Here is a 144,179-nt window from a genome sequence, read left to right as displayed (position 1 = left end):
TATACTAGATGTATATAACACAAAAAGGATTCAAAACATACTATTATATAAAACCTTCAAACCACAAGGGAGGACAGCAACAGGGAAAGAAAGTATATACAAACAATAAGCAAACAACTTATAAAATGATAGTAGTAAGTTCTTACCTATCAATAATTACCTTGAGTGTAAATGAATTAAATTATTCAATAAAAAGACATGAAATGATGGAATGTATGTTTTAAGACCCAAATAAATGCTGTCTGTAAGAGACTCAGCTCACCTTTAAGGATGCACACAGACTGAAAGTAATGGAATAGAAAAAGATATTCCATGTAAATGAAAACCAAAAGATAGAAGGCATAACTGTACTCATATCAGACAAAATAGTATTTAAGTTAAAAACTGTAAAAAGAGATAATGGTCATTATATAATGATTAAAAGGTCAATTAATCAAGAGGATATAATAATTGTGCACACAGACACATACACACACATACACACATATACACCAAATATTAGAGCATATAAATATATAAAGGAAATACTAAAGGATCTGAAGGGAGAGAGCAATAGTAGGGAGATTTCAATAACTCATTTTCAACAATAGACAAACTATTCACACAGAAAATTAATAAACATTCATTGGATTTGAACTACACTTTAGACCAAATAGTACTAAAAGATATATAAAGAACATTTCATGCAAAAGCACATTGTTTTCAAGCACTCCTGGAATATTCTCCAGGATACATCATATGTTAGGCCATGAAACAAGTCTATATAAATTTAAGAGAATTAAGATCATATCAGTGCTCTTTTCTAACCTCAATGTTATGAAACTAGTAAACAGTAACAAGAAAATCTTGGAAAATACACAAACACATGGAAATTAAACAACATGCTCCCGAGCATCCAATGGGTTAAATAAAAGAAATCAAAAAGAAAATAAGAAAAATCTGAAGTCAAATGGTAATGAAAATACAACATACAAAACTTATTGGGTGTAGCAAAAGCAGTTCTGAGAGGAAAATTTATAGCCAAAAAGTGCCTATTTAAAAAAAAAAGATTTCAAATAAACAAACCAGTGATACATCTCAAGGAACTAAAAAGAAGAGCAAACTAAACTCAAAGTTAGCAAAAGAAAGAAAATAGCAAAGATTAGAGCAGAAATAAATAAAACAGAGACTTAAAAAACAACAGAAAAATAATCAATGAAACCAAGAGTTGTTTTTCTGAAAAGTTAAACAAAATCAACAAACTGTTAGCTAGACTAAGAAAAAAGAGAGAAGACTCAAAGGGAATCAGAAATGAAAGAGGAGAAATTACATTTGCTACTACAGAAATACAAAGGATCATAACTTATTACTGTGAACAATTACACAAGACAAAATTTGATAATCTAGAAAAGTATAAATTCCTAGACACATAAAACCCACCAAGACACAATAATGAAGCATAGAATATGCTAACAGATAAATAATGAATAAAGAGATTGAATCAATAATAAAGTATCCATCAAAAAATTCCAAAACTTGATGACTTTCCTGCTAAATTCTACCAAATATTTAAAGAACAAATACCACTTCTCAAACTTTTCCAAAGTCAAAGAGGAAAAATTACTTTTGAACTCTTTTTATAAAGCTAACATCACCCTGATACCAAAACCAGACAAGAACATTACAGAAAAAAAATACATATCAGTATCCTTGTTGAATATAGATGCAGAAATCCTCAACAAAATACTAGCAAATTAAATTCAATGTTACATTAAAAGTATTATTTACATGATCAAGTGGGATTTATCCCAGGGATAAAAGAATGGTTCAACATATGAAAATCTATAAATGTGATACACCACTCCAGAATAAAGGACAAAAACCATGTGATCATCCTATTAGATGGAGAAAATAGCATTTGACAAATCTGAACATTCTTTTATGATAAAAACTCTCAACAGATTAGCATAAAAAGGATGCTCCTCAACACAAGAAAAGCTGTATATAACAAGAGAACAGTTAACATTGTACTCAACAATGAAAGTTAAAAGCTTTTTCTCTAAGACCAGAAATAAAACAAGGATGCCCACTTCTATTCATTATAGTATTGTTAGTCCTTGCCAGAGCAATTAGGCAAAAGAAAGACATAAAAGGCATCCAAATTGAAAAGGAAGAAGGGAAATTGTTGCTGTTTATTGATGATATAATTTGATATAGAGAAACCCTAAAGACTCCATCAAAAAAAAAAAAATCAGAGCTACACTTTGGGAGGCAGAGGTGATCATGAGGTCAGGAGTTTGAGACCAGCCTGACCAACATGATGAAACCTCATCTCTGCTAAGAATACAAAGACTAGCCAGGTGTGGTGGCATGCACTTGTAATCCCAGCTACTCAGGAGGTTGAGGCAAGAGAATCACTTGAACCCAGGAGGCAGAGGTTATAGGGAGCCAAGATTGTGCCACTGCACTCCAGCCTGGGTGACAGTGTGAGACTCTGTCTCAAAAAAAAAAAGTCAAAAGTAATAAACAAATACAGTACGGTTTTGGGATACAAAATCAATAGACAAAAACAGTAGTGCTTCTATAATACTATCAACAGACTATCTGAAGAACAGACTTTTTAAATCTCATTTATAATAGCTAGAAAATTAAAATACTTAGAAATACATTTAATTAAAGAGATGAAAAATCTATACACTAAAATTTACAAAACTTTGGTGAAAGAAATTGAAGAAACAAATGGAAAGATATGTCATGTTTATGGTTTGAAATAATATTGTTAAAATGTTTATACTACACAGAGTGATCTATAGATTTAATGGAATCCCTATCAAAACTCCAGTGTGATTTTTCACAGAAATAGAAAAAATTCTAAAATTACTTGAACCAAAGAAAACCCTAAATAGCCAAACCAATTCTGCATAAAAAGGACAAAGCTGGAGGCATTATACTACCAGATTTTAAACTACATCATAAACTATAGTAATTAAAATAGCATGGTATCATCATAAAAATAGACACATAAAAAAGAACAGAATAGATAGCCCAAAAAATGAACTCAAGCAATTACAGTCAATTAATTTTCACAAAGGGTCCCAGAATATGCAATGGGAAAAGGACAGTCTCTTCAATGAAGGATGTTGGGAAAACTGGATATCCACATGTGGAAGAATAAAATTGGACCTTTATCTCACATCATGTACAAAAATTAAGTCAAAATGAATTAAAAACTTTAAGACCTGAAACTGTAAATCTACTACCTGAAAACATAGGTTAAAAACTATGTGATAAGTGACTAGGCAATGATTATGACCCCAAAAGCTCCGGCAACAAACCCAAAAATAGACAAAGTGAACTACATCAAGCTAAAAATTTCTGCACAGCAAAGAAAGCAATTAACAAAGTGAAGAAGCAACCTATGGAAAGAAAGAAAATGTTTGCACACTATATGGGGTTAAAATTCGAAATTTATAAGGAACTTAACTCAGTAGAAAACAAATAACCATATTAAAAATGGGCACTGAACCTGAAATATTTTCCAAAGAAATCATAGATACCTGAAGAAATCCTCAATATCACTGATCATTAGGGAAGTTCATATTAAAACCACAATAAGATATTACCTCAAACTTCTCAGAATGGCTATTTTTAAAATGACAAAGGATGATAAATGTTGATGTGGATGTGAAGAAAACGGAACCCTAGCACACTGTTGGTGTGAAATTAAACTAATACAGCCATTGTGGAAAACAGTATGGAAGTTCCTCAAAAAAACTAGAAGTAGAGTTACTCTATGGTCCAAGAATCCCACTTCCGGTTATATATTTAAAGGATTTGAAATCAGTATATTGTAGAAACATCTGCAATCCAATGTTTATTGCAGGACTATTTACAATAGCCAAGTTATGGCTATTGTGTCAGTTAAGTGCCCATTAACTGATTAATGGGTTAAAAATACACACATACACACACACACACATATATACACACACACACACACATATATATATATACACACACACACACATATATATACACACACACACATATATATACACACACACACACATATATATATACACACACACACACACACACACACACAGTGCAATATTATTTTGCCTTTACAAAGAGGGAAATTATCATTCACGACAACATGAATGAACCTGAAGGACATTATGCCAAGTGAAATAAGCCAGGCACAGATAGACAAATACTACATGTTCTGCTTACATGTGAAAACTGAGAAACCAAACACATAGCAGCAGAAAGCACAATGGTGGTCACCAGAGTCTGGGAAATGAGGGAAAAGGGGAGACACGGGTTAAAGGGGACAATGTTGCATTACAAAGCAGGAATAAATACATATTTGAGGTGATGAATATGTTAATCAGCTTGAGTCAATCATTACGCGTTATATACATATAGCATCACTTAGTACCCCATAAATATATACAAGTGCAATTTATCGATATCCAATATAAATCAATTTTTTTATTATACTTTAAGTTCTGGGGTACATGTACAGATCGTGCAGGATTGTTACATAGGTATATACATGCCATGGTGGTTTGCTGCCTCCATCCCCCCATCACCTACATTAGGAATTTCTCCTAATGTTATCCCTCTCCAATCTCTCCACCCCCTACTCTCCCTCCCTATTCCCCAACAAATCCCAGTGTGTGATGTCACCTCCCTGTGTCCATTGTGTTCTCATTGTTCAACTCCCACTTATGAGTAAGAACATGCTGTGTTTAGTTTTCTGTTGTTGTGTCAGTTTGCTGAGAATGGTGGTTTCCAGCCTCATCCATGTTCTTGCAAAGAACATGAACTCATCTTTTTTATGGCTGCATAGTATTCCATGGTGTATATGTGCCACATTTTCTTTATCTAGTCTATCACTGATGGGCATTTGGTTTGGATCCAAGTCTTTGCTATTGTTAACAGTGCCGCAATGAACATATGTGTGTATGTGTCTTTATAATAGAATTATTTATAATCCTCTGGGTATACATCCAGTAATGGGATTGCTGGATCAAATGGAATTTCTATTTCTAGATCCTTGAGGAATAGCCATACTGTCTTCCACAATGGTTGAACTAATCTACACTCCAATGTAAAAGTGTTCCTATTTCTACATATCCTCTCCAGCATCTGTTGTCTCCAGATTTTTTCATGATCGCTATTCTAACTGGTGTGAGGTGGTATTTCATTGTGGTTTTGATTTGCATTTCTCTAATGACCAGTGATGATGAGCACTTTTTCATATGTTTGTTGGCTGCATAAATGTCTTGTTTTGAAAAGTGTCTGTTCATATGCTTCACCCACTTTTTGATGGGGTTGTTTGTTTTTTTCTTGTAAATTTGTTTTAGTTCTTTGTTGATTCTGGTTATTAGCTGTTTGTCAGATGTGTAGATTGCAAAAATTTTCTCCCATTCTGTTGGTTGCCGGTTCACTCTAATGATTGTTTCTTTTGCTGTGCAGAAGCTCTTAAGTTTAATTAGATTCCATTTGTCTATTTTGGCTTTTGTTGCCATTGCTTTTGGTGTTTTCGTCGTGAAGTTCTTGCCTATGCCTATGTCCTGGACGATAATGCCTATGTTTTCTTCTAGGGTTTTTATGGTGTTAGGTCTTATGTTTAAATCTTTAATCCATCTGGAGTTAATTTTTGTATAAGGTGTAAGGAAGGGATCCAGTTGCAACTTTTTGCACATGGCTAGCCAGTTTTCCCAACACCATTTATTAAACAGGGAATCTTTCCCCATTTCTTGTTTTGGTCTGGTTTGTCAAAGATCAAATGGTTGCAGATGTGTGGCGTTACTCCTGAGGCCTTTGTTCTGTTCCATTTTTTAAAAAGTTGTAACAAGTACTCTCTGTATGCTCGGCCTTCAGCAAGGCCTTGGGAATAAGGAAGAAAAATAAATATTTCCTGCACAGAGAATTTACAGCCAAGAGAGACAAGTTTAGAAGTAGTTATGAGAACACATAGAAGAAGCATTTAATCAAGTCTAGGGGGTCAAGAAAAACTTCCTGTAGGAAGTAACATCCAAAATGAGAAGTAAACAAAAAGGATGACTTCAGCAGCAGGGTGATTGTGGAGAGTGTTCATTACAAGCAAAAGGAATAATATGCACAAGGTCCTAGAGGAATACCACAGTGTTAGGAAAACCAAAAGTAGTTCTGTATAACTAGAGTGTAGAATACAGGACGATGGGCAGCAGGAAGAAGCTGGTGGAAACATAGAAAGATAATGCCTTGAAGATATGCAGGGTCCAGCTTATAAAAACAATTTAATTATGGCAATAAGTGTGAACTTTACCCTAAGTGCTTCTGGAGGGAAGACACTGGGGGCTTTCAGCTATAGAAAAGATGTGATCCGATTGGTACTTTAGAAATATCACTCTGTAAACAGTTGGAAGAAGGGGAATAACCCTTGATCCAAATTGACTGCTTATTGAGCTAGTCCACCAATCCAAGTAAGAGCTATAAAAGAAGAGACAGGAACAGAAAAGAGGGAGAAATACTTAGGAAGTAGGATTGCTCAGGCTTAGGACTGACTGTATTAAACTGGTGCAAAAGTACTTGCAGTAATTGAAAAGCAATTGCTTTTGCACCAAGCTAATACCTGAGGGAGAGAGGTGATTGGCCAGCCTTTTGATGCTGCATTTGCATCAGCACCTTGCTTACCTGGGCCAATCGTTGTACTCAGGGTGAGTGTCATGGGTTGAAAACACAGCAGCAGTGTTCCTCAGTAGGACACATTGGCTATGCCAATTTGAATAGCCCCTGACTCTGGCTCTGGAGGGTGAGCACGAAGCAGAAGACTACAGGAATAAATGTCTACAGACACTTCTCTGCATCAAGAACAAGGGAGGGCTTTCATATGAGAGCCAATAGGAGTCTTCTTGAGGATGGAAGGGGTAACAGGATAGATGCATGGTCCCCAGCAGACTCTTGCTTTTCATAGAGATGGTGTGGATAAGTGGGAAAGATCCACTGTTCCCCAAGATGATCTTGTCTTCGCTAAGTGTTTCTTTATGGAGAGCCACTTCGTAAGCCGAGGCAATCAGCTTCCCCTTCACACAAGTCTTAATCTCTAGCAGCTCCCCGGGAGGAAATGAAAGTCGCACTGCAACCCCTCCTCCTGGTGGTTATTTCCCGTGGACTAGCCCATGAAAGCTGTTTTTCAGATCTATAAGAGTGCCTCTTTTTTACTTTTATTCATTCTTCTGTGCATGGAGGTTTCACTCTAAATAAAGCTATGCTATCCATCTAATTATTGTGTGATTTTGAATGAGTACAACACCCACTAGCAGCAGCCATGCTGTTATGCTTAGGTCCTGATGGGTCACAAGCCTATATTCTTGTGATTATAAAACTATTTCTGGTGAAACTGAGAAAAAAATGTGAATACTGCTATTTAAAACAGCAGCTGCCTTCTAAAGCGGACTTGCGGGGTGGATCTTGTTAAAAACAGTCTCGGGGACTCTGCTGGTCTTTTCTGCTGCTAATGTTGACTGCACCTTAATGCATTTTGATGCAACCACTGTGGGCCTGGAACTGAGTTTTTGAGTAGGGACTAGAGAGAGCTCTGTTCTGTATTACAGTATGGAACAAATTCAGAGCCCATAGGAGTGAGGGCAGATATGGGAAAGAAATGAGTGAGAACGAGATGGGAAGAAAGATGGGAGGGAAGGGGAGCCTGAAACAGGGAAAAACCTTTACAGTCCATTAGGTGCCACAAACGAACTACTTTTCATGGCAGTGTGGCTACAATAAACTAGGGCAGGGACGACTGACATAAACATCTTTTCAAACTTCTAGTAAAGTCTGATAGATACCTCCACACCAAGGTGAACACATGAATGGGGAGGATGTTTTGGACATGAAGCAATCTAGAAACTGAACTAATACAGCAGGAGTAAGAGGTAAGTATGAGAATATAAACCTCTGAGAATTCAAAGAAATTGTGGACAGGCATTGACCTTCCCGTAAGTTGTGAAATGGCAGTTGAGAACCATTCTTTTGTAAAGAATGTTTACTCCAGCTAAACACTGAGATATACTAGCAATAACTGTTCCTAACATGTGTGAGTTACGGGGAAGTACAAACGGAGTATTTTATATCAATATATAAAAATTGTATACAAGTGAAAAAATTGGTAAATAAAATATGTTCTAAAATCTTACTTAGGCAAATATATCTTCATAATATCAAAACTTTAAAAGTCTGTATGAAGTTATGATTTTGATATGACTGAAAGTTGTCAAAACCTCAGAGATGTCTGAAATTATCTATTGTTGCATATGTCCGGATGTTCTGTTTAAACTGGCTACATTTGGTTAAGAAATAAAATAGGGCCGGGTGAGGTGGCTCATGCCTATAATCCTAGCACTTTGGGAAGCCAAGGTGGGTGGATCACTTGAGGTCAGGAGTTCGAGATCAGCCTGGCCAACATGGTGAAACCTCTACTAAAAATACAAAACATTAGCCAGGCGTGGTGGCATGCGCCTGTACTCCCAGCTACTCGGGAGGCTGAGGCAGGAGAATCACTTCAACCCAGGAGGTGGACGTTGCAGTGAGCTGAGATCGCTCCGCTGCACTCCAGCCTGGACTACAGAGCAATACTCTACCTCAAATAAATGAATAAATAAATAAGTAAAAGAAATAAAATGGGCACATGATTTGTAAGATATTTATTTATTCCAAGACATTTATTTTCCTCACCTTCATTTCAGAAAAAAATCTCTATTTATATTCCTTTAATCAATATTTTCACATAATTGCCTCATTAAAAGCAATGCTCAATTAGAATTAGATCATTTTCCTTGAATTATTATGGTTCCTGGATACTTTTTGCTATTTTCATTTCTTTTGTTCCTTTGTTTCCTTTTTTTTTTTTTGAGACAGAGTCTCACTATGTAGATCAGACTGGAGTGGAGTGGAGTGGAGTGGTGAGATCTTGGCTCACTGCAGCCCTGACTTCCTTGCTCAGGTGATTCCCCTAACTCAGCCCCCCAGGTAGCTGGGATCATAGGTGTGCAACACCATACATGGCTAATATTTTGTATTTTTATTAATAGTAGAAATGGGGTTTCACCACATTGTCTAGGCTGGTCTCCAACTCCGGAGCTCAAGCAATCCACCCGCTTACACCTTCCAAAGGGCTGAGATTACAGTCCTGAGCCACTGTGCCTGGCCATTTTTGTTATTTTTGATTTGTAGAAAATTGCTTTCTGAGGCAATAACAATAGGAGCTGACAAGAAAATAATATTTAGAGCAATGTTTAACGTTGTAAATGAGCCATAAATCTTGAATAGTATGTTCAAACATTGTAATAAGGTCAAATGTAAGAAATTACCTGTAACAGAATATGTTACAAAATATTTAAAGTTCATCATATAAATTACTACCACTTATATTTGAATTTTTTTTACCATTTCTAGAAGCAATATATAGATACATACAGTATTACTGAAGTTCTTCTTTCAAAATTTTAATGCTGGAATATTATAAAGAGAACAAAAAATGGCCAGATATAGTTATAGTCTTTAAAATAGCCTATATAGAAATCAGTACCAGAATGTCTATGTATGAATCCCTTTCTTTCTGAGTTATAAAAATTATTCTCTTGGCCGGGCACGGTGGCTCACACCTGTAATCCCAGCACTTTGGGAGGGCGAGGCGGGTGGATCATGAGGTCAAGAGATCGAGACCATCCCGGTCAACATGGTGAAACCCCATCTCTACTAAAAATACAAAAAATTAGCTGGGCATGGTGGCACGTGCCCGTAATCCCAGCTACTCAGGAGGCTGAGGCAGGAGAATTGCCTGAACCCAGGAGGCGGAGGTTGCGGTGAGCCGAGATCACGCCATTGCACTCCAGTCTGGGTAACAAGAGTGAAACTCCTCAAAAAAAAAATTGTTCTCTTGATTTCTTTCTCAAGTTTATGTTATTGTAATATCACTTTTGTTTCATTTTCACATGTAGCTTCTTTTAGCTTAGAATCATTTTCTCTGAGCTTCAAGTCAGTGATGAGTTTTTTATATATACTTATATATACACACATATGTTTATAAATATATATGGAAAAACATGTTCTCCAAAAGCTTGAGCAATATCCCTTTACCCTTTTAAAAAATATTCATTCGATATCGGTAGTGGTGTTCATTATTAATAGTAAGCAACTTTTCTTTTTTTCTTTTGAGACGGAGTTTTGCTCTTCTTAACAAATGTTTTTGTTAAGAATGTCACATCTATTGGCATAGTTGGGTCTATGTCCTCTAGAGACGAATTTAAACTACGCAATGTATATGGCACCAAAAATCTGCTGAAGTGTTGGCTAAAATTCTGGCACAGATATATTAATTTGAATTGAAATGTTTTGCTCAAACTGTTAATACAATGTCAAAAGGATGTCATGGCCATTTTCTAATATCTTCATCTAATAAAGCTCAAGATAGTAAAGCTTAGTTCTTCTTCCTTAGTCATAGGATTTGCTCATTTCATAAATGTAACTTTCTTTATATTTCAATGAGCAGGTCAAAGTTGTGTTTGACCTTTCCAAATTGCAAATTTGCTTTCAATAATTCTCTTTTTCTTTCTCATTTTTTATTAGTAATTAAATTTTTATTTAGTAAAGGGTTGAAGTTACAGGCATTTCCTTTCACCTGTTCAAGTTGAAGATTTGGTAGGAATAATTTTCTTGCCAGTGTGCATTGTTTTTATAAATAATTCTTTATGTAATAAAACATTTGTAATGTAATAATCACACATTTTATATGAGTCTTGCATGTCAGAAGTGTGGCTACTTTCATTGTTTATAATTTTAAATTGTCCATCCTTTTTTTTCTTTTCTTTTTTCTTTATAACTTTTTTCTTTTCTGAACTCTAATTTCTTAATGTTTCTATCACAGTCTTGTACTCATTCTTATTTAAGGGATTTTAAAAATAGCCATTAAAGTGTGTGAAATTTGAGTGTATTATTAAAATTTAAATTAAAATAAATATAAAAGATTTTATAAACAAAATAATTGTTATGTTTTTAAGAAAGTTTTCTTTAAAGTACTTAAATATGTTGAAATAAAAGGGCATATATGAATTTGATTTAATAAATATCAAAAATTGAATTCGAGATTATTTTAAGCTAAACTTTTATTTATATTTTTAAACTTAAATCAACTCAAATATTTTTACAAAAATAATTTATTCAGTTTTAGAGTTCATTGTCCATGTACTTGCCAATGTTAAGAATCAGTGCCATACCATTTTAATATTATGCATATTACATTGGCCACAAATAGCTAAAGTTAAGAGTTATATAAATTATTTAACATTGCAAAACATTTCTCATCTGCCATGTGCTACTTGTGCTAGTTGATGAGTCTCTGTGAAGCCACAAATTGGAGTGCAAAGAGAAGCAAGAAAATGGACAACTGGCACTATGGGGGAATGATAATCTTTTATACAAGAATGTGCTGTATTCATGTTATCCTAGAGGACAAATTTGACAAGTTAATTAATTTGTTTTTTTCTGTCCTAATAGCTTCTGCCATTCAAACCTCTCCTAGTGCCAGGGAGTATCCATCTCCTAGTGCCACAACACACCAACTTAATGGTATTTGGATACAATTCCTTCTTAAATTAATTTTATTATTAATTGGTACATAATAAATATGCATATTTATGGGGTACAGAATGATACTTTGATACATGTATACCATGTGTAATGATCAAATCATGGTAATTAGCGTATCCATCACCTCAAAACATTTATCTTTTTTTGTGTTGGGAACATTTAATATCCTCTGTTCTCATAATTGCCTTTTATATTGAGGACAAAGGACAAGAGATGTGGAGAAGCATTTCTCTGGGGAATGAAAGTTGTTAGAACTATAGGTGTGAGCCACTGTGCCCGGCCCTGCTTTGGGGTTTTAAATAAATTTAGTTTGGGCTGTGTTTATGATACAGTGGTCCCTCCCTCTCCAATGTGAGGCCTAAGGCAGGATTTCCTTGCCCAAATCGAAGAGTGTTACTGATACTAGCAATTGTTTTAAATATTTTCATGGTAATAAAACGCTGTAAGTTTAGCTTGCTAGCATGTGTATTGGTGATGAGAAGCCTTATTCCCTCTTTGCCTGTGTCTTAAATGGTACCAATAACATTTATCAGTAGTCTAATTATATATCTTGAATTTCAATCTCCCAGTTGTGGACATCGATGCCTTTTTTTTTTCCTTCATCCTTTTCTCCTTCTCTAGTAAAACAAACAAATAAAAAAAAAAAAAACAAAAAAATTGCTATTCTAGTAACTGTACTTCTCTAGCTCTGGTCTGTGTGCCAGGGGTTCAAATTTTCTGATCGGTCAACCTGAATCATCTGCTCATGACAGTCTTGGAAAAGATGAGGCCCCACCCACCGTATGGGGCATGTTGTACATGACAGTTCATAAAAGTTGCTTTCCCCACCCTAGACACAATGATTAGGTCAGAGGTGGGCATGTGGCCCCAGCAAGGATGGGGTTTTGGGAGATGGATATCTCTGAGACTTTTCTACTTCAAAATTGTAAACACTAAAGACCATGTAGGTCTAGAGATGCCACAGGCTATTTTTGCTACAAACTAGAGAAATAAACCAACACAGAGAAGAGCAAGAGCCGGGAGACTGAGAGACAGGCATCTCATGCTTTCACTTGAGCCCCTGGATCTAATCTCACTTATTGTGGGTTTTTGAGTTATATGAACAATCACATCCTTTTATTCTTGTCTTTTCTTTTTTATCCACTTCATGTTAAATTTTGTCATTCATAACCAACATCTTCCAAATAATATACAACCTTCCTCCTACCTGCCTTCTGGTATTGTTCTTTTCTGTACCTCAACTCCAGCATTTGACGTGGCTTTCCCATTCAAGCTTCTGTGACGTTGAATGAAAGGTGAATGAAGCTAACAATGACTTACTGTGTTTTCCCACATTCAGCGGTATTGATCACATCTGTCACCTACTTCTTTGATATGTGTATTATTATCTTCATGGTTACCAGTGAGGAAATATCTGCTCATAAAGTTTATGGTTTTTGCCCAAAATCAATAGCTAGCAAGCAACTGGGGCAGACTTCAAAGCCCAGACTGACTGACTTAAAAACCTAAACTTTTTCTCCCCGCTCAAGGAATCACCAGTAACAAAAATAGTGTTGTTTGATTATTTATTTGCTTAAAATACTCTAAATCAAGTTATCTATCAGTTGCCTGTCTCTTGGTGGTTCTGTGATTCCCTGCTTAGCATATCTCTTCACATACTTCTCTCAAAGAGATCATTGATCTCTCCCTACTGTCTGCAAATCAATTAGTTTAGTAAGTAGTGATTCTCATAGTTCACTTTCAAACTTCTTCTTAGTATTTTTAGAATTCTTCTTAGTATCTTCAGCACCAAGCATACACCCTGGCCCATGGTAGGTGCTGTGGGCTACAGAAGAATTCTTTGAACCATTGATTACTTGCTTCATGACTATATAATAACTACTGTGTTCCTGAGTCTTCTCTTTTCTAGAAGAGACTTTTTCAGTCCTTTCAATTCTTCCTTATAAACATGTTTCAGTTGAGGAGGGTTTAGGCTGTTGCAGCCTTATAAATATGAAGATCCATTTTCTTAGGAAGATTAATTTTATATTTATGTACAGGGCGGTAAGAGGAAAGAGAGAAAGCAAGATGACCAGTGACGTTCTATCCTAGGAACAAGCCATGAGCTTTTCATGGCCCTTACCATAACATGACAATCATTTATTCATCACTGCCATTAGACTGTAAATTCGATAAGAGCAGACATATGATTTGTCTTGTTTCTTAACTTTTTTGAATGTCAAGAATAAAATGCATGATCTTGCACCTGGTGTTAAGCCTGTAGGTTTAAAGTGAGACTACTTGAGTTCGAATCCTGGATCAACCACATACAGGCTCTATGATATGCAAACTACCATAGAACAAGCCACATAATTTCCATAGCCTTGATAGCCTTGTCTTTGATTGGATGACAGTCATTTCTATCTCAAGTATTCATTGTGAAAATTAAATTAGGTGGTTCATAGGAAGTGTTTGCATCATGACTGGTACATATTAAGCACTCGAAAATGCCTGTTGCTGTTATTATAAGATCCTCAATAAATATTTTTAAGGGAACCAGTTACTGTTTCCTGACCTTCGCTATTCTTGTTCCTAACCTCTCCATACATGCTGGTTTCATAATGTTTTTTGCATTCAAGCAACATTTCAGGTGGGATGTGATATCACAAAGACTGGCCACCATCCTTTGGCACGGTTAGCTTTCTCATCTCATCAAGAGTTTACTCCTTTGTGCTTGCCAGACCCCTAAAGCTTTCTCAAACCTGTGCCATTTATCGGCTTGTTCATGGAAATCTTGTGGCAGTAACTAAGCACTCATCACATTGGAATCCAGTAGTCAGGGTGATGACAGCTTTGGCTTTAAAATGAGGTGTGGACCTGAGGGCAAATACAAAGGACGTTGTCTCCTCAGCCACCCAAGAAAGCAAAGGAAGTAACTCTAGAATTGGAGTCGGATGGGAGGAGAACAAAATTAACACTGGGAAGCAGAATGGGATGACAACAAAGACTTGCTTTATGTGTCAGCAAATGCCAAGCTGAAGTAATAAAACTGTACTTACAGTTGTTAATCCATATATAGTTTGCATCCTGAAAGCCCTGCACACTGCAGTAAAGTCTCGTTGTCCTCTGAAACAGCTGTGGGAGAGGGGTGGAGCTGAGAAGTGAAGGGGAGAGCAAGGGGTCTTGGGGCATGGCCTTCAGAGGGGCAACTGCTCTCACCTTATGTGGTGCCGTGGAAATGTAATCAGCAGTGAAGGCGGCCACAGAGCCTGCTGTTTGGGAGCTTCCCTGGGTGCCTGCTCCATCCCATGTTCAGAGAATAGCATGTGCTTTCAGCAGCCCAGATGGACACCACCTGTTTCTGTGCCAACATCCTGAACTTGTGGGCACTGAGTGGCAGCCAAAAGGCTATGTCCTAACTAAATCGTAGCTGTGGGCCTTAGCCTTGTCACTGAACTAAACACATTTCTCTATGCCTTTGATTATCTCTGTGTGTGGAGATGGGCTCACAGCCCAGGTACTCGTGGGCAAAAACCAATATCTCCCTGCTTTCAGGCATATCCAGGACTGAGCCAGGACAGCCTCTCATCCAGAGAAGGGATTAGTCTTCTTTTGAACATGTCCTTCTCGGTGACTGGCATCTTGAAAATGTATAATGAAGGTTTGGTTACAGAGTCGCCTCATTGACTAGCTAATGAATTAAAAGTTTGCTTCTAAAGTTAGCATTTGGCTCCTGTATGAAAGATTTAGGCCTATGTTTAGCCTAGCTCACCTAAAAATAAGGTTTCCTTTTCTCCCAAACTCAAAACGCCTTGAGGAAATATAATACCATGTATACATCCTGAAGTCCTATGTGACCCAGTCCTGTCTCCAGCTTACATTTATAGGCACTCTGAAAACAGAACATAATTAAAATAAGTCTGATCTTTGATGCCCTCAAAGAACACTTAAGAGAATCCTATTCAGAAAGCACAACATTCCTGACACAAAGCAAACATTTCGTGGATAGCAGTTTTGCTTGTGATATTATTATTATTTTCAATTTATTATTGTTTTATTTTACAAGCCCCCTTCTCTACAGGGGCCCTGTCCCAAAACCCTAAAATCTTTTTATGAAAGCTCCGGTCAAAGCACACACCTCATCTGAATCACACAGAAGCCATAACAGCTAGGAACACAGCTTAACTTAGCTTATCAGCTTGGCTTCACTCATTAAACAGAGACCAAAGTAACAGAACCTTGGAGCCCAATAAATAAATAGAGGTTTCCTGGCCTCCAAAATGCAGAGCATTCAAAAGAGTGCTTGTTAAAGGCCCAAATTTCCTGGTTAAAAAAGATAGATACTTCGAGTAACTGTAACAGATAGAGGATCAATTCCTTTCTTATACTTTTGAAGGAAGTAGCTACCTTTAAATTGAATGCAACAACAAAAAAAAAGACACATCCTTAGACTTTGTATGGCATAATGCAAGTGATAGAATACACATAGAGCACTAAGGTTCTACTTTATGATGTCTTCTACAAGGAGCATTACAAAACAAACGTGTATGTCTCTAGCATTAACTTAGGGAAGCAATTCAATTATGGAGAAATATACCTTGATAGGATAAGGTCCACTCATCAATCAACAAAAACTTTATAGCATAACTTTTTTTCCCAATTATTGGTATATGTTGAGCATTTACAGTGTCCTAGGCACAATAGAACATATGGAAAACACTGTCCCTGCTCTTGAGGCGCTTACATTCTAAAAGAAAAAATACACCTCTTTTAAAATGGAATCTTTGTTTGGTGTTTTCTGCAGAGTACTGAGGAAATATTTTGTAAAGTGAGTTTGGGGTACCACTTAGCCCCATCATTATTTGGAGAATAGAGGAAGAGAAAGAGCAAGGATTTTAAAGGCAGACCGTGACAGACCATTCGGGAGAGGTAGGGTTTTAAAGGGAGATAATCAGAATCTCGTCAACTGAGGAGAGATTTGCTCAGCAAACAGGATGAGGAAAATAGTTTTTGGGATGCAAGCAAAGGAAGCAGGGTATCTTAGATACTGAGTGGAGCCAGAAAGATCATGTGGCCTTTTTCCAAGTACATGGCCACCAAGCAGGAATGGTTGGTGGCAAGACAGAGGGCTAAAAAAGAAGGTAATCTTGTGCATCAGACTAACATCCCACTCTTTTCATTCTATATTCTACAATTACTAAATAGTTTTTGGTTCTCCACTTTGCCAAATGCGTGACCTTAGTCAAGTCACCTAAACTTCTGGGGCATATCTCTAATTGCACAAGGACAGGCCAGGCTAGATAATCACTATGTTTCTTCCAAGCGCTAAAAGTTTCTGTAAATTATATCATTTGTAATTTAATATCCTGGGCAGACAACATATCCAGAAGCTAAGAGAACTGGTTTCCATTTTTAAGCTTAATATTATGTGCATGTTTTCCTATTAAACTATGCTGTTTCCTTTATTTACCTTTAGTCTGGACCGACGGGTGTACTTCATTGGAGCAGCATTATTGCTCCCATTAGATATCATATTATGGTTTACAAAGTGCTGTCATGCTAGAAGAGAAGCAATAGGGCACCATGATGAGAGAGTGTGGGCTCAAGAGCCTGACTGACTGGGTTTGATACCTTCTTCACTGCTTCCTACCTGCATGGCCTTGGGATAGTTACTGGTGCTCCAGTGCTACCTACTGTAAAAAGGAATGCAAGAGTAACTGCTTACTAGGATTATTGAAAGGATTAAATATATTAATACATTAAAGTGTTTCAAACAGTTGCACACCCACAGCAGGCACTCAGTGACCATTAGCTACAATGTTAATTACTGCTATTGTGTCCACTGATTGTCACAAAGCTAAGCAGGCGTTTCCAGTGACCCTTCAGATGAAGCATCTGGGGAATAAGACAAGTTGCACTGATGATCAAAGGTCACACAATTCAGAAAGTCGGGTCATGAGAATGGACCCTAGGCATTCTAGCTTCCACATACCGTGCTTTCCCTGTGAAGCCAGAGGCCAGAATTTCACCATTGACTGGTCTGATGAGCTCTATTCCACCCGAACTCTGCTCCCCAGTGAGCGTACATCCCAGCACCCAGTCTTAATGACCAACAAACAGTGCTAATAGCTACATAATTTTCAGTGTGGGGGCCAAGCCATTATAATATCTCCCAGAGACATCTGCCTTCACTCTCTTTTCACTAGAAGTAATTACTGTCTGCTTTTAATAGCCACATCACTTTACAGTGTCCATAAGTGTCCATAGACGAGACCACGCCATCATTCACTTCCCAGAACACATTATGGCTTCCTACATAAAGATCTTATTTACTCTGCTACACTCTTCACTCCTTCAGTGAATTGTTGATGTCTTATTCAGTTTGCACCTGGTTATGCACTCTATAAGCATCTGCTGATTGAATAGAAGAATGAGTGTATACTTGAAGTATTTGGGATCAAGCTCCTGCAGAGAGACATAATTGAATTCAACTCAAGTAAATTTTGAATGATGAAATGTACCTGGCTCTATACCATGTTATAGGAGTTCCAAAACATATGTCATAGTCTCTTAAACTTTTTTTGGACAGGCAAGACTTATATTCATGAAGAAATTATACCTGCAGGGGGAAAATGGAAATGAGGTAAGAGAGTACTGGCAGTTTTCAAATTAGAATGTTCTTCCAAGAATTTATTTTAAGTTAGTTATTTGAAGTTTGGAGTACATCTACCTACGAAAACATTGTAATGAGCTTTATAATATGTTTCCAATATTGGTCCACAATATTTTGCCAGAAAAGTTAAAGCTGGGAAGGACTTTAGAATTTATCTAGTCAAACCCTCTCATTTTATAGAAGAGACAATCTGATGTTCCTAGGATCACATAGTGAGTAAGCTGAAACTAGAATTCTCATTTTAGTAACACTCAGTAGTAATAGAAAAGCAATCATCATGACAGGGAACTGTACTTGTATAAATATTTATCAAATGCCCGTTATGCGGCAGACCGTGCAAATGCCTTTTTACCCAAAGCACCATCCTTGACGATCCTCTCCTTCCTCGGCCCTCTTTGATTTACGTTCTGCTGATTTTACTACTTTTATATTCCTCTTATCCATCCTCTTCGCCCCATCTCTACCACCACTTTCCTAGTTCAGGCCACTTCATCTCTTATCTGGCCAATGACAGCAGCTTCCCAGTTTGCTCTCGCAAACCCTTTGTCTCTAGAATCTTCAAAGTGATCTATCTATGATATTTAAGAAACAAACTATATCATTGCATTTCTCTGCTTGAAACTTTCCTGAGCCCACTTTGCCTACCAGATGAAATGCATGCTCCCTAGCTTGTTCTACAAAGTTCTCCATTGCCTACCGCCTCTGAGCCTCCCCTGTCACTCCCGGCCTCCCACTTCAAGCTATGACAATCCAGACCTGCTTGCCATTCTCTGCTCAGACTCAGAGTTCTCCTCCCTCTGCTGGCTCACGTTCTCACCTCTCTCTGTAGTCTCCACCTCCCTTCTCAGCTCACCTGCCTAGGTCCTATTTGTCCTTTGGAAATAGAGGTATCCACTTCCCTCTGTCCCTATGTTGCTTCAGCCTGGCTCCTAAAGAGAGGTTTTTTTAGCTCTTTATTCATTGGATGGTGATAGGAAATAATTTAAAACAATTTTCCCATTACCCTATTAGGTGACCAGGGGTTTTCTAAAGTCTCAATATGTCTAGGAGCATTACTTGAGTGAATAATGCTCACTCAAATCAGGGGATCCTTGATATAACTGGACCCATTGCTTTGACTGAAGAATTGATACATATCTGAGGCAGAGATCAGACCACATGCAATAACTGTGTCCCTAGAGAGCAGGAATTGTCAGAGCTTGAGAAACTGACTGGCCAGCTGCCCTTCTGGGAAGATTGTCCCTACAAGCCGCTGCTGGGATAATCCTCTAGTGTAGGCACTGCTTCTAAGCAGATTGCTCTCTTGTCTGCTAGCCTGTACCTTTTCTGGCCCAGTGTCCTGCCTGGTTCTGTAAATGGTTTCTCCAGGGACTTATGATCCTGACAGGTTTTTTTTCCTCCTGTGTTTCCCTGAGATCCTCTCACCTCTTCTCCAAGACTTCTCTCAACAAGGGCTGATTCCAGCTTCCTTACATAAAAAGCGTGTTGGTCTACTGGGAACCAGATATTTGCCCCAAAGCCTATTTACATGTGATGGCATAGGCCAACCGCAGCGACCTAGCAATTGCGCCTGCCCAGCCTCTAAACCCAAAGGCTGATCATTTTCCCAATGAGCAGAAATAAGGATTCATTTTTCACCAAACAAAATAAAACTGGATGGCATTCATTTACAACAGGATGTCCCTGTTAAGCTTGAAGGCTTAGTTCAGCATCACGGCTGACATGCAGCCACCCTGACAAGCAGGCCTTTTCCCACTCCTCTCTGGCTGGGCTGAGTGCCTCCTCTCTGTGCCTTGGAATAAGCAGACCAATATCGCCATCACTGTACTCACCACACTGTTGCAATGATCTATTTATATGCCTGTTTCCACCATATCTGTGAGTTTTCTGAGAGCAGGGGAGATCTTATTCATCTTTATATTTTTTCAGCCTAACAACAGTGTCTGACAGATAGTAGATGCTCAGTAAGTAATGGCTTTACTGTATTTCACTGTCTTCCGTTGATAGCTAGAGTAAATCAGAGAGCTGACCTCTTCCCTCAGGAAAGTTATATCCAATTTAAACTTGATTATTAGTATGGCAAAGAGCCATCCTTTTCTGATGCCTCCTAGGAGGGTGCTTCTTAGATGAGTCACCAATAATTACTATGCAGATGAAAGATACATGAAAATATGTCTAGCAGGCCGGGCACAGTGGCTAATGCCTGTACTCCCAGCACTTTGGGAGGCTGAAGTGGGCAGATCACCAGAGGTCAAGAGTTTGAGACCAGCCTGGCCAACATGGTGAAACCATGCCTCTACTAAAATAAAAAAAAATGAGCTGGGCCTGCTGGTACATGCTTGTAGTCCTAGCTACTCAGGAGGCTGAGGGAGGAGAATTTCTTGAACATGGGAGTTTGAGTTTGCAGTGAGCCAAGATCATGCCATTGCACTCTACCCTGGGTGACAGAGCAAGACTCCATCTCAAGAAAAAAATAAAAAATAAATATGTCTAGCCAACCAACAACCAACAGTTCAGATTGACTGAATGGCCAGCCAGAGGTGTGATGGTTTAAGTCAGTTAGATGTCTCTGATAAGAAGTCTACCAGGAGTAAGTGTGTTTGCGGAAGGGTGACAAGTACTCTGATCACTAGCACACAGAATCAGATCCCAAAAGGACTTTAACAGTTATTTCTTTCAAGAGCATTTCATGTTAAGCAATAATCCTACAGTCTAGGTAACAATTTATTTTAAAAAAAATAATAATATAACAGAGTTCTAGGCATGTATGAAAGGCACTTACAATAGGGCGTCATCCAGGAAGTTTTGTTCTTACAGAGGAGATAAGGCACATTTACAACTGGTGCACAGATATCTTTCTGGTTGCTTTTCTCCGAATTGCAAAAATTGGCAGAGAGGCAAGATCGAGTGGTGATGAGGGACTTCATCTAGCAGGACATCTGCTGGAAGTCTCATGCAGAACATCTGATGAATATTTGCCCGGCCTCACTGACAACTTCATCTCTCAGTAACCAAAAAAAGGAATGACAGGAAACTGCTAGTCAAGACTTAATTATGACCAGTTAGGAAGGCCTGGATAATGATGTGTGTGTGATAAGAAACGGGGAGGAAAGTGACTGTGACATTTCCGAAAACTGATAATAAATGATAGGGTGGCCCCTATTATAATAAAATATGGCAACCATCTCAATTCCTTTTGGGAAACAAGCGATGCATGAATAAATTAACTAAAGTATTCAGATCAGCACATCCCAGACACCAGAAGAGCAAATGTCTAATAGTTCAGGGCAAAGGATTATGATCTTGTGACCCATGATGCAAAATTAATAATGGGACTCCACCCTCTAACAGGATGGGCCCTTCTAAGAAATGAAATTCAAATAAAATAATCATGAGTCCTCCTGATAAAAAAGGAGAAGGCAGCTAACAAAACCCATGGGGTTTCATAAAGAGTTCTTTGATGAGCTCAGATTGAATAAAGGCTTGCACAAAAGATATAAGGAGGAGAACATAGCAGAACAAATCCAAAACTTCACATGGTCCTGTAATAAGGTTAATGCTCACGATACACTGAGGATTCAGTATGTGCCAGGAAGTGTGCCCAGAACTTTGGCGTATATTAACACACTGATTCCTCAGAAGAGCATGACAAAATAGATGTCATGTTCGTGACTCTGTTACAGACAAAAGGTCTAAGAAGCAAAGTGGTTAGGTTACTGACTCAAGGTCAAAAACCCAGGAAGTAACAGAGTTGGGATTTGAATGCAAATAAGCTACTCCAAGAGCTGACACTCTTACTCTCTATGCTCTCCTTCTAGCTATTTTTTTTCTTTCTTTTATTTTTTATTGCATTTTAGGTTTTGGGGTACATGTGAAGAACATGCAAGATAGTTGCATAGGTACACGCCTGGCAGTGTGAGTTGCTGCCTTCCTCCCCTTCGCCTATATCTGGCATTTCTCCCCATGCTATCTCTCCCCAACTCCCTCTCCCTGCTGTTCCTCCCCTATTCCCCCAATAGACCCCGGTGTGTAGTGCTCCCCTCCCTGTGTCCATGTGTTCTCATTGTTCATCACCCACCTATGAGTGAGAACATGCGGTATTTCATTTTCTGTTCTTGTGTCAGTTTGCTGAGAATGATGGTTTCCAAGTTCATCCATGTCCCTACAAAGGACACAAACACATCGTTTTTGATGGCCGCATAATATTCCATGGTGTATATGTGCCACATTTTCCCAGTCCAGTCTATCATTGATGAGCATTTGGGTTGGTTCCAGGTCTTTGCTATTGTAAACAGTGCTGCAATGAACATTCGTGTGCATGTGTCCTTATAGTAGAATGATTTATAGTCCTTTGGATATATACCCAGTAACCTAAATACCTTCTATCTATTTTATGATACTTCTCAGGACATTGTTTGGCAAGTCAGAGCAGAATGCATAGGCCTTTGGCAGAATTGTAGTTTCAAATAGCTTTCAAAGGGGACATTCCACGTAAAAGGAAGAAGAAATGATAGAATAAAACGGAGGTGGTGAAATCGAAACATGGCAAAGAAAAGGCAGCCCTAATAAACTCTCAGATTGTTGCCATGTTCTCCAGAGAGGTTTTTAAGTTGGAAAAGGTGGATTAAGTATTGTAGTCTCTAAGCCAACTTAAGAAGGCAAAGCTTCCAGTTGCTCTAAAATATTAACTCGCCAAAAGATAAACAAGACACATTTGTGCTGTGATTGTAGCATAAAAGTAAAGTGCTCAGGTCGGAAGGTATAAAGGGGAAATATCATGGAAGCCAAGATCCTAACGACCATGGAGGTCAGCGCTTTGTCCCATTTTACTCCATGTTACCAACTAGATCTGAAGTTTATGCTCAGTTCTGGGTATCACGTTTTATGAAGAGTATTGACTAATCCTTACTCTACCCATGTCCAGAGGAGTAAAAACCGATAGTTAAAAAAAAAAAAAAAGAAAAAAATAGGTACTGTGCTGTGTGGAGATCTCTTAGTGGAAATGGGGCTGTCTTATCACTATAGGTGTAGGCTGGGTGCGGTGGCTCACGCCTGTAATCCCACCACTTTGGGAGGCCAAGGCAGGTGGATCATCTGAGGTCAGGAGTTTGCAACTGTCCTGGCTAAACATGGTGAAACCCCGACTCTACTAAAAATACAAAAAAAAAAAAAAAAAAGCCAGCTGTGGAAGCAGCTGCCTATAATTCCAGCTACTCTGGAGGCTGAGAAAAGAGAATCGCTCCAACCCAGGAGGCAGAGGCTGCAGTGAGACGAGGTCACGCCATTGCACTCTAGCCTGGGCAACAAGAGTGAAACTCCATCTCAAACAACTACAAAACTGTAGGTATAACATTTGCATGGTAACGCACTATGTACAAAGTGCTTTCCCATGCGCTATTTTCCTTGATCCCAACAGCATTCTTCACCAGCAGCTCCTCCTACCCCATTTAACAAAAGTTTAAAGGCGGAAATAAACTTGAGAGCAGAATTAGAACTAAGTTTAAGCCAAAGGCTCTGCTCACTATACCAAGCTCCCTCATGGTTGGTGTCTTCAAAGATCTGAAGGACAGTCATGTAGAAGAGGAGTTAGACTTGTCCTCTTAGCTCTATCTGAGCTCTAGAGTATAAATAATGTTTCAGCACCCTGACCCTGTTCAAATGGAGCCAAGAGGATGACCTATAAGGTGAGTCCACTGATGGGAAGTTTCATCTATTATAGCAGTGGTTCTCAGACTTCCACATTCCATGAACAAAACAACAACTAATAAATGGAAAACTCACATGGGATTAACAATTTTACCACCTGCCTTTTGTCAGCTCACTGAAAGAAAGGAAACTGAACACCAAGGAAAGAATAGTTTACCACTATGTTGCCTTTCTGTATTCCATTTTGCTACAGACTGGTTTGAAAAAAAGTCACAAATTGGCAACAATCCACAGACCATTATTTGGGAAACATTGGATTAGAGAGTTTTTAAGGTTCTTTCTAATTTTAAAAATCATACAACTTTAAAACATGTATTTTGGTACTTAATTATGCCTTTCTTAAATTTTAGCTAACATCTTGAAAGCTTACTCAGTGCCAAGCAATGTGTTAAGTTCTGTACATGTCAGTCAGTTTAATGCTCCAAATAACCCAGTGTAAAAGATGCTGCTGGTCTACTTTCAGTGGAAACTAAGACTCAGAGAAGTTGTGTGACTTGTCTCAGGTTACACAGCTGAATTCAACGTTAGTGTCTCACTTCAGTGCCTTTGCTTTTAAATCCTGCTGTAAGAGTGAATGTTTGTGTCCCGTCCAAATTCATGTGTTGAAATCCTAGCTCCCCAATATAATGGTTAGGAGGTGGGGCCGTGCGAGGGTGATTAGGTCATGAAGGCTTAAGTGCCCTTATAAAAGAGACCCCTGAAACTCCCCTTGTCCCTTCTTCCATGTGAGAAAATGTGAGAAGACAACTGTCTAAGAACCGGGAAACTGACCCTCGCCGATGCCAGATCTGCCAACATTTTAATCTAGGACTTTCCAGCATGAAGAGCTGTGAGAAATGAACGTCTGTTGTTCACAAGCCACCCAGTCTATGGTATTTCGTTATAGCAATCTGAACAGACTAAGACAACTATGTTATATGCCTTCCATTATATTATTAATACCATAAACTATTTCAAGTATTAATATCTTTATAGACTCTGAGTTCCTAGAAGGCAAGGTCACTATGATTTTAATTTATGATTTCCACAATATCTACACTACATTGAATTAAATGAACACATGTTTACTGAATGCCTACTAGAGTGCAGCTGCTCAGCTGGCCTTCACTCAGGCACACAGAAAGTATTTGTTGATTAGTCGATCTGCAAACTCATATAGGAGAAGTTTTAATCTATGATTGCTAAAACAGTTCTCTCATTTAACTCATATGCTAGCTGAGTATTCAAACTCACAGGAATAATCAGCCAGGGGAGACTTCTCTCTGACTTAATAACTCAAAGAAGGAACACCCTGGTGTCCCGTTGCCTCTGAGACTCTCCTCCCAGTGCCACGCAGAACAGCAACCATCAGGCTTGTTCTTTATTTCCTTGTTCTCCATGCACGTAGCTGTGCCTGCCCACTGTCTGTCAGCTTGCAAGAACAAACAGGCTCCCCTCTGGGCCTTTTGAGCCCCTGGACCATTAAAAAGCCTCTTGGGAAAAACCTACTGTGAGCCAAATAGGAGGGAAAGTGGGTTCTATGAGAAAAGGTGGATTGGGGGTAAAACAGTCATGAGGAAAAGATTCTCAAGGGACTGGAAGCTTGATGTTTGACTTCACAGCTTATATTCATATAATGCTCATCATCTGCCCACTGTCCTGTGTGCCAAAGAGATTGTTGTATTGCTCTGCCACCTCACCAGTGAAGAAGCGTGTAACTTGCTGAGAATGTCCATTCCAATCAGCTAGTTAGTATCTTGGCAGAAACACAGCAGATGTCACCTAGCAGCCAGAATGGCGTGTTTTGAGGATTCAGGGTAAGGCGGAGGCTGCTGTGCTGCCCTTGTGCCTGGCCCCGGGGCCACCTCTCCCTGGTGCTGGAGCTCCTGCGCCTTCACGTATCCTCTTCTCCGACACGCATACCCTGACTCGTCCTGTATCAAGGCCCAGGGACCGTGGGTGGGTGAGAACGAAAGTGAGAAGAGCAAAATTTATCCATGACAACCTGAAGGTGGCAATAATCACATTTACTTGAAAATTGCCTGAGAATGAGCTGCATGTTCTGTGTGAATATGCAAACACATGCAAATATATGCAAATGTGCGACCCTCCTAACTATTTTCTCCATCTGGATGTGGCCCCTTGTGGCGAGGCTAGAAGGAAGTGGGCTCCAAGTGATGGATTCCATCCAGTTCTCTCTCTGACCCGAGACGGTAGCTGAAGAAACAGCCTTTGTTCTCCTGGTCATGTTTTTCCTATTGCTGGGGTTTGGGAGGGGGCTTGGGCACCCAGATAATCTGACATGTATATAATGTTAATAAATATACATTGCTTTGATGCATTCTGAGCTGATGTGGGAAAAGTAGCCCGTCTCATCCTTGTGCCCTGTCTCATGTCCAGTCCCTGCCATCTCAGGCTCCATCTTTGGCCCCACAACGATGTAACAACATGATAACATTACCATATTGCTGTGAGTATTACAGTAATGTGGGAGCATTCCACATCTCTGAGCCTCAGCCACCATCTGTAAAACAAGGCAGGCCGAGAGCCGTGGCTCACGCCTGTAATCCCAGCACTTTGGGAAGCTGAGGCGGACAGATCACCTGAGGTCAGGAGTTTGAGACCAGCCTGGCTAACACAGTGAAACCCCATCTCTACTAAAAACACAAAAATTAGCCGGGCATACTGCTGCATGCCTGTAGTCCCAGCTACTCGGGAGACTGAGGGAGAGAATTGCTTGAGCCCGGGAGGCAGAGGTTGCGGTGAGCCGAGGTCGCACCACTGCACTCCAGCCTGGGCCACAAAAGTGAGACTCCATCTCAGAAAAAAATAAATAAATACAATAAAATAAATTCTAAATAAATAAATAATAAAATAGAAACAAGAAAGCAAAACCTGATTGGCTTTAAGGTCCCTCCTGGAAGGCCACATGTGAATGTCTTGAATGTATGAGGGGAAATGTAGCAATGGGGCAGTGCTGTTATGCCTTATCACCAGCTGGCCACACGAGCGAGTGTGGAACAGGGACCTTCAACTCATCTGGAACACAGACCTGGGTTCAGATCTTAGAATGTTCTGGTTTCTAAAAGTTGATTCTTGGACGAGCTGCATAACTTTTGATTGGAGAGCCCCATTTTTCTCTTTAGTGAAAAGAGTCCCTTGGCTCACACAGGGTTTTATACTTAGTCTGTCCTCAATGCATGCATTAATATACACACCAGACATTTAGAATGCGTACTGTCATTCCAGCGCTGGACTAAGATCTAAAAGTCAAAGATGAGAAAGCCGCAGCCTTTGTCCTTAAGAAACCCGGTTGGTGGGACCAGCACATAATGACAGAAGTTAAATAATGCGTGGTAGTAATTTTTATTTTTTTATTTTTTTTGAGACAGCATTTCTCTCTTGTTGCCCAGGCTGGAGTGCAATGATGTGATCTCAGCTCATGGCAACCTCTAGCTCCCAGGTTAAAGTGATTCTCCTATCTCAGTCTCCTGAGTAGCTGGGACTATAGGCCCCTGCCACCATGCCTGGCTAATTTTTGTTTATTTTTTATTTTTAGCAGAGACGGGGTTTCACTGTGTTAGCCTAGATGGTCTCAATCTCCTGACCTCGTGATCCGCCCACCTCAGCCTTTCAAAGTGCTGGGATTACAGGCGTGAGCCACTGCATCCGGCCCATGATAGTAATTATTATGCCCAGTGTGCTTCAGGAGCACAGAGCAGGCACACCTAACTCACCAACACTGCTTGCAGGGACAGAGAGGACGGACACAGGTCAGGGAACACCAGAGCTAAGTCTCGAACAGGTAGGCATTAGCTAGATGAAGGGGAGGTGTTGAGAGCTTTCCAGGCTGATGGAGCGGCCCCACACTAAGGCACAGAGGACTGAGGGAAGGTGGCTTGCTTTGGGGGAACTACTGGTCATTCATCATGTCTAAAAGTTAGCATGACTGCTGGTGCTGGAGAGATAGGTTTGGGCAAGGTTCGAGAGGACCTCGGGAGCTATGGTAAGCTTGTCTTTACACTCTGATGATGGGGAAGCCACGGATACTTGCAGGAGTGATAGCGATACATTGGCATGTTTTAAGAATCACTTTGACTGCAGATGGAATTGTTTTGAGGCAAGTCTGGCTGAAACCCAGGAGGTCCATCCAAACCCTGGAAATGCTAGTTCCCCCATTTGTCCCTGAGAAGTCAGATCTGTGTAATCCAGGGCCCCCATCCTGCACTATGGACCAGCACTGCTCTTCCATGTAATTGTGGAGCAGGTAAAGTCTGTCTCCCGGCTGCCCCACCCCTGCCCCTTCTTTCATTCAGCTCCTTGGCACTCCTCAGCTGCCTGTTTTTCTCCTGCTACCTTCGACCCTCCTTGTGGCAAAATTTCTGATTCATTAACTTACAAGTAGTGTCTGTTATTTAATCCATTGCCCCTCTTGGAAAAATGTCTGTGTTGAAAGAGGAACCCAGAGAGGGGACAGTGTTTGCCAAGGAGAAAGACCTCTCGTCACAGTCATTTCAAGGATCAGCAGAGTGTATGCAGCGTGTGGGGACTGGGCTATGACATGTCTGTGCCACCAGGTACGGAAAAGGTCTGGCCACTAGGGATGGTGTGGCATGGGCTCTGCCTGCCTTCTGGGATGTGTACCTGGACACAGAGCCTGGAAGCAGTAGACCGTGTGTGGCTGTGTACACTTGTGCATGTGAGTGTGCCCACTTACCCTGGTCTCTGGGGGTGCACAGCCTGAGACCCCACATGCCTTGTGACTCTGTGTAGTCTCTCTGCTACCTCCAGGGGGCACATTCTTCCATCCTGTGCCCAGCTCCTTGGTACCCCTCGGCACTCACTTCTGATCTTGCTTTTGCGTCACACCTGACGCAGTGATGGTAGTGACAGTTCCCCACAGTCACCTTTCTTTCCAGAGGCCCCTCCCACCCAGAGCAGGAGAAAGAAGGCAGGTAGAAAAGTTGTGTTCCCCATTGCCACACAGCCCTCCGACTTGGGCCATCTGGGGGAAGATTTGAGGAAGGTCTGTTTTTCTGGGGCAGAGTTGAGCCTGGGAAAGAAAGGGTGTGGCTTTTTTGTCACTTTTTCTAAAGCATGGGAACTAGATGTTTGTGCAGGGCCCGTCCCCAGTACATGGTGATTCCTGAATTTTAAGGTGGAATCCGGAATATAAGGAGGCTGCTGGAAGTAACAGTGGGGTGGGAGAGAGGACACCCTAGATAAAGACAGGTTCTCATTTTGTTGAAGGTCCAGCAAAACGTGGGGTGCTTTTTAAACTTCATTCTTGTGCAAACGCATCACTTAGGATCTTGTTAAAGTGTGGCTTCTGATTCAGTGGCCAGGTCTGGGGTGGAACCTAAAAGTCCACCTTTCCTACAAGCTCCCCTGTGATGCTGATATTGATCCATAGCCCACAACTTGAGTGGCATTAGCAGATGATGAGAGTGCCATTAATGTGTTTCCAATGAGTCGGGGGAGCTCTGTGACTGATAAGCAGGTGAGTTCTCTCAGCCACTCCACCCTCCCACAACAAAGAGCTTCCAAAGGACACCGTATTCCAAGGAACGGAAACCACAGGATAGGGTTGTGAGAAGTTGCAATGTGGTCATGAGGGTTCCTATTGTAAAGTTACATATGATAAAAGATTTAGAGCATTTTATGCCCTTCTCTACACAATACTATAATGCAGCAAAAGCCAGCCCAGATGCCATTAAAATGCACACCAACAGCTCCCATGACCATCATTCCTGCTACTCTTCTCTGTGGACTTCTGTTGTAAAGGAATTCTTCCTTAGAGCTCCCTATTAAACACTGTTTTGGGCAGATTCTGTGAGTCCTTTGGTCACAGGGCTGAGTACCAACTCAAAGACAGAGCCGGAAGGGTTAACTCTCAGCAGTCCAGCTCCCACGTGCTGCTGCCTTTGTAAGAACTTGTGTTTGGGTAAAATGGCCCCAAAAGGCAATGGACATTTCTCGAATTGCCTGCAGGGCAAACTCTTCTTTAATACTAATTGCAGTGTATTTCCTCCCAGCTGTAACTGATTTTAGAGCTTCCACATCTGTCGGCCCATTTAATCTTTACATCAGACCTGTGAGCCAGGCAAGGAAGGTGTCATTACCTGCTTTTGCTCTTAGAAACTTAGAAAGCTGCGAAGTGCTATAGCTCAGAATGCACGACTCCTGGTCTCCCAACTCAATCCAGTGCTCTCTCTGACCACCCCAACTCTGATACGTTTTCCATTTTGCCAGGGAGTGAAAATGAAACTTGGAATCCCTAACTGATGGCCTGGTATCCTGGGGAGCTGTCCACTCTGGTTTGTAAAAAAATCCCTCAACTCCCTTCTTTCTCTGAATTTAAATTAGCCAAGACAAGGTAAAAAGGGTCAGGAAGAATTTGGAAAGAAATTCCTGAGCTACGTCACTTCGACTTTTAGTGTTAATTCTAGAGAAGAGCCTTCTGAAATATATATATGTATTTAGGTGTCTCTGCTTTTTCCAGGACTCCTTAGTCCCTCTTAGAGCCTGGATCAGCGAATCGAAGTGACCGCTTCTGACCACTAGAGGGACCCCCGGCACCAGCTACAATTTCTCTGCAGAACTAGTGCCTGGAAGGGTACCCACCCACCTCTTGGAAAAATTCAGGTCAGGTGCATATCTGGCTAGGAATCCCTTCGTTGTTTGGTCTCCTGAACAGACAAAGGGTATTATAGCTCTGAACCAGAGGAATTTAGGTCCATAACCCAAGCTAGGCGAGTAAAGTCATCACAAGTGCAACCCAGACACCAGAATCAAGGATTATGCATTTTAGTCTAGTTCTTTCACTTAACATATTATCATAGAGTTTCAGAGTCTTCTAGTTCCAAAAAGTTATAATTAAGGATATCTTGGATTAGGTCAAAGACTGTTGAAAATCTTCCTCTAGGTGATTTCAGTGCATTGCCAATTTGAAAGAAAGCAGTTGGACTGGTCCCAGCTCCATCCCAATTCAGGGGATGCTCTCTGCTACATTTTGATAATTTACTACTGTCCAGCCACAGATTGAATCCTCTCTGTAACTATGAACCCATAACTCAGATTACTTTTACCTTGTTATTTTCTTTCTCTTATTTGCACCAGTTCCTTTATCTCATTAGAGCATTTGTAATTTATTTGTGTGTTTATGTGTCTAATTGCTACCTTTCACTTTAGTCTCCAAACTCCACAAAGGCAAGGCTGGCGATCTGATATGCTCACCACTGTAAAACAAGAACACAGAGCAGTGTATTAACACATGGTCTGCTCATACACATTTCCTCTCTCCCCCCTCCCCTCCCCTCCCCTCTTTTCTACTCCCCTCCTCTCCCCTCTTTTCTACTCCCTTCCCCTCCCCTCTCCTCCCTTCTTTTCTACTCCCCTCCCCTCCCCTCCCTGTCCTTCCCTTCCTTCCAGAATGTGACAGCCATCCCTGTGGCTCAGACTACATTGTCAATAGCTCTTCCTAACATTCAGCCAAAATCAGCCTCCCTGTTACTTCTTCTCATTCGGTGTTTCCAGTTCTGAAGCTACATACATGCCTAATGCTTTTTGAACAGCACACCTATTGAGTTAAAGACAACTATATATTTTCTACACATTTCCAGTGTAGAAATCTCCCCCACTCCAGACCCCCTTGCACTTCTAGTCTCTCTGTGTAGAAGTAGCATGGTCTCTAGAGTGTCGATATTTTGGCCGCTAGCTCTCTCTCCCACCTTTTTTTTTCCTTTCTTTCTTTTTGAGACAGGGTCTCACTGTTGCCCAGGCTGGAGTGCAGTGGCACGATCATGGCTTACTGCGGCCTAACCTCCCAGACTCAAGGGATCCTCTCATCTCAGTCCCCTGCGTAGTTGGGGCTACAGGCGCACACCACCATGCCCAGCTAATTTTCATATTATTTGTGTGTGTGTGTACAGATGGGGTTTCATCATGTTGCCCAGACTGGTCTGGAACTCCTGGGCTTAAGCAGTCTGCCCACCTCAGCCTCCCAAAATATTAAGATTACAAGCATGAGCAAGCTGGAGTACAGTGGCACAATCATGGCTCATTACAGCCTAACCTCCCAAGTTCAAAGGATGCTCCCACCTCAGCCCCTTTTTAAGCCAGCCACCCCCTTTTTAAGAACTCTCATTTGTTAACAGCCTTGAAACATGCGGCAAGCAGAGCCAAGCCCTCTTCTAAATACGGCCTGTCCAGGGCAGGAATGGTGGTGTCCCTCCCTCGTCCTGTACACCGCGTCTCTTAATGCAACTTGAGTCTGCATTAGCGTTTTGGCTACCACATGCGCTATTGAATCATCTTTAGTTTGTGGCCAAGTGAAACCTCTAAGTCTTTTAAATTTTTTATTTTTATAAGAACTTCTGTTGAGCCAGGTATCTTCCATCCTGTTTTTGTGCTATTGATTTTTTAAAACACAGGTTTTGCAAAATTCCTATCACATTTTATTATGATTATTTAATTATTATTTAATTTCTGCATATGTTTGCTAGCCCAGTGACCTTCCCTTCCCCTGCTCTTGTCACACTCTGCAAAGCGTGCCATGGAGGTCAAGCCTGTCAATCAACCCAGTATGTGAAGTGAACAACCCTCTTCTGGGGCCTAAGGGAGGGGATGGGAGAAGGAGAATCACAGTCGTGTTTTTGGAAGCATCAGGCAAATAGCACAGACAGTCCACTTCTTCCTCCTGTCTTTATCAGGTCACAGACAGGAAAGGGCCAGCTAATTTGTAGAGAACTTTCTTCTCAAAGTCTCCACACCCATTCCTTCTACTCTGGGGTAATTGTCTTTCAGTGCGTTAGCTTCCAGAATCCACCACAACCGCCCAGAAGAGTGTAAAAGGGCAGGAGCTTCTCGCTCTTGTATCTTCTCTACCTCTGCTCGTAAGGAACACTTCTGAACACGACACTGAGACAGGAACACCCCCTGACTAGAGGCTTTTGGATTTGCTGTGTGCCTTTGACTGTGAAATAGAAGTTTGCTCTGAGAAGTCTAGGTGACTGAGGGATTTGGGGATTTTCTAGGTGTACTGGGATCCAAATGTGTTTAAGGTTGTTTGGGAGAGGACTGGGAAATTTTGAGAAATGGGGAAAAAAGGAAGAAAGAAAGGGAGGGAGGGAGGGAGGGAGGGAGGGAGGGAGGGAGGAGATGGAAGGACCAGGTGGGTCCAGGGAGATTCCGATGTCAATAATTGTGTATGATTCATTTCCAAGTCTTCCAGTACTTTCCCCAGCATCTTGAATGTAGTAGGTACTCAACAAACTCTTTAAATGAAATAAATTATGCACTAAGTGCCTTAAGGGGTGATCCTGTTCCCAAAACTGCAGAAAGATAATTTGCCACAGGGGGGCGACAGAGGCCAGAAGGTGAGAGTAGGACCCAGCGTTCACAGGCTGGGAAGGGGTAGGGTTGGCGGGGGAGCTAGGTTGAAACTAAAAGGGAGGTGAGAACACTGAAGGAAAAAATATCAACATGGAGACCAAAGTGACTTTTAGGTCCAAGGGGGGTAGTGGGCTCTCCCTGAGTGTGATGCAATCGAGGAGGTGGCTGGACTGTGAATTTGATTCTGAGCCAGGGAAGGACTTTGTCTCCCAGAACTCTGGGGGAGTCTCAGTGACTCATCTTCCTCAAGCAAAGATGAAAAATGACAACCTTTCCCAGATTTCCCTTGCTGGCCGAAAACCAGCAGTCTCCCAAAGGAAAGGAAGCACCGTTTCTTTAATGCCTGGATTGGGAACCGTGGTGAAGTCCTCAGCTCCAATCAGCCATAAATTGACACACACACAAAAAAAAACAGGTTCACAGGCCAGAAATCTACTGAAGATTCTCCAGACTCTTCAGTCCCCATACACTGGAATGACATGGGAGAGACTCTGGAAGACTTGGGGATGGGAGGTCATTTTCTGCACCAATTATTTGCTTGTTCCTCCTCCCTCTCTGGACTGTGAATCCTCCAGTGTGGCAATGAATCTTTATTTATGAAATTAATTAACTCGGGTACTTAGTCGATGTTTCCTGAGCTCCAATCACGTGCCAGTCAAAGAAAAGACTCTTGCATGGTTGAAGTTCCTTTTCTAGTGTTGGAAGGAGGAGGTAGATGGGCAGTGAACTGGTAAGCAAATAAATGAATAAAGAAAAATTTAGCACGTGATAAATGCTACAGCAGAAACATCCCAGGGGAACTGGTAAAGAATAATGTGCGGCCGGGCGCAGTGGCTCAAGCTTGTAATCCCAGCACTTTGGGAGGCCGAGGCAGGTGGATCACGAGGTCAAGAGATCGAGACCATCCTGGTCAACATGGTGAAATCCCGTCTCTACTAAAGATACAAAAAATTAGCTGGGCATGGTGGCACATGCCTGTAATCCCAGCTACTCAGGAGGCTGAGGCAGGAGAATTGCCTGAACCCAGGGGGCAGAGGTTGCAGTGAGCCGAGATCACACCATTGCACTCCAGCCTGGGTAACAAGAGCAAAACTCCATCTCAAAAAAAAAAAAAAAAAAAAAAGAATAATGTGCATGGCATGGCCAGGTTGCCTTCCACTGGATGTCAGGGAAGGTCACTCTTGTGGGAGATGACATTTGCACAGAGACCCCAAGGATTTGAAGGTGCCAGTCACATAAAGAGCACAGGAAAAAGCATTTTGGGCAGAAGAGATATCAAGTGCAAAGACTCTTAGAGTGGAAAAGAGATGTGCCCCTTCAAAGAACAAAATTCACCCCTGGGCATAAAGCTTCATGAGCAGTGGGGAGACATGGCCACCAGCTAATCTTGGAAGTCCTGCCGGATAGTACAGAAGCACTTGGGATTAACTCAAATGCAGCAGGGAAGAACTAAATGACAAATGTAGGGTAGAATGTTAGAGTTTTCTAAAAAGCAACTTTATTACTTTCATTGGATTTTCAAAGAGACCTGTAACCCTCCTCCTATCCCCTAAACATTAGTAATACCGGATTTAGAGGAAGAAGACGAGGTCCATGCTCTTAGAAACACTAGAAAGATAAAAGGTGCAGTTTGGAGCTACATACAATGTATTCTTACTCGATACAGAGAGCTACCCAAGAAAAAAATACAATTATCTTTGAGGAAGGCAAGGGTGAAACTTGAGACATTATCTAAGAAACCTAAGGGAGTAGGTAACTTTAAATTACTACAGATGTGGCAGGAACATACAAAGAAAGCTGAGGGCAAATGGTATTGATGCAGGAGTTGAGGCTCTCGTGCTGGAAACCAAGTTTGCAAACAACTGGGCAATGATTTTGAGATGCTAGAGAGTTATAAGAACTTAGTCTTCTCATTTATAAAAATGTGTCCAAAAGATTTCCTAAATCTGAGTGCTACATAAAGGTGTCTGATGCCTACACTTAAAATGTTTCCACCAGCGCAGTGGCTCACGCCTGTAATCCCAGAACTTTGGGAGGCTGAGGTGGGTGGATCCCCTGAAGTCAGGAGTTCGAAACCAGGCTGACCAACCTGGTAAGACCCCCATCTCTACTAAAAACACAAAAAAATTAGCTGGGCGTGGTGGTGCACACCTGAAATCCCAGCTATTCGGGAGGCTGATGCAGGATAATCAGTTGAACCCAGGAGGCAGAGGTTGCAGTGAGCCGAGATTCGTGCCATTACACTCCAGCCTGGACAACAGAGTGAGACTCCAAGCTACAACTTAAAAAAAAAAAAAGATGTTCCCAAATTCCCCTAACCAATTTTCCAGGGCCAATCTCTCAAAGATTGTCTCTTCCCTTCACCAAATAGTTATAGGAAAGAAGAAAGCTAACATGTACTTTTGCCGAACTCATGTTTAAACATTCCCCATCCCTGCCTGTGTTCCCCACACCCCTCCTGCCCAAATCACCTAGAAGATGTCTAGAGATGATTTGGAAGGACTCGGACTTGTTAATTAACCTAAACAGTCGCATTCGTCGGCAAGGTGCATTATTGTTAATTAAAACTGCAATTCTCCTTGTGCCCAGACTGCGGGCTGCTGTTGTCAGGATAATTAGATAGCATACGATGGTTTTCATGCAAATCCCTGGCAATTAGAGTCGGCGATGAATTGGGTTTGAAATCCCAGTGAAGTTCTCAATCAGAATTCCTCTGAGGGAGGAAGGTGATGATAGGGTTGGGGGATAGGGAAATAGGAATGGAAAGAGGGTGTGAGGACCGAGCATTTGTTTTCTAAGTCCTAAGGGAGGGGTTGCAGCCTGGAATAAATGAACTATGAGCATCAGTGTGATGTTCAAACTTTCCTTGAATAATAGATCTCTCTCCTTTAGAAAGCAAAGCGAACTGACCTTCCTCAGGGTCTTGTGTTTTCCCAAGAGCTTGCTTCCCTGGCTCTCGTCTTTCTGAGAGGATTTTTTTTTTTTTCTTTAGCCAGGAGGCCCAGTATCTCATACACAGCTAAAATCCCTGCCAACCCTAAGATTAAATTCTTAAGGGCTCTAAGAAGACAGGGATTTGTATTCCTGAAGGGTCGCAGAAAAGATTCCAGATTCAGACCAATTTTAGAGTGGTGGGTGGCATGCAGTGGGTTAAATGCATGGGGTGGCAGGTCCCCAGGAAAGCTTTAAAGAAATGATTGAGGTCCAGGTTAGACTTAATGAGGAGCTCTCCAAATGCTGCATAGCTCATGGCAGGAAAGGGCAGCTCGAAAGGCGTGGGGTGATACCGGTGAGCGTGGGGCTGGGGAGGATGTGGCCGGGGGCGGGGTGGGGCACTGTCTCCAGCCCACCCTAACCTCTTAGCAGCTTCAGGCTTCTGCAGCTGCCTTTCCCTTGCAGAAGCCTTGAGAGCTGCCAAGCTGTTACCCAGGAGCCTAAAAGGAGGGATTTCTATCCAGAGGCACCGGGTTGGGGCAGCCTAGTGGCTGCCTAGACAAGCCTAGGACAAGCCTAGTGGTCTTAAATTAAGCCTCCCTTGTATCAGGTTGACACCAAAAGATTCAGGGAGTCAAAAACGCCCTCTCCTCCCCCTCAACTAGGTCAGCTTCCAAATCAGTACCTCGTAAGGGAGGAGAACAACATCTGGTAGAATGGGAAGAGTGGTCAAGGATGGGAGGGGGGTATTGAGAGGAGCCTACAAAAAATAGGGGGTAAATACTAGACTAGGACACATCCATGAACTGTGGTTGGAAACCAGAGCATAACTGAGGTCTGTAAATTATTTTGTTTTTCTTCATTTTCCTTTCCTTCCTTTCTGTTTCAGAATGTCTCCCGCGTCTCAGTCGGTCCCTAAATCCTGCCTTTCAATTTATCATGAACCAATCAGGAGCTAACCTGGTAGTTGCTAAGAGACAGGAGGTGGGAGATTTAGAGGCTTTGTCATGGCACCCACCCAGGAAAATTCCCTAAGCCTTTTGCACCCTCCTGCCTAAGATATTCTAACTCATCTCTGTACCTCTCCCGTACTGGCCTACTATTCCCAAGCCCAGAGAGTCAAGCAGAAACACTTTAGTGAGGAAGACAGGTCTGGCATATCTTTGGAAAATGGAAAGATGGTAATTGGGTTCAAACTGATATAACGTATCTGCTCAAGTTTCCCCAGCCTTTAGTTGGATTAGAGGTAGAAACTGTTTTGTAGCCTCTCAGGTAGAGGGTGAATTTGTTCTTGGTGGTAAAAATCTGTGCCTCCAATGAGGAGAAGCTTCTGTCCTTCCAAGCATCATCTAAACTTGGCTAGGTAGAGATTGAGAAAAACATCAAAGGTCCTGATTAAGCAGTCAGAGAAATCAGGGGTGTATTTGGGAAAGAGGTGCCCAGGGTATTGGGTATTGTGTAGAAGGTGGAAAGAAAGATGTGGGAAAGAAAGGTTTATTTCAAAACCTGAGATTTTGAAAGGGAAATTCGGGGAATTCCAAGCAGAAGATGAATCAGATCAGGGCCTCCCCTCCTCGAGTCTCTCCACCCTTCACAACTCCTTGATCTCTTCTTCCCTCCACACATCCCACACAGAAGAGACGAGGCTTAAAAACCAGGGTAAGGAAAACTCATTTGGGTAAGGAGTGAGTCATAAATCCTGACTCTATATCCTGGAAACAGGGATGGGTGCAGAATTGAGCGGGGGTTTGGGTCCTGAGAAAAGTCCGTGCACACACACAGGTGTGGGTGGTTCAGGTGCTGACAGAGATGCAATCTCATGGTCATTCATATGTTATATGAATACATCTAACATAAAGGTAGGTTCTAACAGATCGAGAAACAGATGTATGCACACACACGCGCGCGCGCGCTCGCACACACACACACACACACACATTTGGGTCATGCTGAGGAAGCTGGGAGAGATGACTCCCAGGAAGTGGCTTTTAAAATGATCTTGAGATGTTCCTGAACTGAGTAACATCCTCTGGGATGCTTTTCCCCTTCCCGACCACCAGCGATCTCTAAACAAAGCCAGCCAGGAGACAGAAGACAGAGAGAGGCTGGGCCCGTCAGATGGGGAGGGAGGTGGTATTGCTCTGGGCTTTGTCATTCCTCTTCCCTGTTTATCTCTGTTTTGATTTCTGTTCCATTTGCTTCCTGGAACAGCTTTTCCTCCATTACCGGCAAAGCCATCCCTTCTGGGTTTTTGGGTTTAACTGCTCCCTTCGTGTTCTGGTTTCTCTTCTCCCTTGAGATGGCAGTGACCCCACACCTCAAGAGAACATCTGTGTGCCCTGAGGGTGTTTATTCATCATTCAGCTTCTCCCCAGGCCAGCTATAGAAACAGACACTGGCAAGAAAGTCTGACATAAAATGTCTCTCTCTCAAGTCTCCTTCTTCTCCCCAGACAAAATAAGAAACCACCCGCCTCACAAAAGCATTGTAGACTTTAATTCAGGTTGACAGGTGGGAAGAAACTAGGATTTGCTTCCAAGGGTGTCCACAGGAGAAGACCATCTTTCAGGGAGGGGCAGGGAGGGCACAAGGGTGCGGGTGGCCTGGTGGCAGAACAGGGCCAGGAGCAGGGGCGTAGCCACACAGTGTACAATTGCCAGGGCTTCTGCCAGGTTCAGCACCAGGTCCAGCACCTGCTGGGCCAGACATGTTGGCAATAGCAACAGCTTGGACCTCACCAGGAAATCCAGTCCCAGAACCACCCCATGAGGCCACCAGAAAATAAACCAGACCCACAAGACATTCATCCAGGGGCCTGGCCCCATACCCAGTGCTTTCTTCAGCCCCTTGGCTCCAAACAAACCCAATGGCAACAAGACGAAGATGGCAAAACAGGCGACAGTGTGTGTGGCCTGCAAAGCCTTCAGCTCCGTGCTGTATATCGGGGTGCAGAGTCCATCAGAAGCATCACTGGCCAAGGTGATAGGCAGTGTCAGCAGGGCAGCCACTCCCCAAAGTCCCACAGTTAGCCCCAGGGTGAGGCCTGGGACCTGGCCTGCACCCAGTTTGGGGCCCAGGGAGGCATGGCACCCTAGCAGCAGAGCCTGGGCAAAGGCTGAGCCATACCAGACACAGTAGCCCAGGCTACACAGGGCAGAGCTGCGGGTGTTACCTAGCCCTGGTGCCAAGATGGGCACCACGATGCTGAAGAGGGCACTGCCCACAGCCAGCTGTGCCAGGACAGGCCAACCAGGGCAGAGCTGCCAGCGAAAGAGAGGTCTGAAAAGCATGAAGAGGACAGTGCTGCTGGCAAGGATGCCCAGGACACTGGCGAGGATGAAGAAGGGCAGTGAGGAGTCGTCGAGCAGGTTACAGGAGTGGCAGGGGGCAGCTGCTTCCAGGCTGGCATCGTAGTCTATCTCTGGGAAGGAATCATTCCCATCATAGGAAAAATTCCATAAATCTTCCAAGTTCAGCTGACTTGAGTTCTCAGTTGAGGGGGAGAGCTCCGCCTGGAGGACATACCCAGAGGAGGCCATCAGAGTTACCCCAGAGAGTCTCCTGGGAACTGAGGGGCAGGTGGGAGGGGAGGACAGAGTGGAAAGAGGAAGGTTGGGTGGGAGAACAAGGTCTCTGCAGGAGTTGGAGCCAATGTGGACAGTGGAAAGGACAAATCTGGGAGCCTGAGGAGCTGGAGCAGGAACCATCCTGGGGAAGCCAGGGCAGCTGGATGTAGAGGCAGTGCCAGGTCAGAAGAGAAGGCATTAGGGGACCAGGATGGAACTGAGTCAAAGGCAAAGGGAGGTCACAAGAGGGAGCTAGGAGGCTAGTAGAGGAAGAAGGAGAAAGACTTTAAAGGAAGAGGAAAACGATGGAAGGGAGAAAAAATGAGGAGGAAAAGGAAGAGATATAAAGACTAAGGGGCAAATAGGGGAAATGAGGGGCATGCGGGTAAGGGACTCTGGGGCCTGGTCCCATACTCACCTGGTGCAGACAGTTCCCCATGGCACCGTTTGGTTCAGGGCAGGCAGACAGAAGGGCTGGGACGGCTGTCAGCGCCTGTGCTTCCAAGATAAGAGCCAAGGACTAATAAGGGCCACCAGGCTCCGGGCAGGGACAGGGGGCATCAGGAAGTCTTACCCCACGCCCACTGCCTGCACAAGCCTCAGGCCTATTGGGGGGCACTGGCCTCAGGGCTTCCTGTTTTGAGGTTGGATTTGGCCAGTCGGGACTACACTCAGGAAAAAGGTGGGGACCAGAAAGTGGGCATTTTACCGAAGTGGAAAGGGAGGTTGAGAAGCCAGGGGGCTTTCCAGCAGATAAAGATTCTTCAAGCACAAGGAAGGAAAAGAGCAGGGCTGGGTGACTTGTGAGGCAGAGATAAGGGAGGTGCTGGGAAACTGCAGTGGAAGGGCAGCTGACTCCCACTGCTCCTCCATTCCCTTGAACCTGATCCAGGGAAAGGCCGTTCAAAAGCCACGTGTGTGGGAGAAAGGGTGGTAGTGGTCGAATCTGTCCGACTGAGGGGTGCGTGCGGGTGGGCATGGGCTCTTTGTGTGCACTGATCTCTGTGTACATTTGCTGTGTATCGGTGGGCACATATCTGTATGTGAGGGGCTCGTCTGCTGTGTGTCTGGCTATCTCTAGGTGTGGGTGTTTCAGTGTGAGGGTGGGAGGCTTGGGCTGGCTGTCGAGGCTGCATGATGAAGCCATTTCAGGGAGCCATTGGGTGTTTGCCTAGCCACCTATGGGTGCAGTGCATACGAAGTGGAATAGAAGGTCTGACAAGTTGAAGTAGGCTCTAGGGGACAATGGAACAGCATAGTTTCAAATGGGACTGTTGCCCACAGGGTGACGTCTTTTCAAATTTCTACTGGGGGACATAAAGTCTGTGGAACTGCTTCACTGGCCAGGCATCTCAGCAATATGTAAAGTTTCTTATAGAGGGGCAGAGCTGGCAAGCAGAGAGAAAGGGCATCTACCCTGCAGGCAGGCAGTCTCCAAAGCCCAAGTCACTTCTTTCTAGTGGCCCCTCCCTGCTGCCTGCCCCCCTCAGCTGCTTCCCCAGGTCTCCACTGTTTCATCACCCCTCTCTGCTTTTATTTCCTCACTTGGGAAGACACAGCGGGGATGTAGGGAGTGGTGAGCCATGGAGGGCCCAAGTCAGAGCAACGAGATAGAAAGGGCTGCTGCATTTGTCCGAGACAGCATTGCCTGCTTCAACACCAAAGCTGTCACGGCCCTTCTGTCCCATTCATGTAGGGCTTCCTGGGGGGCAAAGCACCTCAGACCCAAGGTGCAGAGGGATGGGTACCTCATAGGGATTTCCCCCCTTTTCTCCCAAGTCACTCGCTCAAGTTTCAGGTTCAACATGAAGGGGCTGGAGAGTGAATTTAGTCTGGTGGTGTCTAGTGATGCTCTCCGGGGTGGGGTTGATGGTGCCTCCATCGCCGTCTCAACATTCTCCAGCAATGCCTGGCAGAGGGTGGGGGGAAGCAGTCAGACGCCCCCCAAGACACTCTCCGGAAAGGAAAGGCTTAGCAAAAGGAGGTGAACACACTTCTCTCCCTTGGAGAGTTATATTGTTGCTGTACATAGATATCCGTGAGAGTGGCCTGGCAAGGGACACACCACCTTTTGAGGCACCAGGCACCACGTGCAAGGGGTATGGGAAGAACAGTCCTCACATACACATATCCCAGCAGCAGCAAGAGGAGCAGAAAGGAGGCAGCCGAATGACACGGATAATCCAGATATATTGAGGGAGGCCCCTCTGAGATTAGCACAGGAGAGTTAGAAAGATTATAAAGATACACGGTCCCCTCCCTGCTCCCTTCCCCCACCCCCATCCCTGGACAGACACACACAGCACAACAGCCCCTCTCCCTCCCACCCCCCCATACAAATATGGCTTCTGTGTAATATGGACAGAGTGGTTCAGCTCGAAGAGGAAAAGTCATTTTCCCAAAAGCGGGTGCTGGGAGACAAGAAGCTTGGCAGGCCAGGGGCCCCAGGCTCCCTTGCTGTTGTAAGAGGAGTAGGCCCTGGCTTAGGTGAGGGGCTGCCCGTGGTGCCCAGGGCCCTAACCAGCAGCTGGAAGATTCACAACAGTAGTACCTGAACTGAAGGGGGGTGGGCAGACCTGCCAGATTGCAGCTGCCCCTTTTTGCATGCCCATTGTCAGAGCACGGAGGAAAAGGTGGCGGAGGGTGGGAGTGATGCCAAGGGCATCCTGGAGCTGAGGCGGGGCAGTCCAGCCAGGACAGGGAGGACCAGGAACCTCATTTCCATGGCAACCAGCTGGGGCCGTGAGAAGGAAGACAGGAAACCAAAAGGAGGGGTGGGGACCCAGCCCTCAATTCACTGGGTACAGATTGTGGGAAAAATAGGTGGTGGTAGGTCAGTCCAGGGTCAATGCCAAGGAGAGGCCTGAGGGGTGCATAGCAAAGGCTGTGGCACTAACTCCATGGCTCAGAAGAGGGAAATCCAGGGAAGGGCTGAATGCTGTGTATCAGGGAGAGATGGAATGGACAGCTGGGCAAACACACACCCAAGGACTCCTTTCTCCAAGACGGATGGGCATCGGGGTGGCAGAGGGAATACCAGCATGGAACAACCTCTCAGTTGAGGCATGAACCCTGACTAGGAAGACCCCATTCCCAAAGCCTCCCCCAACATGTCCCACAGCCCTGTCCACCTGCCCAGGACCCCTGGCTCTTGGCCTTCCTCCTCAACCTCTTGCTCTGCCTCTCACTCACTCAGACGCACATGCACACACACACACACACACATGCATACACTACACACACCACACACATGCACACAGCACATTATTCCCTTAGTTTGGGCAGGAAACAGCTCAGTGCAGTGAAGCTCCTTTTAGTAGATTTGTTGTTATGTCTGCCTGGCTGCTGGGGGAGGAAGGACTAAGGGCTGATGCTGGCACCAGGAAGGGGGCACAGGGTGGCCAAGGTGGGAGGAGTAGTTGCTGAGCAACAATCCAGAGTCTTGCGTAAGAGTGAGGGGCCCCTCAGCGCAGGGAAGCAGGGGCGGTTCAGGCCTGAGAGCAGTGCCTCTCCCACCACTGCTGGAGCAAGGAGGGGCAGCCACACTCTGCTATCCCCCAGGGTGGTTCCTAAGAAAAGGAGCCGGCTTTGTTCATTTTCGGGAAAATGGGGCGACGGTCCACCTCCACCCTTCCTCCCCAAATCTACTCTTCCTTACAGGGACCTGCATCCTCCCCAGGTTGAAGGCCTAGGTCCCTGCATGGCTGTATTGCCTTCTGAGGGTCACAGCTCCCCAGGGCTCCCCTACTCATCACTTTCCCATTGCTACGGAAGAGATGGATCAGGGTGGCACCCACCTCCCTGTCCGTAGCGCCCAGGTGTGTGGCTAGCAAAGGAAAAGCCACACCCAGCCCTTGCTGACAACCCTCCCCTTCCACGATTTCTGGAGAAGTCTGGGAAGCTGCTCTGTTGTAGAGGATGAAAGGCGGGCTGGTGAGAGCCCCCCCCCCACCCCCACGGCTCCAAAGCAGCCCTGCCCCTTACCCCTCCCCTCCCTCACCCCTGTACCTTCTCTCTCCCCCTAACACTCCAGGGTTGTGTTTTGTGTTTGTTTGTTTTTTGCTTTTCTCACCCCAGGGCTCCCGCCTCTCCAGCCTGGAGACAGATTTGATTTGGGATTGTTACAAAAATAATAATAACCCAAATGCAGAGAAGCCACGGAAAGGGCTGAGGGCAACCCTCCCCTCCCCCCCGCCCTCCTCCCTCCCCATTCCAAACCGAGTACAAAACCGCACCCAAAGCAGACATTCTGTACAGGGGGGTGGGTGGGCTGGGGAGCAAGCGGGAGGGGCGGCCCTGGGGTCGCTCTGTACAAGTCCGGGTTGATGACGGCCCCAGCAGTCCCCACGGGGCCCCTGGGGGGGGCACAGGAAGTGGGTGGGTGCCCCTAGATGAAATATTCCTTCTTGTCGTCCCCTCCCGACTGCCCGCCTTCTGCATTGATGATGGCCGTGTCCGCATCTGGGGCATCGTCGGAGCCTTTTGCCTCGTGTGTCAGGTAGGTTCCTGTGTAGAGACAGAGGCTTCCCCTCTCAGGAGCAGCTTCCCAACCTCTGAGTCCACCCTGCCCACTTTCCCACCCGCCCACTCACGCACTGCTCAGGTAATTTTTCTCTCGCCAACAGCTCTCTTCTATTCCACCTTACCTAATTCCCATTTTGCTTCCCGCATCCCTCACCTGACCACACCCTCCATGAATAATGAATCCTGCCCCTAGGTAGAATCTCATCTATAATACAAAGCAAGAAAGAGAAGTGTGAGCGTGTGTCTGTGTGTGAGCGTGTGTGTGGGAGCGTGTGTGTGTGAGCGTGTGTGTGTGAGCATGTGTGTGAGCGTCTGTGAGCGTGTGTGTGAGAGCGTGTGTGTGTGGGAGCGTGTGAGCATGTGCGTGTGCGTGTGTGTGTGGGAGCGTGTGTGTGTGTGTGAGCGTGTGTGTGTGTGTGCGTGTGAACGTGTGTGTGTATGCCTGCGCATGTTCAGACAACTCGGTGGCGGGGGAAATGCTATGCCAGCTTCATGAGCAAGGCAACTGAGATCTGGCTTATGTGTGACCAGCCTATGGAGTCGGGCTTCAGGCTAGAATAGCAGAGCCAGAATTCTGAGAGGAAAAACATGGAAAGAGAGTAGAGCGAAGGCGTGGATAAAGGAGAGAAGGTAGGAAAAGCAGGGAGAGAAAAGAAAGGCAATGAGATCAAAGGAGAAAGAAAATGAAGTTAAAGAGAGAGACAGGAAGAAAGTGCAGCAAGCAATGAGATGGAGAAGCAGTTTCGGGAGCTGTCCGTCTTGCAGCAGGAGACCTGGAGGTAGAGCAGCATGGGAGCAACCGCTGACTGAGTGGGCAGGTTTGATTTCACTTGGACGATCCCCAAGTGATCAGGCTTCAGTGCCGGGTTGGTGGTGCTCAGTTGTCACAGGGTTGGCAATGATAGGGTTGGCTTCGTTTTTTGCTTCCCTACACATTCCAAAGGGCTGACACATCTCTGAAGGCCCTTTCCACTGTCGGCTTCCCATCGTGCCACCTCTGATTGGTCTCCCTGCCCCTCCCAAGTTCTGCTGATGCTCTCCCTGTGCCTCTCACCTTTGTGCCGGATCAAGTAGTGGCCAAGGAAGATGAGCATGATGAGCAGCAGGAAGACAATGAAAGCCACGATCCCGCCGATGATGGCGTGGTAGGTGCTGGAGGAGGAGGGCACCGGACTGGGGTCTGGAGGAAAGGGCAACACACAGTCGGATCTGGGGAGAGCCCTTATCTTACAGCATTCCAAGGTGGCCATGAATAGCCTCACTTAGCAGGGAGCAGGCACTAACATCAGGAAAATGGAGCACAATCATTCATCACGCCTTACTGTGTGCTTATATGCCATGCCTAGATTACAGTATTTCTTAAAACAAACTGATGGGTTAGTGAATAGATAGATAAATCTGTCCATATCTAGCCTTCTAAGTTGAGATCTTGGTACTGAAGCTTGACCTTGGCCAAAGATCATTACTTTAATGCCTCTCCTTCCCTCCTTCCCTCCCTCCCTCCCTCCTTCCCTTCCCTCCCTTCCTTCCTCCCCCTCTTTTTTTCCTTCCTTTCTCTTTTTCTAGTTTCCTCCCTCCCCCGGCTTTCATTTCCTTCTTCCTTTCTCCCTCTTTTCCTTTTATTCCCGGGTTATCAGGGTGTTCCTTCTCTGTTTCCATGCCCTCTTAGCCCCTTGTCTTCGTGATATTCTGAGCCAGCTCCCCTAGCTCTAGGGGCCTTCTCAGCCTATTCACCTGTTGCCTTAAGATTAGATAGGGAAGGAGCAATAAAAGCTGATGGAGCTAAGAATTAAGCGCTTTGACAGCACCTTACAAAAAATGATAGATTGTGGCCCCTAGGTGAAGAACCCTGTTCCCGCACGGCAGGGGAGTTTAGTGCTCCAGTGACACCCCAAGCCTCCAGCATTTCCTAAGGAGGAGGCCTGGGGTTCCATCTTCACTTTGCCACCATCCAAAGGTTTGCAGAAAGGACAAGATGCTTTCTCCCATGATATGGACGTCTCCGCCACTGGATATACCGCATCTGTCCTCCAAGGCAACCTATATAGAGGGTCGACAGCACAGACTGGGCCAGGCATAGCAAAGACAGCAGCAGCCATAGCCAGAGTCCCAAATATCAGAGGGACCCACACAGGCCCAGCACACAATTCTGATGTAGCCGTAGACAGAACCCTCCCACCCATGGGAGAGCTGCTGTTTTCCACGGACTCAGCTTGAGTCTTAATGCCTCATTGACTCCTTACACATTTTGTCTTTCCCACCTTATGTCTCCTCAGGCTTGGCTGGGCCAGCGTTTCAGTTCCTAGCCTGTCTACGCCTTATTTGAAAAGAAAACATTTGTGTTCTGGTTTTTTATGCTCTGCCTGGGAGGAAGGGAGACGATGAGTCCAGGGAATCTAGGGTATGATTAGGGTGGAGGTGAAGGTGTAACTTGCAGAAAGCAGAGCGAGTTTACCCGCTGTCTCTCGGGCAGTATGTGAGACATGGTCCACCTGGACAATCAATCCTGGATAATTATTCCACAGGCTATGGAAATGGCAGTTCCTTAGAAAAGCACAGGTTTCCAAGGCCAAACGACCTCTGGGCTTATCAATTACAGGCCCCTGTCTCTAGGTAGAACTGCATTTAATTTCATTCCAGTCAGGCCCACTTAAGGATATTCCTGGAAGAAGGTGCAGTAGCTCCATCTACCACCAGGCGTCAGCACTGGAACCAGACACCGTCCAACAGGACTCCCTCCGCCTGGCTGTTTAGCACAGGGCAGAGGGGAGATCAGCAAGATAACCAACCACAAGGGCATAAGAACTTTCTCTCGCTGCCAATCATCATCAGATTAGTCTGGAGAGATACGGGGGCAGAGACCGGAGCTCAGTGCATTGTCCTTGCTCTTGGCATCTTACAATAGCCTTGTTGTGCTGAGGCCGCTCCCACATGCTGAGGTCGGCCCCTGGAGTGGGAATCACCCAACCAGACATTCTGATCCCAAGAACTCAGGCCTCTTATCGCTGGGAGGCCTGGCTGCTATCCCCCCAACTGCTTTAATGAGTGTTTCAAGTGAGGGAGCCTCTGATGTTTTCCTGACAATACACGTCCCCTATTCTGAGAAAAGATTTATAAGACTTTCTGGTGGAACCCGCAGCCATTGGGATCTTCAAAACCATCCCCTGTCAACTCTCCATAAAGGGGCCTCTGTGCCACCCTGTCACTACTCCTGAGGCTGGGTTTTGTGGTCATGGCTTTGAGAAGAACTTCAGAGAAGGAGCATCACCTGGTCCCTCTAGAAGATACGGCATCAGAGAAAAGATTCTATCTCTTGGCATCATACAAGTTTCTCTCTATTTTCTGTCGAGACCCAGTACAGTGTGTTCAAGGTATGCAGGAAAAAAATGACAGCAATTGCATGCTCCGGAGACCTAGTCATAGGAGAAGCAACTCTGAGAAGGGCCAGTTAGAGAAGGAAATGCACCTGTGCCCACACTTTAGGGGCCCGGGGCCTCTGCACACAGAATTATTGTTTTTGTTGTCAGACAAGTGCGGGGGATGGAAGATGGTGTCACCCAGGCCACTACTACCAAAGAAAGGTAGATGAGAGCCCAGCCTTCTAAGGTTTTTTCACTAAGTGGCCATTACACATTCTAGAGTGGACCTGGGACCTAAGGCCTCAGGCACCCCAGGGGTGGGCTGGCTTTCCTTTACTCCACTCCCTGTCACAGTTTGGGGGTGTTATCAGGAAGTATGAAAGAAAGGGCATAAGAGGGACAGAGAAGGGAGATTCTGGAAGAAGAGATCTGAGAAGCACTCACCATTAACGTTGAGAGTGTAGTAGGCCTTGTAGCTGCCCATGTTGCTGGTGGCCGTGCAGCCATAGGTGCCGCTGTCACTCTTGTTGAGGAAGGGGAAGATCAGGGCACTCTCCTGGGTCATCTTCAGGGGCGGCACACTGCCCTCCTTCTCCCATAGGTACTGCTGGGGGCTGTCGAGGCAGACAAATCAGAAGAGCTCAGGAGAGCATAGGCCAGGGAGCTAAAAGAAAAAAAAAATAACTGGGAGCAGGAATGTCAAGGATTGTTTGATGAGGCTGGAGAAATAAATTATCAGGGCCAGAGACATTGAACTGCTATATTCCAGGTGGCCTCTTGGGGTTTGTTCTAGGGAAGCTGGAGGTCTCTTTAACTTGGCCTTTGTGGGAACCTCAGGGACTGAGCTAGGGAGTGGTCCCTTCCCACTTGTGCTGCTTTGCAGAAGAAATAATTGCAGGTGGACATTATTGGACAGACAGGGAAAGGAGAGGCTCGGGTCAGACAATACAGAGGAGATAGGAAGGAGCTGTTACATTAGGAGACCATCTGAGAGTGTGGAGGGTAAGGAGGAGACCAGGAAATGGATCTTCTTACACTGGATTGCCACGACCCTCACAGTGTAGCAACAGCTTCTGGCCCTCACGAGGATGCGGAGGATCTGGCCTGATCATGGCAGTTGGTGTGTCTGTGGAGAAGGAAATGGTGTCAGTGAAAACCTCCCCACACCGCTTAGGAGATTCCCTCGCTTGGTTGCCCACTACAGCTTCTACCTCTACATGTCTCCACAGCCCAAGAAACTCAACAAAGGCCTTCCTTCTCCTACTTCTTGTGAACAAGGACCATTATTACTATTGAATATGTGAGCAACTTCTATTGCAACCTTGTGTGATAGGATTTTGGAAGGTCTGTTCTTGGCGGGGCCCTAGGAGAGGTCTTAACAGAAAGCTGAGAAGGGAAATGAGTGGCTGACCTGTGCCTAGAAAACTTTCTAGCACATAGACGGGACCTCATACGTATGTTTTACAGAACGAATAAACTTGAACTTGCCACTTTTAAGCTCACAACTTCTCAGTTCTCTCTGCTCTGCAAGGGAGCTTAGAACTAGAAGCAGTGCTTGAACACAAAACATCATTTTTAATGGTCAGTCCAAATACGAAGTGAGAGCTTTGAAACAGCAAGAGATCGGGGTCATATTTTGGCTGCAAAAAGGCACTGACACAATATAGAAGGGCTCTGTGAAGGAAGAATGGCATCTGCCATGGACGCCAAAGGGCTGCTTAGGAGGCTAGGTCCAGATGGCCTCTCAGAACAATACAACCAGATGCTGGTCGAGAACAACAGATAAAGAGGCTGAGCTTCCCCTAAGGATACAGCCAACCTTAACAACCAGTTAATGAACCTGTTTCAGCCAAATCAAATGGGACAAAGAGAATCAGGCCAGGTGAAAGAATGGGTGTCCTGGGACCCCACAGCCATAGAAATCTCTAGCACAGTGCCTGGAGTATAGCATTTGTTGACTGACTACTGATCACAGTTGGGCCAAAAGGGTCCCTGGCGAGTAACTGCCAGATGGTCTGGTATCTAACAGAGGAGTCTTTGGGGTTCAGGCAGGGGACCAAGGCTTTAGTTCTGGCCAGGGACCAAGGAGAGGGTGGGGGAAGCTCTAGGCCAAGGCCTCACACTCGGAACTGATAATTAGAGAAGCACCTTAGAGCAATATAGAACTTTGACATTTACAAGGTTCTTTCACAGGCATTGTTTTATTTACCCTCAAGATAACTCAGTGAAGTAAGCAGGAACCACAGAAAGATGAAATGTTTGTCCGGCCTGTCTGCCCACAGGTGGAGTCTGCTGCATGAATAGCGGTGCCACCCTAACCCTACCTCATGTTAGTTTGAGTAATGGGTCTAGGAGAAGATTAAATAGCAAATCAGGAAAATAATTGGGCCTGGGTCTATTCCACAGGAAGAGGATTAAGGGCTTTGGTCATTTTGAAAACCGCCCAAATTTTAGGTAAGTTAGGACAGGAAATGCACCATTTCCTAAATCGACCTTCTCCTGCTGGACTTCAGCTGATTCTTTTCCCTTTGATTCCTCCACTCAGAGGGGCTGTTCTTTACCAATTTCCAATTTTCTCAGATGAGAAATTTCCATTTCCAAACTTCCTCAGAAGTGCGCTATCCATACCAAAGGTAAATTCCATAGAGAGTGTGAATGTCCTTGGAAGGGCTAGGCATAGTGAAAGTGACAGTGGCCATTCAGGTCAGAATCCCAGGAAAATACATGGAGCTGGGCAAACAGAAGGGTATCAGTAAGGAAAAGGTCTGGGAATAATGATGCCAGGGAAACTGTGCTTTCCCACCACCCATGTTTTCTTGAAATCACAGAATGCTAAGCTGAGATAAAGCTGTAGTGACCCTCATGCTCATCTCTTTCACTTAGCGTACAAAAAAATCAAGCTCAGTGGGTAAAGTCACTTTCTTAATATAATACAGCTAGGAAGTGATGGAGTGCAGACCAGAAATGACTTCCTGGGAATCCTGAGTTACTGCAGTTACCACTACAGTTTGCAGTCTGGCTACATTACACTGGCCTAGCCCAGGGGTTGGTGAACTTTCTCTCTGGACCAAATCCTGCCACCTGCACGCTTTTGTAAATAAAGTTTTATGGGAACGTAGCCCAGCTCATTTGTTTACATATTGTCTATGACTTTGTCCCTACAACAACAGCAGAATTAAGTAGTTGACACAGAGACTGTATCGTTCTCAAAGCCTAAAATATTCATTACTGGGCCCTCTGTAAAGAGTTTTCCAATCCCCGGCCTAATCTCGGCAGTCCCTGTTTCATTTCTTCCTGTTTACTTAACTGTGCCTGCTGTTTCATGCACAGTCTCCTTCACTCTCTTTTTCCTTGGTCCTCATCTCATACCTCATCCTTCTTCATCCCCAAGCCCATGACATACATAAAACTTCAATGCGTTGAGAGGTGGATCTGTCAGCTCCCTTTAGAGATTCATGGTTCACAGAGCACACGATGTTTGCCCCATCATCCTCCCGGGTAACCTGAAATGTCACCGAGCTGCTCACGGTAAAGGTTTTACCATTGGGATCTTCCTGTATGCGAGTTGGTTCCCCTAGAGTGCAGAAACAGTGGCACACACACAAACACACAGAGAGAGACACAGAGTAAACCTAACATACAGATATCATGTGGGCCTTATTGTAGATGTACAGATGGTGACTCTCAACCTAGATAAACTAGAAGGTTGTGGCATGGATATGTACTCACAGGGAGAATGTAGGCCCCAACACACACATAGGCACATAAGTGCACACAAAATATCTGTCATTCCCCTTTTCTTCTTCCATACCATGCCTCCTGTGTACATTCATAGATGGGCCCTTCTCTCTCTCTTTCCAGCCCCACTTTCTCCTGTAACCCAAGGCAGGAGGTACTCACCGTGGAGTTCTTGGTCACCCTTTCTCCAGGTGAGCCGGGCTGCAGGTTTGCTCCCAGAAGACTGACAGTTTAGGGTGGCTGTGTCCTTTTCCCGTAATGAAGATTTATAACCGGTGATGATGGGCTTCTGTGGAATTCCTGCCATGGATAGGGGATGGCCAGGATAGGAAGGAGAGGCACCATAGGGTCACACTTCTGCTCTCCCGTGGAGATGGCTTCTCTGCATACCTAGGTTCTACTATAATTTCTGATGGGTTAGAAGACTAGAGAAACCATCATTCTCTTTGCTCTTCTCTCTGAGGACCAGAAGAAAGACCTTGGGGAGGCAGCATGGTAGTGAGGAGATATGCCATAGCACAGACATGATACATGACCCACCACTTTATACCAAAACTGGTGGCTGCAGAGATAGTGTGAGTCTCAGAGAGGCAAAGAAGAAAGGTGAACTATAGAATGAAATATACGATGAAGATGGGAGTATGTAAGCAACTGGGGTACTTATTTTGGAAATTATAACATGTGTATGTCTTGTGTTTTCCTCACACCATCTTGGGAGGTGGGTAGAAGGGGTATGATCATCTCTCTGTTATACGAGGAAGTTCAGGCTCAAAGAGAGTAAGAAGTTTGTCCTAGATCAAACAGTAAGTAGAGCACAAAGGATTAAAACCTGTTTCTTTTTACATTTTATCCCATTGTTGGGGGAAGGCAGACTGAACTTTCCTAAAGTGCTTGGAGACTTGTTTGGCTCCAGGCTGCTTCAGGGACCCATGTAAGGAGGTGCGTTTGCAAGGAAGCATGCTGTAGAGACACTGGGGTTTGCGAGTCTCACCTAGGACTGTGACGAGGGACTTGGCAGTTCGCACAGGCATCGTGAAGATCGAGCAGGTATACTCGCCCTCATCTGCCAGGGCCACGTTGCTGATGCTGATGCTGAGCTCGTGGGGCGTCGAGGTAACCAGCTGAATTCGATTATCCCGAAGGGCTGGGGAAATCAGAAGAATGGAAAGCTAGGATTTTACTGGCACCTCTCGTGTTTATTTTCCAATCCCAGGCCAGCTTCTTTGGGGGAAGGGGTCTAGTATGGTGGGTGGGGGAAAAAAATAACTGCTCCTGAGCTTAAGAAGTCTTTAAGTCATTCAGTCACTTTTCTGGGCCATTGGACATAGTAGCCTAAGAGATACTCAGAAAGTAGCTTGGCTCTCATAAGCTTCCATGTAAGACACATGGGGCAACATTGACTTCTGCTTTCTGTCAGCGTTCCTGTGGGGTGAAGTCACTGCAGAATCCTAAGAGACTATGCATGCTCTAAACCAGAGCTGTAATACTGGAACCAGTTGGGGAACTCATGGCTTGTTATATCCTGAAACAGCATACCGCCACGCTTCTCAGCCTCTGGACTACAGGTACAGTCCCCTTCTCTAGCCCATTGTTTTCACGGAGAAAGATAACTCATGAGATACTACCTCTCTTCTCCCCGAAGTAGAGAGTCTGCTGAGCAGGGTTAGACCACTGCAGGGATGAGTCCTCGTGATCTTTCACTTGGCACTTGAGCACCACGGTGCCACCAGCCACCACTGTTTCATCAGATGTCCAGGGCTGGCTGTCTGCAGAAGTAGAAGAGGGTTAGTTTCCTGAGGACCCCTAGCCCCTCCCATTTCTGAGCCAAACTACACCTCTTCTAATTCAGACCTTCCAAGGCCCTGGTGTAAACAAGGTCTTGGTGTACCCTTAAGGTTTCATGGGGGAAGGAAAAGAGGTGGTGGTGGCGGTGGGGGGAAAGACAGACCTCAGCTTTTCTTACTTCGAATACACAGAAAAACAAATAGTACTTGTTAAATGTTTCCTGAATGAAACTGACAGGGCCACAAACATTTAGAGGAGTAAAGGCACCCCAAATCTACACATACCATTCCACATGTGTCTTTTCGCTATGGTTCTACCATTCACCTTTGAAAACACACATACGTAACTGTCGTTCTACATTTTGCCTTCCTGCCACCACCTACATATAAGAACAAGAACAGGAGAAGCAGCTGTGACTAATAATCCTAAAACTAAAATGGAGAAAAGGCTAAACCAGCTCTTGGTTTGCACATTCCTTTACACAAGACGTGGCTGGTAGAAAACTGCAAAACAAACAAACAAAATAGTTTTAAAGCGAAACATTTTTACACACTTTTCAATTCTTCTGACAATAACTTCCCTTCAATCAAGGCCCTTAGCATATTCCCCATGGTATTAGTGTTACCCGCCTCGCAACACGCAACCCAAATCACTATCCTGATGTCATTTTAAAGAGGAAAGGATTAAGGCTTTCTCTTCAATGTGATGAAACCATGCTTTCTAATCCTTCTCTCTGTAGTGAAGTTAAATAAAACAATACAAAAGGACTAGGGAGGTATCTTACGGGTGAGCCATTTGAATCTCCACTGTGCCTTCTAGCCAGGCCTACCTGGGAGCCCTTCTGGCGCCAGGACACTTGCTTCCTGCTGTTCCGTGTTCCCCACAGCATGGATTCTGACTTCCAGTACTGATTCCCTCATCTGCAGAACTGACTTTCTGTGACTCAGTAGCACTGACCTCCACAGAACAAATCTAAAACAGACAACACCTTCCAGTTCCGATTCTAAAACATCCACCAAAAAATCTGTTCCTTGATACTAAATTGTTTCACCAACACTGCTTACGTCTGAATAGGAAACTGAGAAACTTACTTCCTATTTTCCCCTATAGAGAATTTTAAAACAATTCCATGCTCCCTTTGGCACCCACCTTACCCCTGACTGCTTATCCTTTTCTTGGTTTCTGGAATTCCATTTCCAGGAAATACTCAGTGGCTGCTCCCAGCAGAGCAGAGGCCCCGAGAATGAAGATGTTTGTGCTGGAGTCGATGCCACGGGCTGATAGCATCGACTGCTCGGGTGACTGTTCCCAAACTAGAGCACAAGCCTGGTGGTTAGTGTCAGCATGAAGACTTGTAAAAATTAGGAGAACCGAGTGAGATCTTTGGGATCGTGGAACCCCTCATTTTACAAATGTAGGCAATGAGGCAGTGGAGATGCAATGATTGCCTAAGCTCATTGTACTCATCTGAGTTAGAACTAGAACTCTGTTCCTGTGTCTGTCAATGCAGTGCCCTTTTCATTGAAACGCTTCTCAAGTCATCATCTAAACTGAGCATTAAAACTATGATTTTGAGATTAGGGTGCAAGGGACTGAGCTGGCTGGGATAAAGTTGAAAGTGATACATTTCTAAAACCTCTCAACAAATGGTTTGAGAAACGCTTCATCTACCATAGCCACGTGCCAATTTTTGACCAGTCATCCCTTTGTCCCTGGTTCCCTTGGAAGAATTCCGCCTTGATTGTGTCTTTCCAGGACCTCTTTAGTCTGAGTAATATATTCCCCTGGAATCATCTTATTTTTGGAAAGAAGTGTTGGGTGTACAGAGGTCTCTGTACTGGAGTAAGGGAAGAAGGAGTAGGTGCAACAGAATTTGGTGGTGCAGACTAAGAACTAAAATGTCAGATGGAAGGGAGACAGTGCTGTGTGGTAATGAGAGGAGTGAGAACATGTGGTGGCAACATGAGTGGGAGAGGATGTGAGGATGAGTGAGGGAACTGAGGGACATTGAGATGAGGGGGCCTGGATTCTCACCTTGACTGGCCAGCATGTCAGGGCTGCTCCAGACTGTGGAGCTGATGGCCTCGTCGAGTGGAGCCAGAGTTCCCAGCTCCAAATCCTGCTCCTGCCAGTAGCCTGGGGAGAGAACCTCCATCAAGCATGAGCCCTAGATGTATCCTGCTACAGTGTGGGGCTCGACTTTCACTGCTGGGCATGTGGGAAAGGCTAGGTCCCTAGGAAAAGTAGGTTCACCAGGATATCTAAGAGAAGGTAGGTTTCTCACCAAGGGGAGAAATTAACTAGAGTCCTGAGAAAGGAAGTGACTTTTTCTCTGCAGGGGTGAATTAAAGGAGGATGCTAATTTTATCAGTCAATCATAGAATGTTAGAGCCAAAGGAATCTTAAGAGTCCATCCAGTCCAGTTCTCCCACTTCGCAGATGAGGCCAATGAAACCCTTAAAGGTTAAAAGTGACTTGGTGAAGGTCACCACTGAAAAATGAAAGACCACCTAAGATTTCTCATTCCTTATCCAGAATTGTTTCTGCTCCACCGTATGATTCACTAAAATTACTACACATTTGATAATTGGAAAATACTTTCACAAGTAACCCTCTTAATAAACCTGGAAAGTAAGTACAAGGACATTGTCATTCCTATTTTGCAGAGTAGAAATAGAATGAAATGACTCGCCCAAGGTCATACGAATAGGAGGCGAAGACGAGAAATTGCCTGATTTTAAATGCAGAGCTCTATTTGTTTCAATGTGAGACTCCCACCACTGAAGAAACACAAGGTGGTTAGGGCTGAAAGTAGTACCACGTCTTCCCAGATTGTTACCTTCTATGGGATACTCAAATTATCTTTTAACTTAATGACGGAGCCTGCTCCTTCCTCTGAAACCACAAACCCCTTTTCCAGGGCCTGAGTCACCGCCTCGCCTCTCTTCCTGCAGGGTAAGTCCGTGCCACGGGCCTTGCCCCCAACCCAACCTGAAGAGGCGGAGGGACAAAGAAACCGGCCTCGTGAATCAATTCAGGGTCTCCCGCCGCAGCGCCCCGGTGTAGCCAATGAAGTGCGCAAAATTCAGTGAGCTCATCTGCTGCTGAGCAGAGCCTGGGGCTGCTGCGCGTCCGGGCCCAGGAGTCGCGGGAGAACTTCGCCGGTCGTCCCAGCGCGCCCGAGAGCCCCCTGAGGAGAGGCTGGTGGAAGAGGAGAGGGGAAAAGGGGGCGCCAAGACCAAGAGAGGGTGCCCGAGGGCCGTGAGGTCGAGATTAAAAAGGAAAGAGGTGGGACGCGGGCTTGGGGGTCCCTGAGGAAGAAAAGGGCAGGACTCCAGGGAGAGAATTGCCTAATCAGAAGCAAAGGGAAAGGGGCGAGGGACGAGAGGAGAGGGAAGGAAGTCGAGGGGTACAGGAGAAAGAGGGGTGGAGAGGGAAGGGGGAGAAGAGAGGCCGGCGGGGGGAGGGAGTCAGGCAGGAAGCGGGTAGCGTTACAGAGTCCTAGCACAGAGGTTCCCTGGCCTCCATGCAGGCACTGCTCCTCTCAGGCAGCTTCCAGGAGATTTTAGTAATTACTCTGTTCTTAAGTGGGAGAAGCGCTAATGCCCAAATGCTGAGAGGGAGTAAAGCAGAGAAAACAGAGAAAAACAGTAACCAGTAGAGAGAAGTAGGCAAGAAAGGCGGGAAAGGGAAATGCTGATAAAAGCGAGGCAAGCGGGATGAGAATGAGAGAAGGAAAGGGGGCTGGGGAGACGGGCCAGTGCTGTCACAGCCAGCAGGGGCTCTCCCCGAGTGCCCCCCACAGTCGCCCTGCTACCTTCCGGCACGTGGAGAATGGAGGCAACCTGAAGGTGGTGAGTGCTCACATTATTTTTCCCGTTGTGTGTTCGTGGGTGCACTGTGTCAACGTCAGCACACAGTAGGAAACCAAATTGGTTGTGCCCAGGTGTGGGACGGCAGAGGGAGAGGGAGAAGACTGAGAGGAGCCGACATTCAGCTGTGTTGGTATCCAGTGCACCGTGAGTGCTAAATAGGCCTTTGCCCAAATGAATGGAGGAAATAACGGTCTCATACCCATACCGTGGTATAGGACTTTCCGTTTACAGAGTAGATTTTCAACCACGAATTCATTTAATCTCAAAACAAACTCAAGAGACAGGCAGCCAGATAGAATTGCTTTTTACAACGAGGTTCAATTATTTACCTAAAGGCACACATCTAGTATACCTCTCGGGAATCCTTTCTGTCTCTGATGGTGCTGTGGGGGCTTTTCAACATTTTATATTTCTTATGGCATTCCAGTGTGATTTGCTTGTTTAGTTATCAGTCTCCTCATCTAAACTTTGAGCTGGTTAAGAGCAGGAGCCTTAAGTTATTCATCGCTGTATCTTTAGCACTTATCCCATAGTGGGCTCTCAGTACATTTAATTGGCTCTGGTAATTCATTCAGCCGCACTTGGCACTGTACTATGTATATTGTTCATCAGGCAGAGCATGTATTCTGTCCAACAGCATGGGCTTAGTCTTCACTCTCCTGCTTCTTCTTTCATCTGTGCTTTTTTCTGCATCCTCCTCAGTTGCTTTTCTCTTTGCTCATATTTCTTTCATCCCTCCCCTCCTCCTGCATTTCACAGGCATCTTCTTTCTGCATAGGATGAATAAGTGATGTAGATCATTCAAACCAAACTGTATTGTTCAGATGAGAGGACTGATAACCAAATAATCTCCAATAAACGGCCTCCTGGGGATATGCGTGACATATTGCCTCTATAGCTTTACAGAGAACTCACTCTCATTTGTGGTGTCTTAAACTGTGCAAGAGCTGGCTGTTTTGTTTTTCTTCCCCCACGGGTGACATTTTTCCCTCTAATTTTGAAATGCACTTATAATCTCATGTCTTCTCTTGAGAACTGTCTCTTAATACGCTTGAAAGTTATCTCATCATTTTTATAAAATTGTAAGCCTGTATGATAAATTCCGAATGGCCACTCCCTAGAGAGTGAATGATTGTTTATAATGCTATCAACAGAAACATGGATATGTAGCAGAAATTATAACCTGGGTTGTGAAAGACTTGTACCTTCTTTGGATTCAGATTGTGTCAGTCATCTGTGACATCAGCATGAATTCCCTCAATGAATTCAGACTGAAAAGGAAAACTTAGGAGTACTCTGAATGGGTGGTATGGAATTCGAAGTGGAAATAGGAGCTTGGAAGGAGCTTCTGTCATTGAGATCATGCAACCTTTGGTGAGAGAAGGCCTAGGCTGCTCAGGTAGAAGAGCAAACGAAGAGAGCTTCAGTCGTATTGGTCAGATTGTTTCCCTGCTTAGAAACCGCCACTAACTCTCCACTGTCTGCAGATAATACCCAGAGCTGTCAGCCTGGCTTTCAAGGTCCTGTGTAGTCTGAGGCCAAGCTTCCTTTCAGTTTTGTCTTTTCGCTACTTCACTCACCCCGCATTCCAGGCAAGCGAAGCCACTGGGAATCTATGAATGCTTCGTTTTCCTGCATCCATTCCTTTTCCTATAATAACTTTGCTGATAATGCCCTTCACCCATCTTCGCATGTCTAAACGTTCTCTATGCATAAAGTATACATTTTGTGGCATTTCCTTGATCGGAAGTCTTCCCTGATTGTCCCAGATGGAAATAATTCCCCATTTCTCTGAGTTACACGCTTTACCTGCTTTTTCTTAAATTATGCATTTCTTTCCACTTTGTACTGCAAGTTTGACTTTCCTCCCAAATTATAAAGATTCCATAGGTAGGGCCTGATGAATTTTGTACCCAGTCTTGGCCCTAATGTAGCATATTGCATATAGGAGGTGCTTTAAAAAATATTTATTAAATGAATCAGATACTGAGCATCTTCTATTGTGAGATAGAAGCATTAGAAGCATATCTATTGTGAGATAATAGCATCTTCTATTGTGAGGTTCAAAATCTGTCAGTAGAGAGGAAATAGCAAACCAAACAGGATAGGAAGAAACAGGCTGAGGGAGATGGTAGGCTAATCAGAAAACTATAAGACAGAAGAAATTGGCATTTATCAACAGTTTCTATATATCAGGATCCAAATTAGGTGCTGTATATTCATTATTCCATAACAACGACCTTTTAATATATGGGTATTATGACACACATGTTAAAACCAAGTTAAAAAACTTATTCATATGATGTATCTAATAAGTACTGGGATAGGATGGACTTTAAACATAGACCTCTCAGACCGCAAAGCCAGGCCTTCCACACATATATACTACACTCTCCCACTCTGCAGAAGCATGTTGTTTTGTGTGTGGTGGTGGCGTAGAGCGTAATGTAGGAGAGATTCCTTGTTGCATTGCTGGCCAGGGGTGGCTCACCTAAAGAATATTTACAAAATTCACCTGCAGAATGATGAAAATGACAGTATAGCAGATGGGAAATGGCGCTTATGGTATTGGTGGTCCTGTGGTTTGTACCATTGAATTATATTTTTACTTGGATGCCTTAATGTGTCTGCACCTATACCTTTGGGACTATTTCATGCACTCCTAAGTGACTCACCATGTGGGGCTCTTCAGAGAACAAAGCAAATAGCATAGCTAGTTAAAAAAATATCTCCTGTGTATTCATAGCATTCTTGCACCTAGGCTGAAAACTAAAAAATTATCTTATTTGTTCTGAATTGCTTTGGAGGTTACTTAATTCCTGGTTTATTTGCTCATGGGTTCGAGTATCTTTAGGATTTCCAGCATTTCAAAGGACAAAGTAGCCCTTTCACCCACTAATTTTCTTCTGATTGATTGTTCATTTTGAGAGTGGCAGAGGTGGGAATTGGAGAATTCCTAACGTGCTTCTTTAAAGCAGCATTGGCACCTGTTATGGAGTTTTTCACTCATAGCACAGGATCTCACACATAATAAGTGCTCAATACATATTTATTGAATAAATAAATGAGTGACTCAAATAAATAAATATGTGTTGTCTTGAATTTAAGTAACTTTCGAAGTCTGTGAAAGTCTTCCAGTATAACCCCTGATTGCTTGGTTTATATATGATCCCTGCCGTGTCTGTTTTGGGGCCCTACAACATATTGTAGGCCTTTCAGCCATAAACAGGGTCACAGGTGCACATGTCAGATGTGGAACAAGAGGACAGAGCTCTCCTGCATAACTGCTGATGGCCTTGCCAGTGCCTGGGTCCAGAGTCCCACTTCCCTGACTGTAGAAAAAAACAGCTCCCTGAGTAGGAGTTGATGATGATGGTGATGATGATGATGATGACTCAGCATTTCTCTAACTCCAGAGTTAAAAATACTGTTCATCCCAGCCTACTTGTTATTCCTCACGACTACCATGACAGGTGGGTGGAGGAGTGTTATCTCCAAGGGAAAAACATATTGGGGGCTGTGGCCCAGAATACTGAAGGGACCCACTTTTAGAATGGTTTATCTACATCCATTGCTGGGCTCCTTGTCCAGATTATGTCATTCTCGTTTTTCCCTAACCCCAGCTTCTTAGTGAATTCTATGTTCGTTTGGATCACACACACAGGAGACTGGCCATGGCAAAATCGGGATTAGAACTTAGCCTCTGGAGCTTTTCTTTATGCTCAGAGTGACAGTTTTCTTTGACAGCGAATGTTTGATTGTGCATTTGAAAGAAATCAGACCAGTTCCATCTGAATTCTGATTGAGATGAAAACTTCAAGATTTTGGGGAGTTGCTTTGCCTGTAGCACACAAAACCCTGGTCAGAAGGAACTCTGGACAGTGAATTTCCTTCCATTGTTTTTGGGCAGCTGGCAGCGATGCCATATTTACTGAAGTCACTTTGTAAATTCTTAATCTAAGACTTTGATTGCCTGAATGCCAAAATATTTTCTTACTTCCTGCCCTCCATTCCTTTCTAACTATGTCCTCCCTTAAATTTGTAATTTCCTAATGGCCACAATATAACAGTGCAGTCAAATAGAAGCTGGGCCATATGGGGTGGGAGTTATTCTGTCATCTGGGACCCTCTTTCTTTTCAGGTACTATTTTCCCTTTTTCCTTGCTCCTCAGGGAAAGGCCTCTTGTCCCCTCACAGGCAGCAGGATCTCCTAAAGCATCTCCTTTCCTTAGCTCCAATGTGCTCTAGCTCACATCCACTTTGGAACTCCAGAGCTCAGTCATGCTTCAGCTGCGTGCCTCCCTGATCTAAGCCTTCTCTCCACCTCACTGCCCCATCCACCCTCCTTCTGGCTGCGCTACTGAGACCTTGCTCCTCCTTGTTCCCTCCCTCTGTTATTTCTGTTGCTGTCTGGTTTTTCCTCCTAGAGTCTTGTTTATTAAGCAGCCTCTTGATAAACTACTCTGTCCCAGCTTTGCTTTACTCTCCTAGGAGGCATACAGGATATGAGTGAAAATAAATGGTCAATAGGAATGGAAAACAGAATCTTCACTATAAGAAACCCTAACGTGGATTAGCTGCTCAGCTTGGTAAAGCCTAGGCCCAGAGATCAGGGATTTATGGACTCAGGGGTCCTGCACTATTGAATTACCCAAGAAATTTAGATTTGGAAGGAACCTGTACCCAATCTGGGCTCAAACAGGTTTATTACAGACATCTTTTGGTTCAATCCTAAGCAGGTTAAAAATGAAAGGCTTTTGTTTTCCACTTTTGGAATGGTGTGTGCTAGGCTTTTCCAGGCTGAAGGAGGAGGAATCTTCGGGATAGTTAGCTAGCTAGCTTGCCTGTGGTGGGTGTTAAGGTAGGGTTAAAATTAAAAGCTTATCTTAGAGTTAACCCTTGGTTCTCACTAAAAAAAAATTATTCTAAAGATTTTTTTAATATCCACATCTTAAGACAAAATTCAAATGTTTTCCCCTATCCAAACTTTAAGGTATTATGAATACATATGTTTTACATATTTCCTAAAACCTTGCAGTCAACTTGCATATCTGGTCATCGTCTACTGAATCCTAATGGTCAGAGGTGGTTATTTCTTTTCTTTTCTTTTTTCTTGATGGAGTATTGCTCTGTCATGCCCAGGCTGGAGTGCAGTGGCACAATCTCAGCTTACTGCAACCTCTGCCTCTTGACTTCAAGTGATCCTCCTTCCTCAGCCTCCTGAGTAGCTGAGATTACAGGCGCACACCACCACACCCAGCTAATTTTTGTATTTTTAGTAGAGATGGGATTTCACCTTGTTGGTCAGGCTGGTCTCAAACTCCCAATCCACCCACCTCAGCTTCCCAAAGTGCTGGGATTACAGGCATGAGCCACCACAGCCAGCCTAGAGGTGGTTATTTCTAAGATCTTTTTGATTTTATAGAAGGATGGAACTAATGCCCTTCCTCACTCTCTATTGCCCAAGTTCAGTAATTCCTTTTTTCTTTTTTTCTTTTCTTTTTTTTTTTTTTTTTTTGAGACGGAGTTTCGCTCTTGTTACCCAGGCTTGAGTGCAATGGCGCGATCTCGGCTCACTGCAGCCTCTGCCTCCTGGGTTCAGGCAATTCTCCTGCCTCAGCCTCCCGAGTAGCTGAGATTATAGGCACGCGCCACCATGCCCAGCTAATTTTTTGTATTTTTAGTAGAGACGGGGTTTCACCATGTTGACCAGGATGGTCTCGATCTGTTGACCTCGTGATCCACCCGCCTCGGCCTCCCAAAGTGCTGGGATTACAGGCTTGAGCCACCAGGTCCGGCCAGTAATTCCTTTTTTCTTTCTGTTTCACCTAATTCTGCCCAAAAATATTCTCCCCTCTATGATTCTTAGAAGCATAGATTTTTATAGTTGGCAAGATATTAAGTATCATCTGGTCCAATCCTCTTATTGAAAATATGAGGAACCAAGGCTCAGAGAGGTTTAGGAATTTGAGCATGGTCACACAGGCAGTGAGTGGGACCTGCACCCATTGGCATTTTGTAGCAGTCCTTGTGGACTGATTAATTCAGTGGTTAAGTTGACACTGAGTGTGATTTTATTTCCAATGGCACCCACCCTTCCTATGCCCCATCTCCTGTACATGGCACTGAAGAACTCCAGGACCACGGACCTTATGAGAAGTAAGTCTACTAAATGCCCAGTAGATTGGAGAATTTGGGTTATGATGAAGAGGGAGTCCCTGAAGATGGGGCAGATGGTGTCTTCATACAGTTCAGGGCTTTCCTAGCAGGTTCCAGTTCACACAGAAGAGGAGGCCATCAGGCAGAAGTCATTGCCATGCCCTTTGGAGCTAAAAAGGGTGACTGTGAGGACAGGTTGCATGTGTGTGTACGTGTGTGTGCACGTGTGCACGTGTGCTTGCTGGCACCTGCACGGTGAAGAGCTGAGGGAATGCTAACCTGATTGTGAAGCAGGAGACAGGGGCCAGAACAGAAGAGAAAAAAAAAGCAGAGGAACATGTCCTATTCTTGAGCTGTAGAGAGAAAAAAATCTGGAGGCAGAAGTGGGCTTGTGGTAGGCTGAGGGGGGCCCTCAGAGACTTAGTTAAGATTCTGAGGAGCAGAGACTGGGAAGTGGGTGGCAGGGAAGGAGGTGGGGACAGCTGTTGCTTTGATTTGCTATTGAGTCAGTGTTCTCGGTGCATTAGCACCAGGAGGGAGCCCTGGGCTGGCCCCCAACCAAAACAAGCCCCTCTGTAGCCAATACTGAGTTGTAGCAGAGAGAATTGCAGTCGAGAGACAGAAAGGAAGGGGATTTGATCCCAAAAGAGTCTCTTCCTTTACTTAGCTGCTTCCTTCTGGGACTGGGCTATCTAGTGTTCTGCACTAAGGGTGAGGGGCTGAGGTGAAACTGAGCACAGGGGAGGGCTCAGTGAGGACCTCTAGAGCGCAGATTGTGTGCAGGTACTGACTCTCCTTGGTTGTTTTGGGGTAGTATCCTGAAGACAGGATAATAACAGCCCTGAGCCATTTTAGGAGTGTCTGTTTATTCCATCTCCTCATTCCCTTCTCACTATGATCAAACACTTTAGACATACCGACAGGTATGACTTAAAATCTGCATTCTAATGCAATACAGCCAGGATGCCAGACTGAACTCTTAGTTGTCCCCTTAAACTAAGTAGAGGAATTTTATACCCTTACCCTCAATGTATCTTGCTGCTTTCACACATATGTAATAGAACGGGGCAGGGGAGCCCCCCCATCTTAGGAAAGTACTTGAGAAAGGAAACATAGCAGAGTCAAACACAGAATTCAGTTTAGCTCATTGGAAGGGTATGGGAAAATAGACACTGAGAATAAGCCAGAAAGTCCAGAAAATCAGGGAGAAGTAAAGAATAGATTCTCTGGAGATGAGAAATCTCAGCCCAGTTTCCAACAGCTCGCTTGTACTCTGCAGTACCTATCCCAGTGCCCCAATACCTGTCTGAGGGCATGGATGAGTTCCCTTTCTCAATGGGCTCTGTCTTATTCTCCTATGCTCCTTATGTTGCACTTTAGATATTTCAGGTTGATGGCTTGGTGTGGTGGGATAACAATGCTGTGGAAAAGTTTAATTTGTTAGAAGTCAAGCAAGAAAGCATTCATCTCTGCTGGTTCTGATTTTTCTGACTTGTTTTTACTGTCTCCCTTCACTGGATGATCAGAGTCGGGGTGTGGATGACAGGTTCAGGGCAATGGTTAGGAGCATTACATGAAGAAAAATATGTTCCGCTCTACACACCCACACTACTCTAGTTTTACTGATTCCCCCAATCCTAACTGCTATTTAGTCTCCCTACACTCTTCTCACTTAAAAAAAAAATCTGTATTTTTTAAATTGCGGTACATTGTTCATATTAGCCTTACTTTGTACCTTCCTGAAAATTTAACTCTTCTATGAAACAGATACATTCTCCCAAGTCTACAGATTTCAGTCCCCAAAATGGAAAACAATATTGTTCTGACATTAAGAACTTTATCTCTCTTCTTAAGTCTCAGTTGAGTGTCTCTTATTTGATGTGAGCAAACGTGTGTTTTTATTCCCTAAGATGCATGCATATTTTGGCACGTACCCCTCAACACACACACACACACACACACACACACACACACAACACACTATGAGTCTCACTAATCATATTTCTGTGTGTGTGGTTTTTTTTTTTTGGTCTGACATGGATGCACAGATTTTATTATGACCCAGATACGGAGCCCTTTTCACATGTCCATGTTAATCAGAACCCCTTACTTCCAGAAAAACATATGGCTTGAACTCAGAGATTCTCCCCAAAGCAGAATTCAGGCTCTCTCTTCTGCTCAAACTCCCCAGGAGAGGGCCAGAATCCTCTCCTCTCCAGGGCTGAGGCTCAGTCCATCTGTCACTGACATTGGACTCCAGGGCTTGGAAACCAGGAAAAAGTTGGCATTAAGTGGCAGTTGAGGATAAATGAAAATATGAGAGGCTCAGGGGCTTAGTGGTGGTGATTTTTATATTTGTGTGAGATTAGACGATACAGATTAGGGGAAGAAACATATAATATATATTTGGAAATATCTTTAAGAACTACAGTAAGAACTAGTGAGTGCAATTTTTCCACTGTAATTTTTGCATTTTCTGGGCAAAAAAAAATGATTAGGAGCAGATGGTAAAACTGGCTCCTCATTTTATAATAACTCAAGAACTCAGCTCCAGGCTCTTCAAAGACTGACTGACCGCTATGCTAACTTCCAAGTTACCTGTCATTGATGTACTTACTGAAATCAGAATTGGAAGCAAAGAGCCAGGTCATAGAAGGGTAAAAATAAACATATGAAACAAGAATCTGGATATTTCCAATAAAATCTGGTGTCAGAAGTACTAGCTCTTCATCCTACCTTGCCAATATTTTGAAGTATATGAAGAAAAGGGAGAAATGAATAATGGTTAGCCTACTGGTGAGTGGCTGAGACATCAGCCTTCATTTCTTTTTCTTTTTTTTCCCTGGGGCAAGGTGATGCACCCGATCTTCTTGACCCTGAACTACAAGTAAATGAGCTAAAGGTCCTTATAATTAGCAATCAATACCCAATTAGTGTAAGTCTAGTTGGGGAAAGGGAAAATAAATCCTTAGAGAAGACAACGTTTTAGTTTGTTCTTTAAGTTATTTAGCTTTCTTATTGTTCTCTTGGAGACTTCCAAGAGAAAGATAGAGAAGAGAAGGTTAAAGAATCCCAGAGGTAAGAGTTCACATTAAAGGATGATATATGTACTGAAAAATAGGTTAAGATTTCTGTATTTGAGTCCTTTCTGAAACCCACCTGCTCTTCATGAGAACAGGGGGCTTAGGAAGATGAGTAGATGGGAGACACTCCAGCTGTTCCTATAACCCTAATTCTGTCTTGCTGAAGGCTCACTCATAGAGATAAATCACTCTCATTACCTGTCCTTGAGGAATGAAGTTTCTCCTTGTTTCAAATGAAGAAATGAAAGAGGAGTCCTGGAAATTCATTCTGGAAGTCTGCCTCTCCAGCTATACTCTGCTGTAGGTCACTCATGAGAATTAACGATTATATTAACTTTTATCCATAAATTGATATGGAAAAATCAGCATTTAGGAGATGAGAAGCTTGTGTAGTTCTAACGTGATGTGAGGAATAGGCTGGCTAATCTAAAACTGACAGGCACTGAGCACTCTCAGCTTCCTGCCCCATTTGACATCATCGGTTTATGGGAAGATACCCTCAAAGCATAGCACAGTACAGTTTAAACATGCATCTACTGAGATATGGCCAAGGACCTGTGCTCTCTGGGAGAAGATGGTTATATTTAAAGCCATTTAGTTTTGTACATGGTAGTTATAAAGGTGGGGGCATTAAGTCAAGGTTTTGATATTTGTTTTCTCCCACCCAAGTGCTAACCAGGTCCAACCCTGCTTAGCTTGCAAGACCAGACAAGATCTGGTACGTTCAGGATGATCTGGATGTAGACTTGATACTTGTTTTCTATGCCTCTCATTTACTGGATTCCTCCATTATCTATGCTGATGACCCATTGTCATGTATTATCTTTGCTAAGGTTGAGGGGAAAGGGTAAAAGCACCATGACAGGACAGTTAGAGTTGGTGGTCATGCTCAGAGTTCTGTTAAGAGGTACCTGTTTATAAACTGAGTAGGATTCATTTTGCATTCCACACTTATACTGTATACAGTCAACCCTGCATATCCATGGGTTCCACCTCCATAGACTCAATCAACTGTAGATTGAAAGTATTTTTAAAAGTTGTGCCAGTACGAAACTTGTTTACACATTTTCCCTGTCATTATCGCCCAAACAATACAGTAAAACAATTATTTACATAGCATTTAGATTGTATACGGTATTATAAGTATTCTAGAGATGACAAAGCATACAGGAGAATGTGCATAGGTTATAAGCAAATACTACTCCATTTGATATCAAGGCCTTGTGTATCTGCAGATTTTAGTATCTGTGGGAGGTCCTGGAACCAATCCTTCATGGATACCAAAGTACAACTGTGTATGGTTATCATATAGATGAGCAATACTATCTCAATCTAAAACAGAACTATATATAGTTCTATTTTAATCTATGAATCCAAATATGACAAAACATTTAGTTCTTTTGAGGCCATTCGAGGTCACTGTAGGCCACAATTTCCCGAGCATCTTATAAAACCCTTCTAGCACTTCTTTTTTAACTTGAGAATTGCTTGCCCTTCTGTTCCCTTCCTGCAGTTGATCAGATGGTCAGGAGGACTTCCTAGATCTATATCTCAGAGTTTTGTTTTGTATTTGTGGTGGATTAGGTCAGGGACCATAACCAAGATCATGTGTGTGTTTGTGGTCAGGTGAGGGAGATTCCAGCCCTGTTCTGGGGACTGCACTGTGGAGAATGAGATTATGAAACTTGGAGGTAAAACAGGACCATGGAGAGCAACAAGAAAAGCCTGGTGTGTCACTGTCAGGGGCTAGCACCATGGAGAGCTCAAAGCACAGGTATAACGGTTTGCTCCACAAAGTACAGGGGAACTGGGATCATGGGGTAAGGCAGACAGCTCTCAAGCACAGGAACTAAAAGAACAGACATCATGGTTTCTACTAGAATCACTCTACGTTCATCACTTGCTCTGTAAGGTCTCCTTGAAATGCTTTGTTTGAACCCGTCAGGTTGATATACAGCCAAGAGACTGTGCTGGAAAATGAGGACCACCACCAGACTGAGTTTGTCAACATTAGCCTCTGCGATTATGTTGCCTAGATATTAGTGGTGATGGAGGGGCTTTTAATGTGCTACAACTTATCATGAGTAAAATTAGGCCTATCTTCTAAAGAGGGAACAGAGAGCCCGTGCCCCCTAAGAGACAGTAGGGCACAAGAAAGTCAAAATGTGTATTTTCATCAGGTAAGGTATGAGATGTCTCAGACTCAGAATGCCCTAGTGTATCCAGAATTGCTGTAAGTAGTTCAGACAATCATACCTGGAAGAGAGGTATGGAATCATGCCTCTTAAGAAGAATACTGTTCTCAGGATTTAGAAGTCTCTCTTTTGGGAAATGTGATGACTTAAGGCTTAGGAAAATTTTGGTGAAGAAAGAGATGATTATTTAGTACTTGCTGCTTCATTGAAGAATATGTACCTTTACTTCTTAGTATCTTAGTTTCTATTTTGTAAAAATCACAAAGCTTCATGTGTTCAAGCCTCCTGAGAGTTTGACTTCTCTGTACTAGAAGGGATGGATCTCCTCATCATATATAACAGGATTGGACTGGGTTTTTACTTGGGTAGTTATTGGCGCCCTGGGCACCAGGTGGTTCTGATCTTGTAAAAAAAAAAATCACTACTGCTGATCCTAGAGGCAGAAACAGGTCTCTAGCCCTGGAAACTTGTGCTTCTTCATTTTATGATGACATGGATTGTTTATACTTAATCTCAGCAAGCTTTTAGAAATGGGATATTTTTCTGATGGCTTGCTTCTCCGGGGTCTTTTTCTGATGGTTTGCTTCTCTGTGTCTTTTGTAAGCATTTCTGCGGGGATTGCTATTCTCACAGATTATGGGTGGACCTCTAAAACATGACCCCATACAGGAAACAAAATGTTCTAGTGCACGGGCCGATAGCCAGTGGTTAAACATGAAATATTACATTCTAACATGAAAAATAAAAGAAGATGTAATTACCAAAACTTTATAACTTTGAATTTTTCACTCAGTAGTCAGTAAGGAGCTGGTCCAGTGTACAGCTTGCTTTCAACAAGAATCTGGAACCTAGTAAGGAGCTGGTCCAGTGTACAGCTTGCTTTCAACAAGAATCTGGAACCTAGATCACCATCCTTAGGCAAAATTCCATTACTGAGAATTAGATGACAAAAAGGGGATAGTTGAGCCAGTAGGCATTTCCACCGGAGTAGGAAACAGCAAAGAATGAGACTAGTCACAGCCCCAGGGGTTTTACTTCTCTGGTGATACTGTGAAGATTTTTCTTCCTACCATGTGATTTAACGAAAAGAAACTTTCGATTGAATTTTACGTATTATTTGACTGCAAGAAAGTAGTAACAGCAAGGAGTACCGAAATCAAATCTAAGAATTTACAGAGCAATGGCACAACTACTCAGTTAGTTATTTCAAAGTAACCAGAACACCAAAGAGATGCTGTGTGTGGAATTTTATGGCTGCAGAACTATGAGTCACTCTCTTCAAGTGAATAGCGAATATCTCCAACAAGGTACTCTTGCAATTAGATTGGACTTCCTTTCTTCTTCAGTTGGAAGAGGAAGGAGAAAGAGCCTGGGGGTAGTAAGCTGGCTCATTCTATCAGTCTAGTACGGAGGATTTTGAACTGTATGGTAGAACCCCAGGTAGTTCCTTAAGGATTATAGGAATGTGTAAAAGCCAGTAAGACAGGGAAAAGATATATAGGTCTTATTTCATTATCTCAGCCATAGCAATTCTTCTTTGGTATGTTTTATTTATTTGTTAAAAATGTCTCACAGCTTTGTTTTAAAAACAAAATGAGAAAACTGCTGCCCTAGGGGAAACTATTCAAACCAACAGTGCTATCCAGATTATGGAGAAGCTTGGAATAGAATGATACAACTGCTGGGTAGGCAGCTGACATTCCATAGATTGGGACCTACATCAAACAGACTGGTTCTTCATGGGATGAACTAAACTCTGCTATACGAGTGTCTCTGTGATGATCTTAACTTTTCCATCCCAGAAAATGCACATGTCTAAAAGGAGAGCATATCTTTCCCAAGAGTTACAGCTGCAACTAGGAGAACAGGAACAGAAACAGAACAGTTACAGCTGCGACTAGGAACAGAAACTGGCTGGAGTTGATCTGCCAAACAGATCTGTGGGCAGCACTAGAGTGAATGCCTGCTGGACTTCTGTGGCACATAGGGCATGATATCCTCACTGGGCATCTGGCCAGGGGCCTGCAGAATGGATGGTCATGGACAGAGGTCATTGAGAAGAAATAGATGTTCATGTGTGGGGCAGTGCAGTACAAGGTTAAATTGCGATAACCTTATCTGAAACAAAGAGAAGCTATCCATCTGTCTTTACCCTAGGTCAACTCACAGGAAATAACTTGAAAAGGGAGAGCCCAAGAAAACTGGTCATGGTGTTGAGTATTGGGCTGTTCACCAGAGAGAGGACACATTAAATTCATAAGATTTGTGTTATCCAAATCTGGAATTGTCAACTTCTGTGAATACTAGTGAGAAGGAAGGGTGGATGGCACATTCTAAATGTCTTACCCATTCCTCAACTTCTAGCCACAACACTCATGGCCAGTCTTAGATATCAGTTGCTTGCCCTCTCAATCTCTGTTCAGCCTTATGAAGCTTAAAAAATTTATGCTGTACTCCAGGAAACAATATGCCCCAGCAGCATATAAAGTTTGTTTTCTTATTCTAAATGAAAATGGATATGCTGCCACAACACTCTTGACAATTCAAGCATCAGCATAAGAGTATCTTGTCCTTATACCATCACACCGCCTGTCTCATAGTTTTGGTCAAACACTACCAGTTAAAGATAAATACGGCCTAGCCTTCTTCCCAGGGGCCTCAGGCCATCTCGGGGGTACTAGACACACCTCCATGATCCTGGGCAAAATAGTCTTCAGGATTACTATCTCTAAGCATTAAATCTGTGCATTTACCTCCCACTATCAGCGCTAGCCTTCTTAGATCCAGAAACTAAAAGACACAATTAATCTAAGATAGAAGATATGGTGGTTATGTCTCATGCATCAGCATGTTCTGAGATACTGCACACCAGACAGATGTCCATTTTCTGTAAAGATAGTGCTCAACAAGGAAAATGATGCTTGATTTGACTCCTTTTTGGAAACAGACCCCTGCTGTTTATCTCCCATTTCCCCACCTCTCCTCTAGAAATTCCCCATTCAGAAGTTACTGCCTTCCACTGTTTCTCTCAGGCCACTGCTCTGAAACATATTTCTAAATATGATAGAACGTTCCTCTTCCTCTAAACTTTAAGCCTGAATAGGGGCTGAGCCCCCAATTTGAGGACCAAGAAAGAAGAGTGTAGTTGGTGAAGAAAGACTTGGCTAGTATACTGATTTACTCTAGTCTATAGTTTTTTTACATCTTAGAGTAGAAGAGCTCACAGCTTTCTGGATGACGTCTTTCTTTTTGGGGCCCAGCCTAGCACCATCAGTTCCCATTACTGAACAGTTGCAGTTTGGATCGTATTTGCCTCTCTTTATGAAACTCAGCAGGTAAGGAAGGCCAGGGGCTGCAGCTGAAAGTCAAGGCCTAGTAGGAGGGTCATTATTGAGGCACAAACACCCAGCAGCCTCTCTGTCTCAAACTTAGCCTGCTCTCCCCAAGGACTCCCTCCAGCTCCTCAGTGAGTGGGGTCATCAGTGCAGTCCTCTGGGGAAGGGGATTCCACATAGGGGAAAGAAGAGGCTGCTGTCTCTGTGGTGACTAGGGCGGGAACTCCCTTTGGGGAGTTTGATGGGTAGAGGGCTGAAGGAGTCAGCCAGCCAACTTAAGGGAGGGGATCCCCAGGGTCCCCATACCAGAGGAAGCTCCTTTATCATGATGGAGACAGGGCTGGGGGAGGTCAGGTGAGGTGGAGCGATTATTCCTCCAGCACCCTGGCTATTCGCCTGTTTTCCTCAGATGAAATTCTCTACATCATCCTCCCCAGTTTCAACCCCTCCCCTCTCCACCCCCGCCCCGCCCTGTGCCCATCCCTGCTGGCCACTGGGTCCATCGCCCAGGAGCCACCTCCCCTTTCTCCTCCCCTGCGGTTCTTTCTGTTTTTCGTTGGCATCTGGCCGGGCACAGCCACCACCCTCCCCCTTCACTCTCCCTACTTCCCTTTGCTCCACAGAGGTCCTGTTCCCTCTCCCCCTTCCTCCATCCCAGCCTTCCTCCTCTTCCTACCGGGCGGAGGAGAGAGGAAGATGCATTCCTTTAGTCTCTTCACAGCTTGCTCTCCCTCCCCAGGGACCTGAGGCTCTGAGCTGTGGCCCCCTTCCGGGTTTCCCTACAGGCTGCCCCTCTGCCATCCCACTAACCGTTTGTAGCCTTTAAGAAAGCTGAGGTGCCCCCACAGCGCTGACCTACATAGCCTGGCCCAGGGCGGGAGGGGCTCTTCCCCAAGTCCCCTCACCCCTGGCCCCTCCTCCTTTCTCCTCAGACTCCCCTCCTTCATCTCTCTACCATCAGGAACCTAAAAGAAGGTTTGAGTTCCAGACTGGGGCAAAGGGGCTAGGTATGCTACCTCATCCAAAATCTGGGAAAATCAGTGCTTAGCCCTGAAAATTTGGGTTTCCCATGCATCCTCCTCCCCAAATATCTTGATCCTTTCTTTTGCTCCCTCCCACCCCCACCCCGCCTCTGCCCCTGTCTGGATTTCTTTTCCCAGCTTCTACCACTGCCAGGGATGTTGCCATCCTGGGCCCCCTCCGCCCTGTGTTGTTGTTTTGCTCCAAGGATAAGGGCCCCCTTCTTTGCCCACGCCCCCCTCAGCAGCCTCACCCAGGCCCCCTTCTCTGCCCACTCGGCGCTGGGGCGCTGGGCCGCCGGTCTCGGTGGGGGACGGGCGGGGGAGCAGAAATGTTTGCATACATCAGTTTGGGGGATTGCACTGGCTACCAAACCCCTACAGACATACATACACAAACACCCGACATACGCCCTGACTGAAACAGCGACAAATCTCACTCCGCCCCCAACACACACCGACACAGACATACACACAGATACTGACACAGAAACGCAGAGCCAGACACCAACACAGACGCGCGCGCACACGGACAGCAACACAGCCAGACCTCGGGCTGCTCATAACGGACATCAGCCGCGAGAGCCAAAGCCCGGTGCACACGCAGACACACGCTCGGTGGTGTACACAGAAGGGTGCACACGCCGGCACACCCACGGTCCACAGAGACACGGATGCTCAGAGACAGACACAAGGGTATTAGCAGCGGCTGGCGACTGTAACCCCGCTTCCAAACAAAGCCAACAGGCTCCCTCCGCCGGCCTCCGGATCCCAGCCCCCGCCTCGGGTCACTCCCCACCTCCCCAGGCGCCGCCCCCTCCCTCACTCACCGTCCTGGGAGAGGTTGGCCCCACCGGGCGCCCAGCGGCAGGCGAACAGCAGGAGCAGGAGCGAGGTGGCTGGGCCCCCCATCGTGCTTCCCAGCCGGCTCCCTGGCTGGGCGCTGGCGAGCCTGAATCCCCGGGGGATGGGGATGGGGAGGGGGTTGACTAGGACGTTGACCGAAAGGGCGCCCCCGAGCCGCTTCGGAGCCCGGGGCCGAGGTGGGGACCAGGAGGGAGCCGGCGCTGCTGCAGTCGCGGGGATTAAATAGGGCGCTCGGAGCAAACCATTTGGTTGGAGGTGGAGGGGGGTTGGCAGGGGGCTGGGCTGGTCGCGGGGGGGCCAGGCTGCCGCATTCCCCACTACCCCCGCCTCCCACACCCCCTCCTTGCCTTCGTGGTGCCTTCCACCCTCTCCCCCGGGAGCTCCGCCAGCCGGGCTCGGGTGTGGATCAGAGGGAGGGAGCTGGCTCAGCAGTGGGACCCCGTGCTCACCCCTCTTAGGCTTGGGGTGGAGGGAGGGGAGTCCGACAGGGCCGTGGGCCAGCTGGCGAGCGCGGCCACTGCAGGCCTGGGCAAGGGCGTGCCCACTAGCCTGAGATCCTCCAGCTCCACCCTTCATCCTTTGACAACTGGGGATCCCCTTAACCCCGGGGTCCCCCATCAACAGTGTACCCAGGGACATCTCTCCAGTGGATAACTACTAACTCTCAGCCCTCTTCTAAACACTAACATCCCTAATTCCTCTTACCCAAGAACCCATAGTTATCTGTCCAGCAAAAATTTGTGGCCCCAGGCCTTAAGCCCTGGGGTCACCCTATCAACAGTGTACCCAGGGACATATCTCCAGTATATAACTGCTAACTCTTATCATTCTCCTAAACACTAACATCCCTAATCCCTCTTACCCAAGAGCCCGTAGTTATCTGTCCAGCAACAATTCGTGGCCCCAGGCAATCTCTCTTGAAAGGCATCTTCCAGCAAACCCCCGGGCCTTGGGAATCAATGTCTCCCTCAATCCCATGTCAAGGAAATAAGTCACCCTCTGAAAACATGATTTCACCCCAGACTCTTGCCCAATCTGGCAGCCTTCCAAGCGACTCAGTCATTTTCTTTCTTAACCCTCCCTATTCCATCTCTTTATTCCCAGTCCTTTTCTCCACTATTTTTTCTTCTTTTTGATCTTTCGCGGGATCGTGCCCTTCTCAAGTTTCAGTGAGTAAGGTTCGTGAAGAATCTGATCTAGAAACCATCTAAGGACTCCTGCATCTGTGACCAAAGCAGTTCTCACTCCTGAGGCCACATACAGCAAGATGGAAAAGAGATGCAGGGTGTTCATACTTAGTCTTGGCTTAAGTGTCCCAAGTCCCTGGTGTTTGTCATTCTTTGTGACTGTCTCTGAAAGAATCTTGAACTATCTCAGGGATCTTTCTGAATCAGTTTTGCTGAATCTTAGCTTTTGGAAATACATTTCTAAATGTTAGAATTCTAGAATAAAATAATTTTAGGTATGTAAGTATTCTTTAAAAATATCTATTCCAACCCCTTATGATATAGGTACAACTGAGGCTCGAATGAGGCTAACTGAACAAGGTTACTCTGACAGTTAATAGTGGAAGACACAAGTGTTGGCTGGGATGTGCAACAATATGATTTTGAAGTGTCCTCCAATCCTGTGAGGCTAATATTTTATCCCGAGATGAGGGATTTGGTGGCATGTCTTCTACCTCTTAGACTAGCTCTCTTTCTGTGCTGATGACTGTCTCATTGAGCTAATCCTTAAGGTTTGGGTAATCTTTCCTTCTTGAAAGCAGAGTTTTCCAGCCTTCTGTGATCTAGTTAATGTCCCTGTCACCCAGAAACTCAGGGGCAGGGATGCGGAAAGTACTTGGTTACCAGCAAAGTCCTATATAAACGACAAGCAATGAGGGAGAAGTCAGGAGAGAATATTCTCCAGGGAAATCCTTCTGCATTGTCAGGATGCTGCCCCACAGTTTTTCTCTTACAGTCGTTAGAGTTGATGGTTTCTGGGAGAAGGGTTCTGCCTGCCTCTTGGACATTTCTTGAGTGCTTGGGTAGTTAAGATTTTCTTGCAGGGAAGTGTTGACCATCTTTGGCTGTCTGACTTGCCCCACTTGACATATCTCAATGACTCCAGACCATTCTGTCTCCCAGCGGTTTGCACATATCTTGGAATCTCCAAAATGTGAAAATAAAGGGGGTACTCTATTTAAGGGGTGCAGAAACCTGGATATAAGAGAGAGAAGAGGCTTGGTTAGAGGGTGAGGAAGAGATATTGGGAAAATTGAACTTTCGCACAGAGGTGGGGCCGTGTTGGCAAGAAGTGAATTGTGCAGAGAGCAGGCAGTAATGTGGGTGTGTTCAAAACAGAATCGGCTTCAGAGGGGAAAGATCAGGCAACCCTAGTTAGTTTCTTAGTGGATAAAGAGTATTATCTTTCCAGCTAGAAGACATCTTAGAGATTGTCTAAGTGGGCTTAAGAGAGGACAGGTTAATGGAGGGGGAGGGGAGCAAGAGTGGGGATGGGTGGGATAGGGAGGGCAGGATGTAGGATTAGGTCTCATAGTCCTCTAATTAATGGCCTTTTCCATCTGCTGCTCTGCAGAGATCCCCTTCCACCTGTCTTCCCTGAATTCTCTAATAACTACTGGTCTGGCCCTACCCTCTACTGTAACTGTGTGGGACAAGAACCTAGGGTGACAGGTAAAAAGGAAAGCTATTTTGCAGAGAGTATTAAGACGTAGCAAATGAGACTCTGGAATGCTCTTTTTCTACTGGCTCCTCTTTTCCTTCTGCATCATCAGCATCAGTTTGGCAGCAGTTTAAGTCCTGGGAATAGGAAACAGTCACTGGCTTTTAGAATTATAGAATAAGAGAGTGTTAGAGGCATACAGGACCTTCAGGATTATCTAATTAATACCCTTGTTGAACAGATGAGAAAAATGAAACTCAGAAAAGCTAAATGATTTCCTGTGTCCATACAGCTAGCTGATAAAGGGGTTACCAGCACTGGGTGTGGGTGGGAGATAGTACCCTTGGAGGCAGGAAGGCTAAGAAAAATCATTCACAAAATCTAGAGCAGTGTCCAATTTGAGGAATTCCTCACTCTTATATACTTCAGAGTAAAAGAGTAATTTCTCCTACTGATGTGGATGTTCGCATTTGGAATAACTTCTTGCTATAGTCATTCTAATGCCCTTTTTACATGTGCTCTCTGTATCCTACAGGCAGCCACCCTACTCACTAGGAATATAGCTTTACAAAGAAAGACTGACCTACAAGGATTAACCCCATCATGAAAATGGGTAAAATAAAAGTATCCATGTTGGATTGTGATCTCTATGGTTACTTTCCACTCTGAAATGCTGTGACATACAATATGCATTTCCCAGAGACGTGCACAAAGTCTGGAGTAGGTTGTCTGTGGAATTACAGAGCTGGTAGCTACAGTGAAAATCTGTGGAAGCAGGGGAGGGGAGTGGAGAGAAGATGGGTTTTGCCTCTTAGATGCCCCTGTCCACTCAGCAACAGCCTGGGTAGCTGGGGGTGAGGAATGTGATGCTGGCACTGATGCTTGGCTAGGCGCAGCTGTGTGGGCCCTGGGCATTCCTTTCCCCACGCCGCTCTTGCCCGGGAGGGAAAAGAGAAAGAACTCAGCCTGAGTGGGTGAATTTTACATATTCATCAGGGAGAAGATGACAGCACCTGTAGAGAAAAAAAGTTAAGAAGGTTTAATATCCATTCAGATTCTGCTTTGTACTCTAACCCTTTTTTTTGCTCTATATGAGTTTTCTGTGTCAGTAAATTCTACATAGGTTTCCTCATTGCTTTCCTCTGCAATTTTCCACCCAGCTAAACCAGTATTCCTCATACTGCTTCTTACTCCCATTTTCCAGTTTTAATTAACAGCAACCTTAATAATAACTGCCGTATGCATTATAATTGTAACCTTAATCGAATTGTAATTTCAGTCCTAACCCTAATCTATTATAGGCTCTGACTATTAATTCTAATACCAACCTGAATTTAATTGCCAATTTTAACTAGCATTTTGATTCTAACCAGTTTTAAGCCAGCAATCAGGGCAGCAACTTGCACATAATAAAAATCATCCTAGGTACCTTTATCGAGAACCCATCAAGTGCCAGATTTTGTGCTGGGTACTTTATGTACACAGCAGTTTACTTAAGTACTAGAAAGTACCCGAGTATGTCTGGAATTATTAGCTCCCTTACCAAATCAAGGAAACATTAAAGGTTTAACAAGATTATATAACTTGTAAATAGTGAATCCAAATCCAGGTCTGCTTGACCTGAAGGCTTGTGCTCACTCTTCTTTCTGCCAACAAATACTTTTTAATTGAACGTCTACTGAGATCTTAACTAATGGTGACTGGAATGACTTCTAAAAGACTGAGTTTCCTCAAAGCATATTATTATTTGTTTAGTTTTTTTAAATAGTGATACGAAATACAAACCAAACCAACAAACAAACCCCAAATCTCCCAGCCCAGAGACCCCACTATTGCCTTAAGACGTTAAAGTAATTTACTTACAAAGTTAAAATATTCAAACTATAAATAGAAACAAACTGAAAAGCCTCCTCTTTCCCAGAGTTGCCATATTGCACAACTCCAGGGGGCATTGTTCAAATTGGAGTTGTGCAAAGCAGCAGCACTGCCTCCCACGGCTTATCAGGAAAGCAGATAAAGTCAAGGTAAATATCTACCAAATTAAATCGCCCTATGTATATATATATGACTTAGGCAGGAGAATTTCTAGACAAGGTAAATTTATGATTAAGCAATGACTATTAAGGTCGAATTCTATATTAAGTTCTTTACATTTATTCTCCATTTTAAAATTCACAAGCACGCTGGTCGGTATTCATTACCCCTCTTTTACAGATGAGGACAGTGAGGCTTGAAGAGGCAAAATGACTGGTACGAGAGCACAAAGATGGTAAATGACAGACTTGGGTTTTAAATACAGATTGTCTTACTCCAAAGTCTAAATTTTCAGTTGTTACACTTAGCCAAGAAGGCTTCTCAGAGAAGAGGTCATTTGAGCTTGGTTCTGAAGGAGAGATGGGAGTTTCATGACATTAGAAAAGAGAATGGCCTATGAGACTGTAGATGCACTCAGATTAATATGGGAGAAGATGGTCAAGGGGAAAGGGAGCTAGCAACTAGATTTCAGAGGGAAAGGAGTAAAAGGTGACAGAGTAATAAGGGAATAAAACCAATATGAGCAGAGACCAGAGATATTTTTTGTGATAAATTCAGGCAAAAATGAAATCATATAATAAATACATGTGTCACTGTTGCTCCAGCTACAGGCTGATTGATATATTATGGAAAGACAGTAGACACACATAATCATCTGCAAACCAAAATATGCATTTTCAGTTACATGGCTATCTGTCGCTTCTCCATCGAAATCTCTCTGTGCTCTAGCAACACCAAATGGCTTGTAATTTCCCAGACACACTATGTTGTTTCATGCCTCAGTGTCTTTGCACATACTATTTTCTATACCTGGATTGCCCTTCTCATTAAGGCTGATGAAACTTGTGCTCGTGTTGATCCATCTAGACTTTGATTAGGTGTTGCCTCTCTTTGAAACTTTCTACCTACGTGTAATCACTCCTTGCTAGGTGCTCCCACTGTTTTGAATATGTATCTCCATTATTACACTTCTTTGACTGCGGTGCAGTGATTTGTCTATGTTTCTTTCCTCTCTGTGCTCTTTGAGGGCAGGAATGCTATTTTGTGAATCTCATTTTTCCGAGTGCTTTGTGTAGAAACTGAAAAATAGTAGAGCCTTAGTTAATTCTGAGGTAATCCCAAATGATATAAATACATAGGCTTGACAAATCATTTTATTCCCAGAAGCACATACATGCATATAACTAGACTTCATTGACATACCCCCTGCAGCTATGTATGCATGTGATCACATTGATATAATGTGCCCAGAATAAAGTAACTGATCCTAATATACATATACAAATATTTTCATCCACTTACGTGAAGTACATTTTTTAATTTTTAGAATTAACTTTAGAACCTGCCACAGCCCTTTGCATAACTTCAGTTGTGGAGAACGTTTATCCTTTGAGTCTGGCTTTTAATTTTAAAAACAGCCAAACATCTTTAGGATTCAAGCCTTATGGATAAGTTGGTGGTTCATGTTGTGTAATATAATGAACAGGAGTTGGCTGTAAAGTAATAGTAAATGATTGATAAGCTGACTTATTTGTTGGCTCTTAAGGCAGTTAGCAAACAGGAGTTCTAGAAAGTTTCTGGGCAGTGTCATTTTGGCATATTTGTTAATATAAACAAAATCACGCAAGAGTCTTATAATTTTATATCATACCTGGCAAACAAATGTGTTTGTGTATAAGAACACAAAAAGTTATGTCCAGAACAGAACTCCTTGATCATTAATTTATTCATCCATTTATAGTTTTATTTTTGCTATTTGTTTATTAAAAATATCATTTATTTATAATTTTTTTTTGCAACGGAGTCTCACTCTATTGCCTAGGCTGGAGTGTAGTGATGCAATCTCAACTCACTGAAACCTCCACCCCCCAACCCTCCGTGGCTTAAGCGATTCTTCCACCTCAGCCTCCCAAATACCTGGGATTACACTTGGACACCACCATGCCCTGTTAGTTTTTTTATTTTCAGTTGAGACGGGGTTTTACCATATTGGCCAGGCTGGTCTCGAACTCCTGACATCAGGTGATCCACCTGCCTCAGCCTCCAAAGTGCTGGGATTACAGGCATGAGCCACCATGCCCAGCTATTTGTTCCATTTTATTTTTTGCGTGTCTATGTGCCTGCACAATGCTAGTTGAGACTGATTTTGACCTGGATGTTTTGTTGCAGCCTATTAAAAAAAAAATCTATAAGCTCCCAGCTTTTGAAAATATATAAAATAAAATGTTCCATGGGTGGTCATACCCTTATTCCCAATTACCACCCCATTTTTGAGCCTCATTTTAGCTGTGAGGGATGAGGGATAATGCAAGGGGTTGGGGATAGTATATTTGGGGATGCAAAATACTTGGTGATTGAGACCAATCTGACAGTCATGGTTTTCTTTTTAGAATCATAAAATAGAAGTGGATGTTAAAAAATGCTACAACAAAATGTCAACGTCTGGTGCTAGTCACTTGAGAATACAAAGATGAGTAAGTCATGAAATCTACCTTCAAGGAACTCACAGTCCAGTAGAGAAGATAGGCTTGCAAACACATAATCACTACATCATGTGATAAGTGCTTCAGTAAAATTATGTATAAGGCACAGTGAGAGAAGAGAGAAGGCAAAGAGTAAATTTGTGGAAAACCTTAAGACTAAGAGTTGGGCAGGTTTAAGGGATGAAAGACAATACAAAAGAGAGAATGGCATATGTGAGAACAGTGAGACAGGAAGCAGCATGGTTGTGGCTAAATTGTGCAAGGAATTTATGTTAGAGATTGCTCTTTATTCTGCAGACAAGGAGTCACGGAAGGATTTTAAGCAGGGAAATGTCAGTGACAGATTTACATTTTAGAGTGATAACTCTGGCAGTAGTGGATGGATAGATTGGAGGGATACACAGCATTTGATACAGAAGCCTGACCCTTCTGGAGACCCAAATTCAGCACCATGACATTAAAGAGGACCCAGTGAGTGTGGTCCTGTCTTAGTTCCTGTGGGTAAGGTAGAGATAGCACACAGAACACTGTAACACACCGATACTCAGTGTGGACAGTGCTGTAGGGCACACAGATGCTGACAACTGTGTGCAGCAGCAACATACGGTTTTACAGAGTAAAGCATGAAGGAATATGAGCACTGTCCCAGTTTGCCAGGGACTACATCGTTTTTCAGGACTTCAAGTGCTAACATCGGGAAAGTCCTGAGCAAACTGGGATGGTTGGTCACCCTAAGCAGTTTCTGACAGAAACAGCCTTCCCTTGGTAGCACCTGTTACCCAGACCATCTCCCTGGCAACCAGCTGGGGGTCATCTCCAGGGCAGATTGGAGGGGGAGGAAAGCCAAGTGAGATTTTTCTTGTGTTTCAGGGGAGGGTAGAGGTGGGAAGTGGGTAGGGGGTGGTGAGTCAGAATAGCTAGGCCAATTGAATGGGAGGAGGGAGAAGAAAGGCTAAGTAGGAGACAGAATGTGGAGGGTTTTTTTCTTATCCAGGATCCTACCTTCATTCTCTGATATCTTGGGCTCTCTCTGGTGGTAACGAACATTGAAAACTCAAAACAATAAGTATTACAGCGAGTGAATGTGAATATATTTAGCTTTTTATTTATGCGTAGGTTTCATATGTTCATGCATGTATTTATTCATTCAGCATTAATAGAGTGCCTACTATGCACTTAGCACCTTGCTTACGCTCTGTCACTTAGTCTAATGCACGACCCTATGACTTGTAGGTAGTATGATTCTCATTTTACAGATGAGGAAAATGGGGCTCAGGAATTTCATAACTTCCTATAAGTCACACCTTAACTGATGGAGCTGAGATCTTAATTTAGGGGCATCTCTAAAATTCTTGGTCATGCCAACAGACCAGCATACACCCACCTGTGCCTGATTCAAACAGTTACTTGGAGCCACCTGTTACAAATAATACATATATCTGTGATATTCCGGTTCTAGGTTAATAATAAAGATCCTTTCCATGGTGCTAACAGGTGCTCCCAGGTGATTCTTATGCCCTGGCATTCCTGAGAAATGACCCACCGTAGCCTGGTGGGTCATTTATTGAGCTGGTCCCCTGACCAGCTCAATAACTCCTGAGGGAACTGTAAGTGTAAGTAGCTAGTTAGAACATAGATGTGTTAAGGTGTAAAACCAAAAAATATCACTGAGTCTTTCAACAAATAATTTTCTTGACTCTTCCTCTCTAGCAATTGCTGACGTTGTCTGTAAGATCCTGTGTAATCTGGCCTTTGCCTGTCTCTCTAACCTCGTGTAACCTCATGGCCACAGTTACAAATTTATTTTTGTTGTTTGTTTGCTTTTTCATTTTTAATCTTCAGCACACCAAGCCCATTCCCATTCTATGCCTTTGCATGACCTTTCCTTCTGAACCGAATACTCCTGCCCCGCTTTGTGCTAAGGCACTTCTGCTTTCACATCTTTTTTTTTTTTTTTTTTTTTTTGAGACAGAGTGTTGCTCTGGAGTGCAGTGGCGCTATCCCAGCTCACTGCAACTTTCGTTTTCTGGTTTCAAGCAATTCTCCTGCCTCGGCCTCCCGAGCAGCTGGGACAACAGGGACACACCCACCATGCCTGGCTAATTTTTTGTACTTTTAGTAGAGATGGGGTTTCACCATGTTGGCCAGGATGGTCTCGATCTCTTGACCTCGTGATCCACCCACCTCGGCTTCCCAAAGTACTGGGATTACAGGCGTGACTGCTGTCACATTTTAGCCTAAATTAACTTCCTCAGAGAGGCTGTCTCATTTCCTTGCAATCACTTTCATTTTCTGCTGTTTTCTTAATAATTTATCTGTTGTTTATTATTGTCTTTATTCCTTCTACCAGCAAATGTAAATTCCATGAGGAAAGAAACCCTATCAACTTTGATCAAAGTCGAGTTGCCAGGAACTTAGAGGATAGAGGATATTGCACATAATAGTACCTGGCACATAATAGGTGCTTGCTTATTAAATGCCGGTTGACTTGGAGAAGAGTGTTCACATTCTTTGATTTTACACTTTGATTTTACAAGCAAGAACTTTTGTCTTAGGTCCAAAGTAAACCTCCCACTGCCATTTAAGACTTTTCCTTCTGGTTCGTGAAAGAAGACATCTCTTTCTTTTTTATGAGCCTCTATATAATATCCCTCTAGAGGATTTAAGACTGTTATTAAATTACCCCTTAACTTCCTCTACATTAGCTGAAATGCCCTAATTCTTAACCTTCTGCCAGTTCCTTTATCATTCTAGTATCTTTTCTCTGATCCTTTTCACCTAAATAGTTGTGTTCAGAACAGGTCCTAGTAGGTGAGTTAGGCTTTGGCTGATGGTCATGAGTTGAACATGATATGCTATTCCATGACCCTTTGTATGTTTTATGGTATTCTTTATTTTTCATCTGTTTCTTTTAGCTAACTCACAGTTAGCTTGTGGTCTATTTTGGTCCTAAAATCTTTTTAAATTCTAAAATCCCAGAGCCTGTTATTAACGAAAGTTGTATTCCCTAGCAAGGTGACATCCGTTAAGGTGCGCCACCAGTTTTTGGTCCCCGGGCTTCCTTATGGACCGCTGTGCCTGTGTGCCCACACCTGCCAGGCTGGTGATTGCTGCTGCTATTCCTGTGGCTAAGCCAAGAGTGGAGGCAGATGCGTTTAGTGTTCTCACTATGTTCAGAAAAGGCCATAGCTTGTTTTCATGTGGACTGTGAAGCCCTAGGAACGACTGTGTGTGCTGCTCTGAGAAAGTTAACCAGGTTCTGGGCCCAGCTCCAAGGAGACATTTCTGACTCATTGGAAAGGCAGAAGAGTGCAGGAGAGTGAGAAAGCATGGATTTGGAAAGTGGACTCATCTGGGCTGAAATACCAGCTGTGCCACTTATGTCATTTGAGATCAGTCTTTTCGTTTGTTAAACATCAGACATTGTTTTTGTCTATTTTGTATGCTTGTAAAGATTATTAAATGAAGACATTTATGTAAAACTCCTACCATAGAACTCAATACATGTTCGTTACCTCTCTCTGTGCCCTTTTCACCCTAGAGGAGGGGGATGTTCCTCTGTTTCTGTGAGTGTGCCATAGAATCTTGCCCTGTGTTCATTGTCCGAGTATAAAGCCCTACTTGGATCTAGACTTTCAGTTCCAGTAACTTTTTTCACTTTTGCCAAGGTCTCTCTGTTAGCCTGCTCTCTACCACCCTCGTGTGGCCACCCTGACCCTTTGTCATTCCTGATCCTCTGCTCCCTCAGTGTGGTGGCTTTGCTGTAATGCAGCCTCTCCCTTCTTGGCAAATAGAACTCCCAACTCCTCTAAGTTTTAACACACACCTGAAACATTTTTCAGTTTAATTTTAGTCTTCTTTTCTCATGTAGTGTTATCTCAGTTATTCTAACCTTTCCTCGCTTCTTTCTAATATTTACCCATCTGCCAAAGACTGCATGAACTCTGTCCTACATGTTGAGAATTTGGACCCAGTGAGGTCTTCAAGTTTCCAATCCCATTATCTGTTTCCATGCTCAACGCCAAGTTCTCTTTCCCATGAATGACGAAGAAACAGTGTACAGTTGACCCTTGAACAACACGGGTTTGAACTGTGTGGATCCACTTATACATGGCTTTCTTTTTCAATAAATACAGTTTGCCCTCTGTACCTGCAGGCTCCATATCTGCAACCAAACAATATTCTCTGGTTGAGAAACCTGCGCTATGAAGAGAAAACTTTTTCTATATGCCAGTTTCCTGGTTCTGCTGGTTTCACAGGGTCAGTTGCAGAACTTGACTATGGGCAGATTTTGGATCCTGTGCCAGGGGTGTCGGCGTCCTGCAGCCAATTCCCTGCAGATACTGAGGGATGACTGTATTGTCATAGACTATCTAATCATAGGAAGCTCTATTTTTTTCCCCTGCAAACTAAATCTGTTTAAGTTAATAAGGAAAAGTATACCTGTTCTTGCCTTGTTAAAGGGTAATGATGGATCTTGGATAGACCCAAATATTAACACTTCAGAGTGAGGGTGAACTTTCTCCCTTTCCTAATTGCATAGCATTTCTATCACGGGGAATGAAGGATTATTTAGGATATAGTCAGTGTACTGGTTTGAAAAACTTCGTGGTTGAGAAATAAGGGAAATCAATTTGGTGAGATTGCTAGGTTAAACCAAATTTGGGAGGTGGGATTTGAAAACTCGACACTGAAGAGCTTTATCTTTATCCCATCAGTTGGAAAAAATTTGTAGCAGGATGTTATGTTACTGAATTGGTATTTAAAGATTAATCCTAAGATTCACTGTGGTAAAGATGGTAATCTTTAATTTATAAATTTGACGCAATACGATGCTAAATCCCAATAAGCTGTTTTATGGAACTTGACTAGCCGATTCTAACATTCCCTTGGAAGATAAAGTCAAGAGTAAATAGCCATAATTTTTTTAAACACATGGGGCTAAGGGGGAGGATGATTTTTCTAGCTATCCTAAGCTACTTTAAAATTACAGCAATTAAAACATGAAATCTTGGCACAGGAATACATAAATAGAACCATGGAATCGAAGAGAGAGTGCAGTTACAAACCAACTTGGAAATTTAGTGTGTGAAGAGTGCTACCTTCATTATATGCTACACTTCTAATCAGTGACTAAAGGGTTGTACTGTTTACAGACATTAAAATAATTGGTTAACTGTTTGGCACTTGGTATGGGATAGGTCTAGCCTTCCCTTATATCATATACAACAATATATTTCAGGTGGACTCATGCTAAATTTTTTTTTTTTTTTGAGATGGAGTTTTGCTCTCGTTACCCAGGCTGGTGTGCAATGGCACAACCTCGGCTCACTGCAACCTCCGCCTCCCGGGTTCAAGCAATTCTCCTGCCTCAGCCTCCTGAGTAGCTTGGACTACAGGACCGTGCCACCACACTCAGCTAATTTTTTTGTATTTTTAGTAGAGATGGGGTTTCACCATGTTGGCCAGGATGGTCTTGATCTCTTGACCTCGTGATCTGCCCATCTCCGCCTCCCAATATTGCATGATTTTTTAAACTGACATAATTGCAGACCCATAGACAGAATGTAAAAGTCAGTCACAGACTGGGACAATTTTATTTACAATATATATACCAAACTATCAAATTGCTAACATGCAAAATAGTCAGCAAATAAGCATAAAAAAGACAAACAGTCCAAGAGAAAATTGGGCAAAGGCTATGAGTAGGATTTCTCAGAAAAAAATACAGTTGTCTAATAAACATCTGAAAAGATGACCAACGGCATTTGGATTTTCAGAAATACAAGTTACAGCACCAAAGAGATCCTAGGCTGTTAAAAAGCATCAAAGAACCCATCAGATTGTTAAAAATTAAAATGATGGATAATACTCAGTGTTGGCAAGTGCTTAGGGAAATAGGCACCATTATATATGGTTAGTGAGGATATAAATTGGCACAGCCTTTTTGAAGATATTCTGGCAGAATGTATCAAAATTAAAAATAGAAATACCAGCAGTGCTGTTTCTACAAATGATGCCATAGATCTGTTCACATGAGTGCTCTGATTTATGTGCAGAGATATGCATCACTTCATTCTTTTCCAGTAGTGAAAAATTGAAGACAACATAAATATTCATCAATAGTGAATTGGATAAATTATGCTATATCATACTTTGTAATAACATATTGCAGTTAAAAAGAATGAGGTAAATTTATATCTACCAAAATAGAAAGATACAGAAGGTATATTGTTAAGTGAAAATACAAAGAAAATACACATACTGCTTTCCTTTTTGTGTAAAATGGGAAAAAGCATAAACCATATACATGTGTATATGTTAAATTTTATGTACATATAAATATGTGTTTAAGTAAATGAATAGTTACTTACCGGCTGTGTGACTTCAGGTAAGATACCTAACCGCCTCAGTACTTTTTTTCTTTGTTTGGAAAATAGAGATAATTTTACATGACCCCTAGGGTTGCATGATGTGAGGATTAAATAAATTAATCCATTTAAAGTGCTTTAAATAGTGCCTGGTACATGGTAGGCACTTGAGTGTTTTTGTTGTTCAGATGCATATTAAACTTGGAAAATTATTTCCTGGGCCAGCAGTGAGACTTAAGGCATAAGGGGGTTTTATTGTCCATGTTATATACTGTATGTTTTTATAATAATGATGTGCTTATGTGTTAAATGATTAATATTTTTTAAAATTATTATTAAAAGCATATTCTAAGAAGATGAGTTAAAAGATGATTATAGAAATCCAGGAACGAAGTAAAAGAGTCCTGAGTGAGGGCAGTGGAATTTGGAATGGAAAAGAGGTGCTACGTTTGATGTTGGTTATGGGAAGCAAGAGGGAGGGAGAAGGCTAAGGCAGCTCTCAGTTTTGGCTTGGAAAATGCTGAACCATGAAAAGAAATAGTAGAGTTAGGAGAAGCTTGTTGTTGGGTGTAGCAGTTTGGAATGAAGGAGGATTAGTGTTTTACCTGAGGTTGCTAAAACAGAATACCATAAACTACATTGCTTAAACAGCAAGACTTTGGTTTCTCACAGTTCTGGAGGCTGGGAAGTCCAAGATCAAGGTACTGGTGGATTTGATTCCTCTTGAGTGTCCTCTTCCTGGTTTACAGGCAGCCACCTTCTCAAGGTGTCTTCACGGGTTGGAGAAAGAGATTGTTTCTCCGTGTTTCTTCTTACAACGACACTAATTCCATTTATTAGGGCTCCAGCTTCATGACCAAATCACCTCTCATAGGGCTCACATCTAAATACATGAAAGATTAGGGTGTTGACATATAAATTTGCAGGAGACACAAAAAATTCATAACAACTAATTTTGTTTAGATTACATTGAGTTTAAGCTGATGGCAAGCCATCTAGTAGAAGATATTCAATAAACTGGATATGGAAGCTGGAGCTCTGGAGAAAGTTGAATATTCTACTACTTTGAAGAAGAGCAGCCTAAGAAGCCTTAAGTACTCAGTCTTATTTTAAGAGTTTCCATCTAATATTTCAATTAGAAAAATCAAGAACTGTGGTATTATAGGATGATATGTGGCTAGAGGGATAAATACCCATTCTAATGATTTTGTTTGTTTATTCTTTTTCTTCAGTAAACATATATTGAACAACTGTCTTGTGTCAGGGACTGCCCAGACTATCAAGGGTAAAAGGAACTCAAGTTGCTCTCTTTCCGATAGGAACAGAGATGCTCAAAATTGAGTACATTACAGAGTGCTCAGTCTTCTGATAGCCATATGCACTGGGTGCATTAATGGTGTGAAGATGGATGTGATCCAATCTGCTTGGGGTTGTGGTGTATGTCAGGGAAGATATTATAGGAAATGAGGTGATTGAAACTGAGTCTTCAAGGAGGAGGAACAGTCTTCCAGACAGATGTGAAGGTGGGGACATGAGAAAGGCATTCCAAAAAGAGAAACCATTGCAGCATACCAAGTCCTATTAGTATGGAAAAAGAAACTTTTTTTTTTTTTTTTTTTCATTTAGGGCACTCTAACTACTTACTGCAAAACATAAGTTGAAGGATGAGGCTGGGGGGATAATAGTAAATGATGTTGAAAAGATGGACAAGAATCAGATCACAAATGGCTTTTAGGCTCTTCTCTAAACAAGAGAGAAACTTTAAGGGGTTTTGCCTTCAAGAACAATTATAATTGCTCCATTGGTGGTGTGGCTGATTGGTGGAAGGCCTGCAGGGATGGTTACAGGTAGACAAGTCAGAGATTTTTAAAATACCAAATAGTCCTGGCTACAGAGGATGAACTGTCTGAACTAAGCCAAGAGCAGTGGGAATGGAAAGTGAAGCATACATTTGAGGGCTACTAAAGAGACAGGGTGGATAGACCGTAGTTGCTGATTAAATTTGGAAGATGAAGTTTTAGGGGAAGGAGGCTTGACTCACTCCATGTTTATGGATTTAAGAGACTGGATGGCCAGTTTTGTCTCCCCAAAACTGCTTTTATCAAATCAATCTTCTTTCAATTTACTATTATGTAATTACTGTGGTTCAGATGTCCATTACATCTTACCTTGACTACTGCAAAAGCCTCTTCAGTGTGCTCTCTTGGAATTATCTGCTGCAGCCAGAGTGATCTTTCTAAAATGCAAATCAAATCATCATTCTCCCCTACTTAAAACCCTTCACTGCCTCTGCATCTCCTACAGGATTGCAATTGGCCTTTAACATGACATACGTCGATCTGCATGATCGGATCTTTGTTTCCGCGTGGCCTGTCACTTGTCACATGGCCTGGGATTTTGGACTTTAGCAGTATCTCATTTCTTGCAGTTTCTCACACAGACAAGATGGCATTTGCTGTATTTTTACTCATGCTTTCCTCTCTTATCTCCTTGGCTTCCCCAGCACACACACACACACACACACACACACACACACACACACACACACAGTCTCTCTCTCTCTCTCTTTCTCACTCTCTCTCTCACTCTCACTCTCTCACTCTCTCAATCTCTCTGTCTGTCTCTCTCTCCCTCCACCCCCCACCCCTAACCTCTTCTTTTGCTCTGTTTATAGCTGTTCTTACTTTGAACCTCAGCTTAGGTCTGTAGCTCTAGAAAACTTTCTTAGACTCTTCAGACTGGATTCATTTGCCCACTTTTGTTTTTGTAGCATGCTGGATATATGATTTCTACAGCTGGGCTACTTTGCTTCATGATTTTATTTTTCTGTTTTTGACTGTAATTTTTATTAAGAATAGACATGATATCTTTATATCTCCAATACGCAGCACAGTTATTATACAGTAGGTGTTTATGGATTTATGGAGCAAATAAATTAATAAATGAGCAGGTGGATGATGATAACCATTAAATAAACTAGTGGATGAGGCCGGGTGAGGTGGCTCATGCCTGGAATCCTAGCACTTTGGGAGGCCGAGGCGGGCAGATCACCTGAGCTCAGGAGTTCGAGACCTGCCTGGCTAACGTGGTGAAACCCCATCTCTACTAAAATACAAAAATTAGCTGTGCATGGTGGCAGGTGCCTGTAATCCCAGCTACTAGGGAGGCTGAGGCAGGAGAATTGCTTGAACCCAGGAAGTAGAGGTTGCAGTGAGCCGAGATTGTACCTCTGTACTCCAGCCTGGGTGACAGAGTGAGACTCTGTCTCATAAAAAATAAATAAACTAGTGGATTATGAAGAACAGATTTATGGGGAAATATAAGTTCTGATTTGTACATTTTGCAGTTGAGATCACTATCAGTCACATAGAGATGGCAATCTAAAGGTGGCTGAGTATCCCAATCTGGATTTCACATTATATGTCTGATTTTAAGATACAGATTTAAGGGTTTTTAGCTCATAGCTGGTGGTATGTGTAGTACATAGGCCATTTACAATCATCCAGGGAGAAAATATAAAGAAAAGGGCCAAAGTATACTGTATGACAGTGTTTTTGACCGCAACTCATCTGTCTCTGTATATACATTCACATGTAGCCGATACAAACATTTCATGAAACAACACATGGTCTTCTTAGAGGGTGATACTCAGCTATTTTCTTTTCTATTCTGTCATATCCTATTCTGTCATCCTTTTCTCTGCTATTTAATAATATAAAAGTACTGCTAACCTTCTGGCTTGCAGTCTGATAAGTATCGCTCTATGGAACACTGATATTTAAGAAGGAAGAGGAGGAACTGGTGAAAGAGATTGAGAAGTAGGGGCTGAGAAATAGGAGTAAATGAGAAGAGAGTGGCATGCCCCAGAAACAAGAGGATTCCGTGTTTCTAAGGGTGAAGGTATGTTTCATACTGTGGAATGCTGCAGAAAGGTGAAGTGATACTATTGAATTGACAATTAGCAACAAGCCATTAGTGGCTTTGGTGAGGACATTTAGCAGTTGCTAGAGTGGAGTCAGTTGAGGAATGGATGGGTGAAAGGGAAAGAACTCAAGCGTTAACTATTCTCTCTAAAAATAAAGACTGTCAGGCACTAGTCTAATAAAGATTTTCTCTTTCTTTATCACACATTTCTTGTAACGACTTTACAAGGTATGTGTATTATTTCTGTGTATTTTTAAAATCAGATGAGTTATCTGAATCTCAGAGATCATTTAGGTGCCTTTAGGTGTCCGTCATCATACACAGCATGGATTCAAACCCTGGGCATCCCAACTTGAAAGTCTAGTTTTCTGATTAGATCATACCGGTTTATCTGTTTCTGTGATATTGGAAACATAATTTAACTTCTATGATTCCCAGTTTACCAATCTGTGTAATTACAGATGGAGAGGCTTGACAAAAATTACAGACTACCAACATATAGAAAATAAAGAGCAAATATTCACCCACTTAGCATTAATCTTCAAATTAGTTTTTCTCTAAATTTAAAAAAGTAATAACAATATGTGACAAAAATTTAGCTGACAAAAATTTGACCATGAACAAAAAAAACTTGATTATTTTAAAACCCTTTTCCATTTTGAGCATTCTGTGATTCCAAGAAGAGGTTATTTGATGCTTTTGATTTTCTTATTTACCAGTTAAGAATAAATGCAAAGCATTCTACTCTTCCCTTCCCTGCGTTCTTAGTATGAAAACTATGTTAGAGATTCTCCTCAATAAAATACTGGCAAACTGAATCCAGCAGCACATCAAAAAGCTTATTGACCATGATCAAGTCAGCTTCATCCCTGGGATGCAAGACTGGTTCAACATACACAAATCAATAAATGTAATCCATCACATAAACAGAACCAATGACAAAATCCACATGATTATTTCAATAGATGCAAAAAAAGGCCTTCAATAAAATTCAACACCCCTTTATGCTAAAAACTCTCAATAAACTAGGTATTGATGGAATGTATATCAAAATAATAAGACCTATTTATGACAGACCCACAGCCAGTGTCATTCTGAATGGGCAAAACCTGGAAGGCATTCCCTTTGAAAACAGGCACAAGACAAGGATGCCCTCTCTCACCACTCCTACTTAACATAGTATTGGAAGTTCTGGTCAGGGTAAGCAGGCAAGAGAAAGATATAAAGAGAATTCAAATAGGAAGAGAAGAAGTCAAATTATCTCTGTTTGCAGATGGTATGATTGTGTATTTAGAAAACCCCATCGTCTCAGTCCAAAAACTCTTGCTGAAGTTGCTTAACTTCACCAAAGTCTCAGGATACAACATCAATGTGCAAAAATCACAAGCATTCCTATACACCAATAATAGAGAAATAGAGAGCTGAATCATGAGCAAACTCCCATTCACAATTGGTATAAAGACAATAAAATACCTAGGAAAACAACTTACAAGGAATATAAAGGACCCCTTCACAGAGAACTACAAACCACTGCTCAAGGAAATAAGAGAGGACACAAACAAATGGAAAAACACCCCAGGCTCATGAAGAATTAATATTGTGAATATGGCCCTACTGCTCAAAGTAATTTATAAATTTAATGCTATTCCCATCAAGCTACCACTGAATTTCTTCACAGAATTAGAAAAAAACTTTAAATGTTATATGGAATCAAAAAAGAGCCTGTAGAGCCAAGACAATCCTAAACAAAAAGAACAAAGCTGGAGGCATCACACTACCTGACTTCAAACTATACTACAAGGGTACAATAACCAAAACAGCATGGTACTGATACCAAAAGAGATATATAGACCGATGGAACAGAACAGAGGCCTTGGAAGCAACGCCACACATCTACAACCATCTGATCTTTGACAAACCTGACAAAAGCAATAGGGAAAGGATTTTATATTTAATAAATGGTGTGAGGAAAACTGGCTAGCCATATGCAGAAAACTGAAACTGGATGTCTTCTTTAATACAAAAATGATCTCAAAATGAATTAAAGACTTAAATGTAAGACCTAAAACCATAAAAACCCTAGAATAAAATCTAGGCAATACCATTCAGGACACAGGCATGGACAAAGACTTCATGACTAAACACCAACAGCAATGGCAACAAAAGCCAAAATTGACAAATAGTATCTAATGAAACTAAAGAGCTTCTGCACAGCAAAAAAAAACTTATCATCAGAGTGAACAGGCAACCTGCAGAATGGGAGAAAATTTTTGCAGTCTGTTCATCTGACAAAGGGCTAATATCCAGAATCTACAAGGAACTTAAACAAATTTACAAGAAATTAGAGAAATGCAAATCAAAACCACAATGAGATACCATCTCATGCCAGTTAGAGCTTTTTAATTCCTGCTTTAAAAAGTCAGGAAACAACAGATGCTGGAGAAGATGTAGAGAAATAGGAATACTTTTACACTGTTTGTGGGAGTGTAAATTAGTTCAATCATCATGGCAGACAGTGTGATGATTCCTTAAGGATCTAGAAGTAGGAATACCATTTGACCCAGCAATCTCATTGCTATGTATATACCCAGAGTATTATAAATTATTCCACTATAAAGACACATGTACACTTACGTTTATTTCAACACAATAGCAAAGACTTGGAACCAACCCAAATGCCCATCAGTGATAAACCAGACAAAGAAAATGTGGCACATATACACCATAGAATACTATGCAGCCATAAGAAAGAGTGGGTTCATGTTCTCTGCAGGACGTGGATGAAGCTGGAAACCATCATTCTCAGCAAACTAACACAGAAACAGAAAATCAAACACTGCATATTCTCATAAGTGAGAGTTGAACAATGAGAACATATGGGCACCAGGAGGAGAACATCACATACTGGAGCCTGTCGGGAGATAGGGGACAAGGGGAGGGATAGCATTAAGAGAAATATCTAATGTCAATCACAGCTTGTTGGGTGCAGCAAACCACCATGGCACATGGCACCTGTGTAACCTGAGTGCTCTGTTCACGTATCCTATAATTTATAATAATTTTTAAAAGACTATGTTGGGGATTCCAAGCATATGTCTCAATATACTGATCTTATTTCCTTGGATATATACCCAGTAGTGGGATTGCTGGATCCTATGGTAGCTCTATTTTTAAATATCTTAAGAACCTTCATACTGTTTTCCATAATGGCTAGCTAGAGTTAACCATTCCACAATATGTATACACTTCAAAATACTGTGTTGTACATAATATAAATATATAATGTTATTTGTCAATTAAAAAAATTTAAGAGAGTGACTTAGTAACACTGCAGTGAAATTTTAAAAAGCACCAAATTAGGAGTTGGAAAACCTGGAATGGATGACCAGATTTGTGAATGCCAAGCTGACTGATCTTGAGCAAGTTGTTTTATTTAATCTGGAAATCAGTTTCTTTTGTCATAAGGAACCTGGGAGGAGAATGAGCCCTAAACACGATCCCATAGAGAGCTCTCTTATTCACCGGCCTGTGCTGCTTGTTCTGTCTTTTAAGCAGCACAGCCTTTGACTCTACTCTGTGGCCCTTCTCAGGGCTGGCTGGCCATCCTGTTCTATGCTTAGGGCACTGTTCAATGGTTGCAAAGACTGGGAAGAGAGTTAGGGGGAAAGGTCTCAGAACTTCACTTCTTGAAACAAATTGTAATGAAGGTAGCCAGTACCTCTTAGTAGATACCTGTTGAGGCCTCCCTGGAGAGGTCACAGAAGTCAGGACATTGTATGGTAGCTCACCCTAGTCCCACCTCTTACAAACTCAGTTACTTCGGGCAAGCCACCTAATATCTTTAATCAAGGTTCTTCTTTTATAAAAGAAAAATAATGATCACTTTTCCCCCAGTATAGGAAAGTTCTGATGATAAAATGAGACCATTCAAAACACCTTTACCATCATTATTACTACCATTGATACTGTTTCTTAGAATCATATGTAGCATGAGAAGGCCTTGGAAATTGAGCTACTACCTTCTAAAGGAAGAGAACCTGAAGAAGATGAGCTGGCCGACTCAAGGTAAAATGTTTCCCCTGGACCCTGTCTTCAGTGGGGGGACATGATGTTCATCAGGGACAGACTGGAAAAGAGCCACTCCTGCTGTGTAAGGATAAACCATGTATAGACCCTGTTGTAATTTGTCAGACATAAGGCTCTGTGTAAGGACAAGTTGAGTCTCTGGGATTGAAACTTTCACGGTCACGCTCTTTGGTTTAATTAAACTGATGGACTGTGAAAGATGAACACCTTTCTTCTCTTGCCATTGCAGAGGAGTCTGCCTTACTATGTAACCCTCGAGGCTTTTTCCAGGCTGAATGGGAAGTGGGGCTGAGGTAGGGGACAGGTATGAGGCTAAAACCAATGTTCTTGAATCCCTTGGACTACCATCATAGAATCCTTGACCCTTTAAGGATCTGTCTTCTAATTCTTTGATCTCTGGCCCAGAGTATCTGGCCCTTTAAGGATCAGGACCCCATAGTGGCTGAAGATTAAGAAGTCCTGTTGCCGGTCCATTCTCATGGCAACTCAATCCCATGGGGATTAGCAGGGCCCTCTTCAGGGCCCCTCCCAGTTTTAAAGCCAGTGGCGCACACAGTCTCAGACAAAGAAGTTAAACAAACACAGGTGTGTTATAGAATCAGGCAGAACCCAGAATATCTGGAGATGAGCATGGGGAAGGAGGAGGACCAGCAAGTCCTTCTGGATAAGCCTCAAGAATCTGGTACCGTATGGATGGGGACGAAGGAGATTCAGAAGAACAGGTACTACCAGTTGAAGAGTTAAGGAGACGAGACAAAGACTAAAAGGTTGGTGGGCAAGTAAAGTGGTCTGAAGAATGAAATCTGGAGGAAAGAAAAAGACTGAGGATGAAGGGCTGACAATAACCAAGACTCTGGGTCTGAGCAATAGACTTTAATGGTAGAGGAGTTTGGAAGCCTGGGAAACTCAGAGTGCCTTGAGGATGACGGCTAAGCAGGGCAGAGACAGAGAAGAGCAGTGGGCTGAATCTAGGGAAGATTGGGGACGAGTTTGGCTAGTGTGTTTGGAGTAGATGGAATCTAGGGCAGATGAGAACAGTTGGGGACATGGCCAAGGATTGAGCATTATAGAGATTACATGGTAACGTATTAAGAAATGCCAGTTGCAGAAAGTGGGGAAAAGTGATATGGACAGAAACGAGGAAAGGTATGGACAGAGGTGAAAGGAACATTTTAAAGCAGGAGATGACTAAGGGTTATATACTCCCAGGGAGAAGGAGACATTGATGAGAATGGCAACAAGAAAACGTAAGACAGGACTGGGGATCTACATAAGCAGGTGATGGCTTGGGGTTAGAAACAGCAGGATAGAGGTTCCTGATTCTAAAGAGGATAAAGGAGATTGAACTAGAGTTCAGTATCTAAAGGAGAGTTAGCACCAGGAATTATCTTATTTGTTGGGTTTGGGTGAAGCAGAAAGTTTTCCCCAAACTTCCCAGAAAGATTTAATGGGATACAACAACCTACTGCCTTTCCATTTGTTGAACACTATTAGCTTCCTCATCCTTCTTGACCAAAGAGATACTTCATGTCCTTAGAAACACACCCTCTAGAATTCTTTTTTTTTTTAATTTTTTATTGTATTTTAGGTTTGGGGGTACATGTGCAGAACATGCAAGACAGTTGCATAGGTACACACATGGCAGTGTGTTTTGCTTCCTTTCTCCCCTTCACCCACATTTGGCATTTCTCCCCAGGCTATCCCTCCCCACCTCCCCCTCCCACTGGCCCTCCCCTTTCCCCCCAATAGACCCCAGTGTTTAGTACTCCCCTCCCTGTGTCCATGTGTTCTCATTTTTCATCACCCGCCTATGAGTGAGAATATGCGGTGTTTCATTTTCTGTTCTTGTGTCAGTTTGCTGAGAATGATGTTCTCCAGATTCATCCATGTTCCTACAAACGTCACGAACTCATCGTTTCTGATGGCTGCATAATATTCCATGGTGTTTATGTGCCACATTTTCCCAATCCAGTCTATCATCGATGGGCATTTGGGTTGATTCCAGGTCTTTGCTATTGTAAACAGTGCTGCAATGAACATTCGTGTGCATGTGTCCTTATAGTAGAACGATTTATGGTCCTTTGGATATATACCCAGTAATGGGATTGCTGGGTCAAATGGAATTTCTATTTCTAAGGCCTTGAGGAATCGCCACACTGTCTTCCACAATGGTTGAACTAATTTACACTCCCACCAACAGTGTAAAAGTGTTCCTTTTTCTCCACATCCTCTCCAGCGTCTGTTGTCTCCAGATTTTTTAATGATCGCCATTCTAACTGGTGTGAGATGGTATCTCAATGTGGTTTTGATTTGCATCTCTCTGATGACCAGTGACGATGAGCATTTTTTCGTATGATTGTTGGCCTTATATATGTCTTCTTTCATAAAGTGTCTGTTCATATCCTTTGCCCACTTTTGAATGGGCTTGTTTGTTTTTTTCCTGTAAATCTGTTTGAGTTCTTTGTAAATTCTGGATATCAGCCCTTTGTCAGGTGGGTAAACTGCAAAAATTTTTTCCCATTCTGTTGGTTAGAATTCTTTTTATTGAGATGGAGTCTTGCTTTGTCACCCAGGCTGGAGTACGGTGGCATGATCTTGGCTCACCACAACCTCTTCCTTCTGGGTTCAAGCAATTCTCCTGCCTCAACCTCCTGAATAGCTGGGATTACAGGTACTTGCCACCATGTCAAGCTAGTTTCTGTATTTTTAGTAGACATAGGGTTTTACCACGTTGGCCAGGGTGGTCTCGATCTCTTGACCTCATGATCTGCCTGCCCCTGCCTTCCAAAGTGCTGGGATTACAGGCACCGGCCTCTAGAATTCTTTAAATGGCTTCCTGGAGAAATCTGTCAGAGGTAGGTGAGAGGCAGTAAGGAAAGGGAGATTCTGTCTCCAGATTCCTCAGCATTTCTCAGGCTCCCTTTGGGAGTTGACCTCTGTATGGGCTCTTGTGACCTTGACTAGCCCTGGAGGTCCAGCCCATTGTTAAGATAGATTGATTCTGGGTCTACTTTTGTGAAGTCTTGAGAAGCCTCAACAACTCAGTTTGACTGGGCTAGACCGGGAATTGTTTCTGAAAGTTGGATGGGATGATGAAAGGATAATATGCTCTGTATTTGTGTCTCCTTAGCTTGATTCTCAGGCTCAATTGTTACCCAGATTATCTCATTTCTTCCCTCTTACAGTTTGAGAAAGGGGACTGAGAAGGAAATGAACCATCTGCAGTCAGTCTCACAGGCTAGGAGGAAAGACAAATAGACTTTGAGAACATAAATATTTTATTATGATGGGTCAGAAAACACATAATAGGGATGGAGAAATGAATATGGGATAAGACCTCATGAAGATTAAGCATCTGAAAGGCTTTTGCATTGTGGGTATGTCCGTTTTACCCTTCTTTAGGGGATGGGAGTTATGAACTAAACACCTGCACAAGAGGTCTCATGCTATTGGCCTGACATTGCAAAGCACCTTTTCCAGCCTTCCTGGGAGGTACTCACAGGAGGGAAGACCTGGGCTGACTCCTTGGGGGTGAGATAGTAAGAGGGAGCTGACAGCAGGTACGAACATGAGAAGATGGTCTATGGTAACACTTTTAAAAGTGTGCTCACAATAGATGTGGATTAATAAGATTTACATCATCATAGGGCCTGGGAGATGAAAGTATAGTATGTAAGGGCTGTACTACCTGAATGACAAATTCACTGTCTTACTCCATGTAATAGCTTTTAGAATTTAAAATATGGACTAGTTGGTATAGGAGCCTTTAGAAAAGCTGTAAGACAAACCACAGTAGGATGTAGGATTTAATTGGACCAAAGGGAAAATTTGAAGAGCATTTATCATATGTATCCCAGCAACACGTTGTGAATGAGATAGTATATGAGCATCACCAGTTTGTCTGCAGGGTCGCAGAGTGGGATATTCAATTAGAGGTATGAGTAATGTTTGAGTCACAGATCTTTGGAGAATTAAATCAATACAGAATTTTTTTTTTTGGAATGGGAATGTACTTTTCTTCCAGAGAGTTTACATAAACATGAATGACATACCGCTAGTTTAAAAGAAGAAAAAGATGTACTGGCTTCAATCATTTTGAGTGACTTGACTTAACCTTTCCTGCCCTTTAAAACTATAGATTTATTTGATTGTTTCTCTTCTTATTTTAAATTAAAATCCTCGTTTAAAGACATTATTGACACTATCAAGAGGCTTTGTCTGTTTTATGGATGATGAAGCACAATGAAATGTCAGAGAGACATCTCTTATTTGGAAAAGGTCCTCGGACAAAGTCCAGAGTACTTTTGTTGATATACATTATGAGAATAAGGGGATCTGCAGAGAGCTGTCAGTGGGGTCGTTTTTTTTGCTGGAATGAAGACATTTCTGTGGGGTAGTGAGAGGAAGATGAAGGAAGGGCATTCAATAGGAAAAAAACAACCCAGGCAATAGAGGTGAGAATTAACTCATGGAATAGAGGAAGAAAGGGGACAGGAAAATCTGCCTCCTGTAATCTCTCTATCGGTAGCATATCACTAGCATTAGTGCCCCTAGTTTATAATGAGGAAATAGAAGATCAGAGTGAAGGAATTTTCTCAGAGTCTCAAAACAAATAAGTTATACAGCTTCCTGTGAAGATGGATCTTTCTGCTTCCAGAGTTATAGTCTGTGTGTGGACTTGCAAACTGGTATTTTATCTGGCAAGTGATAAGATTGATTCCTTTTTTTCTCCCACACATGTTTCAGGGTCATTCCTATGTTGCAGTTTAACTATGGGATTCTTGAGGGTAGAACCATGCCATTATTTATCTCTCCATCGTATTCCCAGCACCAAGTGGGAACATTGCAGAACATGAATGAAGCTCCTGGAGGGAGCTGGAGAGCTGGGACTCTTCATTCAGGTTGTAGACAACACAGGATCTTGTAAGAAGCAGTGATGCTTTGGGCATCATTCAGGGGGCTGATAGATTTCTTGGATATAGGATAATTTCTTTATGAAGGTCAGAGGGTGTGTGTGTGTGTGTGTAAGTGAACACTGAGCCTGTCAGGAAGTATCCTGAGAGTGTAGCTTTTCCTTTCCATTACATTGGAATGGTTCATTGCTAGCCTTTGGAGTTAAGCTTCCCTTTACAACCACATAGACCCCTTGACTAACTCCTTCACCAGCATCTTGCTACTAGCCACTCAGAGTAATACGATCTCTGGATAGAAAGGTCTATTCTACGCCTCCTTGTTTCAAGTGTATAATAGAAACAATCAGCCTCACTTTTCTGAGCTCCCATCTCTAAGTCATAGACAGAGGGCAAGCCTGGTTGGAGTAGCTGCTTTCCCCCATGTGTTAGTCTTTTGCTTATATTCCTGATCTGACTGAATTGCCTTGGTTGTGTTCTCTACCATGTCTCATTCCTGGGGCTATATGAATGGGTAGAGAAGGGGGAGATGTTGTAACTATACTCTTAGAGTTAGAAAGCCCCTTAAAGGTTTTCTAATCTAATCATCTCATTTAGTCATATTGTTTCTTTACTTGGCCATCACCTGGCCTCACAGATTAGAAATAACTATCTTGTATGATTGGAGTTGGCTGGCAGTGTCCAGAGCTGGGGGCCATGGAGACATACAGTGAAGGAGGAGGAGGGATATCTGAGCTGGCTCATTGCTTTTATTGTAACCTTTTGAGTGGGAGTGGGGTGGTGAACACAATCAGTCTTTAAATCAATGCATTGTTGTTGGAAGCATAGAATCCAATTATTCCTGAGTATCTGGGAACAAAATAGGAGAAAATGAGCTTAAAGTGAGATAAGAAGGATTTAGATTAGACATTCAGAAGAATGGGCTCAGTGCAAATTATAAAGAACAGTGATTATGGAATTGTCTTCTCTGAGAGGCTTCTAAAAATAGAAATCATTTTCTTGGATCTGAGCTGGGCATGGAGGTCTTTATATATGGTGATGGAGGGTTGGTCACTTTGATTGTACTAGGATACTTCTGGCAAACAGACACAGCTGAGAAATCCTTGTTCTTCAAAGTAGGTAGCACTGGGTAAAAAAGCTGTCAGGGACTTGGGGCTGAGGAAGTTGGGGGAAAGAGACAGGTATTCATGCAGAGCTGTGTGAGGACATCTGTATTTCATCAAAGATCTGCCACTCTCATCCTCCAACCCTATGTGTACAAACACACTCTCCCTTCCCTCCCTCTCTCTCCCCCCCATATACACTTTCACACACACACATATACATTCACACGTACTTACACACTGAACACACACACTGGACACTTTTTTCTCCACTCCCATCCTTAATTCTAGTGAAGATGCTGAAGGTACATCACATCAGACTCCCGGTACCTCCTGTCTGGGTTTGACAGATTCAGTTCTCATTGCTGAGAACCAGACCAGTCTCTTAGAGCTCAGCTGCCATTCTCTGCCGCCGTTGTTCACAGTGTTTCTTTACGGAAGCAGCTCCTTTGTCTCTGGGATCGAGGTTTTTCCTGAATCCCCAACCGTTGCCCAGCCCCTGTCTGAGAATAGCTGGACTGGGATGAAACCACAGTGAGGAAGTGGGGGTGGAGGTAGAGATGGCTTCTGCGTTTTCTGCAGGGTTGGGTGCACTCTGCTTAATTAGCATGAGAATCGAGAGATTTTCGTATCACCCTAAGGGATGGAGAGGAAAGGAGAGCAAAGGCTCTGGCTCTGTCCTATTCCATCAGGGATTCTGAGTCTGGGAAATTGACTGCTGTCACATTCCTCCAATCTTCTGGGGACCATCAGACGCACAGTATTGAGAGAAGCTTTGATGAAGCCGGCTGGTGGATCTCCACTCCAGATTTTCCAGCTGTCCCTGTCCCCCCCCCACCGCTCAGAGAGCAGGATGCTGAGATGGCTCGGTGATGCAGAAGGTATGTGCTTTTTCAGTTCTGGTGCTGATGCTGTGTGTGTGGTGAGGTCTCTGTGGCGCAATGGACGAGCGCGCTGGACTTCTAATCCAGAGGTTCCGGGTTCGAGTCCCGGCAGAGATGGTCACCTGGCAGGTGCCTCTTTTATTTTGAATACTGCCAGGCTAGGTTGATAATTATATTTATTCCTCCCTGGAGGCTATAGGGGAGAAAGGAAACCCCTTTCCTTGAGAATCCTGGACCTCCTCCCCTTTTCCTTTCCCTCACTCTTCATTCTTTCTGTATTCCTCTCTTACGGATTTCATTGTCTCATAAGGCTCACATGTCTGCTGCGTCTCTCTGCTCAGCCCAACTGACACAGCATTTGAATCCTTTACTTCACAGTTGGATAATTGGCACAGAGTGACCAAGATGCAAAGTCACAGGTTTTGGAAACTACTGTGGTTTCCTCCTTTGACCTCTGAGACCACAAAAGGGCAGATTTTCCCATATGCCAAGGAGGAAATGTCCAACCGTCCTCTGAGGTAATACCTTCTTTGACCAAAGGGTTATCATCTGGTGGATGTCAGGAGGTGGACGGGGTTATGCAGAGGATGATTTCTTGCATTGTCTGTCAGCTATACTTTTTCATTCCTGGGGCTTTTTGTGCTAAAGCTCATCACTCACTTCCTGATCTATCAGGTGAAATAATCATTGCTCTATGTCTCAGTGGAATAAACCACAGAGCAACACACTAATTACCAGCAGCAAGTTGGATGAGCTTATCCCCACAAACTTGAAGATTTTATACTTCAATGCTCTTTACTGTGAAAAGTTTGTACCCCTTTCTGTTTGTAGGACAAACTTCAAGTGTTGTATCTGAATGCTGGTTCCATAATTCCTGATTTTCCACAAGCCATGTTCTCACCACCTCTCTCCTCCTGCATTCACTTCTGCTGTCTCCTTGTCTTATCTAAGGGGCCACATTTAGCCAGACTGGTAGCGTGGTCAGATTGTGATGTAGCTCGGGTTTCTATTTTGGGCTGGTCTGGCGATCTCCCTTGCATATTGCTACCTCCAGCTTATTAGCTAGAGGGAGCTGCCTCTGCCACGACTGACCTCCACCTCAGGTGAACCCGGGAAACCTGAGAAGATATATTTCCCAGGACTGCTGGGGAGACTCAGCATCTCTCCCATGTGGGACTCTGGACGGGTGACCAGAGGACACAGCCATGCACTTGCACTCTGAGGAAGCTGAGGTAGGGGGAGGTGGGAAGGTCTGCATAGGAACTCAAAGCAACCATGCCAAAAGGTAGGGGGAATTGACGGGGTAGACAAGAGGACTCTGGAGGGAGATTGATGTTTTCTGCTTCCACGTATGCATGTTTATACAAACAGAATCTTTGAAATTCTCTCAAAGTAGTACGGTACTTTAAAGACTTAAAATTCTCGCAGTGAGAGCTAACATGGCTTTACATTTCTGGGTTACTTTGGTGGAAGGCCAATTCAGATGGTATCTATCTCCCACCAGTCCCAAAGATATGGCCTTTGTAGAACATGGTGTGGACCAGAAGTTCCTGAGCATTCTTTCTTGGAGCTTTCTGTTTATTGTTAACTCAGCCTATCCCAGATATTTTTGCTTTAAGCCCTGGCCTGAAAGGAAAAATTCAGGTGTGTGGTGGGCAGGGGAGGGAGTTCAGAAAAGGGGTATGTCACATTTTTCAACCATAATCTAGACTACTACATACATCATCCTGATTCTCCCTGTATCATAGCATGGTCATGGAGCTGCCTAACCATGAGAATTCTGAGCGGGTAAAGATATTATTCCTGTATCACTGTTAAAATTCGGGGCAAGGGTGGAGGTTCATTCTGACCTACTCTATGGTGTACTCATTTCTGGAGTCTTTCTAGGAATAATGATCAGACTTCATGGAATTGTGAGGGCTGGGAATGAGGTGGGAACAGGGTGGGTGTGTGTGCCCAAATAGACATTGTATTGGGATTTGTTTAAACATTTGATCAGAATGTGATAGAGCCAGCTCTTTATGTGAAGTTCTATGCCTATGAGAATTAAAATCCACAGATAATTCCCAAGCCTGATTTCATCCTGTCATTTCTATTCCCTTTCTTGGAGTCAGAGGACCTTGTATAAGATACAGCCTTATCAAATTGCTGAACATCTGCACTTTGATTTGTTTATGTATAAAAAGAGTATATTGTCTTTTCTACAAGTGTAAAAAGGGATGAAAAGTTTGTTGTATAGTATTGTGTAAATACAGAACTTCTGTTAGTTTTCAAGTTGCCTTTGTCTTTCTCCCAAGCATATGGGAAGGGTACCTGGACATAAAGTAGGGAAAGAAAGGGGTCTGAATTCTCAGCCCCTGCCTGGAATATCCAGGGTGGCTGTGTGTCATCAGCAGGCCCGATGCTACCCTGTGCTACCCTAAGAAAGAGGACTGATTGGACTTTTCTAGCTGGCAGGATCCTGCAGAGAGAATGTGGTCCCTCTGCCTTAGAGAGAAAACTTTATCTCAGCCAAGTAGGTGAAGGGTCCTCCTGACTACCCCACTCAGGGGAACTAGAAGTTTTACATATTCAACTATTACATAGCCTTCAACTCTCTTCATCTCTGAAGGATGGTGTCTTGGAGATTTGAAGAATATTGCCAGGACTGGGGAAAAGATTTTCCACATGAGTAAAAATTCTTCTATATGTGATAACAATTCTCTTCTGAATACATGAGGGATATCTCCTAATTTATGAATATCATAATTACCATATTTTAAAGATACTCAGAATACAAAATAGAAATGGGTGTGTGTTTCACAAAGTCTCTTCATTGTAGGACTGACATACTTCAGAGATGCCGGAGCTGATCATTAATTGCAAAATGTGCAGGCAGGATATGTGTTATTTATTATTGTATTCTCGATGCCTGAAATATGGTAGGCATTTGATGGATATATTTGAAAGAATTAATGCTGAGTTCGATTGACTATAAATTATGTTGATAAGAAAGAGAAAGAGATTACTCCTAGCTTCTTGGGAGCAGGAGCACAGGCAGTATCTTCACACATTAATTTACTTATTTGACAAATATTCATTAAGCACCCACTTCGTGCCACTTTTTACTATTCCAAGCACCAAAATAGTAGATTCTGCCTCCTTCATGGAGTACATATTCCCACGATGGAGACAAATTATAGGTAAATAAATATTGTAATAGCCGGTAGCATTCTAGGTAGTGATGTGTGCTATGGAGGAATGTAAAGGATGCATGGAGGTGGAGAGTAATGTGATGAATGGAGGTTGTGGAAGACCTCTTGGAGGTGGTGGCTTTTGAGTGAAGACCTGAATGAAGTGAGGGGGGACAATGAGACTTAGAGGATGGGCATTTAAAACAGAGAAACAGCAAGAGCAGAGACTCTGGCGTGGGCACCAGCTTGATTGGAAAGCTGACAGGTCAATGTGGTGGAGTGGAGGGAGTGATGGGAAGAGTTAGGTTTAGAGTCTGATACAGGGCACATCATCTAGGACAGTGTCCTCAGCCCTATCTCATCCAACTCTTCCTTGTTAAATTCATTATGTTTTCAATTCTCCTCTGCTACCCTGCAATGAAATTCGTAGATAACATATCTTTCCCATGCCTGTGATTAAAACTAATCAATATAATACCCTAATTGTAATGTAAGAGAGGAATAAAAGGAAATAAACCTATAATGAATAATATATATATATTTTTTTCTGTTTCTTTGAGATGGAGTTTCGCTCTTGTTACTCAGGCTGGAGTGCAATGGCCAATCTCGGCTCACCGCAACCTTCGCCTCCAGGGATCAGGCAATTCTCCTGCCTCAGCCTCCTGAGTAGCTGGGATTACAGGCACACGCCACCATGCCCAGCTAATTTTTTTTTTTTTTTTTAGTAGAGACGGGGTTTCACCATGTTGACCAGGATGGTCTCGATCTCTTGACCTCGTGATCCACCTGCCTCAGCCTCCCAAAGTGCTGGGATTACAGGCGTGAGCCACCGCGCCCGGCTGAATAATATATTTTTAATATGTAAATGCCATACCAGCAGTCTTGCACCTGTATGAAGAACCACCCTGAATGCAACAGCCACTTGTGCAGGCCAATGCAGGCATGCTGCACCACTGACTTAAATCTCACTTGTGCAGGCCAATGCAGGCATGCTGCACCACTGACTTAAATCTCACTTGTGCAGGCCAATGCAGGCATGCTGCACCACTGACTTAAATCTCACTTGTGCAGGCCAATGCAGGCATGCTGCACCACTGACTTAAATCTCACTTGTGCAGGCCAATGCAGGCATGCTGCACCACTGACTTAAATCTCACGAGGGCTGTCATTCACCAGCAGTGTCATGGTCTTCCAGGCTGGTGAACACTTTTGGATAAATTTTTGATCAAAACAAAGTAAGTCTTCTTGCAAAATGCACAGTACTTTGCATTCCTGGAAAATTTAAGAAATTTTAAATCATGCAGAAAACTCTCTAACATATAAAAACAAGTTAGACTCTAGGCTCAGATATCAATACATAGAAGTGTTTTTTGTTTTGTTTTGTTTTGTTTTTTTGAGACAGTCTCACTCTGTTACCCAGGTTGGAGTGCAGTAGCAAGATCTCGGCTCACTGCAACCTTTACCTCCTGGGTTCAAGCAATTCTTCTGCCTCAGCCTCCCAAGTAGCTGGGAGTATAGATGTGCACCACCACACCCGGCTTATTTTTGTATTTTTAGCAGAAGCAGGTTTCACCATGTTGACCAAGCTGGTCTTGAACTCCTGAGATCAAGTGATCCACTCGCCTTGGCCTCCCAAAGTGCTGGGATTACAGGCATGAGCCACCGCACCAGGCCCCAACACACATGCTTTTAGTAGGTCATTCAGTAGTATACATCATGGGTCAGTTCTTCTTCGTGAGAGGTGCCCTTGCATATTGTGGGACTTTTATGTCCAATATGTTCTTCCTCTCTCCAGCTAACAGTGGCCCCCAATCATCATAAAAACAAAAATCACTCCATCAAATGTTCAAACCACTTCTGAGGGGCAATTCCAGCACCACTGGCAATCCCTGACATAAGGCTTGTAGGTCAGGCTTTTCTAGATGTTAGTGTGGACCATTCATGAGTTTGAGCAGAGGTTCTGGTTTCTATGTTAAAAGGCAAATTTTATCTGTTGGTAGAGAATAGACAGAGATAGAATAGACAGATAGAGAATAGAGTCAGATATGTATGCAGGTTTGCAGGTCTGCTGGGTCCAAAGCCTTTAACTGCAGCAAGCTGTGGCACTGTGGTTCCCAGGCAGTGGTGCTGTACCACTAGAGGTGGAAGGTGTTATAACAGTCCACTTACAAAAGTGATTTACTATCTCTGGATAGCTTACCTGGCACAGATCACTTGCATTTTGTCTGGAACTAGTTACTTTTTATTTATTGTCATTACAGTTGTTATCACCTAGTGGTAAAAATGCTCATTTTGCTTATATTTAAAGCTGTAGCAAGTAGACCTTATACCCCAAAACATGATTGCAGTGTTAATGTCCTTAGTACTTGCTATAAATCATAATGGAACAGAATGTCTTTAAACTATGTCCGCCTTAGAGGTTAGCTGGGTCTTTTTGCTTCCAGGGTGGTAATATTGTTCAGTGATGATTCTTGTGAGAGAATGAATGGTGAGAGATGATGTATTACGATAAGGGACGTTGATAACCATGAGCATAGTAGAAGCAGCAACTTCATGGGAGTGACGCAGATCTCGGTCTGAATCTGAAGTCCTGCCATTTACTTGTATGAATGTAGACATGCACTAAGTCTCTGTAAGTCCCTGGATTTTCTCATCTAGAAAACGATTGAATACCTAGAATTAAATAGGGTAAACTGTAAAATTGTCGGGGTAGATACACAGGAGGTACAAACACAAATGCTAACCTCCTTGTTTGTAGATATTCTTTCTAAACCTTCAGATTGTATGGATCACGCTAGTTTCTTGGAGGCTGTGTGAGGACTTGAGAGATTTAGCTATTGCCCATGTTTCCAACCCTTGTAGATGGTTGGGTATAGTGGAGTCCTAGTGGAAGTCAAGACATGCATAATGTTTTTTAAATGGTAGTTACCCTCCAAGACACATTCTCCCCCCACCGAACACTGTAGGAGCCCTAGATTTTCCTTTAGGGATATGAGCAGAGAAGTCCTACAACAATCCTTTGGTTTTAGTCCCTGTGGAAAGGGTCACGTTAGGACTTCTCTGTGTGGAGTGATGCTGGGCCTTAAAGCTTGGGTTGAGGGCAAGTGTGTCTGTTTTGAGAAGGCAGGTTGGTGTCTACAGAGATGGAATTAGACTAAAAACAAATGCCTGGGGGGCTGTAAAGAGACAGGAGACCAGGGCTTGTCTGTTGTATTCTGGCACAAAGCTCCTTCTGGGTGAACTCTTTGCTGTGGACCCAGCTCAGTCCTCAATTTGAAGGGAGGGTCTTCTTAGAATCACCAACAATTGCTAATAACTTTGCTACATCTATAGACCACTCTTGGAGAGGGAAGTGGTACTATCCAAAATACAGACTGTTTAGAACAAGTTATATTATTTTGCAGGAACATGAAACTGTTAAAAAGAATTCTATTATGTATAAACGTCTAGTGGTGCTTTTTAAGTTTTGTACTTAAGTGTGTCTCTGATGGCTGAGGAGAGTGATGGCTTGCTGCCAGGTTCAGAAAGCAGGGCCTAAAGTGGTCCGTACCAAGCACAGCATTCCTCTGAAGTCATAGACTTTATGCTACATCCTAGTACAGATTTGGGGTTCTACGTCATTATATCTGCATTTTTAAAATACAAAAATAACCATCTGGCTCCAACTATTAGAGTACAAGTGTTATCTGACATGCCCCGAGATCCTGGCATGCATAAGTTGTGAAAGCACAGAACTATATTCATATTAAAAATGAGGTGGAGGTCCTGATTATCCACTTGGAGATGAAGGTGAAGGTAATCTAGAAACAGGTTAAGGAGGTAGAAACATGACAGAGTTGAATGAATAATAGTCATTAATTCATTTACTCATTCAACACATGCTTATGGTACTTGCTATGTGCTAAGAACTGAACTAGGTACAATGATGAACAAAAGAGACGGAGGTGATCACAGAAATGCATGTGAAGCTCCGATGGTAAATGAAGGAGAGCTCCAAGGAACAAGGGAGGCCTGTGGCCAGGAGAGTTGACCTCGTGGGGAAGATCAAGGACAACTTCCACCAGGAAGAGTCTCTTGACTTAAATCTGAAAGATAAGAAGGAAATAACCAGGTAAACAATGAAGAAAAGAGCCTTCTATGCAGAGACAGCATACAAGAAGCTTTTGCAGAGAGAGGGAGAACACCATGCACAGGGCACTGTGAAGCAAGTTCCATTTCACAACAGTGAGTAAGGGAGATGATCGCATGAAGTGAATTGGAGAGACAAGGCTCCATAGGGTCTTGTAGTCTCTGTAAGGTTTTTTTCTTCTTATCCTAGAAACAATGGAAAACCACTGAAAGATTTCAAGCCAAAGAATAACATGATTGGATTTGCATTTTGGAAAGATTACTCCAGCTGCTGCTCAGAGGACAAAGTGGAAGCCTGCCAGGATTGATGCTGGAGCTAAATTAGAAGTTACCACCAACGGTTGTTGTGAAAAGCAATATTAGCCTGGATTAAGGGGGTGATAATAATGCTTCTGGTGGTAATGGTGGATATAGAAGAAAAAGAATTTTAGAAGTATTTATGAGCTAAAACATGCGGGATTTGTTGAGGGATTGGAAATGGTACAAAGGGGAAAGAGTTGACAAAAAAGGCTCTAAGGTTTCTGGTGTGCACATTAGCTAAGATCAAAAACACTGGAAGAAGGCCAGGTTTGGGGGAGAAAATGGTGAGTTTAGTTTGAAGCTTCTAATTTTGAGGTGCTTTTGAAATATAGTAGAGGAGACGTCACCCATTTATGAAGGTGAGAGCTAGGTCAGGTCTGAACTGCTGATTTAATTTTGGAAGTCACATGCATGTTGGTGGAATTCGATGCCAAGAATATGGAAAAGATCCCATAGGAAAAAGTACAGGATGAGAAGAGAAAGGGCCAAAGAATGAGCCAAGAGGAACTTCAGCATTTAATAACAGAGTAAGAGGAGTCAGAGAAGTAGTGGTGAGAGGTAGGGGAAAAAAGCCAAATATTATAATATCTGAAGCCCAGGGAAGGAAGTATATAAGAAGAAACTTGTTTGAGTATCACATGCTGCTGAGAAGTTAGTAGTGATGATAACTAAAATGTATCCATTTGATTATGTGACATGAAAGTCAAGGGTGATAGCTGTTTTAGTTTCTCTGGAGTGTCAGGTTAAAAAAAAGCAGATGGAGGGAGTTGCAGAGGAGTTGGAGGTAAGGAAACAAGTATACGCAACTTTTAGAAGTGTGGGCATGAAGAGAGGAAGAGAGGGTGGCAAGGAAGCTTTGAAGAGTCAAACAAAAATATCTCTTTTTCTTACTTTAAAACTTTTTATTATAGTAACTCCCCAACATAAATACAATTAGAGAGAATAGCACTATGAATCCTCATGTACCCACCACTCAGTTCAGTGGTGATCAACTCATGGCCAAACTTCTTGTATCTGTAGTTCCATACATTTTATTTGCTTTTTAGTGGGAGACTTGAGCTTCTGTGAAAGCCATTAGGAAGGAAATTTCTGAGAGAGAGAGCGCACAAGAGCAAGTGCATAAATGGAAGCCAAGGTTTCTGGGAATGGGACAGGGAATACAGAGTGCCAGAGAAATCATTAACAGTGGGGAGGTGGGGCCAGCTCCTCCGGGACCACTGGAAGGAAAGAGGGTGGATGCTTAGAAGAAGATTCGTGTGTTGGTATCTGAGAGGGAATGTGTTCCCTTTCCGGGTCCACAAGGGGGCGTAGTTTTGACGGCAAGAATTTCCCAGCGCCATGCCCCACTCCCATCTCTCTCCATCCAGGAGATTCAACAGTTTATGTCTGAATTTCGCAGGCGCGGGAAGAAACTAAAAGTCACTCAGCGGAAGTTCTAAGGAACTCCTTTTATTGGCCTAGGGTCTTGGAAAAGCTGGGTTCCTCCCAGGATGAAAGTCCGTGTCCACATACCTGGCCGGATTTCCCCTCTGCAGTTCCCTTCCACACTCTTCGTGGAAGCCTTTCTTCTCCTTTCCTTCTCTTTTCTCTACCTAAATAAAATCACCCTTCTGCAACCCTTCTAGGGTCCGATATTTACTTTTACGAGCATACAGCGCACCTGCAGTGGCCCCACCACTTACTCTTTAAAAGGTTGGAGGCCAAGAACCCACAGGAGCTGTGCCTCACCAGCACTCAAGAAAAAACCTGGTTACACCTGGAAGATGAGGACACTCCATCTGATGGCAGTGTCTATCCTTCTTTTAAAGTAAATAGCCATGTCTTGACAGCGAATAATGGAGAAAAACAGAAGGTGTTGGATGTTTGAAAACAGCACAGAAATTTACTGTGGAGAGTGAGATGATGGTAATAATACAGCAGAAAAATGTGGAATATTTACTAGGAAGTGTTAAGGACCCATTTGGAGGTGCTGGACTGGCTCTGATAGACAGATGCAATTCACATGTTTATATTAATAGGTGTCTATTTGTATGTCCAGCTTGCTAATGTTTGCCTTCATAATAAAGGGTGTTACTCTGTTCCCTGGTGGAGGAATGTGTCCACACGCATGTGTATGTGTGTGTTGTACAGAGGATAAGGGTATATGGATTCCACAATTACTGAGTGTGTGGTCAGAATATATATATTACAAAAGAGATGATTTTGATTCTTAAAATGTAGGTGTGTCTGAGTACGTGTAGCTTTTCTCATTCATTGGTTGAGGGCGCCACCTGCTGGGAAGCTTGCTCAGCGTCGCCAGCCAGCTTTTCCAGTGCAAACTCTAAAGCCTTTTTTCTTGGTAAAGTTGTTTGTTTGTTTGTTTGTGTTTGTTTGTTTGTTTGTTTGTTTGTTTTGAGACAGAGTCTTGCTATTGTTGTCCAGCCTGGAGTGCAATGATGCAATGTTGGCTTACTGCAACCTCCAACTTCCGGGTTCAAGTGATTCTCCTGCCTCAGCCTCCCAAGTAGCTGGGTTACAGGCACCTGCCACCACTCCCGGCTAATGTGTTTGTATTTTTTTGTAGAGATGGGGTTTCACCGTGTTGGCCAGGCTGGTCTTGAACTTCTGACCTCAGGTGATCCACCTGCTTCAGCCTCCAAAGTGCTGATATTTCAGGCATGAGCCACCACGCCTGGCAAGTCAGTGATTTTGCACACAGCATTTGCCTCCATGAATTTTGAGTTTCATTTTTTTTCAGATACTATTTTACTTTCTGTATTTTGGGGTAAAAGCAGGAACGTTAAGATGTGTTCTTTCCCAACTTGATTTTGGTCTTTCAGTCAAATACCACGTCCACCCTGTTTAAATGCAGGTGTCGTTTATAAATCTCAGCCATGATCTATATATGAAAGAAGAGAAATAAAATTTCAGACTTTTATCTGAAATACCATTAATAAGGAATAGATTATCAGTTACAGGTGTTAAAAATACAGATGACCCAGCTGTGAAGGTTGAGTGGTATTATTGAACAGTCCCGAAAATTTAGATTTTATCCGCCCACTTTCTAGCCCAAATTATTTTTCTCTAGGTTCTTTAACTGAAATGTATGTTTCTTAATAGTTTCCAAGCTGATCCCTAAGGAAACTAGTCTACAATAAATTATTTTTTTAATCGTCTTGTCTTAACCTCAGTATAGTGTCCTTTAAAACTTTTCCTCCAAGATCCTTGCATCACACTAATTTGCTCCCAATTTCTAGATTTTCATTAATTTCCTTCCTCCGTACTGTATGACAGAGTTCAGAGATAAATTATTCTGACTACTACTTCTGTAATTCAGTCAATAACTCTTAATTATGTTCATTAAATATATATATACACATATGTGCATATCTATATATACACATATGTGCATATATACATATGCACATATACACAAATGCAGCCATAATACACACATAATTTAGAGAAACACAGTATAAAGTGTACCAAATTATTCCCCAAGGAAAACAGCACTTGTTCACTTACTTAACCCGTCTTTATGAAGTGCCTGCTGTGGGTCTGGAACTGGGGATGCATTGGGAATGAGACAGACATGGTTCTGGGTCTTACACTGCTTGCTCTGGAGTGTGGAAGACAGACACTGATTAGGTCATCCCAACACATTATGGGGAGGGGTCACGCTTAGAGGAAGTACAGAGAACACCATGGAACATCTGGAGGCTGGAGGGCCATCAGGGCTTCCTGGAAGAAGTGGCATTAAGCTATGAAGGAAGGCGAGAACAAAAACACTCCAGGCAGTCTGTGAGACTGACATTTAATGCTGAGAGCCAGGTTGTGGAGGAACTGATTTGAAGGAGTTTGGATTTTATCCTAAGAGAAAATATCAGCCAATGACAGATTTTAAGTGTGTGTGTGTGGTGACCAGGCTTAGATTTATAATTCAGAATACAGTTTGAAAAGATTATTCCAGATGAATTTGGAGAAAGACTGAAGGGAAGCTAGGTTGGAGACAGTTTAAGGGTATATGTGATGTGGTGCTGGCTTGTATTAGAGCAGTGGAGACAGAGAAGAGAATGAATCTGAGAGTCATTTAAGATATCAAAGGGATAAGACTCAGTGGAAATCGGTTGTAAGAGGTAAAGGAAAAAGAGTCATCCAGGATGATTGCTGGCTTTCTAGCTTGAGCAAATGGGTGAATGGAAGTGCCCTTTATTGAGAAGGGGGATAGATAGAGGATGTAGATTCTCAAAAAGGCCAGGGAAGGTGAATATTTCCACTTGAGACATGTTGAATTTGAGGTGTCTAATATGTGCCAGTAGATATGTCTAGTAGGCAGCTAGATATATGAGCCTGGAAGTGTAAGAGAAATCTAGGCCAGAGATACAAGTTAGGAATGATCAGTCTGTTGTGAGTAAATGGATGTCTTGGGATTGGTCAATATCTCATAGAAGGTAAAATGAGAAAAGAAGAATGGCTAAGAAAGAGCCCCGAGGAACCCATCATTTAAGGAGTCATTAGAGGAGGTAGAAGTGAGCAAATGAGACTGGCCAGATAGGCAGGAAGAAAACTAGGAGGGCTGGGGCCTGAATCAATGAAAAGAAGCTTTTTAAAAAGGGTGTATGAGCCTGTGTCAAGTGTTGCTGATAAGAGCTGATATTTCGTTCAGGATTTGGTAATACATGGTAATTCAAGGGCAGTTTCATTGGGAAATCAAGGAAAGCAGCTTCCAGTGAGTTCCCGAGTGAGTGAGAAATGAGGAAGGAGAAGCCAGGAGTGCATACAAGTAAAACATTTGTTGTGAAATGGAGTTAGTGGATGGGGTGGGAGCTGGAGGGAGGAGTGTGGTTTAGAGAGTGGTGATGTTTGTTTGGATAGGGAATGGTCAAGATTGTTTAAATGTTCATAGAAATTACCTCATGAAGAAGAAACAGACTGAAGAAACAAGAGAGGGGAGTAATCAATAGATAGTTTAGTAATGATAATAAAAGTTGTTCTTTATTCTAACAGCATGATGCTTTTACCTCCTAGAGAGGTACTTTTTATTGTTATCCTATTTTTTTGAGAGAAGGAAACTGAGGCATAGAATGTCACTGTGAGTAACCAACATCACATAGTAAGTGCTGGGAACAGGACTGACACCCAGGCAATCTAACTTGAGACTTGCACCACTCACCACAGTGTCTTATTGCGATGTCCCCAACCTAGCTGTGGATTTCAATGGGAACAGTCCAGCCCTGCTACTGTAACTGAAGAGAAAGTGGATAGAGCAGGTGTCAGCTTAGTTAGCATCATAAATTTCCCAGAGATGCCATAACCAATTTCCCTAAGCTGAGTGCCTCAAAAATAACAGATTTATTCCTTCAAAGTTTTGGAGCCTAGAAGTCCAAAATTGAGGTCAAGGTGTAAACAGATTTTCACTCCTCTGAACAGGTTTCTCAGCTCGGGGCTGCACACTTCCAAACTCTGCCTCTGTGTTTACCTGGCCATCTTTTCTGTCCCTCAGATCTCCCTCTGCCTTTTTCTAGAAGGATGCCTGCCATTGGATTTCAGGCCCACCCTAAATCTACCATGATCTCATCTCAGTATCCTTACGTTAATTTCATCTGCAAGATGCATTTTACAAATGAGGTCACAGTCACAGGTTGTAAATGTTAAAACCTGAGAGTGCTTTTTGGGGTCTACTCTTCAAGCCACTGCAGTTAGGAGATTGGATGAGCTCCTGACAAGTAAACTCCGTAGTTTCTATGAGGTAAGAATGTTGAAAGAAATCTTGAAGTATCATTACTGAAATTTGAAGAGTGGGCTGACTAGGAAATGTCGTTTGTGGAGCAGTGTGGAGAATCAGATGAAGTTTATTATCATGAATTAACAGTTGTGTGATTTTCTCTAGCAGAGATTAGCAGCCTGGGTGCAAACACTGAGGAAGCTGAGAGTTAAAGTGTCTACAGCTTGGGAGGAAGGGGTGTGGGAAGGAAGGAAGGACAAAGGCTGAGGGGGTTAGGATACTGGCAAGTGGCTTTCAGTGGAAGGCATAGAGGTGAAGTTAGGAAGGCATGAAAGAAAGAGGACTACTGGGTCGGTCAAAAGCAGCCCAAAGAGTGGGACTCATTGAGTGAACTAGCTGTAATGATACTAGGCTATTCTCCAAGTATAGAATATTTAATTGTATTACTTTAAACACACACAGAAATAATCTGGATTAGTGGTTGCAGTAAAGACAAATAGAAGTTTAATGGAGATAGAAAAGTCAAAGAAAAGAGAAGACAGTATTCTGGACAGGCCACCCATGTAACCCCGAGTCATGCAGAAAAATGGCAGGGCTTGGGGTGATGAGTGTGTGTGTGTGTGTGTGTGTGTGTGTGTGTGTGTAAGCCCTGGCACATAAGATGACAAGTTATTACAAAGTCATTGTTTAACTGTGGGTTTATGATACATTTTTAATTATCACACTCCTAACACCATATCTGGCCACTGTTTTATACTAGGCACTGTGCTGAGAGACGGGAGGTTGCAATAAACAGGACAGAGTCCTCACTCTCCCAAGGCATGTGTTCTAGTAGGAGAGACTGACAAAAAGAAAAGAAACAGAAACAAGTAAACAAAGCTGTTACAGTTTGTAATGAGTTTGTAATGAAGGGAACAGATAAGAGATTGCAGCAGAGACTGATGGGCAGAGTAACTTTGGTTAAGATGAAAAAGAAGCCACTTGGAGTTGGTGACATGAGAAGCGGGGAGATGAATGCTCCAGGCAAAGGGGTGCTACAGCAAAATTCTACAGACCGCGTGGCTTACAAACAACAGAAATGTATGTCTCACAGTTTTGGAGGCTGGAAAGTCCAAGGTCAAGGCAGATTCAGGGTGTGGTGAGGGTCCACTTTCTGACTCATAAGTGGCTACATCCTCGTATGGTGGAAACAGGCAACAAACTTCTTTGTGCCTCTTGCACAAGAGCACTGAAGAAATCCCATTAGGGATCCCATTAAGGATCCCAACAGGGAATAGTTTTGCTATGTCATAGATCACATTTCTGATCAGCTTCATCAAGATATTCTTTCATGCTTCCCAAAGTGATACTATCCATTTTGGATTCTATTTTCATTACTGATAATACCAGAGACTTTGCCTCCCAGTGGCCCCACCCCATCACATTGAGGTTAGCATTTCGGCATATGAATTTTGGGAGGCACACACAGACATTCAGACCGTAACGCTAGTCAGAGCTGACACTGATCTGTTACTTGACTCAAGGTAGTGTGGAGTGAGAGCAGAGGCGACCCTAGGGGGCCCCGTTTGGGTTACATTAATTTTTTTATTGTGAAATAAATTATACATACCCAAGGGCATATAGGATGTATATGAACCATTTAGAAAGTATAATTACAATAATAAAATAAGCACTTAGAATCCTACCAGTCAGCTTAAAATGAGAACATTGCTAGTTCTTCGAAGACTCCTCAGGTGAACCTCTTCAACTGCATTCTTTCTCGGTCCCTAGGGGCTGGTAACCAATCATTCCCTTGGCTTATTTATAGTTTTATTTCACAGATAGCTATCCCCGAATAATATATCACTTTGTTTTGCTTTTTAAACTTTGTATAAAGGGAAATATATTCTTATATGAGTTGTTTTTGTGTTTTGAGATTTAGTCATGTTCTTAGATATAAAACAGTTTATGCTCATCAATGTATAATGCTCCATGGTATATCACAGTTATTAATGCCTTCTGCCTTTGATGGATGTGCAGTTTTTTTTTCAGGTTATTTGTTTGTTACGAACAATGCTGTTGGAATAATCTTATACCTCCTAGAGCAAGCAATTTCAGATTATACACTTGGGAACTGGATGGCTACGTCATGGTTTATTTTCCTGTTCAGCTTCACCAGGGTATGCGTTCTTGCTTTCCCAAGTAACTCTATCAATTTTAGGTTACATTTTCATAAGTGATAATACCAGAGACCGTGCACACTGGAGGAAGAGATATTACCTGGTAACTACCTACAGCAGTGGCCAAAGTGCAGGAAATGAGACTCCCAGCCCGTGGCGGTTTAGTCTTGCATTTTCCCCTTTGTTTCCTTTCTTCCTTCCCTAACTCCCATTCTCAGATGGGAAATAGTTCTCATCATATGAATGTGTTCAGAAGGCTTCCAAAAAGCTGAGAATGTCAGAAAACAGTAGATTCTAGTTGGAGGCAGAAATGAAGGAACAATTCCTTTGCACACAATTTTCGAGGTTCTAGAATGGCCATCAAGCAATAGATTGGAGTAGAAGTGTTTTTTGTAGCCATGAATTCTTTGATTTTTGGGGGGTTTTTTTTTTTTTGGTCTTGTTTTTTTTTTGAGATGGAGTCTCACTTCTTGACACAGGCTGGAGTGCAATGGTGCGATCTTAGTTCACTAAAACCTCTGCCTCCTGGGTTCAAGCCATTCTTCTGCCTCAGCCTCCCAAGTAGCTGGGATTATAGGCACTTGTCAGCGTGCCTATAATTTTTGTATTTTTAGTAGAGATGAGGTTTCACCATGTTGGCCAGGCTGGCTTCGAACTCCTAACCTCAAGTGATCCTCCTGCCTCAGCCTCTCAAAGTGCTGGGATTATAGGCATGAGCCACTGTGCCCAGCAGCCATGAATTCTTATAGTCACAGTAAGACTGACTATAAGAACTTCATGTTTCCTATTCTCTTGTCCACAGAGGTCATGAAATCTGGATGTAACTCTGCCTGAAATTCTAGTGTCTTGATACACAGGCCAACCTTGCCCCTGAATTTCCTGGCGTAGGCACTTCTTACCTACACACCTTCCTCCCTCTGTCCTCTTTCTCTCTAAAGGGTCAGCCATGAACCATTCACATGAGAAAAAGAGCCTCTTATCCTCATGAAATCCGTGAAAAAAGTAGATATTATTCCCACATTAGAAATGGAAAAACTAAAGCTCAGAGAAGGCAGTAGCTTGCACAAAATTTCATAGCTTCTAAGTAGCAGATTTGACAGTCACAGCCACATCTGTCTAATTTCATCTGTTCTCTTTCTCTCTCTGGCTCTCCCTGGCCCTCTAATGCTTTGTATTGTCATTTATAACCATGTGGTCCTTAATAAGTGACTTACCCTTTCTCATATTTAGATTGAAATATAACAGTTCACATAGGCTCAGTAGATGTTTATTTGAAAATGAAAATCACTATATGGACTTACGTTCTAGTAGGAGCAATGCTGTGGGCCTGTAAGGGTCTTTCCCTTGACATTATTACTGTTTTTATATTTATCTCCTAAATCTAAGCTCACAGCCGCTGGCTAAGCATGTGAGTTTAGCTTGTTCTACAGCTAATACGTGCCTACTATTGGTAGGTCTTTGCTATAAAGCATGTTCCAGTGTACTGCTGCTTATCTATTATTTTGCTTTCATACTGTTTTGCTGACAGTATGAGAGCATATTTCCTCTCATAATGGTCAGGATTTTTAGTGGGGCTTTCCCGGGATATGCTGTTACCAACTCACAGCATACTGTGGCTCTGATACTTGTCTCAGAGAAGCAGTCAGGCTTGGCAGCACAACCAGCCTGCCAATAGCCTGCTCCCCGGGGACGCTGCTATCACTGCCTCCCAGACGCTTTACCTCTCCAGCTGCACCTCAGGCTGCTAACAGGGGAGTCAAAAGCAGAGAGGAGCCATCATTCAAATGTGGGAAAAATAATAAAATCAGTTTCTAGCTTGATGTGGTTTAGTAAGATCTGTTGCCACCAGCTAAGACGCACCTGGAAGGTAAATTATTCAGACCGTTCTCCTACACCACCTTCTTGCTGCCTCCCATGTCATCACCACTTCGCCCATTTTCCTCCTGGTCTCCTGGGCTAGGGAGGGAAGTGCACTGGTGGTCCTCCAATAAACCTCTGAAACATCAGGAAGGTCAAGGCTGTGATCTGAAGAGGTGTTCTCTATTACCAAAAATACATTTTTTTCCCGAAACAGAAAGTTGAAATAAAAGGAGATTTTAAACTCTTCTAATAATTGTCATGCCATGTAAAGAAAAATATTAGGGGCCATTTCCCATTTGCATGTGGTTGCTCTATAACACTGTATCCTCTACTTTAGTAAATAAACTGGGGGGAGAATTTCAAAGAATAATAATGATTACAGAGGACAGCAATAGACGAGAGACCAGAGGTTTTACATAGTCTAGAATGGGGGATCGGGCGCTTTTTCCGTAAAGGACCAGAGAGCAATATTTGGTTTTCTGGGTCCTTCCATCTCTGTTGAATATTACTATTTGTTTTGTTTTGAGAATATAAAAAACATTTTCAGCTCGGGGTCCATAGGAAAATGCATTACAGGCTGAATTTTGCTTGTAGTTTGCCAAGGCAAACTCTAGAAGCTCATTCTCAATTTTGCTACCACAAAATACCATTTTAAAAAAAGAGAGATGTAATATGGTTAGTTTTGAGAGGAAGCAATGAGCAGAAATATTAGGACCAAGCATGAATAATTAGGTAAGAATTTCTAGAAGACAAAATGAAAGGGAGGACAGATTGGGAGGGAATAATTGAAAGGAGTTAGGGGTGTGAGAAAGAGATATGGGATGAGGATGGAACAGAGTGTCTTGAGCAAAATAGAGATTCTGGGAAAATGGAGTAAATGGGGTAGATTTTCTCCTACGAGTAGTTAGTGGCAAACATACATCAGCCCTGCTGTGTAATCGAGTGAATTTGCGTAGGTATTTGAGAAGAAATCTACTCTTACCTTGTTTGCAACTACAGCCTTCTTTTGACTATATGTGTGGCAGGTCTTTACTTGCTTTCCTGCGACCTTTCGACACTGGTTTACCACTTGTTCAGTTAGCTTTTGTGATTTAAAAAGAATGGAAAGCATGAAGCACCCGCTTGTTGCAGGCTGGCAAGGATGGGTGCATGGGTGGGAAGAATAGACAGCGATAAATCTGGGCGGGTTTCTATGGACTGTGAAGCAAATGCATTCGTATCAGCCATGTAACTTTTGCCAAACTATGAATCGTTTTTTCCCAGATAACTGGCCATCAGAAAACATTTAAAGATGAAGAAAGAAGAAAATCTGAACACAGACTGAGAAAACAAGGAAATGAATCTCAAACATAAGGTTGGAAAACAGAACAATAGGGTACTTTTAACTTGAAGTAATTTAAAAGACAGACTTCTAAATGCCTTAGAAATATTGCATATTACAAGAAAGGACCAATGTCCCTCGGAATTGTGACCAGGCACTGAATTATGAGTCAAGGTCTCTTGGCTTCAGTCGTTAGCCTACTCCTTTCACGTCTTGTGACTTTAGGAAAGTATTTTAGCTTACTCAAGTCTCAGTTTTCTCATGCAGAGAGTATTTTTTTTTCATAATGGTGTTTTTACTTGGATGTAGAAATTAAAGGGCTTCTAAGCTATAAATAATTATGATAATGGCAGAGATTTTATTAGTCTTAGTATTTCATTTGTGGGTTGATTTTACTCCTGCATAATAGGAAGCTACCTGTGTACAGTGACTTGAGGGGTTTCCAAAGGATTCTCTACTTGTCAAATTTCTCCTTAATTATATTATGATGAAATGACTAAATCATTTTCAAGAAGACCAAAGTTTTTATAGCCTTCGGTTAATTGATTTAGGAACATTAAGATGCAAATGTTATCAAAAACAGGGCTCAACTCAACTGTGGGAATGTAAGCTCTTGACTAACTGGTCATCTAGCAATGCCTGGAGAGAATGGGTCAGAATTGCCACTAAATAGGGCGGCCCAAGGAACTTGGGGTCACCATGAAAAATCTAAATGCCTATCAAGAGAACACCTGAGAGGAGCAAGGCATAAAGAAGAGAGGAGATGCCTTCTGCAGGTGACTTCACAATTTTGACTCGGGCTGATTGGTTCAGCCGAGAACCAAGGTTTCTGAGAGATGGCAGCCTTTGACCCTTGTTCCTTTCTATTCCTTCTTAGTGCCATTTTTTTTTTCTGCACAAATGGCTCTCAGGACTGTGGCCCTAGTAATCTCCAGGGGCGATTGTGGTCCGGACAGCTAACTTTACAGCAGCAAGTCATGCTTTCCATCCAGGGGCCACTTCTTTCAGACTCCCTTGCTTCTAGTTGGAAATGGAAGCCAATGACATGGGCATGGCTGTGACACATCTTTTATAGGCTGGGATGGTTCAAAAGCAGATGCTCTTTTTCCGCTCTCTCTTTCTTGTCAGCTTACTGGATATTTGATGCCAGTGGCGATGTTGGCAAACAGATCTTGAAGATAGACGGCCAGACAAATGGATGGAAACCATGCCTGAGTCACTGCTTGGAAGAGAGCCACCAAACCAAGAGTGCTTACATTCGACTGGAATGTGAGCAAAACATTCTTTTGTGTGTGTGTGTGTGTGTGTGTGCAGCCGTTGGGAATTTTGGCTGATATAGCAACTAGTGTCACTGAGATTAATACAGCCACTGTTACTAGTAAACTTTCTCCTGAGATGACTCTGTGGTCTGCAGATTGAGATCTGCTGGCCTTTTTTCTTGATCTGTATGCTTTTCTCTTTACCTCTCTCCCCAGATTCTTTCTGCTTTCCCTGCAATCATGTCTTCAGATGAATAATGAAATCAACAAAGAGCAAGGGAACAGAGGAGTAATGATTATTTCATTAATTGATTTTATTTTTCTGCTTAATTTGACAGCATGGGAGCAGCCAAGGAGCTGGGTGGAAAGCAAGGACAGGTGCTTGTGGGCTTAAACTCCTGAGCTGGAAATGGAAAAGGTATAAACAGTAAAGACTTTACGTTTCAGTGACATGATTTTAAATCGAGAGCCAAGACAAAGGGTGCTTTCTCACCACTTTGCATCTATAGGATCAGTTCCTTGTTTATTTCCGACTTTCTAGTTGGCAGAGTACCCTTGAAATGTCAGCTTTGTCAGTGGAGCACGCTGAGTCATTACTAGGTCTATAACATCGGCACAGGATGCTCAGGGAGTTGCTTCTACCTAAAACCAAGCTGTGTGCTGGGAGCCTAGGTATAGATACCTGTATAGGAGAGAAAACTGAAAGCACAGGTGTTGAAGAAGGTCAAAATTACACACACACAATAAGAAAACCAAGAACCAAAAACTTAGAAAACAACAAAAAAACATGCTACAAAAACACATCAAACTCGTCTCTGAGATCTTATAATTTTCCATTTATATAAATTGTCTTCACAGGTACACTCACGACATGATCAAGTAGTGATTGTACCTAAAACAATTGTCATACAGTGTTATTTGAGCAGTAGTATTGGGTAATGTTTTCTAAATGAAGATTACTCCACAGTTACCTAGGGATTAAGTGGCTTAACTGGAATTGAAACATGGTTTTTCAGGGCTCCCTCAATGGTTTCCATCACCAGTTTATATAGGCAATAGAGAATTCATTTGTCTTGAATAATTCTTTAGCTTTCCACAGCCAAATATCTTGCTCCTGGGGAAAGAGCTTGCTCTGATGTGTTGGATTCTGGCTGAGAATCTCTGGGTTTGAATCTTGGCTCTGCCACTTACAATCTTTAGGAGAACGGGTAAGTCACAACATTTCTCTTTGCCTCAGTTTCTTTATTAGTAAAATAAGAACAATCATAGGGCTTACCGCATAGATTTCTCAAAGGAATTAGATGACCTAATAGATGTAAATTATTGGAACAGAAACTGCTAAATCCAAATCAGTTGTTGCTAGTGTTGTTTTTCTGTTGTGGGGTAAATGCATTTCCGTTGGAGCTTCGGTTTGACTGCAACTCAGTTGTACATGCCTTATGACTCAAGTTCCTTCAGCCTTCTCTAGAATGTATTTACAGCACTGGATGTCCATAACCAGCCTTTCTTTCCGACAGTCATAGCTGGGCTCTAGCCTTTTCTGTGGAGCTGTACTTCTTTCTCCTTCTCCCTTTCTTCATTGATTCTTATCTTCCCTGCAATTGGGTGCTTTCCCCTCAATGGCAGTTTTACACGTGCTAATCCAGTCTTTTAGCTCTGGTTCAAGGGTTATAATGATGGATTTTCATCAATTGGAATAAGAATACTTAATGCTTAACATTTTTCAGAGCCAGCTCTGTGGCAGAGGGGACAGTTTAGGAGAAAAAGACAGAACAATAGCTGTGATAATGACACAGGCAATCACAGAAGGGCAAGAGAACAAGCTGTCCTAGGATGCTTGTGTAAGAAAAATTGCACATGTTGTCTTCCTAATCAAAAGCTATAAAAAATTGACTGAATTGCATACTAATAGATACATGACTGTACAAGAAAAGGAATTAAGTGTCTTTTGCACACAGGACCTTTAAGTATACATCTTTTGGAGGCACAATTTTTCAGAACAAAAGTACTCAAGGAAATCTTAAACTTAACCCAGTAGTTGTATTGTTGCGATTATAATTTTGAAATTATTTTATGTACATTCTAGAATAAAGCAAATAAGAGGTTAGTAACATCAGAATGCAACATTTTCAATGTATGAGAAAAGAGAAACAAATATAGAAAGAAAGGAATTAGGAGGGGGATAACTATAAAATCAAATCTAAGTTGTAAATATTAGTATGAACATAAGATTCTATATAACATGCTATGCATAATCTATATTATTGCACGTAATATATATCATGTATTACGTGCAATATAATTAATCTATTTAATGTAACTCTAATTTATCTACATATAATCTATAAGTGTATGTGTGAGAATGTGTGTGTGGAGAAAAAGAGGGATAAGGAAACAGTGGCACACACACACGCACGTGCGCACACATACACACACACACACACAAAGGGTAGGGGAGAGAATGAAAATACATGCTTTATCCAGTCTGTCCAGTGAAAGAACTTAGAAACCATTATGATCCAATAGTATTGAGCACACCTGACACTAAGGTATTTATTGCTTTCTAAAATAGCATTCTCTCTAAAAAGAACTAGGGCTCCTTATAGGAATGGCTGATTCTAGGTTTGAGACGGAATATTTACAGTGATTGTAAGATCTCTTATTGTATCAGGGAGTTTCTAGAGAACAATTAGGGTCTTGACAAAAGGATGCAGCTTGAAGGGGTTGTCACTGACTGAGTTTGGGACAATACGAGCATCAAAAAAATAATGTTTTTGATTGAACATATTAATAAAAATGTCCAAGACCAAAATGACATTCAAAAGAAAAGATAAAATATGAGATTATTTGCCACAATAGAAGTTATTAGTATGCAAACTTCTTACTCTGAAAATTAGTAATTAAAAGGAAATAATTAAGCTGTACCCTGTTTGTATTTGTCAGGACAGGTAGGTTATGCTGCAGTAACAAACAACCTCACAATCTCAGCAGCTTGAAATGAAAGAGTTTATTTTCCACTTTCACTGCACATCTCTCCTGGAGTTACAAGTGTTCTGATTCATGTCATCCTCACTGAGGGAGGCAGTTCGTGCTTTCACTCCTTGGTGCTTATACCAACCAGTAAAAGAGGAGCAGATCCCCAGGAGCCATTGCTTCTTTATTCAGAGTTCTGGTGGCAGAGAGATGTAATGCCAAACTAGGGACTGGAACGAAGCACACCAGAGCCACAGCTGGGCCTCAGCCAAATCACAGACCTGTGAGCAAGAAATCTGTGCATACGCAAATAAGATACCAGATTGTTTGTTAGTGATGCAAAAATTGATTAATACACTCCCTATGTATGCAGAAGGAAAAAAAAACCCACACACCAGAATATTGGTAAATAGCCCACATGACTATTATATTGCTTTTTTCTTTCTTTCTTTATTATACTTTAAGTTCTGGGGTACGTGTGCAGATCTTGCAGGGTTGTTACATAGGTATGCACATGCCATGGTGGTTTGCTGCCTCCATTTCCCCTATTACCTACATTAGGTATTTCTCCTAATGTTATCCTTTCCCAACCGCCTCACTCCCGGCTATTGCTTCCTTAGCCCCTAACCCCTCCCCAACAGATCTCAGTATATGATGTTCCTCTCCCTGTGTCCATGTGTTCTCATTGTTCAACAGCCACTTATGAGTGAGAACATGCAGTGTTTGGTTTTCTATTCTTGTGTCAGTTTGCTGAGAATGATGGTTTCAGATTTATCCATGTCCCTGCAAAAGACATGAACTCATCCTTTTTTAATGGCTGCATAGTATTCCATGGTGTACATGTGTCACATTTTCTTTATCCAGTCTATTATTGATGGCATTTGTGTTGTTCCAGGTCTTTGCTATTATGAATAGTGCTGCAGTGAACATACGTCTGCACATGTCTTTATAATAGAACGATTTATAATCCTTTGGGTATATACTCAGTAATGAGATTGCTGGGTCAAATGGTATTTCTATTTCTAGATCCTTGAGGAATTGCCACACTGTCTTCTACAATGGTTGCATTAATTTACACTCCCATCAACAGTGTATAAGTGTTCCTTTTTCTCCATAGCCTTCCAGCATCTGTTGTCTCCAGATTTTTTAATGATCACCATTCTAACTGCCATGAGATGGTATCTCAATGTGGTTTTGATTTGCATTTCTCTAATGACCAGTGATGAGCATTTTTTCATATGTTTGTTGGTCACATAAATGTCTTCTTTTGAAAAGTAGCTGTTCACATCCTTTACCCACTTTTTGATGGGGTTGTTTTTTTGTTTCTTTTGTAAATTTGTTTTAGTTCTTTGTAGATTCTGGATATTAGCCCTTTGTCAGATGGATAGCTTGCAAAAATTTTTTCCCATACTGTTGGTTGCTGATTCACTCTAATGACTGTTTCTTTTGCTGTGCAGAATCTCTTAAGTTTGATTAGATCCCATTTGTCTATTTTGGCTTTTGTTGCCATTGCTTTTGGTGTTTTAGTCATGAAGTCCTTGCTTATGCTTATGTCCTGAATGATATTGCTGATGTTTTCTTCTAGGGTTTTTATGGTGTTAGGTCTTATGTTTGAGTCTTTAATCCATCTGGAGTTAATTTTTGTATGCAAAAATCTTCAACAAAACACTGGCAAACCGAATGCAACAGCACATCAAAAAATTTATCCATCACTATCAAGTAGGCTTCATATTAGGGATGCAAGCCTGGCAAATCTATAAATGTAATCAATTACATAAACAGAACCAAAGACAAAAACTGCATGATTATCTCTATAGATGTAGAGAAGGCCTTTGACAAAATTCAAGAGCCCTTTATGCTAAAAACTCTCAATAAACTAGGTATTGATGGAACATATCTCAAAATTATAAAAGCTGTCTATGACAAGCCCACAGCCAATATCATACTGAATTGGCAAAAACTGGAAGCATTCCCTTTGAAAACTGGCACTAGATAAGGGTGTTCTCTCTCACCACTCCTATTCAACATAGTATTGGAAGTTCTAGCCAGAGCAATCAGGCAAGAAAATGAAATAAAGAGTATTCAATTAGGAAAAGAGGAAGTCAAATTGTCTCTATTTGCAGATGACAGGATTGTATATTTAGAAGACTCCATCGTCTTAGCCCAAAATCTCCTTAAGATGATATTATATTGCTTTTTAAAGGACGAGCTCTGTGAGTGGTGCAGAAGATTCCCAGCTAATAAGTGTAGAAGGAATGATACCAGTAGAAGTCACCATTTTGATATCCTGAAATAATTTGTTCAGGAAAGAATTATCAATGAATTTTGGAGCCATTAGGTAAAAGCTTTTTAGGAAATAGAATATTTGGATGAAGCCTAAGTACCACCCTACAAATATTTGCCTTATATAATGGGTGAAGCGCCCTTTAAAATGAAACTGTCATCATGAAACTATGCCTCACTGATAGTGGACAGCTTGGCATTGTGTGCCTCCTGAGGTAATTGAAGTAACAGGACTGCCTTTGAAGCACCCTTACCGCAAATTTCATCTGTGTGTCATCAAGATGTTTGTTCAGATTCCCATTACATAAGGAGTACAGGAGACACAGGTTTGTGTTAAACAGTGCTATGAGATACAACAAATCAGGAATGTGGAAATTTTATAAAACTGTTGTTTGAGACTCTTTAACATGCCAGTGTCATGGGGATAAAAAAGCACAGTCTGTGCTTTGTTTTATTCTGGTTTAAAATTAGCAAAAGATATAAAACATCTAAATGTAGTGCATAATCGTTGATTGGATTCTAGTTTGAAAATGCTAACCACAAATGAATTTGTGGCTCAGTTTGGGAAATTTGAATATGGCCTGGATGGAGGATATCGGGGTATATTTGATAATGTTTCTGGGTATGATAAAGGTATTGAGGATATAAGATTTTTGTTAGCTTAGGAAACGTATGCTGATGTTGTTATTGGCTAAATGTCATGGTATTTTACCCAGTTTCAAATGCTGCATCAGTAAATTTATACTGGGACACAAACATACATGCAGTTTTGCAGGTAAGGCAAAATGTTAACATTTATTGCATCTAAGTGATGGGTATATCAGTTATCTTATTCGGTCCAATTTAAATTTGAATTTATTTGTCATAAAGCTAGAAACGAAACAAAGCAAGACACTGCACGGAAAGTGTTTGTGTGTGTGTGTGTGTGTGTGTGTGTGTGTGTGTGAAGTTCAAAACTGTGGTTAAAATGTCATCCGGACCCAGAAGTCTAGTAAGGTAAACATGGCCTCCCCGTTTTCTTTATCTTTGGTATTCTTAACCATTTTATTTTAAAGGTTCTGAGCCTAAATGCTTGCTCTTGAATGTCTGTATCTTTCATAATTTTCCTCAAACAAAGAATAATTTACTAATTTAGGAGAAAGAGTTGATAATTACACTTTACTTGACTCAGGACCTCCTGAAGAAACCATATCTTACTAGATGTCCTGGTGCTTTTCTGTTGTTTTTTTTTTTTAATTGCATTTTAGGTTTGGGGTTACATGTGAAGAACTGCAAGATTGTTGCATAGGTACACACATGGCAGTGTGATTCGCTGCCTTCCTCCCTATCACCTGTATCTGGCATTTCTCCCACGCTCTCTCTCCCCAACTCCCCACCACCCACTGTCCGTCCCCTATTTCCCCCCGATAGACCATAGTGTGTGGTGCTCTCCTCCCTGTGTCCACAGGTTCTCATTGTTCAATACCCACCTATGAGTGATATCATGCAGTGTTTGATTTTCTGTTCTTGTGTCAGTTTGCTGAGAATGATGGTTTCCAGGTTCATCCATGTCCCTACAAAGAACACGAACTCATCATTTTTGATGGCTGTATAATATTCCATGGTAAATATGTGCCACATTGTCCCTGTCCAGTCTATCATCGATGGGCATTTGGGTTGGTTCCAAGTCTTTGCTATTGAAAACAATGCTGCAATAAACATTTGTGTGCATGTGTCCTTATAGTAGAATGATTTATAATCCTTTGGATATATACCCAGTAATGGGATTGCTGGGTCAAATGGAATTTCTATTTCCTGGTTATTGAGGAATCGCCACACTGTCTTCCACAACGGTTGAATTAATTTACACTCCCATCACCAGTGTAAAAGTGTTCCTATTTCTCCATATCCTCTCCAGCATCTGTTGTCTCCAGAGTTTTTAATGATTGCCATTCTAACTGGGGTGAGATGGTATCTCAATGTAGTTTTGATTTGCATTTCTCTAATGACCAGTGATGATGCGCATTTTTTCATATGTTTGTTGTCCTCATGTATGTATTCTTTGTAAGTGTCCATTCATATTCTTTGCCCACTTTTGAATGGGCTCGCTTTTTTCTTGTAAATCTGTTTTAGTCCTTTGTAGTTTCTGGAAATCAGCCCTTTGTCAGATGGGTAAACTGCAAAAACTTTTTCCCATGCTATTGGTTGCCGATTCACTCTAATGACTGTTTCTTTTGCTGTGCAGAAAGTGTGGAGTTTGATTAGGTCCCATTTGTCTATTTTGGTTTTTGTTGCCAATGCTTTTGGTGTTTTGGTCATGAAGTCCTACCCTACACCTATGTCCTGAATGGTTTTGCCTAGGTTTTCTTTGAGGGTTTTTATGGTGATAGGTCTTCTGTTTAAGTCTTTAATCCATCTGGAGTTAATTTTAGTGTAAGGTGTGAGGAAGGGGTTCAGTTTCTGCTTTTTGCACATGACTAGCCAGCTTTCCCAACACCATTTATTAAACAGGGACTCCTTTCCCCATTGCTTGTTTTTGTCAGGTTTGTCAAAGATCGGATGGTTCTAGATGTGTGGTGTTACCTCTGGGGCCTCTGTTCTGTTCCATTGGTCTATATCTCTGTTTTGGTACCAGTACCATGCTGTTTTGATTACTGTAGCCTTGTAGTATAGTTTGAAGTCTGGTAGTGGGATGCCTCTGGCTTTGTTTTTTTTTTTTTTTGCTTGGAATTGACTTTGCTATGCAGGCTCTCTTTTAGTTCCATATGAAGTTTAAGGTGTTTTTTTTCCAGTTCTGTGAAGAAGGTCATTGGTAGCTTGATGGGGATAGTGTTGAATCTGTAAATTACTTTGGATGGTATAGCCTTTTTCACAGTATTGATTCTTCCTAACCATGAACATGGAATGTTTATCCATCTGTTTGTGTCCTGTCTTATTTTGTTGAGCAGTGGTTTGTAGTTCTCCTTGAAGAGGTCCTTTTTATCCTTTGTTAGTTGTATTCCTAGGTGTTTTATTCTCTTTGTAGCAATTGTGAATGGCACTTCATTCTTGATTTGGCTCTCTTTAAGTCTGTTACTGGTGTATAGGAATGCTTGTGATTTTTCCACATTGATTTTTGTATCCTGAGACTTTGCTGAAGTTTCTTATCAGTTTCAGGAGATTTTGGGCTGAGACGATGGGATCTTCCAGATATACAATCATATAGTCTGCAAATAGAGACAATTTGGCTTTCTCCTTTCCTATTTGAATACTCTTTATTTCTTTATCTTGCCTGATTGCTCTGGCTAGAACTTCCAATACTGTATTGAATAGGAGTGGTGAGAGAGGGCATTCTTGTCTAGTGCCAGATTTCAAAGGGAATGCTTCCAATTTTTGCCCATTCCGTATGATATTGGCTGTTAGTTTGTCATAAATAGCTGTTATTATTGTGAGATACATTCCATAAATACCTAGTTTATTGAGGGTTTTTAGCATAAAGAGCTGCTGAATTTTGTCAAAGGCCTTCTCTGCATCAATTAAGATAATCATGTGGTTTTTGTCTTTGGTTCTGTTTATGTGGTGAATTACATTTATAGACTTGTGTATGCTGAACCAGCCTTGCATTCCTGGGATAAAGCCTACTTGATCATGATGGATAAGCTTTATGATGTGCTGTTGCCATCAGTTTTCCAGTATTTTATTGAAGATTTTTGCATCTATGTTCATCATGGATATTGGTCTGAAGTTTTCTTTTCTTGCGAGTATCTGCCAGGTTTTGGTATCAGGATGATGTTGGTCTCATAAAACGATTTGGGAAAGATTCCCTTTTTTTTGGATTGTTTGTAATAATTTCAGAAGGAATGGTACCAGCTCCTTTTTGTATGTCTGGCAGAATTTGGCTGTGAACCCATCTGGACCTGGGGTTTTTCTGGGTGGTAGGCTCTTAATTGCTGCCTCAACTTCAGACCTTGTTATTGTTCTATTGGGGTTTAGGCTTCGGAGGATGCAAGTATCCAGGAAGTTATCAATTTCTTCCAGGTTTACTAGTTTATGTGCATAGAGTTGTTTGTAATAATCTCTGATGATGGTTTGAATTTCTGTGGAATCTGTGGTGATTTCCCCTTGATCATTTTTTATTGAATCTATTTAGTTATTCTCTCTTTTCTTTTTTATTAATCTGGCTAGCAGTCTAATTTGCTGATCTTTTCAAAAATCCAGCTCCTGGATTTATTGATTTTGTAAAGGGATTTTTGTGTCTCTGTCTCCTTCAGTTCTGCTCTGATCTTAGTTATTTCTTCTCTTCTGCTAGGTTTTGGGTTTTTTTTATCTTGCTCCTCTAGCTCTTTGAATTTTGATGATAGGGTGTCAATTTTAGATCCCTCCTTTCTTCTTATGTGGTTATTTATTGCTATATATTTTTCGCTATACACTGCTTTATATGTTTCCCAGAGATTCTGGTATGTTTTGTATTCGTTCTTGTTGGTTTCGAAGAACATCTTTATTTCTGCCTTCATTTCGTTGTTTATCTAGTCAACATTCAAGAGCCAGTTGTTCAGTTTCCATGAAGCTGTGTGGTTCTGAGTTAGTTTCTGAATTCTGAGTTCTAACTTTATTGCACTGTGGTTTGAGAGACTGTTACAATTTCCGTTCTTTTCCATTTGCTGAGGAGTGATTTACTTCCAATTATGTGGTCAATTTTAGAGTAGGTGCAATGTGGTGCTGAGAAGAATGTATATTCTCTGGACTAGGGGTGGACAGTTCTGTAAATGCGTATTAGGTTTGCTTGTTCCAGGTCTGAGTTCAAGTCCTGGATATACTTGTTAATTTTCTATCTCATTGATCTGTCTAATATTGACAATGGGGTGTTAGACTCCCACACGATAATAGTGGGAGACTTTAAGTCTCTTTGTAAGTCATTAAGAACTTGGCTTATGTATCTGGGTGCTTCTGTATTTGGTGCCTATATATTTAGGATCATTAGCTCTTCTTGTTACATCGATTCTTTTACCATTATGTAATGTCCTTCTTTGCCTCTTTTGATCTTTGTTTGTTTAAAGTCTATTTTATCACAGATGAGAATTGCAACGTTTGCTTTTTTTTTTTTTTTTTTTTTGTGCTCCAGTTGCCTAGTAAATCTTTCTCCATTCCTTTATTTTGAGCCTTTATGTATCCTTGCATGTGAGATGGGTTTCCTGGATACAGCACACCGATGGGTTTTGGCTTTTTATCCAATTTGCCAGTCTGTGTCTTTTGATTGGGGCATGTAGCCCATTTACATTTGGGGTTAATATTGTTATGTGTGAATTTGATCCTTCCATTTTGATGCTAGCTGGCTGTTTTGCCCGTTAGTTGATGCAGATTCTTCATTGTATTGATCCTCTTTACCATTTGGTATGTTTTTGGAGTGGCTGGTACTGGTTGTTCCTTTCGGTGTTTAGTGCCTCTTTCAGGAGTTCTTGTAAAGCAGGCCTGGTGGTGATGAAATCTCTGAGTACTTACTTGTTTGTAAAGGATTTTATTTTTCCTTCACTTATAAAGTTTAGTTTGGCTGGATATGAAATTCTGGGTTGAAAGTTCTTTTCTTTAAGGATGTTGAATATTGGCCCCCACTCTCTTCTGGCTTGTAGGCTTTCTGCTGAGAGATCTGCTATGAGTCTGATGGGCTTCCCTTTGTGTGTAATCTGGCCTTTCTCTCTGGCTGCCCTTAGCATTTTCTCCTTCATTTCAACCCTGGTGAATCTGAGGACTATGTGTCTTGGGGTTGCTCTTCTTGAGGAATATCTTTGTGGTGTTCTCTGTATTTCCTGGACATGAATATTGGCCTGCCTTGCTAGGTTGGGGACGTTTTCTTGGATAATATCCTGAAGAGTATTTTCCAGCTTGGATTCATTCTCTCTGTCACATTCAGGTACACCTATCAAATGTAGATTAGGTCTCTTCACATAGTCCCACATTTCTTGGAGACTTTGTTCATTCCTTTTTACACTTTTTTCTCTAATCTTGCCTTCTCGTTTTATTTCATTGAGTTGATCTTCCACCTCTGATATCCTTTCTTCTGCTTGGTCAATTTGACTGTTGAAACTTGTGTATGCTTTGTGAAGTTCTCATGTTGTGTTTTTCAGCTCTATCAATTCACTTATATTCCTCTCTAAGTTGTTTATTCTCATTAGCATTTTGTCAAATCTTTTTTCAAAGTTCTTAGTTTCTTTGCATTGGCTTAGAACATGTTCTTTTGGCTCAGAGAAGTTTCTTATTACCCACTTTCTGAAGGTTGATTCTGTCAATTCATCACACTCACTCTCCATCTAGCCTTGTTTCCTTGCTGTTGACAAGTTGTGACCCCTTGGAGGAGGAGAGGCATTCTGGTTTCAGGTGTTTTCATCCTTTTTGCGATGGTTTCTTCCCATCTTTGTGGATTTATCCACCTGTCGTCTTTGTAGTTGTTGACTTTCAGATTGCATCTCTGAGTGGATGTCCAGTTTTTTGATAATGAAGTTATTTCTTTCTGTTTCTTAGTTTTCCTTCTAACAGGCCCCTCTGCTGTAGGACTGCTGATGTCCACTCCAGACCCTGCTTGCCTGGCGATCACCTGCAGCAGCTGCAGAATGGTAAGGGTTGCTGTCAGTTTCTTCTGCTGCTATCTTTGTCCCAGAAGGATACCTGCCAGATGTCAGTCTGAGCTCTCCTTTATGAGGTGACTCTTTGGATATACAGGGTCAGGGAGCTGTTTGAGGAGACAGTCTGTCCGTTATAGGAGCTCAAGTACTGAGCTGTGAGCTCTGTTGTTCATTCAGAGCTGCTGGGCAGATACGTTTAAGTCTGCTGCAGCAGAACTCATATCATAAACCCTCCCCACTTTGCTTTTTTCCCCTAGATGCTCTGTCCCAGGGAGTTAGGGCTTTATTTATGAGTTTCTGTTGTGTTGCTTCCTTTTTTTTTAGGGTTGTCCTGCTCAGCGAGGAGGTGGCCTAGTCACTGTCAGCCTGCAGAGGCTTTGCTGAGCTGCTGTGGGCTCCACCCAGATGCCATGTGAACTTCCCTGCAGTCTTGTTTGTATGGGTATAGTTAGAACTGCCTTGGCAATGGTGGCCCACCTCTATAATGGCGGTCTCTCTCTGTTATGGTGGGCTGCCTCAGCAATGGCAAACTACCTCCCTAGTGGTGGACTGCCTCAGTAATGGCAGATACCCCTCCCCCACAGAGCTGGACTGTTCCAGGTTCTGCAGTGCTTGCTGTGAAATGCTCAATAGAGAGCATTTCCGATTGCTGTTTTTTTGTGGGGGTGGAACCAGCTGAGCCTGATCACCTGGCTCCCTGCCTCAGAGCCTTTTTTTCTTTCTTTCTTTAGTTGAATGGTCGATTCGGTCTCCCAGGTGTTCCAGTTGTCTGTTGAAAAGGCGCGGGGGTGGGTGGGAGAAGGATCCAAGATGGCGGTTTAAGAGCAACCCAGGATTGCAGCTCCCATAGAAAACACAGAGGGTGAGTGGATGCTGCATTTCCAGACGGATATTTATTGCCCACAGACCAGGAGATTCCCAGGCAGAGGAGCCCCAGTGGTCGCCAGCACGGCTATTTTGCTGGTGTCCCAGCACGGCGGTTCTCCATACAAAATACACTGGTCTGATTGCCCTTTTACGCTGGCAATTGGAGCTCCAGGAAGGTAGAGTCATCCACTCATCTGATTAAACAGGGGACAGAAACAGGGGGCCAGGCCAGGAGATTCCAAGGCAGCGCTGTTGTTTCAACCAGCACAGTGGGTCACAGCATGGGAAACCACATAGATCCTGGCACCTTTTCAACAGGTGACTGGAACACCTGGGAGAAAGTCAACCATTCAACCTTAGGAAAAAAAGGCTCTGAGGCAGGGAGCCAGGTAAGCAGGCTTGGCAGGTCCCATATCCCCCCCCCAGCCCCCCACAAAAAAAGCAATTGGAAACGCCCAGGGTTGAGAGTTACATGGCAAGCACATCTGAACACGGAACGTCCAGCTCTGTGGGGGAGGGGCGTCTGCCATTACCAAGCCACTCCATTCTTACAGAGTTAGTCTGCCATTGCTGAGGCAGCCCGTTATTGCCAAGGCAACCTGCCACTACAGAGAGAGTCTGCCATTACAGAGGTGGGCCACCATTGCTGAGGCAGTTCTAACCACACCCATATAAACAGGACTGCAGGGAAGTTCACACGGCAGTAGGGCAGAGCCCACAGCATCTCACCAAAACCTCTGCAGGCAGGCAGTGACTAGGCTGCCTCCTTGCTGGGCAGGGCAGCCCTGGAAAAAAAAAAAGGTGGCAGCACAATGGAAACTCATAAATAAAGCCCTAACTCCCCGGTACAGAGCACCTGGGCAAACAAAGGGGGTTGATGAGTTCTGCTGAAGCAGACTTAAACGTACCTGCCCAGCTCACAACAGAGCTCACAGCTCAGCACTTGAGCTCCTATAAAGGACAGACTGTCTCCTTAAGCAGCTCCCTAACCCCCATATATCCAAAGAGTCACCTCATGAAGGACTGATCACACTGACATTTGGCAGGCATAATTCTGGGACAAAGCAGAAGAAGAAACTGATAGCAACCCTTACTGTTCTGCAGCTGCTGTAGGTGATCCCCAGGCAAGCAGGGCTTGGAGTGGACCTCAGCAGTCCTACAGCATAGGGGTCAGACTGTTAGAAGGAAAAATAAGAAACAGAAATACCTTCATCATCGACTGGACGTCCACTCAGACATCCAATCTGAAAATCAGCAACTACAAAGATGACAGGTGGATAAATCCACAAAGATGGGAAGAAACCAGCGCAAAAAGGATGAAAACACCCGAAACCAGAATGCCTCTCCTCCTACAAGAGATCACAACTTCTCACCAGCAAGGAAACAAAGCTGGTTGGAGAATGAGTGTGATGAAATGACAGAATCAGACTTCAGAAGGAGGGTAATGAGAAACTTCTGTGAGTTAAAAGAACATGTTCTAACCCAATGCAAAGAAATAAGAACCTTGAAAAAAGATTTGATGAAATGCTAACGAGAGTGGACAACTTAGGAATATAAGTGAATTGAAGGAGCTGAAAAACACAACACGAGAGCTCCGTGAAGCATGCACAAGTTCATCAGCTGAATTGACCAAGAAGAAGAAAGGATATCAGAGGTCGAGGATCAACTCAATAAAATAAAATGAGAAGGCAAGATTAGAGAAAACAGCATAAAAATGAATGAACAAAGTTTCCAAGAAATATGGGCATATGTGAAAAGACCTAATCTACATTTGATAGTTGTACCTGAATGTGACAGAGAGAATGAATCCAAGCTGGAAAATACTCTTCAGGATATTATCCAGGAAAACTTTCCTAACCTAGCAAGGCAGGCCAATATTCATGTCCAGGAAATACAGAGAACACCACAAAGATATTCCTCAAGAAGAGCAACCCCAAGACACATAATCCTCAGATTCACCAGGGTTGAAATGAAGGAGAAAATGCTAAGGGCAGCCAGAGAGAAAGGCCAGATTACACACAAAGGGAAGCCCATCAGACTCACAGAAGATCTCTCAGCAGAAAGCCTACAAGCCAGAAGAGAGTGGGGGCCAATATTCAACATCCTTGACGAAAAGAACTTTCAACCCAGAATTTCATATCCAGCCAAACTAAACTTCATAAGTGAAGGAAAAATAAAATCCTTTACAAACAAGTAAGTACTCAGAGATTTCATCACCACCAGGCCTGCTTTACAAGAACTCCTGAAAGAGGCACTAAACACTGAAAGGAACAACCAGTACCAGCCACTCCAAAAACATACCAAATGGTAAAGAGGATCAATACAATGAAGAATCTGCATCAACTAATGGGCAAAACAGCCAGCTAGCATCAAAATGGCAGGATCAAATTCACACATAACAATATTAACCCCAAATGTAAATGGGCTACATGCCCCAATCAAAAGACACAGACTGGCAAATTGGATAAAAAGCCAAAACCCATCGGTGTGCTGTATCCAGGAAACCCATCTCACATGCAAGGATACATAAAGGCTCAAAATAAAGGGATGGAGGAAGATTTACCAAGCAAGTGGAGAGCAAAAAAAAAAAGCAGGAGTTGCAATTCTCATCTCTGATAAGATAGACTTTAAAGCAACAAATATCAAAAGAGACAAGGACATTACATAATGTCCATTACATAATGCAACAAGAAGAGCTAACGATCCTAAAAATATAGGCACCCAATACAGGAGCACCCAGATACTTAAGGCAAGTTCTTAATGACTTACAAAGAGACTTAGATGCCCACACAATAACAGTGGGTAACTTTAGTACCCCATTGTTAATATTAGATCAACCAGACAGAAAATTAACAAGGATATCCACGACTTGAACTCAGACCAGAACAAGCAAACCTAATACACATTTACAGAACGCTCCATCCCAAATCCACAGAATATACATTGTTCTCAGCACCACATCACACCTACTCTAAAATTGACCACATAATTGTAAGTTAATCACTCCTCAGCAAATGCAAAAGAACAGAAATCATAACAGTCTCTCAAACCACAGTGTAATCAAGTTAGAACTCAGAATTCAGAAACTAACTCAGAACCGCACAGCTTCATGGAAACTGAACAACTGGCTATTGAATGTTGACTGGATAAACAATGAAATGAAGGCAGAAATAAAGATGTTCTTTGAAACCAACAAGAACAACGACAAAATATACCAGAATCTCTGGGACACAGTTAAAGCAGTCTTTAGAGGAAAATATATAGCAATACGTGCCCTCATGAGAAGCAAGGAGAGATCCAAAATTGACACCCTATCATCAAAATTGAAAGAGCTAGAGGAGCAAAATAAAGAAAAAAAAGCTCAAAACCTAGCAGAAGACAAGACATAACTAAGATCAGAGCAGAACTGAAGGAAATAGAGACACAAAAATCCCTTCAAAAAATCAATAAGTTCAGGAGCTGGTTTTTCGAATAGATCAACAAAATAGACCACTAGCCAGATTAATAAGAAAGAAAAGAGAGAATAACCAAATAAATGCAATAAAAAAACGATAGAGGGGATATCACCACAGATTCCACAGAAATTCAAACCATCATCAGAGATTATTACAAACAACTCTTTGCACATAAACTAGTAAACCTGGAAGAAATGGATAAATTCTTGGACACTTGCCTCCTCCCAAGCCTAAACCAGGAAGAAGCCAAAACGCTGAACAGACCAATAACAAGATCTGAAGTTGAGGCAGCAATTAAGAGCCTACTACATAAAAAAAATCCCAGGTCCAAATGGGTTCATAGCCGAATTCTACCACACACACAAAGAGGAGCTGGTACCTTTCCTTCTGAAACTATTCCAAATAATCCAAAAAGAGGGAATACTTCCCAAATCATTTTATGAGAACAGCATCATCCTCATATCAAAACCCAGCAGAGACTCAACAAGAAAAGAAAACTTCAAGACAATAACCATGATGAACATAGATGAAAAATCTTCAATAAAATACTGGAAAACTGATGGCAACAGCACATCATAAAGCTTATCCATCATGATCAAGTAGGATTCATCCCGGGGATACAAGGCTGGTTCAACATACACAAGTCTATAAACGTAATTCACCACATAAACAGAACCAAAGACAAAAACCACATGATTATCTTAATTGATGCAGAGAAGGCCTTTGACAAAATTCAACAGCCCTTTATGCTAAAAACCCTCAAAAAACTAGGTATTGATGGGACATATCTCAAAATAATAAAAGCTGTTTATGACAAACCAACAGCCAATATCACACTGAATGGGCAAAAATTGGAAGCATTCCCTTTGAAATCTGGCACTAGATAAGGATGCCCTCTCTCACCACTCCTAGTCAGTATAGTACTGAAAGTTCTAGCCAGATCAATCAGGCAAGAAAAAGAAATAAAGGGTATTCAAATAGGAAAGGAGGAAGCCAAACTGTCTCCATTTGCAGACAATATAATTGTATACCTAGATCTCATTGTCTCAGCCCAAAATCTCCTGAAAGTGATAAGCAACTTGAGCAAGGTCTCAGAATACAAAATCAATGTGCAAGAATCACAAGCATTTCTGTACACCAAAAACAGACTTAGAGCCAAATCAAGAAGGAACTACTATTCACAATTGCTACAAAGAGAATAAAACACCCAGGAATACAACTAACAAGGAATGTAAAGGACCTCTTCAAGGAGAACTACAAACCACTGCTCAATGAAATAAGAGAGGACACAAACAGATGGAGAAACATTCCATGTTCATGGTTAGGGAGAATCAATACCGTGAAAATGGCCATACTGCCCAAAGTAATTTATAGATTCAATTTTATATCTCCATCAAGCTACCAATGACCTTCTTCACAGAACTGGAAAAAAACCCACCATGAACTTCATATGGAACCAAAAGAGAGCCCACATAGTTAAGTCAATTCTAAGCAAAAAGAACACAGCAGGGGGCATCATATTACCAGACTTCAAACTATACTACAAGGCTACAGTAATCAAAACAGCATGATACTGGTACCAAAACAGAGATATAGACCAATGGAACAGAACAGAGGCTTTGGAGGCAACACAACATATCTACAAACATCTGATATTTGACAAACCTGACAAAAACAAGCAATGGGGAAAGGAGTCCCTGTTTGTTTAATAAATGGTGTTGGGAAAACTGGCCATGTGCATAAAGCAGAAACTGGACCCCTTCCTGACACCTTACACTAAAATTAACTCCAGATGGATTAAAGACTTAAACAGAAGACCTAACACCATAAAAACCCTAGAAGAAAACCTAGGCAAAACCATTCAGGACATAGGAGTAAGCAAGGACTTCATGAACAAAACACCAAAAGCATTGGCAACAAAAGCCAAAACAGATAAATGGGACCTAATCAAACTCCACAGCTTCTGCATGGCAAAAGAAACAGTCATTAGAGTGAATCGGCAACCAACAGAATGGGAAAAATTTTTGCAGTTTACTTATCTGACAGAGGGCTGATATCCAGAATTTACAAAGAACTAAAACAGATTTACAAGAAAAAAACAAGCCCATTCAAAAGTGGGCAAAGAATATGAACAGACACTTTACAAAAGAAGACATACATGAGGCCAATAAACATATGAAAAAATGCTCATCATCACTGGTCATTAAAGAAATGCAAATCAAAACTACATTGAGGTACCATCTCATGCCAGTTAGAATGGCAATCATTAAAAAATCTGGAGACAATAGATACTGGAGAGGATATGGAGAAATAGGAACACTTTTACACTGCTGGTGGGAGTGTAAATCAGTTCAACCATTGTGAAAGACAGTGTGGCAATTCCTCAAGGACCAAGAAATAGGAATTCCATTTGACCCAGCAATTCCATTACTGGGTATATATCCAGAGGATTATAAATCATTCTACTATAAGGACACATGCACACGAATGTTCATTGCAGCAGTGTTTGCAATAGCAAAGACCTGGAACCAACCCAAATGTCCATCAATGATAGACTGGATAGGGGAACTGTGGCACATATACACTATGGAATATTATGCAGCCATCAAAAACGATGAGTTCATGTCCTTTGTAGGGACATGGATGAACCTGGAGACCATCATTCTCAGCAAACGTACACAAGAACAGAAAATGAAATACCGCATGTTTTCACTCATAGGCAGGTGTTGAACAATGAGAACACATAGACACAGGGAGGGGAGCACTACACACTAGGGTTTGTTGGGGGGAATAGGGGAGGGACAGTGGGGGGTGGGGAGTTAGGGAGCGATAGCATGGGGAGAAATGCCAGATATAGGTGAAGGGGAGGAAGTCAACATATCACACTGCCACGTGTGTACCTATGCAACTATCTTCATGTTCTTCATATGTACCCCAAAACCTAAAATGCAAAAAAAAAAAGGTGCCGGGATCTGTGTGATTTCCTGTGCGGCAACCCACTGCCGGGGGCTGATACAGTGGCACTGAGATTCGTAGTGCTTTTTTGCCCAGGAATCTCCTGGCTTGGTTCACTGTTTCAGTCCCCTTTTTAATCAGATGAATGGGAATTCTGCCTTCCTGGAGCTCCAATCGCCAGCTAAAATGGCCCCACACCCATGTATTTTGTAGGTCAAACTGCTGCACCAGGGTGCCGGAAAAACAGCCTCGCCTGCCAAAACAGCCATGCCAGTGACCCGTGGGGCTTCTCTGCCTGGGAATCTCCTGGTCTGTGGGCAATAAAAATCCATCTGGAAATGTGGCATCCACTCACCCTCTGTGTTTTCACTTGGCACAGCAATCTTGAGCTGCTCCTAATCTGCCATCTTGGCTCTCATTCCTGCTAGTGATTTTTGCACATTGATTTTGTATCCTGAGACTTTCCCAAAGTTGTTTATCAGTTTGAGAAGATTTTGGGCTGAGGATGGGGTCTTGTACATATACAATTATGTCATCTGCAAATAAAGACAATTTGACTTTCTCCTTTCCTAATCGAATGCCCTTTATTTATTTTTTTCCTTGCCTGAATGCTCTGGCTAGAACTTCCAATACTATGTTGAATAGGAGTGGTGAGAGAGGGCATCCTCGTCTACTGCCTGATTTCAAAGGAAATTCTTCTAGCTTTTTCCCATTCAGTATGATATTGGCTATAGGTTTGTTATATATAGCTTTTATCAAAATTAACTCCAGATGGATCAAAGATTTAAACATAAAACCTAGCATCATAAAAATACTAGAAGAAAGCATAGGCAATATTGAGGACATAGGCATAGGCAAGGACTTCATGACTAAAACAACCAAAAGCAATGGCAGTAAAAGCCGGGATAGACAAGTGGGATCTAATTAAACTCCAGAGCTTCTGCACAGCAAAAGAAACCATCATTAGAGTGAATCAATAACCAACAGAATGGGAAAAAAGTTTTTCCAATTTACCCATCTGACAAAGGACTAATATCCAGAATCTACAAAGAACTAAAACAGATATACAAGAAAAAAACAACCTTATTCAAAAGTGGGCAGAGGATATGAACACTTTTCAAAAGAGGACATATATGAAGCCAACAAACATATGAAAAAATGCTCATCATCACTGGTCATTAGAGAAATGCAAATCAAAACTACACTGAGATATCATCTCACACCAGTTAGAACGGTGATCATTAAAAAATCTGGAGACAACAGATGCTGGAGACGATGTGGAGAAATAGGAACACTTTTACACAGTTTGTGGGCATGTATTAGTTCATCCATTGTGAAAGACAGTGTGATGATTTCTCAAGGATCTAGAATATTTGACCCAGCAATCCTACTATTGGATATATACCCAAAGAACTATAAATTATTCTACTATAAAGACACATGCACACGTATGTTCATTGCAGCTCTGTGTACAATAGCAAAGACCTGGAACCAACCCAAATGCCCATCAATGATAGACTGGACAAAGAAAATGTGGTACATATACCCCATGCAATACTACGCAGCCATAAAAAACAATGAGTTCGTGTCCTTTGTAGGGACTTGGATGAATCTGGAAACCATCATTCTCAGCAGATTGACCCAAGAACAGAAAGCCAAACACTGCATGTTCTCAGTCATAGGTGGGTGTTGAACAATGAGAACACCTGGACTCAGGGAGAGGAGCATCACACACAGGGGACAGTTGGGGGTGGTAGGGGAGAGACAATGGGGGTGGGGAGGGAGAAGAAGGTGGAGAGGGATAACATGGGGAGACATGCCAGATATAGTATGCAGCTAAAGTAAAAGAAATAATTGTTTAAATTATTTTAAAAATATATCCATTCAGATCTGGGTGGAAAATGCCTTAGGCTTTGCTCCCATGGTTTGCAGCTACACACTAGGACACCACTGATATTCCCTCATGGGCTGTGAATCAGAACATTCTCTGTCTCCTGCATAGATTCCTACAGATGCCAAAACGCACAACTAAAGCAAGGGTTCCCTGATATAATAACTTATATTAGTAAACATGTGGCACTGAACCAGAAGTGTGAAGGCTCTCTGCCACAACTAGCCTTATACCTTTCAGAAAGTCATTAGTTTCTATGGGCTCTGTTTACTCATCAATTAAATATAATAGAAAGTGCTATTGTGAGGATTAAATAAGAGCAGGATAGAGAGAGTCTGCCAACTACATAGTACTGTGCCAATGTCAATACCTTTTACTTTCCGAATCATTACTGCAGGATTAGCTTTCTTCCTGGACAAAACATGTAGATGCTTCTGTAGGATTATTTCCAGAGATCACGAAGACCTATCTGTCTTCCAGACTTTCTCTAAACTGGTCTGTGGTAAAGTAGTAAAATCCTATGCTGCAGAAAATTTCAACAATTCTTTGGGAAATGAAAATGCAAAAGACATTTAGGGATCAACTAGTAATTCACCATCATCTATTAACTCCTTGTCTCCTCATAGCTTGCAGTGATCTGACAAGTCTTTGAGGAAATGAGCCACAGTTTAGGTAGGTTTACATTTATTCATTTCCTCTTTAATTCAATAGGTGTGTGTGTGAGAGAGATATATAGCATGTTACTGAAATGAGAATTACAAAAGCAGGATAAGAAAAATGGATCAGGACTGCAGCAGGGAGTGGGTGATGCAATTTTAATTGGGTAGTCAGACTATGCCTCATTGACAAGCTAATATTTAAGCAAAGACCTCAAGGAGTTGATTACACAGCCTTCTGGGGAACGATGTTGCAGAAAGACGAAAACGCTCTTTGCAAACTCTAGAGCAGGAGTACAGCCATGACCAAATGAAATTGAAACAAAAAAAAAATACCAAATATAAATGAAACAAAAAGCTGGTTCTTTGA

At 42.6% G+C, this 144,179-nt stretch overlaps 3 protein-coding genes and 1 non-coding gene across 8 annotated transcripts; 2 read left to right on the top strand and 2 right to left on the bottom strand.

The window, feature by feature from the left end:
• Window positions 1-38,757: 38,757 nt before the first annotated feature.
• On the bottom strand, window positions 38,758-43,791 carry ACKR1 (atypical chemokine receptor 1 (Duffy blood group)). Of its 2 annotated transcripts, none has more exons than XM_008984690.4 (3): window positions 41,598-43,791; window positions 40,268-40,347; window positions 38,758-39,795 (listed from the first exon to the last, which is right to left on the bottom strand). In XM_008984690.4, exons 2-3 carry the CDS (start codon window positions 40,286-40,288, stop codon window positions 38,806-38,808), a joined length of 1,011 nt encoding a protein of 336 aa, XP_008982938.1. In that variant the 5' UTR covers window positions 40,289-40,347; window positions 41,598-43,791; the 3' UTR covers window positions 38,758-38,805. The 2 variants fall into 2 exon arrangements, with proteins under 2 accessions (XP_008982938.1, XP_008982939.1); XM_008984691.5 differs by having other exon boundaries at window positions 40,268-40,342.
• CADM3 (cell adhesion molecule 3) lies at window positions 41,835-73,984 on the bottom strand. Of its 2 annotated transcripts, XM_002760154.5 has the most exons (10): window positions 73,752-73,984; window positions 55,290-55,391; window positions 53,096-53,236; window positions 52,462-52,614; window positions 51,633-51,770; window positions 51,136-51,306; window positions 48,768-48,858; window positions 48,177-48,346; window positions 45,428-45,553; window positions 41,835-44,355 (listed from the first exon to the last, which is right to left on the bottom strand). In XM_002760154.5, exons 1-10 carry the CDS (start codon window positions 73,831-73,833, stop codon window positions 44,237-44,239), a joined length of 1,293 nt encoding a protein of 430 aa, XP_002760200.1. In that variant the 5' UTR covers window positions 73,834-73,984; the 3' UTR covers window positions 41,835-44,236. The 2 variants fall into 2 exon arrangements, with proteins under 2 accessions (XP_002760200.1, XP_002760201.1); XM_002760155.6 differs by lacking the exon at window positions 55,290-55,391.
• On the top strand, window positions 56,971-125,054 carry LOC128930120 (uncharacterized). 3 transcript variants are annotated; one of them, XR_013529437.1, is made up of 4 exons: window positions 56,971-57,109; window positions 120,838-120,928; window positions 122,024-122,164; window positions 122,493-125,054. XR_013529437.1 is itself a non-coding variant. In XM_078356055.1 (4 exons), the coding sequence occupies exons 1-2, from the start codon at window positions 73,081-73,083 to the stop codon at window positions 120,925-120,927; spliced, it is 627 nt and encodes a 208-aa protein (XP_078212181.1). In that variant the 5' UTR covers window positions 72,966-73,080; the 3' UTR covers window position 120,928; window positions 122,024-122,164; window positions 122,493-125,054. The 3 variants fall into 3 exon arrangements, 1 of the variants encoding a protein (XP_078212181.1); XM_078356055.1 differs by lacking the exon at window positions 56,971-57,109 and adding an exon at window positions 72,966-73,617; XR_008477777.2 differs by lacking the exon at window positions 56,971-57,109 and adding an exon at window positions 117,575-117,714.
• TRNAR-UCU (transfer RNA arginine (anticodon UCU)) lies at window positions 102,294-102,367 on the top strand. The gene has a single exon. It is a non-coding gene; the product is annotated as a tRNA-Arg (tRNA).
• Window positions 125,055-144,179: the final 19,125 nt, after the last annotated feature.

The sequence above is a fragment of the Callithrix jacchus genome, chromosome 18, assembly GCF_049354715.1.
Source record: "Callithrix jacchus isolate 240 chromosome 18, calJac240_pri, whole genome shotgun sequence".
NCBI lineage: Eukaryota > Metazoa > Chordata > Mammalia > Primates > Cebidae > Callithrix > Callithrix jacchus.
Note: the sequence above shows the minus strand (reverse complement) of the source record. Positions and strands in the feature narration are given on the sequence as shown.

Bases quoted from the DNA above. Each gene is read 5' to 3' on its own strand.
- ACKR1 (XM_008984690.4), bottom strand. From the start codon at position 40,288: ATGGGGAACTGTCTGCACCAG. The intron at 39,796-40,267 runs GTGAGTATGGGA...TATGTCCTCCAG, and splicing joins TGGGGAACTGTCTGCACCAG to GCGGAGCTCTCCCCCTCAAC.
- LOC128930120 (XM_078356055.1), top strand. From the start codon at position 73,081: ATGTTGCCATCCTGGGCCCCCTCCGCCCTGTGTTGTTGTTTTGCTCCA. The intron at 73,618-120,837 runs GTATTAGCAGCG...GTTTTTTCCCAG, and splicing joins GCTCAGAGACAGACACAAGG to ATAACTGGCCATCAGAAAAC.
- CADM3 (XM_002760154.5), bottom strand. From the start codon at position 73,833: ATGGGGGGCCCAGCCACCTCGCTCCTGCTCCTGCTGTTCGCCTGCCGC. The intron at 55,392-73,751 runs GTGAGTGAGGGA...TTCTCTCCCCAG, and splicing joins GGCCAACCTCTCCCAGGACG to GCTACTGGCAGGAGCAGGAT. The intron at 51,307-51,632 runs GTGAGTACCTCC...TCTGCACTCTAG, and splicing joins GGGTGACCAAGAACTCCACG to GGGAACCAACTCGCATACAG.